The sequence below is a fragment of the Drosophila miranda genome, chromosome 2, assembly GCF_003369915.1.
Source record: "Drosophila miranda strain MSH22 chromosome 2, D.miranda_PacBio2.1, whole genome shotgun sequence".
NCBI lineage: Eukaryota > Metazoa > Arthropoda > Insecta > Diptera > Drosophilidae > Drosophila > Drosophila miranda.
The window spans coordinates 6,243,161-6,360,924 of NC_046675.1; the positions used below are offsets into that span (position 1 = coordinate 6,243,161).

Sequence of the window (117,764 nt, forward strand, 5' to 3'; positions counted from 1 at the left end):
TCGACCTATTCCAAATTTACCTATTCCACACCTTTTCAGCAATCAAAATCAATCCGATCATGTATATTTCAAGAATTGGCCTAAGAGCAAGCGCAACTGTTTATAAGGAAAGAGCCAGCCAGACAGGGGGCAAGTGACAGGATGCCAGGATCTGCAACAATCAGGTCTGGGCAGTTTCCAAAGTTTTTTTTTCGTTTTTCGTATACTCGTAAGGACACGATTTGTATGAGGACAATATCTGTTTCGGACATACTCGTACACACAATTTAGGTTTAGCTTTTGCCACATTTTGTATCGACTTTTTTTAAACAATTTTTTGTTGTACTCTACATTTATAGTTTGTGTGTGTTTTCTATGCTTTTAAATTACATATATATCGAATCTATCGCATCATTTTATAACTGATTGATTTAACGACTAATTGATAAACATCACAGCAGATTTGCATACGATTGAGTACATGCCACACGTACATATGAGAGGGATTCATAAACCGTGAACGTAACGTCGCCAATTATTACGATATAAAATCAAGAGATGAAGAATTAAATAATAATAAAAACAAAACTCAATAAGCAATCAGAATTCATTGTAGGAGCAGGCAGAAAGAGAAAGAGAAAGCGAGGTAGGAGAAACAGAACAGAAGCAAAACTTTTACGTCTTAATAAACAATTATTGTTAACGAAGAAATTAAAAGTGAGAGAAGCATATTGTACTAAAATATTTGATATACATACATTTGTTATTATTTGTAATATGAAAATTAAATAAAATTGCATCCAGATAATAAAAAATGAAATAAATAAAGAATGCAAAGATCGTCTAATGCTCAATATCCCCCCTACCCCCCATGAAAAACTGCCACACTTTGATATCAAAAATAAATTACGCTTTATTTTTGGACACTTAAAGCTTAACAATATTTAGAAACATTTACTGCGCGACGAGGACTTGCTGCGAGTTCCACTGGTGCTCGGTCTGGTGCCGGAACTAATGTTGCTGATGCCAATGTCCGCTCCCATTACTGTCTCGTCCACACTGGTGTCGTCTGCGGGCAGCTCTTCGTCGCTGTTCTCCTCGCTGACGAAGGAGCCCACTGGCGTGATGATAGAGTCCCCGTGCAGATCTCTGTTGATCATATTGCCCATGTGGAAGGCGGAGTGACAGTTGTTGGCTGCCAGGAGAGCCTTGACTCGAAATACCAGCGTCTCTATGGTTTCGCGAAGACTGGGAATGTAACTTATGATGGCGGTATTTTTTATGGACTTCGAATGACAGCATAGCTGGTGCAGGAACCTGGTCACCTTCTGCAGCTCGTGGAGAAACTTTGTCAGCCTCTCTGGATCCTCACGCACTATCGTCTCCAGCACGGACACGCCACGATGCAGCAAAAGCTTCAGAAATAGCTGTGAATGTTTGAGGAATAGCCCGAAATTACGGGGCTGCTCCACCAGCTGCACTATATTGAGCAATCCATTCAGCAAGTCCACCGTTGACTCCCACAACCTCAAGCGATCTCCTTCCTTGTTCCCGCTCAGTTCAGCATTCAGCGAGTGTATTAGCACCTCACACAATCCACGAAACAGCAACGGAAAGTTGGCTCTGAAAGATATTCTGTATCAATTATCGTTCGAATATTAACCTATAGGCATCGCTTACTTCTTGAAGTTGGGAAAGGAAATCAGTGCCTTGTCCTTTGTGTTTAGTATCTTGCACTCCTTGATTAGCTCATTCAGAAGTTCGTTCTGCCGCGCAAAGGTAGAATCCTTGAGGAAACCCTTAATCAGCTCATCTAGATATATATTACACTGCGCTCCTTTGTCCAGGTTGCTTGAGAAGTGGAACCACTTACGGCGCAGCAGCTTGTCGCAGAGTACGCCTGAAAATCATCAAATTAAAATCATATTTTTCCTGAATACGACACTCCTACGTACGTGTATCTTCGGCTAGCCGGGACCTCGACTGACTGGCATCGTCCCCAGTGGCTCCAAGTTTCCGCAGACTGCACAGCAGTCGGTGCAGTTGAACAGCCGTACTCAGATTTAGTACCGATTTCTCGTACTTCAAAAAGTAGTCGAAATTCAAGGTGGCAAGCTGGGGAATAGTTTGCTTTTTATATTTCCGGACCTCCTGACTCGGAAGATGTGATGTGTGAAATATGTACAGGGATTCTGGCAGTAACGAAAAAGAGATGAGTATTCATAAGATAATGATATAGTAGCCAACGAACCGTGCAGCTCTTTGGCGTGCGTCTCATCGCTCCATCCGCTCCAGGAGAAGTACAAGGCAAAATATTGAATACATAGGCCAAAGCAGGTCTTGATGTAGTTGAATCGTTCCTTGAAAAGATCCAAATTGCTATACACATTGTTGACTTTAGCCAACTCCTCATCTATGGCTTTTGCCAGGACGTTTAGGTGATTGTTTAAATCAACCATCGATTTACATATATCATGTATAAAGCTCTCTGGACTGACACGATGCGGATGGAGAAAAACTGAATCAAGCGAGTCCTGCTGGTCATAAACTGTGGCCTTTAGTTTCTGGACCACATCTTCGAGCAGGAAACGTAGCTCCAACAGCCCTAAGGCGTTTCCTTTTTCCTTATCCTCCAGTGGATAGTTCAAGGATAGCTGTTGCTTCTCCAGCAGCACCAAAATGCGAACATCCATGGGTCTGTACTTCTCACGTGGTCCGTACAGCTGCTCAAAGTCTATTTTGGTTTTGTTGGTCTTGCAGGGAGCCACCTTGATGGTAAAGTCCCCCAGTGTGGTTTGATTACAGGTGTCGTCCTCCTCCATTGGGGTCTCGTGGACCTTGGCTCCGTGGGGTTTGCCGCCCTGCCGTTTCTGGAGAGTGACTTTCTGCTTTGAATAGTCGAGGAACTGGTATGGAGGAGCAACAAAGTCAGCAGGCGCATGGGTCAAGAGCGACTTGACCCTCTGCTCTATGCGTATTAATTCGCCCAGACGTAGCAGCACTCTTTCGCGAGTGCCACGATGTATCTGAGTGGCGAACGCACTGATTGTGACTCTTATCCAGTTGATAGTATGGAAATAAATGCTGAGTATATGTTTCTGCTGCTCCCCGTCATAGTTGTCGAAGATGGCCATGTAGTTGTCGTCCTCGAAAAACGAGGGCAGTACAATTGCGCAACCAAGCAAGGCATTGATCATCTCCAGGCTACCACGGTAGCTATTCTGGTGTAGCATTCGCACAAGGTAAAACAGCGGCGTCATCACATATATTGACTCAGTGGCACTGTAAATTCGATAAATTAGCAAAGTGCAAACAAAGGATACACTCGGTTTCGGTACTCACTCGTTTTTGGGCGACAAGACAAGCTCGGATATATTTATGCCAATGCTGAGAACCTCCGATTCCGTATTTACATTCGATTCGTCCAGTTCGTTGATATTCTTTTGATATTCCAACTGGATACCCCTTTGAAATGTTTGGAGTTAGTTGGGAGTACAACTTCAATCGAAGATACTCACTTGATCGGCTTTGGAGTGTTCTCGGTAGCGAAGCTCTGCTGAAAGCGAAAGGTCATCAGCTCACAGAGCCACATGGTAAAACCTTTATCGTTCCAGTATGAAGATATGGGACATCTCTGAGAAATAACCGTGGCCAACTCTTCGTAGAACAGCGCCAGGGACTCAGCACTGTTCATGATGGATGATTCGGTGAGAGCTGTGTGGTGGAGAAAACAGTTTCGTGTGTGTTTGAGAATTTTCACTATTTACTCACTTATCAAATTGGCTGCCACTTTGGGGCGACCGTCGGGCAAACCGTCTATGGAATCCACAACGGGGGAGAAGTTACCATCCTCGTCCTCGTCGTCCAAACTCTTCTTCTCAGTGCATGAAATGGCATTTATTAGCTGCACGCTGCCAATGATGCCTTGCTTCTTCACATATTCGGTTCGATTTATCAGCTGCTTTTTCACCACCATTTCGACTTGCTCCTGCAGCGGCCCTGACTCGGGTAGTTTTGGCTCGGGAAAAGCCAAATTGCAAAGGATTTCCATGGCCAGGCGAGTCTGCGGCAGTGTTAGGTCACTCAACCGATCTAGCATTGGCAGGAAGAGAGGCGCGCAGTTCTGCACATCCTTGAAGCTCTTGCGCAGCAGCTCGCGCAGCAAATGCAATGCCATTGTGGTTAGATGCTGGGACGACTTATCACAGGCCAGCTCCAGCAGCTTCCTCAGAATATTCTTCTGAATTGAGGTAAAAATCTTAAAGAGTACGCTGCGGTAAATGATACATTAGCCCAAGCAACCGAGTGCACAATATATCTATACCTGTACGAGGATTTTGCAAACTCTGAGACAGCTACGTTCTTCTCGCACATAAAGCCGTGCAGTATGTGCATCAGTGTGTTAATATGTTGTTCCAAAATGTGCGGATAGTGCAGCTTAACGCCCTCTAGAATGTTTACTGAGATTTGGTTCAGCTTTATGCGTCGGCGAAGCTGTCAAGAACGTTAGGTCGTTAGTTTGAAATGAACATAGAGAGGGGTTCAGTCTACTCTACTTACAATATTCTCAATGTACAAGGAGTTATCTTCATTCACATGAATCAGCAGCAAAAGCATTATTAGGTCCAGGGCACTGCAAAGACGTACAGCTGTAGAATCAAGTATTCATTCATTTGTTTGCACTGAACTAACGTGAAGCCGTCTGCGGGCAAACTCGCTATTAGTCTCTGCCACATTTGATAGAATCGCTTGGAGCGTATTAGGCCTAGTTCCAGAAAGCCAAAAAGGTCCAGTTGCGACTTCTTATCGTTGGCTGCCGCCGGTGCGCTACTGTCATTAAGAGCTCTGTGACGCCAGTTGAATATTTCGCGCAGTGTGGAAACCAGCTGTTAAATATAAATCTCGGTACAGTTCAGTCCTAGAAGGATTGGATTAATAGATCTTACCTCCCGCACACTATCATCTGTGTCCAGTTTAAGACTGTTCAGCAAAAGCCTTATAAGGTGCGGCAATGTCTACAGAAACAGGCAGTTAGAAATAAATGCAGAATATAGTTTTGGATTTTGTGTACCGTGTCTGGACAGGCGCCACTTGTTGTGAACTCTAGAATGCGCAGGCGCAGCTTGTCTTGGGTCTTGGCTGAGAGCGAAAGGTTTCTCAATGTGTGCACTGTGATCATATGGAAGAGCTCTTCGCTGCAGGAATAGTTGATACTGCCAAAAGAAGAGAGTGAGTTTGCCGTACACGATTGTTGTTGTGTCAGCTTACAAGAGCAGCTCGACAAATGCATCGTGCATGCTGGCATCGAGCACAAACTCGGCATTGCTGATGATATCCAATTTAGACGAGTCGGTGGCTCTGTTGAAGATACCCTCGATTCGCTGATAGATCTGCTCCTTGTGGGCAAGAGACAGATAGCGCATCTGGGCCAGCATCAGAGGCAGCAATGGCATTGCAATAGCACCCTGGCCCGTGATAACTTGATCCGATGTGGCCACCTCTTCCATTCGGTTCAGGAGCACCTCCAGGCAGGGATCCCGCATAAAATCGATCATTAGAAAGTTCATGAACATGCTGTTCTGCGACTGATATATCTGCTCCTCTCCAGCTGCATCCACAGTACAGCCAGTCAGAAGTTTCTGCGACAACTTGGACTTGGGCGCCATGGCAGTGTTGAGACCCGACTTGAAAGTCTCCACCTTGTCGGCATAGGAAGGGGCACTCATGAATATTTCTCGCAACTTTGAAACTATCGAGACATGGTCACAGGACAGCACAAGGGTGTCGCCCTGATCCAATTTCACCCCGGCTCGTATCAGGACGAGCTCGAAAAAGTTGTTTGGCTGCCGCGACAGACTCAACGGGTTCCGGCTGGAGGACTGTGTGCGCCCCAGAGTTGCGGCCAGGATGGCACTGTGCTGTGATAGAAAGCGTTGCGTATGCTCCTGAGAGGCCGGTATGTTCTCCTCGCTGCCACTGCCAAAAGACGTCACAGAAACATCCGTTCTGTCGCCGGTTTCGTTGTCCGCCGGACGCTGCAAAAAACACATTTGTATTCACGAACGATGCAACAGTTTCAATTGATCTTACTGGTATCTTGATTGACCTATTTTCATCGATTGTATTCAGTGGCTTCTGGCCACGTTTCTTGTATTTCCGATACATAATTAACAACAAATCTCATAAATTGTGCAAAATAAACAACAAGCGAAAATATATATCGTAAAAGGCGCAATTCCTGCGGTGTTAAACAGTACTGCCCACCAGTGATGCCAACATTTTTCATTTAGCAAAATAAAGCTGATTTATTCCAAAATATTAAAAAGCTAGAAATCATGCTAACCTCTGAAAGAGAGTAAAAATAAATTAATGATACTATTTATTCTTACACCCGGTATTCAAAGATCAAAATATGAAGCTGAAAAAATAATCTAGAAGGATTTCAACAACTGTTTCCAATATTTTGCTTCCCTCTAGTTGACTTTGTAAAAGGCTAGATCTGACTGAAAAGAAGCTGATTTGGAAACACTGCTACGCGCAGCAATCGAAGACGCTTACCAGCACTGAACAGCCGTTGGCGCACTGGTGTAAATTCAAATATTTATTCAAAACATTCACTACATGATATATAAAACTAATTATTGTTTTTAGATGTATATATTTTGGTATTCATATGTGATAAGTTAGTATAAAATGTTGTAACCATGTGTTCGCTTAATTGTAGGAGCCGGAAGCATGTTCCAAAAATTGCTAATTGTTTCTAGAAGCACATTAGTGCCCGCCTAATGGAAAAATCCAACGTAATATTATAATTACTTGTTCATAAAGTTATTTATAATTTTAAAGACTTCCATTTGAATTTTTAAACTGGGGTGCTGTCTTTTGATAATTTTGAATATAATTCCTAGATGCATTCTCAACGTTTTTAAGTGCAAAAAAAAATCTATTGTGTCATATAGATTTATAAAAAGGAAGTACAACATGAGTTTAAGTGATTATGTCAGAAATTGACTTATGTCGAGATTATCGTATATCATATATCTCTTTCGTACCTAGTTCATAGAAAATCACTAATTTGGCGTTGCTTTCAGTATTGCTATTCAATTTAATCTCTCCTTGATGCCCTTTCTATCACACCAATGCAGTCCATATCGGATAATATGCGATTCTCCTCAATACTGTTCCTCGAGGAAACCCAATCCAATCGGTTTCCAACGTATTCAATAAAGTCCATGTTCAACATTAAATTATTGCTTTTTCGTGCGCCTTCGCTTGTAGCCCGTCATTTGCTTTAGCAATTGCGAGTTCTCATCATCCAGATCCATATTGGGCTCCCATAGGCGCAGTCGTCTGGGTATGTAAATCAGTCCCAAGAGTGTAATAGCTGGCCAAAAAGAATATCATTAGTAAACCTGAACGAAAGTTTAATAAAATTAATTAATGCATACAATTCAGTACGCATGGGAAGATCACGTAAAAGTTGAGGGTGCTCGAGCGAAAGTAGAGGGCCTCAGTGGCATAGAAGACCATGGTAAGGGCCAAAGAGCAGCCGCCCATGCTTACAACACTATTATACAAAAATAGAAAATGATTACTTCCCCCTCCCGTTACTCCACTTGTTATACTTACGGTCTGTAATGGATGTAGAGGGTGCAGTGGACTAGTGCAATTGCCTTCAGCAGGCAGTACATGCCAATGATACGGGATATGGTGTAGTCCCCTGGAAATTGAGCCACACACAGAACACAGATCAAATATTGCGATGCGATGTGGCGATGTGGCGTGTGGCATGTACTCACCCTCGATGAACTGCGTGTCGCTATGATCGCCCAGGAAGCTCCTTCGCTCGATATAACTACGAAATGCGGTTCCCAGGTCCATGAACGCCACAAAGGCTATCCATCCTCGGAACGCATAGAGCAGGCGCTCGCGTGGTCGGCCGGACGACTGCATGGCAGCCCTAAAAATCATGAATACCCTTTTTAATACAAAACCAAACTGTAATGCTATGGCATTAGCCGGCTTATCTGCCACTAAAAATCACTTGCGGCAAACGGGTCGGCACGAGCTACGGAAGTCCTCAACCATCCACCGCATCCGACCAGCAACCGCCCCCAACCCCGCCCACCTAATGGGGCAAGCTCTTGTGGCTGGCAAAATCGATATCACACCCAGCGCGTGGCACGTTTATCATTTATGCAACGGCAAATATTTATACAGAGCGTAATTCCTCGATGCACGCGAGCACGTGGACGCCGAATTCTGGCCGGAACGGAGGAGGCACCGGCTCCTAGCCCAATCAGGTTATTTATTTTCAATCAACAAAGAGGCCGCCGGCACCGGCAGGGTCTCCCGAGCAACGCAACGCGATTACGGCCGTGGGACCGGCATTCATAATTATAGGCCATCAGCCCCGAGAGTTCTTTTGCATTTCTGACCAAGAGTCTATATCGGATCGGTATCTGTGCTGCTTATTTCTGTGACTATTTTTGCTTACATTTTGCACGGGTCTCCAAATTACCACACTCGAAACACTGGGCTCCGTCACTCACGACGAATGCGTAATACTGAAATACACTAGTCTTTAATTTCTGTTTTGATAAATCCTATAAATGTTGCCGCATTTGTTCGTTTATTGTTTTCATTCAGCCTTTTTCATCCACCTTTTTCGTCGACCGTCGGCTGCAACGCCTCACCGTCTATTGAAAGTTTTCGTTCTTTCAGCGCGAGAGTCGGAAAGTTCCATTCGTTGCGTTGCACAGTGGGCAAAACGTATAAATGTATAGGTTTTTTTTTTGTTTTTTTAATATTTAATAAATTTTTTGAAACATTTTTTTTTTAAATTAAAAATATATATATATATTTTACTACAGAAACCAAAAAAAAAAGTAAGATTAATCAATTTTTTGTCGCTTTTAATTGAGGATAAAAAGAGTGGGAAAATTGCATACTTAAAGCGATCGAAAATCGATCAATAATATCGATAGCCTAAATAGTAATCGATTCCAACAAAATAAAGTAAAGCTTTTTGTATTTAAAATCGGCCGCCAGATCGGCCGATTCGCCCACTGTGCGTTGCCGGAAAGCTTCAGCTGCTGTAAACTTTTTATGGCTCTTTTCGTCGTTGATACTTGTCGTACATACATTGGTGTTTCTTGTAATACCATCGATAAGTAAATCTTCAACCGATATTCATATCTTACAATGAATCTGAGCTTTTACCAATCGGCGGCCGTTACTTGATGGGTATATTCAAACACAATTTATTTAGCAAAAGTACAAAAGGTTTTAACAATTTGGAAGGGTGGGTACGTAGTGACGCAGTCATTGTCAAGTTCTATGGCTCTCTAGGGATAATGACTAGTTCTAATCCTTGCCAATGTTACCCTCAGTCTGTCGGTACTCGGCCCAGTCCACAAAGCCATCATTGTCCAGGTCCATGGACTTGAGAACATAGTCAATGGTATCTTCCAGGGCCTTGTCCGTGTACACGCTGCCGGTTTTGTGCTCATCGGGAGTCTCGGTTCCCTCCACCGGCGGTTTCTTGCTACTATCTTCGACTGCAATGATAAAATGGTATGTTAAATATAGACTTAAACGTGATAGGGCAAGCGCTCACCGAAAACCGCTAACAAATTTTTCTAGATAAGCTACTGGAGGCAAGGGCTTAGATGCGGTGGGTGGGTTTGTGATTTGTATTTGACTTTATTTGCTAGATCTGGTTTTACTTACAAAGAATTGCATGCGTCTCTATATAATAGGTCTCAAATTCAAAAAAAGAGTTTTCGTTTTAGTTTTAGTTTTACTTCGATTTTTTTGCGTGTTTTTCTCTCTTTTTGTACAAAACAAACGTTCACACAATCAGTCTGTTTTTTGTTGCTGCTCTCAAGATGCGCTTAAAAATTAGTTCATATCGAAATTAACTAAGATTATGACGAGGGAAAACAAAATAAAATAAAAGCAGCTAAAATTGCACAAACCACTTTAGAGATTCGTGTGGACAACTATTCGAAAATAGGGAATTTGTGAAAATTTCTTGGAAGGATTTAATGAGTTACAATTTGTTCAATGAAGTTTTCCGATTGGAATGGAATGCTTGCAGCATGGTTTAAGTAGAAATTCTTTGAAGAACGATCTAAAAATTCTGCGCTAAAAACCGTTGACAACGTCGACGTAATTTCATGATGTTTTGGGCGAGAAAACAGGAGTATGTGTTGCACGTCACAGGACTTAAGACGATGACATAGTCAAGCTTGATTGGTGTATGGAAACTGAACGGATCAAACTAGCTATCTACTAATGAACCGGCTGCTGCTGCTGTTGTTGCTGCTGCCGCTGTTTCTCGGAGGCCTTCTGCTGTGCCTTGATGAACTCCGGATAGTCTATGTAACCGTCACGCGATGTATCGTCCATTTGCAGGATGGGATCAATGAGGGCCACCAGCTCCTCATCGGAGAAGACTTTCTCCTCGACGTGCGGCTTCTCGCCGTTGGGCTGCTCCTTGCTGCCTTGCTCTGGAGTTCAATGAGTTGTTATGTCGTATGCAAGATGGATTAGGATGATGTTTGAGCATGACCACAACCAAAAACCAGAACACACCGGAAACAGCCGAATTAAGTTATTTTTTGTACGTGACGCATATGCAAAAAGAGGTAAAACAAAACACATGAGTCAAACAGAGCAAGAAATACAACCGCAGACGCAATCAAAACACAAAACGAGGATCCTCAATCGAAGAAGAAGAATCGTGCGATCTTACCGTGCCAGTGGATCAGGGACTTGATCAGCTCACAGCCATCCAGCTTGTTGTTGTTGTCTGAGTCGTGCATCTTGAAGTAGTGGAACTGAAGCTCCGCCTCAGACATTTTGCTCGTATCGATGGGAACCTGCATATGCTCCTGGATGTGACTAGAACGTACAGAATAAAAGATATGAAAGCCGAGATAAGATAGCCGTGGCCCTAGCCGACTTACGCGCGCTCCTGCTGAATGTTGCCCGTGTTCAACACCTGCTGGGGCTGGCCGTGATGATGGCCACCCGCCTGCTGCTGGTGATGCCCTTGTTGCTGCTGCTGCTGTTGGTGCTGTATGGGCTGCTGCATTTGTGGCTGCTGGTGAATGGGTTGTTGCTGCACAGGAACTTGCTGATACTGCACAGGCTGCACGGGATCGTATTGCTATGGAAAGGGGATGACAGACGGTTAGTGTCCTTGGGCCCCTGGACTTGACTCCTACTCACATACTGCTGCGGCGGCACTCCAGGAGCGCCGTGACCTTGCTGCTGGTACTGCTGCGGCGGCGGCGGCTGGTGATGTTGCGGCACCTGCTGGGGCACTTGTTGCTACAGAGAATCGGTCAATTAAATAACTAGCAGCTGCTTGCACAATATAAGCAACTCACATAATGCTGGGGATTCACGCCGGGCACCACACGCTGGGCGCTCGCCAAGCCTAACACGGCCAGCAGCAGGGCTGCTCTGAAATCTGGGAAATGCATCAGGATGGAAGCGCTAGATTCCAGCAAGGATTGGGATTAGATTCAGTCGGATTCCGTGGTTGCTAATCACCACGTCGCAAAGTCAAAACACACACGTACACAAATCACCGCTTCTTCACCTTTTGCCACTCGCATCGGGCGACAGCTGTTTAACACCTATAGCCATTCACAACGATGCATGTAAAACAATTAAAGTGCAGCTGTAAATTACCTTTTACTGATGTTTTCTTGTGATTTTATTATTGTATGTTTTTTTTAACAAACGTTCAAATGTCAATCTGCGACTAGAGTTTTTTGTTAACAAACAAAGTAATTGCTGGGTGATCACACTATCAACCTATTTTATCGCACACAACTACAGATATATTTTTTGAAGCAACCATGTGATTTGATTAAACATCGCCATATCGAATACATCAAATTTAAGATATGAATTTATCGGAAAAAATTCAAAAATGTTTTTCAGTTTTTAGTTAATAGTTTCTTCAGCGACTTTAGGAAGACGCGTTGTTTTACATTTTCAAGCATAAGCCTGCCTTTGTTTGAACAGAAGCTGCAGAGCTGGCTGGAATGTTAAATATTTGTATTGAATATTAAATAAATATTTTTTGCCCTATGTTCAATCCAATAAAAAGTAGTACTTAAAATTAGCCAGTCATGTAGAAAAATGATCCATTAATCGAACAGAACAATGTGTTTAGGGCTAAGGGTCCTAGCTAGCTGTAAATATTAAACCGAATATAAAAATCTAGGCATATGGTTACCGATCATGGATAGAGAACGATTAACCCATTGTAGACCAGTGGGTATTAAAATACACTCCACGAAAATTTGGAATCGTGCAGAGGTTTAGGGCAGTTCAGGCGGAAGATATCGTGGGGGTTTGTAAGTAAAGAGTAAAGATAGGATGGATCTATGTGGAGAATTTACAAACAGTACTATTTTCGGCGGTTTAAGTCAATTTGTTCATCTCATTAAATATTTGGGGGGTTACGTGGGTTAAATTAGTTTTTTTTATCAGAACACAACAACCAAAAATTGCTGTCTGCGTCGATGCACATGCACCAGCAGGCGCCGCCACAGCCAGAGGTGGAACAAAGGAAGGGACAATAATAGGCACAGGCACAACTCTCGCAGGATCGCCGCGCTGCATGAACTATTTAACGATTTTGCTGTGCAATCGAAAACCGACGATGCTCTCGCGCCGGAGCAAGGAGAAATCCCAGGCACACAAAGAGGGCGTGGTGGGCAAGTATGTGAAGAAGGACACGCCGCCGGTGATACCGGTGATCAATGTGTGGACCAGCGATCAGCGGTCCAAGAAGAAGACGCTCCAGCGCTGCGCCAGCACCTCGCCCAGCTGTGAGTTCAAGCCGCGCAGCTCCAGCACCAGCCGCAACACGTACTCCTGCAACGATGCGCAGCCGGACTACTACCATGCGCGGCGCGCCCAGAGCCAGCTGCCGCTCAATCCGCACACGCACGCCAATCATCCGCCGCTGCCGCCGCTCCAGTACCGGGCCAGCAGCAACCAGCTGCAGCTCAGCCAAGGCAACAGCAGCAACTACGTGAACATCGAGCAGATCGAGCGCATGCGGCGCCAGCAGTCGTCGCCGTTGCTCCAGACCCCGACCAGCGGCTTCCAGCGCAGCTACTCCACCACCCCGAAGCACTCGCATCCGCACATGGCGGCCGCTAGCTTTGACGCCGATCAGGGCCTGCTGAGTGCCTCCTATGCCAATATGTTGCAGCTACCGCGCCGTCCCCACTCTCCTGCCCACTACGCCCTCCAGCAGCAGCAGCAGCAACAACAGCAGTCACAGCTACAGCTTCATCAGCAACATGCCTCAACGCCTTTCGGATCCACGCTTCGATTCGATCCGGCTGCCATGTCCATCAGGGATCGCCAGCCCCGCTATCAACCGACAAGGTAATCCCAGCCCTGCCCCGCACTTTAAAAAAATCATTCTTACTTCTGGCTTTTCCTGTGCACAGATCTCCACTGCAACAGCAGCAGCAGCTCCAGCATCAGCAGCTGGCTGCACACTTGGCCGGGAGCTACTCGAGCGACTCGTATCCGATATATGAGAACCCGTACCGCGTATCCTCAATGCGTGTGACCCAGTCGCAGCGATCGGAGTCCCCCATCTACAGCAATACGACAGCTTCGTCGGCCACCCTGGCGGTGGTGCCACCACATCACCATCTGACTGTGCCCTCGAGCGGTGGATCGCTAAGTGGCAGTGGTCGCGGCGGCAGCTCTGGCAGCATTCGGGGAGCCTCTACCTCAGTGCAATCTCTGTACGCCCCACCGCCCACGCCGCCGGCAGCTGGTGTGGCACCCACTGGGGGTGCTGCGGCGGGAAGTGTGAACGGATCCTTGCAGAAGGTGCCGTCACAGCAGTCGCTGACGGAGCCCGAAGAGCTGCCCTTGCCGCCGGGCTGGGCCACGCAGTACACGCTGCACGGTCGAAAGTACTATATCGATCACAATGCCCACACAACGCACTGGAATCATCCGCTGGAGCGTGAGGGTCTGCCCGTGGGCTGGCGTCGCGTGGTGTCCAAGCTGCATGGCACTTACTACGAGAACCAGTACACGGGCCAGTGCCAGCGGCAGCATCCCTGCCTCACATCCTACTACGTATACACCACATCGGCTGAGCCGCCCAAGGCGATCATGCCAGAGGCATCGATGTACGCACCACCTGCCCACACACACAACGCCCTGGTGCCGGCCAATCCGTATCTGCTCGAGGAGATACCCAAGTGGCTGGCCGTCTACTCGGAGGCGGACTCCTCCAAGGACCATCTGCTGCAGTTCAACATGTTCAGCCTGCCCGAGCTGGAGGGCTTCGACAGCATGCTGGTGCGCCTTTTTAAGCAAGAGCTGGGCACCATTGTGGGCTACTATGAGCGTTATCGGTGAGTGGCCCGATTCGACGTCGCCGTCGCTGTTTCTCCACCATTTTAAAACTCTCTTTCATTTCGTTTTCAGTCGCGCTTTAATACTCGAGAAGAATCGACGCGCCGGCCAGAACCAGAGCCAGTAGTCAGAGTCCCCCCAGCCCAAAGACAACTGACGCAACACACGCAGACCGGATTCTCGCCACTCCGCTAGAGACCTAGTTATCCTACACGATCGACCCTATTAACTTATTTAATCCCCCTTTAAAGCGACCTATGAAATCAGTGCCTTCAACAAGACTTTTACGATGTGAATCGGAGGAGAGATAGAGAGATCCAGCTCCAGAACCAGATGAAGATTCACATCCAGAGAACCTCTAGTTTTAACGTAGAAATGTTTTACGTTCGATTATACCCATTGTGTACTGTGAATTGAGCTTTGCTTTGATTTGTACTCGTACTCGTGTACTGTACTGTATATTGTGCAAATTAAACAATATTTTTGTATGCTCAAATAACCAGAAGAATGTAATCAGAGCCAGAATGTCGCCAAAGGAATGCCATCAATGGGAGTTTCGGTGAGTATCTGATAACTGAACGAACCTGAGGGAACGGACTCGGATCGGATGTTGTGCCAAGTTTTTGCTTTGGCTTGCAAAACATTCCATTTTCCACAAGTGCCCTGCCAAGTTTGCAAAATTTATGCATTTAGCACAAAGATTTTGTTTATGTTTGGTTTTTTTTTTTGGCATAAAATCATTTATAGAAAGTGAATCTTTTTATCAGCAGTGGTCAGGTTTTTTGTGAATTTTGGAGCAGTCTAGAAACAACAAAACCCCTTATCTCCGAGCATCAATCGGGCATCATGTACACGCAATGCATGTTGTTTTTATACCACACATTTTCAGGTATTCTTTTTGCACTTTTCGCTCTTCAACGTGCAGTGTCATGCACACGAAATATTTGTTGTTTTTATAGTAAAAATTCTATGGCATTCTCTTTAGCACTAATCGCTTGTGTGTCTCAAGTCGATCATCAATGTGCCGCGTCATGTGGCAGCGATGGCAGCGGTTGTGAGAATATTTCGTTTATTTATGCTTTCTTGTTGTTGTTTTAATCAGACTTGATTAGTGAGTGCCGTAGACCGTTATCAACCAGCAACAGACGCCTATAACATTTTACTGCTGGTAGTACTGCAGTTTCCGCCAAACATCTCTCTCTCTCTCTCGCTTGCTGATAACAGAGGTTTTTTTTGGGTACATTTTGGTATTTATATCATTATCTTGTAAATCGTATTTTATGGTACACAAAAACATGTGCCTGTTGTTTAGAGTTTCCCTGTTTCCCTTTCCCTTTCTGTACCTTTCTACCAAAAAATGTATGATCTTGTGGCAGCTCCTGAATATTTATAGAAATTTTGAGTACCCTTTCGATTGATGGAGAGGTTCGTCAAGTGCAAAAAAAAAATATACAGAAAACGAGAAACGAGGTCTGGTGTTTTTCGGATACCCTTGCAGATCAATTGTTTTCCTAATTTGGTCAAAAACCCAAAGATAACTCTGGGTAAACTGGGTTTATAAATAGCATGGGGATGTATGTAAGGGATATGTGGGTTTATGAACATCAAACAATCATTTTTAATACCCTGCAAGGGTATGCAAAGGCCCCCGCAGCAGCGAAGCGGTTGGTTGTCGCCTCACTGTTCTGGCTGTTTCGCTCTCGCTCCAATTGTTGTTGTTGTTGTTGTTGTGGTTGCTGTTTGAGGCCTGGGCCTGGGGAGTCAGTCGCGCTGCCGCCGTCAACTGCGCAGCGACTGCATGGGCTCCATTTATACGTATTGGCCTGGCCGGGGACCCGCTCAGTCGCTTGACAGTCGCACATCGTTCGGTATCGCATCGGTTCGGCGTTCATTCGCATCATCATCATCATCCAGCGCCCAGCCTAATTGTCAGTTAAACACATTGTTTAACTTCTGTTTTAACGTCGGTAAGTGGCAAGTGTCCGGACGCTGATCACTGAGCAAACATATGTCTGTTCTGAGTGGTTCTGGGCGATCTTTGGGTTGCATTTTTTCGACTCGGATCTCGACCATTTGATTCCCCATAGTCCATATGACATGTGAGAGCGGGCTCCGCTCTGCTTTCCAAGACCAGACGACACCAGTGAAAGTTCTAATCCGGCTGTAAAAGAGACTTATAAACATTCGCTAAACATTCGCGCTTCTCTCCCCCTCATGTGTTGAATTATTTATTACTTATGGCTTTTGTTTATTGATATTTACACAATTGGTCTCTTTCTGGTGTTGGACTGTGGTGTGGAGTGTGGAGTAATCTTCTTATCAGTGTAATAACTCTAGTGCTGACTTTCTGTGCGAATAGATTACGTTTAAATTCAAGATGTGGCAGCTACAAATCAAAGATCAGCTTCCTGGGAAATGCAATTATAAGTATTTCAACAGAATGAGAAATTCTCAGAAGATGTCAAGAATCATAATCATGCGCATAATATGTGTCTAGTCAAGACTCTTCTCTCTCTCCTCTATTCTCACCCGACTGTGTCATTGCATTGCTCAAGCCTTGGACTATCTGTATGGGTTTTAGGACTGGCGTAATTTTAGTGGTTGGCAATAATTCGAATAAACCTATTGACACTATCGGCAACAGCATTCATTGAGATAAGCCCATTCTGAGGCGGCCCGACTTATAAACGCCTTGTCATGGGACGCACTATAAACACCGCACCCCCCACCATATACTTAGTACTTGGTCTGGACTCATTTGTGTGATTTATGGCCGTGTATTTCCTCCTCCTCGATCGAGTGCCGTGCAAAAAAAGTTTGCTCTAATTGCCAAGCTGTAACATTGAAAGCGGGATGGGGCTGGGGGTATGGCAATGTTGAAGGTTGCCTGCCCCGCAAACTGTTTTTATCTCGTATGAAATTGTTAACACGAAAGTTGTATTAAGAGAGAGACAAAGAGAGAGACACGCACCGCACCAGAGTACAGAAAGAGATGCAATAGATCAGATAGAAATAGAGAGTTAATGGAAACAAAATGTGCTACCATTTTATTAAACATCAAATTATTATGATATTTCTCGATCACTGAAATTGTAATCAGCAATAAATCATGGAAATTTGCATTTCAAATTGAATGCAGAACGGTTTCTCACCCTTTGAATGCACGGGTGATTCCCCCCCACTGATTGCAGCAAATTAAATTTAATTCAATTAAATCAATCCATTCCTCCTTTTAGTGCGTCACCGATGAAAATGCCAACAAGTGTGAGAACTCATTGGAATAATCAGTTGATCTAAGATTTCGAGAGTACTTCAACTTCAGAAGAACCAGAATTAGAATGAATACCTTTTTACTGGCCCTGCTCTTCTGGGCAACAGGTAATTAATTGTAATGGCAACAAGAACTTTAAACAAGAATTCGTGTTCTACCGGCAGTTGCCCTGGGAAATGGACAAACCAGTCGGGGCCTAACAGTCGACTCCCATGACATCACCGTTCTGTTGAACACCAACGAGAGCTTCATCGTCTTTGCCAAGTGGGTTTTTATTGAAACTGAATCGTTTCTTATCAAATTTAACTCAAACTCTCCATTCAGGGAAGATCTAACAGAGCCTGTGAGTGTGAGGCTACTAAAAGAGCATGACGATCATTTGAGCTTGGATCCTGAGTCATTCACATATCCAGCGGGAGCTACGGGCAACCAGACGGTGGTGATAACAGGCCTAAGGGCTGGCTATGTGGCTGTCACAGCCGTCGACGGTTCCAATGAACTGTAAGTAACATGCATTCTGTTATATATTAAATACTCTATATTTGTTTCCTTCAGCATCGAAGATGTCTATCTGCGTGTCACCGTGGCCGTGTCGAAGGGCCTCATCTACACCTCGATTGTGTTCGGTTGGGTGTACTTTGTGGCCTGGTCGGTTTCTTTCTATCCCCAAATTTGGATCAACTTCCGTCGCAAGTCTGTGGAGGGCCTGAACTTTGACTTTGTCATCCTTAACATTGTGGGCTTCACATTGTACAGCATGTTCAATTGCGGCCTGTACTTCTTTGACACCATGCAGGACGAATATGAAAGCCGACATCCGCGTGGCCTCAATCCGGTCATGTTGAACGATGTCGTCTTCTCGCTGCATGCCATGTTTGCCACCATCATAACGATTGTTCAATGCTGCATCTATGAGGTAACAATGCGGTGGAGATCTATAAGTATTCCACTTATTCTACATTTTAAATTTATAGCGTGCCGGTCAAAGGGTCTCGTGGACAGCCTATTCCTTATTGAGTGTCTTTGGTGTGGTCGTGGTCGTATCGGCCTCTCTGGCCGCAGCCTCTGTCATCCACTGGCTGGACTTTCTGTACTACTGCAGTTATGTGAAGCTGGCCATTACCATCATTAAATATGTACCGCAGGCTCTGATGAACTACCGCAGGAAGAGCACAGCGGGCTGGTAAGTGAATGATTTAATGAGGATTCCCTGGTTCATATTCAATAATGATCGCATCTTGTAGGAGCATTGGAAATATCCTACTGGACTTCACGGGCGGCACGCTGAGTATGCTCCAAATGATTCTGAATGGCTTTAACTACGGTAAGGGTTGCAGATGATGATCATTTTCTCACTTTAAAGCATTGTATTTCCAGACGATTGGGCCTCCATATTTGGGGATCCTACCAAGTTTGGCCTAGGCCTCTTCTCGGTCCTCTTCGATGTGTTCTTCATGCTGCAGCACTATGTGTTCTATAGGTAAATGGAGTGGGAGTAATGGTTCACAAAACATACATACATATATTTGTTAATTCTGCGATGTACTATACCCATCCTAATCGATTGTACACTGATCATTATTGTGCTGTTTGTTCCCTTACTTTACAGGCACTCGAGAGAGTCCTCAAACTCTGACCTCACCACCGTAACAGAAGCCCCAAATCAAACACCAATCGAGCCTAGACACGAGACTTCCGAGAAATATTAGTAGAGCTTTAATCTGTCTGTGTGCTGTAGTAGTACTAGTAGTAGTTGTAGTAGATTTGTGTGCCTATTTATATTATTTAATTTGTATATTTTCGAATTTGTAAATACATATGTATATGCTTTAGCTCCTCATATACTCATACAACAATTGTAAATACTTTTTACTATTGGGATCCAAATATATTTGTATTCTAATAGCTCGTAATGATTGTATTTATAGAACAAATCGCTCGTACGGGAGAGTGACAAGACGTGTGTCGGTATATGCACTAAGACCAGTGGGTTTTATAATGCGTAAACTGTGCCAATGTCCAAAAAGATTCCAGTATTAAACAAAAATTCAAATTTAACGTTTTTTTTTGACTGCATAGCTCAATGGGGATCACTTCAAATGTAAATTGAATGTAATGTAAGAACATCGACTTTGAAAAAACATCGATATCTGCAATGTATATCCAAACATCGATGACATCGATAACATGCAGCTCTAGTTTGGTTTATAACTTACAAAATGTCGCAGAAACGATCATCGGTCACCATGTCTCTGGAAAAGTAAGATAAACGTATTTGTGCAATGCCCTCGTATATAGTTGAATGTTTTGCCAGAAATGCTTGCGGTGTTGCCCGCACAAGCAGCCAAACGCTTATAAAGTTTGTGCAAGACAACGATGGCTTATCCACAAACGGATCCCAATTGATAAGCTCCAGCACCGTTTCTCAAGCGACTTACGCCTGGACCCCTGTATTGGAAGTGGCAGCCGTTGCACAGCAGTATGAGGAATCTGTGATCACTGGCGGGGGACAAAATATGAACAACAACGTAGTATTTTATAACCAAAGCGGACATATGGTTAACACAATGGCTGATGTTTATGCATCAAGCAACATAAACTACGGCGGCTTGGCGCACGTGCCACAGACCATTCAAACTTATAGTGTCGCAGCAGCCAACGATATACAGGACGAATATTTTCACAATGGCGGATATAATATCAATAATAGTGGTGTACACTATAACCAAAATGGACAACACGCTAGCCGCAATAGCGATGTTTTCGGATCAGGAATCATAAGCTCGGGCGGTGTGCCGCACGTGCCCGTCCTTCCGGTCGCATATTTTCGCAATGGCGGACAACAAGTTAACAATGGCGGAAACTTGGCCGCAAATTGTGTCAACCAAAATAATAATGTGATGCAGCAGAACGCCTGCTGTTCGACTATTCCTGCTACTGTGGAAGGAGCAGGAGCACCCAATGCCGTATCGGTGACTGGCAAGTCCTTAATATACGTTGGACAAAATCGTGCCCCAATGGCTGTTTATAAGCGGTGAGCATTTTTCACACACACACAAACACATATTTAGTTTAGTTTAAAAAAACGCTCACATTTCGATGAACCGATAACGGTACTTATCGACTGTGAGCGCGTTCCGCAGGCATAATTTTCATACCCTAGAGAAAATGATATAAAAAAGAAATGTTTGTCATCCCAGGCTCTAATTAATGCAGAAACTAGTCAGTCTCTGTTTTAAAGCCATCGCAACGATATTTTGAAAAATGTTGCTCCAAAATTGAGCAATAGGAACAATTTTTCTCTTACGTTTTATTTTTTTACCTATTTTGCTAAAAACTTTTTTTATGCAAAATCCAATAAAAGCAAGTATTTCAAACAAGCCAGTCAAGTAGAAAATAGGTTCATTAATATGATAAAATCGTGTGGGCAGGTCTGAGAGTTCTATATATCTAGTAATATTCGACGGAATATCATAATCGAGGAATATGTATAAAAGAACTTGAATTCGTCAGTATATTTACGGTATATTTTGAAAAGGAGATGGTATATTTTGGTATATTTTTGAGGGTCACACTGTCCGCGACCACACTGTTTATGTTTAGTTTATTGCGATTTTAAAAATAATCAACAATTTGCAAGCTGACTTCTGGTAAAAGGAGTGCCAGGAAGGCACATATCACAGCCAATGTCTTGGCACAAAGTAAGGTATTCAATGATAATGCTAATTCAATTCCTTTCTTCAAATTGAGGCGGCCAATATTAATTTATTAACCATTTCCACAGCGAGGATGCGGTGAACGGCTTACATGCTGCCAACGCTGATAGCGTGGGTTCAACTGCTTCGACTGTGGAGGATGGGGCCATTAATGAAGAGTCCGACGAGCCCACCGACTTGTGAGTATATCGGCCACAGGTGGTTTGTGCGGTCCCCTAATATTTTATGTATGTATGTATGTAACCTACTGCTTTCATAGAACCACCGAACCGATGGCCTTCCTTCAGGGACTAAACGTAAGTGGATATGCAAAACATTTCAGATTTATGGTGCACTAACGAACATTCTTTTATTTGTGATTTGTGCAGTCGGGAAATCTGATGCAGTTTAGCCAGGTGAGTGCTGCTAGTACATTTTGAAGCGATGCGACAAATCGGCCTGGATGAGTATCAGCAAAAAGCTAGAGACGGCGGAAAACACATTAATGATCAGCTGCATGTCCAGCTCGTACAGACCCATTGGCTTTATCTTGAACTTGGTGAGGGTCACTAGGAGGGTGAAACTATGGACAGCCTGGCGATACCGGCAGTCGGCATGCTGCAGGTTCATCTCCTGCAGTATTATAGCGGTTCTCCTGGTGGCCACGAGTAGGTTGTTGCACAAGTGTGCCAGCATTGTGATCTCGGTGAGCGATATGAACAGAAAGACTAGATTTATGAGCGCTCCCAGGCCGTCGTACGGCTTGCTGCCAAGAAATGTGTCCGCTAGGGCATAGTACAGACTGTAAAATCCCACTGTGATGCCCAGCAGATTGCAGATCAACGACAGGATAATCGAAAGAGACATGAGGGACAAGTACTTGTCGCTATTCACATAAATCACTATATAACGGTCCGCCAGTCGGTCCAGCTCATCCGCCAATGAGCAGAACCTCTGCATGCGATAGAACGAAGTGTTCAGCTTCAGCTGATCCTCCCTCTGCATGATATTCACCTGCTGGCGATGCGACTCCAGTCTCACATTGATCGCTTTCAGGATCTCCTTCACCACAATCATGGCTCCAAAGTAGCAGTTGTTGAGCAGGTTTGAAATGATCAGCGGGAACAGACGGTACACGGTCCAAATCAAACTCAAATCCGGCTCCAGGCGCCGCTGCTGCAGTATGAAGGTTGTCTCCAGTATCAGAGGAAAACCGACTGACTTAACCAGAGCCATGGCAATCGATCGAAGGAGGGATGCGTTGTCCAAATGGAACATCTTGAGGGTCTGAAATAATGGCACTTGGCTCATTGTCTTCGCCACAGTGTCGTTCATGATCATTTGTGTGACATAGTTGATAATTGCCACTGTAATGTTCATGTAACCATAAAGGCTCACAGCATCCCGCAGGTTGATCTGTCCTTGAATGTAGTCCTGGTATATCTGATGCCCATAGATGCCAGCAAAGGCGATGGTCCACAGTATGGCATACGCCAGATATACTTTTGAGAGCTTGAAACTTTGCCGGCTACGGCTATCGTATCGATTGGCCAGGAGTCCAAAGACGGTCATGAGCAGAATCAGTGTAATTGTTAGTCCTTTCACCATACGCCTATGCGTAACATCAATCGAAGATGTCATTCTGTTCAAACCTCTAAAGACAGACTAGTCTGGTGTCTGCTATACAACGAACAACAGCCTAATGGCTGCTTAATTGTTTTTTCCACTATCGCACTGATGCCATCTTCAGGACTCCTCTGTCCGACACTATCTGGAAGCATCGCGAAGCACTTGCTTAATGTTCGGTGGTTGGAAATCAACTGAACTGGCTCCGTTCAGGAGCGAAATGGCGACATTCCCCGTGTGACTCAGTTGCAGACACGATTGTGCTTGCAGCAATTTCATAAGACCGGCATGACGTCACAGTCAGAAACGATTCAGAAAAGAAAATACTGCATATGTATGGTCAGTGCCGTGCGAAAAAAGTTGCATACACTTGTGAAAGACTAGAAAAAAATCAGTTCACGAGCTGTCCTTCGTCGAGTCGATACCTGATGTGCAAGCAGCAACATGAAGCTCTATCAGCTTTACAAACGCCAAGTGTGATCCGCCCAACTGTTTTTTGGTTTGTTCCCCTACTAAATGCCTGTTCTTTCTAGCAATCCGTGCTGCGCGATATGATGCTGCAGGATCTACAATGCCAAAGCAATAGTTTGCCCAAACTGGAATGCCACAATATTGGTGGCTACAATTTCAGCATTGATTTGAAGGAGCCTCCCAAGTCGCACTGGGTGTACTCGGATCTATTGAACAAGCTCTACATACGCATGGAGAAGACATTCAATGTAGACGTGCAGTTCAAGGCAATAATGCCCATACAGCCGCTAAATCTGCGAGTCTTTCTTTGCTTTAATAAAGACGTCAGCGGTGCTGTGCTGCGCTGTCAGAATCACTTGAGCACAGAGCCAGGTGAGAGCTCAGCTCTCTCAGGAGCATCCAGTCTTCTAATAATCTACTTTTCATTGCAGTTACCCATCACAATTTCAAGATGCGCGAGAGTTTGCTGCGTTGCGAGAATCCACGCACCACGTACTGTGGATCGGCTCAGGGTAAGGGCATTTCTGAAAGGTATTCGGTGCTGGTGCCGTTGAATTTGAGCCGTTCTGGGAGTGGCAACGGCGGCTTCATACGCCAGACGCTCGCCTTTAAGTTTGTCTGCCAGAACTCGTGCCTGGGCAGGAAGGAAACAAGCTTGATCTTTTGTCTGGAGAACTCGAGGTGTGTAAGCTGTCAATTGCAATAGTCCCAACGTTTATACTCCTTTTTTTTTGCAGCGGCGATATTTTGGCACAGAATTTTATAGGAGTCAAAATCTGCACGTGCCCTAAAAGGGATTGCACTCAAGATGTACGCCATTTTCGAGGGGCAAATGAGAAGAAACGCAAATCGTTGGCCACATTAGATAATGAGGATGATAACGACGTGATGCCTGCGAAAATACGTCGCCGTACCGTGTCGTACAAGCAAGAAACCGAGAGCAATGACGGCCACGATGCGGACTACCTGCCCAACGATTGGGAGGTATCGCGCACCTTAGACGGTCAATATCGCCTTGCCATAACGTGCCCCAAAAAGGAATGGCTGCTGCAAAACATCGAGGGCATGATCAAGGAGTCGGCTGCTGAAGTGCTGCGCAGTCCGACCAAACCCAATCTGCGTCATTATGCCAACAATTTGTTGAACCTGAAAAGTAAGATTCGCTCGGACATCCTCCCATGGTATTTTGTTTCATATTTTTATCTAATTACAGAACGTGCCTTTGATGTGCTATGACTTGGAGCCTAGCTAATGAAAGTCTGACAATGGTCCAAGCGGATAACCTACTGAGTATTTAATTATTATTAAAACCCACATGTTAGGAAGATGTGGATCTGCTTAAAGTTCAGGGAAAGAGTACAAGTGTTACAGAAGAAAATATAGTTTATAGTTTTATACAGGCAAAATGTACAAACTGTTGGGCAACCCAAAAACCAATTAATGTGAATTAAAAATGATGTGAGTTTATTTAATGTCAGAAATTTCTTATAAAACCTAGTCTTACATGAGATCTTAGTACTAGCTGCCAGGGCCATCGATTGTAGAGTTAGTTATGAAGATCAGACATGTTTTGTTGTATTTAGATAGTGGCAGGACTTATGTTAGGAAAGTGGACACAGTTTCGTGGGTTTCTTAAGTTATAAGCGAGTGTTAATCGTTCTGGAAATCCGAATTTACATCACATCAGTGCGCTTCGTACTGTACAGTACATCATCGTCGCGCATGCTATGGCCAGGGCTCTGGGACATGTGTGGCTTGTGTGTGCGGTCATTGCTCTGCAGAGTTCTATCCCAGCCCAGGCCTCAGCTAGGCTGCAAATTGTTCTGCTGCATTTATGCACATTTTATTTATACGCATATACTCGTATCTGTGCATCTTTGGTTTTAGTTCTATGCTTATATAAAAAAGACACGTTAAATAGCGCATGCGTTGCATTTTGCCCACGCCACGCCAAAGTTGCACATGTGCGCGAGGATGCAAAAAAACAACAGATGTTGACACTATGCCGCAGCTGCAGGCGACTTTAGCTTTTGCCACATGCGGCAACGGGAACGGGAACGGCAACTGAATGTTTACGCCACAGCCAGGCCACCAAATGCTGGTGCTGCTGCTGCCGCCACTGTTCATTGACCTAGGGCAGGGCACATGATACTATGTTCGAATGGTAACGGGCTCCTTATCCATGACCATAAGGCGGGCATAGCGGATGTATCGGCTTCCATTTGGGGGCCTTTCCTTTTTCACTTACAATAAACCTCGGCGGGCACCTTACCAGTTTGGCTTCATGAAAATGGGTCGAATCGTAAAACCGCTCAAAGTCTCTCTCGCTTCTCGTTGGGCGACAGAGAGAGAGACACTCTCCTCTTGAAGCTGTTTTTCTTTGGCGATGCACTCACCTTAGTTAACCAATTAAATATTTGAGTTTGGTTTCGATTGGCTGGCTGGCGGCAAAATGTTGACAGTTGGAAAGTTTGGATACAGTGGGTTAGAACAGGGTGATTTTAGGTCAATTTTCAAAGTCTTGATGGGGTGTTTACAGAAAAAAGCTTGTTGTCTGAAGGAAAATAGATTGAAGGAGTACTTTATAGATCTGGGGGCACATTAGGAAATTATTTGTAAGCCTTTTGCATATGGAAGATCTAGGTAATATTGAAGAAGAATTCATTCACCCAGAGATAAGAGCCCTGACCTATTGTGTTTCCTTTTAATATACCAGTTTTCTCTTAATGTTTTAAGTTTTTTCTCTGTAGATAAGCAAGATAAGCAACAGATATGTACATATCTACTTTTAACTAAATGGAATTAAGATTTCTATGAAACTTTGGTGACTCAGTGGATGATTCAAAACAAATCTAAGACACCACGTCTTATCAAAATCCTATTTTGACTTCCTGGCTTACAGTGGGTATGTGTATATTTTTTATTCTTCATATAATCTTGTTTATCGTCACCTGTTGCTTATCCGCAATCCCAGATAAAGGGCCAGATAAACCAAAAGAGAGGTCTTCTATCATAGGCTGTCATCCCCACTGTGGGAATGTGGAATGACGACGAAAACAAAACAGAAAGTCAGGTGAAACCCAGACTGCAACTCCACTCCACTCCACGCTAAATGCTCGATTACACTCAAACGAAATGCTCTCGGTAGCTGCCCACTCGAATGTGCAGTCGTAGTAGATCGAAAACCAGATATCAAGCAAACGACGCTGCTCTCGAGCCAAAAGCGATCTTCACTCGTGGGAGAAAGAGTCGAAAGCTTGACAACGGGCCAGCGTCGAGCGTCGAACGGCGGTACATGGCGTACATTTGGCGCTCGCATTCGGTTGTTGGCTTTGGCGTTGGCGTTGTCGCTTTCGTTGTCGTGTTGGTGCTCAGTGTGTTCTCCCTGTTGGAGCTGTGTGGAGTGACAAGAAAATAAAAATATAGCCAAGCAAAATAGAGATCCCCCACAAGCTGTGCCATATTTGTTTTGACCGCGAAAATATCCGAGTGCGGGCTGTCTCCAGCTGGTTTCTTGTCTGTAAAAAGGTGTAATTGAATAATTAATAATGGTGGAAACGGCTACCACTACGACTGTGACGCGGACAACCATCACGGCACCGGCTGGACCCGCCGCTACGGTGCCCTCATCTTCGGCCACGCCCACGGCTCCTACGGCTACCCAGGCAGCCTCACAGGCGCGCCGCAACGATGAGACCACCCGGGCCCTCTTCAATCTGAAAGTCATCATCTTCCTGCTGCTGCTGCCTCTGATCCTGCTCGCCGTGGGACTGAAGCATCTCCTGGACTATCTGTTCGCTCTGGGCCTCAAGGAGAAGGATGTGAGCGGCAAGGTGGCGCTGGTAAGATCTATTTTGAGTGCGGCTGCAGCTAAGTTATGGACACAATAAACGGCTGGCAAATGGCCCATTAATAATACTCTTCGCTGGTCGGATATCACTCTGTCAGATATCAATCGTATGTCGTATGCATAGATATGACCCCCCGCCAGCCAGCCAGCCAGCCATAGATGAAACGTCACGCACTTTCCTTTTTCAGTGGCTGTTTGCACCCACCTTGCAGCACTTTCCCCCCTTTTCGATGGGCCTCCGAGTTATTTGAGATGGGTGCGGCACGATCGGTTGGCTGGAGCTCTCGGCTCTTGGCTCCATGTTATTTGAGTCAATGTTTACGCGTCTTTGGTGCCAGCCGTGTCGGTTGGCCAATTGTTTATGTTTGTAGATTGTTTATTTCTTATAAAAGGTTCTGTATGGTCAGCGCTTCTGACATCACATTTCCTGTGTAAGCCCATGTAATTCTAAGAATATCTCTAATTGAATTTCGAAACACTTTGTGGCATCATATCTCGGTCTATTAATCACACATTACAGATGGGCTGGCGGCTGGTTTCGAATCATAATGAAAAGTCAATTGCGGGGTCGCCCTCGCGCAAGGTCAAGTGTGCGGGTAACCGAACACTGGGTACATATGTTGGAGAACCTGATCGAATTTATAAGTAAATTTAGTGGACATTAGCATTCCATTCTTGTCTGCCAGCTTTTGTGGCGTGTGTGGGCGTGTGCTGGCTGGCCATAAACGTAGAGTATTTATGAATCATTGCAGCTTGGCTTTTGCTTTAGACTCAGACTTTCGATCGTTCTCTCAGATACAGATATGGTCACAGCGGCGTGCCCACGGGGGGCTGGCGGTACAAGCATCTTAACAGTGAGAAACAGCCCAATTAGAAGATTGTCATTCAAAGATAAGTTTTGATGGACCTCATTGTTTTTTTGAGAGGGCTTTTAGAGCTTAGAGACCCCCTCTGTGCACGCCTCTGTGAAACCGCAAACTGGTTTGTGTCGCTATTTATACCAAGACCAAAAAGAAAGAGTGGAAAAAATGCAAACCTCAGGAACTTCACTTTTGTTTTCAGTTCAACAAACAATTGATGACGTTTACCCGATCGCATGTAAACAACCACCGAGCCCCAGCGAGAGATACTCGCTCGACCGAGCGGCGTATCTCTCAGATGCGTGCTGAGATAAAACCCATACAGATAGATACAGTGTAGCTACGAGTGCTACTTCTATTGTTGCTGTAGTTAATTTGCATATGATATTGAAATTCTTTAGGAATAGTATAACCACAATACAATTGCGCATCGGAGCTGCGTTGCCAGGTGCTGCCTATTTTTGTTTTTCGATGATTTTTACATACCCTGTAGTCGTAGGGGAGAAGTATACTGTCGGCATGTTTCGGAATATTTCTTTATACATATACGGAACACCTGTATCTTCAAGATTTAAAGTGCTTTGGGGATCTTATCTCCCAATCCAACAAAAATCTGATAATCGTTACAGCCAGCTCCACGGGTATTAGTTATCAACGAGTATCTAGATACACCTTACTGTGGGAAATAATATTCGGTTTTAAATGTAAAAAAATCAAAATGAGTTAACTTTGTTTTAAATATAAATAAAATCTAAGTCGCTTCTTTTTTCTCTCCGTGTACCGCCCAACTTTTTGTTCTATTCGTTGTAATATACTCCCAAGCTCCTATCGGGTAACTCTTAGTCCGTATTCTCCAATATATTGTTTTAGTTTGTCTGTGTGCTTTTTTTCCTATATGTTCTCGAACGTGCCAAAACTTTGAGTTGTGGCACGGCGCATTGCATTGGGCGTTGGGTCGCACCCCCAACCGAGCCACTGAGGTCACAGTTCGCTTTAATTACGGTCAAAAGTCACTCAATTGTGTGCCCGAGAAGAGGTTCGGCTCCGGCTTCGGCTTGGGCGCATGGAGCGTATGAGTAATGCTGTTCATAGTACTCGTAAGTGGCTCCCATAATTGGCATTAAACGGGGGCTTTTTGTTCAATGCGAAGCCACATTAGCTCAAGTTGATTGTTTGCAAATTAAGCTAATTAATCTGTACGGTATACGAGCACTCGTATAATTAGAGTAAAATGCGTTTTAATCTGCCAGGTGACTGGTGGGGGCAGCGGCCTGGGTCGCGAGATCTGCATGGAGCTGGCCCGCCGCGGCTGCAAGGTGGCCGTCGTCGATGTCAACTCCAAGGGCTGCTACGAGACAGTCGAGCTGCTCAGCAAGATTCCCCGATGCGTGGCCAAGGCCTACAAGGTGGGTTATCATTGACTTAAAGCTGGCTTTCCCGATAGAATACTGATAGCACATTGCCCTTACAGAATGATGTCTCCTCGCCGCGTGAACTGCAGCTGATGGCCGCCAAAGTGGAAAAGGAGCTGGGCCCCGTGGATATTCTGGTCAATAATGCCTCCCTGATGCCCATGACCTCGACACCCTCGCTGAAGAGCGACGAAATAGATACCATTCTGCAGCTGAACTTGGGCTCCTATATTATGGTGTGTATACTGTAGTTTATGGTCCTTTGTGGCTTATCTTCAACTGATGGAATGTATGCCTTGCAGACCACAAAGGAGTTTCTGCCCAAGATGATAACACGCAAGTCCGGCCACCTGGTGGCAGTGAATGCCTTGGCGGGTGAGTTCTCCTTTCATGTGAGATGCTATGACCTCCCCTAACCTTTATTCCCTATTGCTTTCTGCAGGTTTGGTTCCCTTGCCGGGCGCTGGCATCTATACGGCCACCAAATATGGTATTGAGGGTTTCATGGCGGCCCTGCGCGCCGAACTGCGTCTCTCCGACTGCGACTATGTCCGTACCACAGTGGCCAATGCCTATCTGATGCGCACCAGCGGAGATCTGCCGCTGCTCAGCGATGCCGGGTAAGAGCTTGTGCCTCCTTCCTCGCATTAAGCCCACGACTCCAACATACTTTCCTACACAGCATTGCGACCAGTTATCCAGGCCTGCCCACACCCTATGTGGCCGAGAAGATTGTGAAGGGCGTGCTGCTGAACGAGCGCATGGTATACGTGCCAAAAATCTTTGCACTCAGTGTGTGGCTGCTCAGGTGATAATTGAATTAGCCGGGCACCAAGTGCCAGCGCTTAACGATTTCACTATCATTTTCATTTTAATTTTCACTTTCATTGTGTAGACTGTTGCCCACCAAGTGGCAGGATTACATGCTGCTGCGCTTCTACCACTTCGATGTGCGCAGCTCCCACCTGTTCTACTGGAAGTGAGATTCCACTCCGGCATTTTCATGGAACAACTCTCATTGTTCACCATTTGCAGCTCTTAATTTAATGAATAGCTATTTATACTAACTTTAAACTAAAAGTAAATCTATTTTCAAACTGATGTGGCAAGGCCATGTTCTTTCTGCGCTGCTGATAAGGCCTCCAATCATTGTGCCGTGTTCGGCAATGGCTTTGATGGATATCGCTTCCGCAGTCTTAGTGCCTGGCTGTAGCACTTCTGCTGGGATCTCTGCACACAGGAGCGCTGCTCGTAGTTCCACGTGTAGTTCAGGGGACAGCGATGGATGATCTTGTAGCCGTTGGAGCAGTAGTAGAAGTAGGCGCAATTGCGCGGATGCGGTATGAAGCCGTAGACACCGGTGATGCAGCTGCTGATGGATCTGGCCGGTTGCCTTTGGACGCAGGACACCAGCTGGGCGGGCGTGCAGGTCTTGGCCAGGCCCGCTCCCTCGTAGCAGACCATATAAGGATAACAGGGCCCGGCATTCTGCAGTAAGCGGAGGGTTATGGCCAAAGGCTGTGGGGATTTCGTTGTCTTGACTATCAAGTCCGTCAAAGTCTCTTGATTCGCTGGCGACTCGGTGGTGCTGGCTACCAAATCCAATCCCTTTGCCTGGCATCGCTTCACCAGGGCTCGATCCACACACCGCTCCTTGATATCGTCGTAGTAGTGCTCGGCCAGGCACTCGGCCTCGAAGGAACCCGCTCCGGCGCAGTAAATGTACTTGGAGCAATTGCTGTGGCTGGCCACGTAGACACCCAGCTTGGGGGCACTGGCACACTCCTCATAGTCCAGGGCCAAAGTTCGATAGCCCACGAAGGTCACCAGAGCCATGTGGAACCAGGAGATACTGCTTTTCGTTGCCATTTTGTGCGACCGTTGTGGCTGGATGGTTTCTGAAGATTGGCTTCTGTTCGGGGGTATCTGAAGATAGTGGGGTCGGAATATTTTTGCATGTGACTTACTGATAGCAAATTATACAGCGGCAAAAAGTACTTGTAGCCTCGTATATTACGTGATAATTTGCTTAGATAATGCTGATGAGTTCTGGGAGTTACAGAGGGCCCTCGTTTACGGGTTCCATAGCATACTTTCCTGCAGAGCGGGAACACACAGATTTAATGACCAAACCGCAATACTTCACATTACTCTCCAGAGCGGCAGGCACACAGCTCAATAAAATTGAAAACGCACTCAATACACAATTAAGTGTCGCCACTTCCGCCCAGGGCCAAACAGTCAGGCCAGCCACACGCACACAGACCATCCTCATTCATTCACATCATCACATCCCCATCATCATCGGCATCATCATCATCATCATGTGGATGCAGCAGCCCATCCATCCATGGCCGTTGGCAGTTAAGCGATTTAATATTCGATGAGATATTCATAACTTGCAATTAGGTTTGGTGTCGCGCTCGATTTTCCACGGATGTCCTCGGATTTCTGTTCTCCCTTTCTCTGCCCTGCTCTGCTTTTTCCGCAAACGATTGCGCGCTGGCTGATTAATGAAGAATTACCAGGGCAAATGGCTGGGATCTGTGGGCATTATCCAATTCCCAACTACCCGACTGTCATTAACATAATATTCGATGCTGTCAACGGCCACGGCAGCGCCAATCGTGCGCAAATTAAAATATTATTAATTGTTAATTAAACGCAGTCGAATGCCAGTCGGGATGGCCGTGTTGTGGCATATTTTTCGATTCATCTTTAGCCAGATACGAGGTAACAGGTTATTCCGAAACACCCCAGAGACAGATGATGCCGCAACAGAAGCAACGCCAAGGGACCCCATATGGTGCAGCAGTGCATCATCTCAAGTGCATTAAGTGCACGTTGAAATTTTCAAATGCAAACTCCAGCTCGAACTCCAACTCCAACTCCAACTCCAAAGGAAAGGCAACATGTGCGCCAAGAACAACAAATACTCGTAGAGACAGACAGCTCGCACTGGATCTTTTATGAGGGAAAACGTTTCAGAAAGTAAATTCTAATTACAATTATGGAAGAGAAGACCCCCAGCACCTGCAGCCACCACTGACTCCTCGACTCCTCGACAATCCATGCGCATGCGCAGCGGCAGCGGCTTCCACTCTAACCCGATCCGATCCATAAAAATAGCTCACTAATTATTTGTATGCTAGGGTTACAATCCACATAAAAAACAAACAAACTGTCGAGCATTTTTATGGGATCTCTCTCTCTCTCTCTTCTGTCGCCCCTCTTTGGCTTTGTGCCCCCGCAAAGATTTTATTCGTTTTGTTTTTCAGAATTCGATGTTGATGAATTTTGTATTTTCAATAACAGTTCAATTTGCAGTGGAGTTGGTTGCGTTCTGCCTGCCTAGATGGTGGCATCTGGATCGCCGTATCCGCCATGCCATCGGGCCGCATTCGACCGATCCAGATCCTCCATGGACTGCATGTACTGTCGCAGCTGTGCAAGGACGCGGTCTGTGCGATTCTCCAGGTGATCCAGGGCTATGTTCAGAGCATCCAGGTTCATGATGACACTGTCCATAATGCGCTCTGTGTTTCGTCTGAGGACCACCAAAGCGTCGACGCTTGCATTCAGCTGGCGGCTCCTGTGCCGCTGTGTCTCCTCCGTCGGCTGCTGGTCCTCTTCGCTGCGGTCCATTGGGGCTGGGCTGGGCTGGGCTTTCAGGCAGGCTAACTCTCGAGTGTGCAAATTGGAACTGTTATTGCCTAGATGTAACTACAATATTGTTTTACTTAATACATAATTTTTATGTTATTTTTACAGGTGGTACGCTGAAGTGTAAAGCAAAATCACTTTCGTTTAAAAATATTGGAAAATATATACATGTATTTCCAAATGTTGATAATAGTTGGCTCTCAGTTCTGCTTACATATAAAAACTATGTAAATTTACACAAAAAATATGCTCTATTGATGGGTATATGGGTTTACGAGGATGCTTTTGAAAAGGATACAGGAGTAAGAAACAGATAGCTTCTTGGAAAGCCTCTCTATACACTTAAGCTTAAGCCTGCCCCAAACTAGAACAAGAACTTGATAATAGAAATCCCCTATTGTTTTCTATCCTTCCACTAAATTTAGCCCACACAATAGATAACTCCGAACAGAGGGTATCTGCTAGTTGGAGTACTCGATTATAGAACCCTTTGTTTTGTGTTTTGTTTGAAATGAGCAACCATTACAGGCGACGCTTAAATCGTTGACTTAATTAAATCCATTTACAAAATGGCACTGGCCATTATTTATACACATCAATTATAAATCGTGCGCTGCGCTTGCAATATTCATATTCACTTGTCAAAATGTCAACTCAAAATAGAATATTTATGCATTTTTATGTGGCATAACGCTCCACGAACTGTACTCCCAAACTCCATAAAGAACTGAAGCGTCCTATCGTGGATGGATGGGGGAAAAATGACAATCCAAAACTATAAATACACGGCGTGCAACCGAAGTGGAAATCAATTTTTTTTGGCCCCATACTGCGGCGGAGTGCCGCCTGAGGGATGCCATGCACTGCAAGGCCCTTTCTTGCCACAAAACTAGTTGCCACAAATTAACTTTGAATTGAAGGCAAATGGCTTTGCTTGTGGTTTGGCTTATGGTTCGGCTTCTTCCATGGCATTAACAGGATCGAGTTCCCGTTGGCCAGTTCTCGGGCCAGCTCCGGTTGACCAGCAACTTGGCTGCTGTTGGCCCGGCTTCCACTCGTGTTCAACGTAATTAATTTCCATTGAAAGTGACTGCAGCATCGACTGTCCTCTCGACTGTCCATCGGCTGGAAAATGTCTGAAGTGTACTTCCTGCCACACACACAAGCCATTAACCGACCTGTTTCCGTCCATTCCGGCTCTTGACGTTTTCTTTGTGGCTTACTAAAATCTGTTATTATTGTCATTAAGGAGGCTTTTGTTGTCTGACGTTGGCACTGGATGGCGCTTACTCGGATGCATGCATTTTTCTCTCTTCTCATCCTTAAGGCTTTTGTTGTTTGGGATTCTGTGAGATTTTGCGTCGGCCATGTTCTTGAGACTGTCATCGGTTCGGTATTGAATTTTCCGCACAATTTAAGGCAAAAACTTGTTGCTACTCTTGTACATGGCTTTCCTTCCGTTGCAGCACTTTGTCAATGCATTTTAAGGGCTGCCTCGTCATTAGTTGAAAGCGCTTACCTTGCATCGTTTGTTGCCCATTGGATACCCTTTTAATGAATTGAAAAGCTGTTTGTCACACACAGAAAAATAAGCATGTCCTGTCCATCCAGTACCTCAGTGCACTGGAACTATACAAAAGATTTGCCAGAGTGTCTGAGAGCTCCTCCGCCTTCTAGTTGGACTGTTACTCGGTAGGTTTTCGTCATCAGCTTGTCATGGCTTTTACATTGTTTTGGCCAAATGAAGGCGTATCGTTTATGTGTGCTGCCACGTAAGCGGAGTCCTTGCTCGTTCTGGCCATTGTCCATGGCAGCCAACGGAGGAGAGGCTGTTCCCTGGCTGTTCTACATACTCTTAAATAAAGTTCATAAACTTTGTCACGGCTTCGAGATCGTCTCGCCCCTTGGGCCGGGGACACGACTCCTCTGTGCCTGTACAACATGCAACATAGTGCGCATCGTTGGGCTGTTATTGTTTTTGCCAACTTTTCACTTTGGTTATGAAATGTCCAAGGGGATTGCAAACGCCTGGCCGTACGTATCGTTGCAAACGGACCCGCCAGTCAGTTGCAGTCGTTTGCCAGGGCCCCATCATCATCTTTATGCGGCTCCTCATCCACCGCTGACCCGTGACCCGACTCTGTCCGGGCCATGGACGATGTGGAGTTTTTCGGCCAGGCTTTTCATTTCGGTTGAGTGTGAGTGCCCCGTTTCTGTGAATGAGTGCTGTTATGCTTATATCCTGCGGCTTAAGTATTTGTTGTTTTACAACGGTTCAGTCTGTTTGCCAAGTAAATAAAAGCTGTTAACTAGTTTTCACACACCAAGACACAAAAGGAGAAGACAGCAACAGCGACGGCGACAGCGATAGAGGGAGAAAGAGAGAGAGAGAGCTACAGGTCACGGAGAATAGGATAGAGAAAGAGGCACGTGCTCGACAATTTTTTGCCTCAGTTGCTGCTGCTGCTGCTCCTCTGCTCTAAACTGCTTTTGTGCTTTTGTGCGTAGCGCAGCACTCCTCGTGTATGAGCAATTATTTAATGCCATCCTTCTGTCCGTCCGTCTTGGTCCACTTGTCCGTGCTTGGGCTGTCCGTCTGTTCCTCTTGTTAACGTTGTCTTTGGAGCTGGAGCTGGGGCTTTGTCTCTGCCTCCACCTCTTTTGTGTCGCTCATTTATTTGTGTTTATCCTTTCGCTTTTAATTGTGGCTCTGTCCCGCTCGCTCTGTACGGCCTGCGACCGGGCATCTCTGTCGCACTCCGGCGTACAATTACAAGTGTTTGTTGGGTAAATAAAAGCGTTACCTCTCCGGGTCTTGAGTCCCATCGTTGACGCATCGTTTGCATGCTCACTTAATGCCGTCCACGGCATTGTCCCTGCCTCTGCTCTCTGTCTGTGGCATGTAAAATTAATTACACGAATTAAGCTTCCACTAAGGACTGATAGCCGCACACAGGTGTTGGCTGTTGGCTGTTGTCTGTTGTCTGCTGGCTGCTGGCTTGGGCTCCTTAATGTAACGTATTTTCCTTAGATAATTCCCATCCAACTTGCTGCACCTCCGAGAGAGAGGCGGGGTCATCAATTCATTCACCTATCGCGCACAGACACATGTGTTGCCCATTAGGAGACGGCCACGCCCACACAGCCAAGGATGGGGCACGGCACGGCCAACGAACCATGCGACGCCAAAAATTTCCATTTGGTTGCTTGAACCGTGCATAAATATGTCAATAAGGATTTACCCCGTAACCCCAAGGCGCAATGAAATCTTAAAGAACTATAAAAAACCATGAGGGAAAACTGTAAGACTGGGGGAAAACCCACAGCTAAAATAAACAAGGAAAAGGGAACAGGAGCAGGAGCAGGAGCAGGAGCATCAGGATCGGGAGCTGGCAACCTGCCACGCATTTCCAACTGTTAAATTATGACATACAACTGTCAGAGTCGGTTCAAGTGGATCTGCTGCTGCCGGTGCTCCCTGGCAGGCGTGAGAAACTGTTATCCTTGCACCTAAACAAACACATTCGAAATGGAGATGCAGTAGCTGCACACAACAGATCCTTTAGACAGCTACTACACTCATCCTCGTAGCTGCCGTCCTCTGGTGTCCAATGGCAAAATGTTGTCGATCCTTGAAATCCTTACGCATTACACGACCAGCTAATTTATTTACTTTACTTTATCTGTGTATCCCGAACACATGTTGCAGGATAGTAATAATCAGAATGGTATGTTGCCGCATCCCGTGGCTGGCTGGCTGGCTCATTAGGTCCTGTCCTGCTGCTGCGGCAGTAGCACTTCAAAATTGGTGTTGACAGTTGCCCTGAGAAATTGCCTCGCCCTTCATCCCTTCCATCCCTTCCATCTCCTTTCCAACATTCCCAAAGTCCTTGCTGTCCGTCCGGGACATGCTAATGTGAAATATTACAGAAATAATGGAAAAAATGGAGAAGCCATCAAGATGAACGAACGCGCTTGAGCACTCTAACTCCGCTCAACACTTTTCACTTGATGTCGGGAGCCGGGAACCGGGGGCCCCTTTGCCGTGGGAAACTTCTGTGTTCAGGTTTAACCAGCACTAATCCTTTACCTTAAGTACTTTGCTGCATTTTTGCTGGCAGAGAACACTCCACTCATCGCCCTTGGTCCCGCGACCCGCCGCCAGTGTTCTTCTAGGGCCCTTTGAGGCTGAAGTGCTGTTGTCGAGCTGCAGCGCTGAGTGGCTCGGAGTTTTGACAATTAAGGGGGTCATAGTGGAGTGGTGCTGTGCCAGCACGGGATGGATGTATCTTCATAGCTTTCGGCTCCCGATAAGGGAGCCCAGCCATGTGCTCCTCCATTTGCATACGCAGACGTTGCGCACATAAATCATCAAAATCGAATCGCCACAAAAAGCAGAAACAGAAACAGAAAGCAGCGCCTGCCAAGCGGCACCACGTGCACAAAGTGTGACCCGATTTTGGCCACATTCGAACCTGTCAGGGGATTCGCTTAAATAAATATAAAATTGCATCACGTGCAGCGCCAATCGAAAATCCAAAAAAAAAACACAAGAGAAATAATGAAAATTCTTCATGGGAGCACACACAGACAGCAGCCCTTCTGCCTGAGGAACAAATTGCACTCGGATCCGTAATTGCGCCGAAAAATGTATAAAGAACTCCACATGGAGGCTGCGTAATTATGCCCTTGAAGAGGGTATTGCGGTTCCACCCAGATGTTGTGCAGCAATAAAGTGGCACAATTTTGGGATTCTATGACTGAATCTTTTCATAGATAAATATATAGAATTATGAAGCAAATCGGATCATAAATCATACCTAGTACATATATATGCGAGGGTATCTAAATTGTCGTTCTTCAAAGTACTCATTCTACTCTGAATTCAATTTGCATTGAACTGAGGCAAAGACGGAACGACTTATAGTCAGGCAGCGATCGACACATGCCCTCAAGTGCGTCAAATCCAATAAATTCATAGAAAAATTGTCGCAAGTGGAAGGGTTATTCGAAAGGGGAGAGAACAACGGAAACTGAGGGGGTGAGGCAACACCTTTGTGGGGCTGAAACTCTTTAAAATGCTATTTTACCCAAGCGGGAGAGAGACATAGATTAGCCTCGACGATTGAATGCCCTAAAGTGTTTTTATACCCCTTTATGTTTTGGGAAAAGACTCCACTCGCGGACAAACTTGATCCCCAAATCATGCTACCTTTATTGTGGTTTTCCTTTGGACAGAAAAACAGAATATGAAATATACATATTTCACGTTGTACGTTTTTGTCGTTCGCTTTGCTATTTTTAACTAAAAACCACAGCCGGCAACTGCTCCACTTTGCTCCACTCCACTCCACTCTGCTGTGCTGTGCTTTGCTGTGTGTGCACTCCGGGTTCTGCTCTATCGTTGCACTACTTTATTCCGGCACTTGCCATCTCTTTTTTACCCAATATCAAATTATCCTTTGGCTCTGCCGCTCTATGTCTCTATGCTCCATTTTGGTGTGGCATGTATGTTTTTGTTGTACATCTCTCTGTTTATTGAGCTCTAGCTATACGAGAGAAAAATCTACATAAATACGTCCATATGTGCATATATGTATGTGCTGTATGGGTTGTGTGTGTAAATTGTAGTCTTTTTGTTGGTTTTTTATTTATTACTAATGGGCTGGGTATTGGTATGTTGTTGTTGTACTCGTATTGCCTCTGCTGCCACTTCTATTGCTGTTGTTTTACCCGGTACTTATAGAGTATTACTAAGGGTATATTGTATCTATGTATATTTTCTGCAATATTAAAAGGGAAATATCTGCATTATGGCCTTAGTTTTTATAAATTTTATAAACTATACCTTAAAGACGCCTAACTAATGCCTGACATTTAAAAGTTTAAATTTTGAAAAAATACCTAATAAAATATCTTAAATTTTCAATTTGAAAGCTTACTACTTCCCAGACCGTAGGCTGAAGTTACCAAGTGTTCAGATCGAATTTCTAGCTACAATTATCAGCTTTTCAGAATTGCATAGTTTATTATCACCAGATGTAAGGTACTTAAGTTATAAGAAAAAGAAGCACTGCCTCTAAAAACTACATTAGCAAAAAATACCATTTGATTTATTTCGTATTTCGATGAGTTTAAAAGCCAAAGCTACCAGAAATGTGATGGCAAAATTTCCAGTTTCTTTTAAATATTTCTGCAATTATTTTTTACCTTCATTTCGAGACCTTTACCATCATTTTTGAGAGGGTTGTTTGTATAGTTTTCGGCTGTAGGAATTGACAACGGGGTATCTTTCAGTCGACTCTAGTACCTACTGGTTGCTGCTGGGTGCATATTGAACATTACGTACCGCGGACGCGGCTGAGGCTGCGGCTGATGCCGCGTCTCATCTGTGCAGGAGGTGAATTTTCTATTTATTGGCTGACAATGTGAGATTTGTAGTGTGTGTGTTTTTTAAAAGGGGTTGCCTGACATTCTAAATGGCTTGTCATTCGAGGAGTTGGCCGCACTTTCGGGCCATATATGTAGGAGCCGCACAAATTGCCAAACTTTTAAAACTCGACCAATTATCCGGGTCAATGGGGAATGGAATGGAATGGCTTGAGTGCAGTCAGTCGATTGGCTCGACTGAACGAGTTTCGCAGCACAGTCGACCGACGCGTCGTCGTCTGATATTCGCGGTGCCGACCGATCAAATTGTTTTCGCAACTCTCCCAGCCCGGTTGTGGTCGCTCTCCAAGTCAGCGGGAAAATGTCTATAACGAATACTCTGTCGAAGCTGAGAGCTCATGTCGGTGTGGCAATCCTTGCCGTGCTCTCCCCACTCCTGGTGCTGGTGGCTCTGATGTGGAAACTTTTTGGCCAACTCTTCTGCTGCTCCTCTCCCAAGAGCATCGTGGGCGAGGTGGCTGTGGTGAGTTTTTCGCCCAAACAACATCAAGCCCAAAACCTTCAATCAAAGGTGGTTGTATCTGGAAATAGGTAACTGGAGGTGGTCATGGCCTGGGACGAGCCATAGCCCTGGAACTAGCCGGCAAGGGCTGCCACATAGCCGTTGTGGACATCAATCTGCCAGGAGCCGAGAACACCGTCAAGCAGATCCAGGAAAAGGCAAAGGTTCGCGCCAAGGCCTACAAGGTACAGAAACGGGTTTCCCAGAACTATTATAACTATATACACAGAGTAATTACATCAATTAATGGATTCATTTCACCCAAGGTCGATGTCAGCAATTACCTGGAACTTGTTGAGCTAAACAGCCAAGTGGCTGGCGACCTGGGGCCAGTGACGGTGCTTATCAACAATGCTGGAATCTTGTTGCACCGCAAATCTTTGGATCCGGAGCCGAGCGATGTGCAGCAAATGATAAATGTGAACCTGGCTGCGCACTTTTGGGTGAGATCCCTCTATAAATGGCAGCTTTCAGTAGTTATATTTCCCTGTCCTTCCCTTTCAGACTCGGATGGTTTTCCTGCCCACCATGAAGGCGATGCGCAGGGGTTACATAGTGACCATCAGCTCCCTGGCAGGTGAGAAACCCCCTCGATGATCGTTCCTTTTCACAACTGTCTGCCCTTTCAGGCCTGTTTGCCCTGCCCTACAACACCACCTACTCGGCCACCAAGGCCGGCACGACGGCCCACATGCGGGCTCTGCGCATGGAACTGAGTCTGGAGCGGCAGAAGGACATTCATGTGTGCACGGTGATGCCCACCTTCCTGGAGGCCAACGAGGAGCTGGCGACTCTCACAAATCAGGTCAAAATCTCCAGTGTATACCCCCTGATCAGTGCCAAGGCAGCTGCCCGCCGGATTGTGCACGGCATGCTCCGAGGCGAGCGGGAGATATTGCTGCCAGGGCTGGCCTCCTTTCTGTACCGTCTGCTCACCCTGCTGCCCGTCGGCTGGCAGGATAAAGCGATAATCATCATATCTGGCAGTAAACTTGAACAATTTTGCACGCTAAGGAAATAGGGAATGTTGGCTATTGATTTGGTGATGTAAAAAGTGTACAGGTGGCTGGAGATGCAGCTGTGATTTAAAACCGATTAAAGGCACGTAACTTGCAGGTGGCCAACAGGCGAGACTACAGATTGTTGGTTCATGTGTTTTTCATTTAATTTCAGTCAGCAGCCAGCCAGCCGGCTAGCAATGCTTTAATTTTGCTGTGCTGTTCGTCCGTGGCTGTGCCCGGACCGTGCCAAGTCCGTGTCCGTGTCCGTGTGCGCCTGTGTGTCCGGGTCCAGGGTCTGGGCACTGCCTCGATGTCTGCATTTGTCAGTTGGGCGGCAGGGCAGGATTGTGCGGCGACATGCAATCAACTTGTCAGCAGGCGTAGCAGTCTTTTTCTTCTCTCTCTCTTTGTGTGCGACTCTTTTTCTCTATTTTAAACTCTTTTCTCTCGTCTCGGTTGAATCTCATTATGCAACTTTTATGAGGTCATTGAGGCGGCGTGATTTATATATTTTGCAAAATTAAAAAAGCTTAACAAAGGTTTTTAAAATTTCATGATCCGAGTCGAGTCAAACAGAATGTCTGTTGCACTCTTCTGTCTGTTTGCCTGTTTGCCTGTTGGCCTGTCCTCCTTCTGTGTCAGTCGCCTTGCATTTTCATTTTGTTTGAATATTCAGGGTTTTAGGATCGCGTTCCACAAACCTCCAACATTTTTATAAATTATTGTTGTGTAATAGGGTCAAATGGTTGGTGGATGGGTGGGTGGGGGTGGGGTGGAGAGCCCATTAAAAAGAGTGGAATGAAGAAAGAACTACTTGTATTATTTTGGTTAAAGTGATTTTTTACCCCAAGCTTTTCTTTTCCATTGTGCCTGACAGTCGTTGCGACGACTGCCTTTGCCTTTGCCTCTGCCTCTGCCTCTGCTTTTTCTTTATCTTTATGTTGGCAGAATTAATGCAACACATTAAGAAAAATATTGCCAGCGTGCCAGTGTGGGGGAGTGGAAGTGGAAGTGGGAGCTGGAACTGGAACTGGAGCCGTAGCAGACTTTCCCATTTTTCTTATTTTGGAGCACAGACATATACATATACACGATATACAAGTACACACTGCATTTCTTGCATATTTTTCCCGTTCTTCTCTTTTACGCGCCGTGCCGCGCTTTTCTTATGCTCCTTGGCCTCTCCCCCCCTCTGCTCTGGCGGGGTATCTGTCCAGGACGCTTTTATTTTATTTATGCTATCACTGCAACCTGAAATGCTTTGGCCACACACACACACATACACACAGATACAAAAGAAGAGAGACACACACACACACACACAGCTAGAAACAGGACAGGAATGGAGACGAACTGCTTTTATGCGAAATTTCTTTCCTGCTGCATTTGCTTTTTCTTTTCAGTTTCAGCCAAGCCAAGCCAAGCCAAGCCAAGCCAAGCCAAGGACATCAGGCCGGGGCCAGGACATCAGGCCGGGCCATGCCATGCAATGCCAGGCTCGTACTCGTCACAGCATATGCATGAAAATTTTAGTAAAATTAAGAATAATATAAAAAGAAATTCCAGCAGAGAAAGGAAACGCTTTTTTGCAAATGAAAAAATAATGCTGCGACATGCAAAAACCAACATCAAGAAATGAGTAAAAGTTGAGTATCCTTCTCGCCTCCGCTCAAAGGGAGAAGAAAGTAAGGAAATCTGTGAGATGAGAGTAGATATGTGAGAGAATCGGATCGATTGTGTGGGAAAAAGCCTTAGCCGGGGAACACTTCCTTGCCATTGCATACATAATTCCCCATTAAAAAGCCGTTAATGATGCATGTCCCTCCGCCCCACAGACCCCCATCGGCCCCAGACGTGTCGCATTGAACGCCTCAATGGCAGACTGATTGAAAACCCAAATGTGCTGCCCCAGCTGATGGAGTCGGGATACGCCCCTTGTATATCTTTGAGGCGCTCACTTTTTTTCTTTTTTTTTTTTTAATTTCGGTGGGTTGTCTGCGGACAAACGAGGCATTTCCGTGCCTGATTATCGCTTCTGGCGCACATCATCCGCTGGGAGAAGGGAGCGCCCCGACCCCGACCCGATACCGACCCCCGACCCGTTCGATTCCCGACTTAATTATGAGCTGCCATGTGAAATGCGTGGGAAGGTTGCATCACAGCCAGCACCAGCCCCCCCATGGGATCAATTGGATTAAGGGAGCTGCGGCCTCACCTGTTGTACATCCACTCGCATTTGCATTAACCAAGAAATGACAGACAGTCAGACCTGACTTGGGTGGCAATCGAGTTGCCGTGCCGTCAATCAAGCTTAGTGAAACTGCATTGTGGAATCCCAATCAAAAGGGAAATCAACTGCCAATCTGCCAAATAAATGTAATGAAGAGTTGTATCTGTATCTGTATCTATATCTGTGTGGTCGTGCTTTGGCAGGATGCTCACAAAATTTTCATTTACATTTTCTATTTCCATTGCGGCCTGTCGACTGTTGACTGTTTGCTGGTGAAAGCTAATTAAAAACAGACCAGGCCATGGCCATGGATAAGGTGCAGGTTACCAATTTTGATGGTCCATTGATTTGCTATGCAAACACACCGACTCGCGGTACAGACAGGCATTAAATTTCAGGGTCGTGCAATGCAGTTCGAGGGGCAGGACCCAGACCTGGACGGTGGCATAAATCACATGTTTAACTAATTAAACGAAACAGTAAATAACGATCTGGGGGCTGGTCACTGGCTCTAGGGCTATGTCGGTTTAATGAGTAGACAAAATGCCACCGTTAAACGCCCTCGGGGCACGCAAATGCGGCCGATCATAAAAGTACTGGCTATGAAACCCCCATCTCCCCCATCATATCCTGCAGATGGGTCTCCGATTCTGGTGTCCCCTGGTGCAATAATCATAAAAATTGCATATTAAAATTCATTCGGGGGGCGTGAACTGTTTCGGATTCCCTTTATACGAGTACCACGCCACAGACTCTGCTCCTCAGATCGCCTCCTTTTCTCTCCCTTCGTTTTTGTATTTTTATTGTGCGATGCCTTTAAAATGTTTATAAATACAGTCAATTTGCTGTCAACTTTTGAACCTGCCACATGTGTTCGGCTTCGGCTTTCGAGCTGTAAAATGTCAAGAGGTCAACGGCAACAGCTCATTATAATGCCACCGCCGCCTAGACCGGAGTGAATGACACTCTGCGGAGAGACCAAAAACCGACGGGAAGAAATCGTTTTGAATATTCGAATTATGCTAAAACATACATATTTCGCTGCACCAGATCGGAGACGATAGCAGCGGCGACTCCGACATGCATGTCAACGCAATCATTTGACATTTTGACAGGAAACGGAGGGGGCAGAATGAGGGGAGAGCGGAGAGTGGAGAATGGTGGAGCGGAGAATGGTGTGCGGAGGCTAGTTCAAGTTGAATGTCGCGCCTGCGCGTCTCATATTACAAATTAAACATTGACAATGTCATGTCGGTGTTGTTCCCTACCCATTCCTCTTGGCTAAACAAAATCAAATTACGCTCTGACAAATTTACTTGTTGAACGAGATATATCCATGGGGAGACAGCATGAGATTGCTGCTCAGAACACCTCCGCAAATTGACGAGAAAATGCCAGCCCTGGCCCTTGGGCAAATGCAAAGATACGATACTTTGAAATGTTGCCAAGTGGGGAGCAAGCGTATTTGTTGTGGGGTGGGGAGAAAGTGTTTTTGCAGCCTACTTGTTTGGCTTTCAGGCAATTGGATTTGTGTGTACCTCCTCTTGAAAAAATAATACCAATTTCAGATAGAGGCAAGTGCAGAAGGGTCTAGAAATGAGATTACACGTGATACAGGGGTTTACTGCTTCAACAAAAGGACTAACAGGTGTATGCTAATGAATTCCGTAACACAGCATCACAATTTTGATAGCTAACAATGCAGTTCCTCTGGCCCTGAATCCCCCCCTTCAATCAGATGCAATTTTCTGCCCAGATTGAGCTGCTGGTAATCAAGAGACTTTGTTTATGCATGATTCTATTTTGACAAATGAGTACTGCGAGTGGTAAAACTCGTCCAAACAGAGCCCATCCGAAATGTTTTCTTATTTATTTATTTGAACTCATTTTCGAATCACATGCAAAGCAGCGGCCCCAGATGATGTCTATGATTGGAAATAAACAAAAGGCCATAACCATTTCGTTTCTGCTTTCATACAATTACCCCAGATCTGACACTAACCCCCCCCCAACCTCCAACAAGACCCTGTCGATGGGGAATGTGAAGTAAATAAACGCGACCATTTCCACAACCCTGTCAAGTGGAAAATCATTGACAAATTTATGAATCCACTGGCACATGTAAATATATGTACATATACACTAGTATGATCGTATATTTTTCCGAGTTCCAGAGCCAGCGGCAAACGTATTGGTACAAATTTCATTAACAAATCGACACCGCACACCAGTCTCATTACTTGGCAACAAATAAATTGTATTTAGTACACTTTTCGCCGTTTTTTTCCCGCATTTTATTTACGATTTTTCATTAAACTCATTCAATCCCCTTCTCTGCGGGACTTATGATGTTGACCAAACATTCGGCATTCGGCATTCGGAGTATATCCATTAATGTTGTGTGTTTGTTGCATTCTGCATTCTGCAGTCGGAAAAAATATGAAAATTTCATTGGAAATGTTTTGCGTAAAAGCATTCGTGTGGCCAGCCATGGCCAGGCCATTGCAAGGGTCATTCATTCAGTTGGAGAGTCGAAAGCTTATACAGCTAATTAATCTGATGAGTTTTTAAAATAATGTCCATACAAATTCACTCAAACGAGATTGCATTCATGCAAAGAAGAAGAGAGCGGACTGATTCACACCGCAATTTAATTGAAATTGAAACTTTCCTCCAGACAAAATCAGGCTCGTAAATTGGGGGACGGCACGGTACGGTGCTGCCCACGCCCAAGATAAATTACCTTAAATCTTGTGAAAATTAATATTCAACAGAGGGACCCGCAGCAGCATTTGACAGCGGAAATGGTTGAGTGTTTTCCCAAGAAAAGTCGCCGCGCGTCATCGGCTTCACAGAGAACTATAGACACCAAATCGCACTGGCATCGGGGGCAGTCCAGGAGCGGACCACAGGTCTATCAGCAGGCTAGAGGCAGTGTATGGCCAAAATCGACTAATTTTAACAATGATGTAAGTTGTCGCAATCGGGCGACTAACAAAGGCAGCGGCCACACGGTTTTTTGGCCAGGAGCCCAGTTCTTTTTCTTCATTTTTTTTTTTTGCTGCAAAATGACAAACGCGCAAGTGGTAAAAATTGTGTGTTAAACGTTTCTGAATTGACTTGACGCGACCGGGCAGAGAGGACCCAGACCCAGACCCAGACCGAGACCGAGACCTCAGACCAGGGGCAGGCAGCTGCTGCCATCCCGACGAACGTGCGCCAAGTCGCGATGCTTGCCAAAAAACATAAAAAATATGAAGATTACGAGAAGATGGCATCATTTAATGATGAAGTGCCTGGCTGGTCACTGGGGGATGGAAAAACTGGAACTTTTAGTGGAAGGAAACTCATATTGTTACGAATGGATTGGAAGTGATTCACACTCCGGATATGGCACTATTACAACAATTACAATTACTCGATTGACAGCTGCAATTCCCGGGCCTAGGACAACAAGTGCTGGGATGGGAGTGGGGGCAAGCAAATAGTTTCGCAATTGCATTTTTGTGGCGCAAATTAAAAACATATTGTCAGGGGCATTAGCGGGCAGGCGGCACACCACTCTCTTGAGAGCTAAAAATAACAAAAATGCGAGAGAACTGCCTCTCCAGAGCAGGAGTACGTGTGTGTGCTATTTGTCTCCTCAGGAACTCGTCCTCCAGCCTCTGTAGAGGCAGGCAAATGACTTGCCTTAATAAATTTAGCTCATGCTCTCGCGTACTTACTGTACTTTCCGCCCGCCTGCCAAGCCAAAGTAAAGGGGGAAAAATAAGAACAAAAAACCAAAAAAAAAAAAATGGGGAATTATGTGGCAATAAAAAATAGTGCTAAAACATTCGACAGCCTAGCTGCAGCAACAACAACAACAACAAGTAGCACAAGAGCATTATTGCAACGATGACGATGCAGAGGAAAGCAAGAGCACACTTGCACGCCATGTGTGCAGTGGCAAGATCGGGAGGCAGCAGCAGCAGCAGCGGCAGCGGCACACAGGCAATTGCCGTCGCCGTCGCCCGCTGGAAATGTGCGCGGAGAGGCAGCAGAGATATCAGACAGTGCCACGGTCAAGTGCTCGGTGGAAAATTCGGCAGCAGGAAGATCAAAATGAATCATATGTGTATTTGATATGCATAGCTCTAGCCTCTGAGTGGTTTATAGTTGCGCTGAAGATTCTCTTCAGAAGAGCTCGTCAAGTAGATAACTGCTTTGCCATACGCAAGCAGTCAAAGCCGTGAATGCAGGAACAGGAAATTTAACTGCTTGTGTGGAGTACAGCAGTTGAAGCTCTACTGCAAGCAGTATTTCAAGCAGCTTAATGTAATATCGGTAATGGCATCCTCTTATTTTGTATCCAATTTTCCCGTAACCAATAGTTTCCCTTTCTGGATCAACGCATTTCCCACCGGGCACTCTGCTCACGACTCACGCATAATTTTCTATACACAAACATAAGCCTAAAATAACAGTATTAACAAGAACAACAGCAACAGTACTAAAACACGACAGGAAAACCGTGACATAGACAGAGAGGGACGCACTGAAAGTGAGGGTGGACGGGGGGACAAGGGCAGGGGTAAGTCGCAGCAGCAGCAGCAGCTACAGCAGTGCGATCAGAGGAGTGAGGGGAAGCGGGAGCACATGTGCGTGCCAAAGAAGAAAAACCAAGAAGAGTGCCACACCGATCATGGCAGAGGCCGCCGAGCCGAGGCAGAGTGTCGCAGCAGAGGCAGGATCCAACGCTGCTCCCGTACCCGTCCCGCTCCCGTATCGTAACCATTCCGCTCCCATTCCCGTTCCGGGCATTTAAAAACCGTGCGGCACCAGCGCTGCGGGTTATTGTCAGATAGAACGCGGTGGCGTGAACATCACACAAGTACCAAGAACTAATGAGAGCCAAAGAACAGCGATTATCGAAATAGAAAAACTCTCGTCTTGCCGTCCGAGTGTGTGTGTGTGTGTGTGAGTGTGCCGTGGTGTGAGTGTATCAGTGTGCGTGTGTTCTTTTGGGATTTCCCGCGTTCTGTGACCATAAAAAATATTGGCACTTTTCCCAACTTGGACAATACTCGTACGCTGCCAAATCGCAGAGCCGAGCCAGACAACTGCCGGAAATGCGAAAGTGAAAGCGGTCGCCTTTCGTGACACAAGATATAAAAAAAAAGCAGAAAATCGTCACCCATACTCGTAATATGTCTTCCACGCTCAAGTCCCAGCAACTGCCACTGAGCATTCCCAGCCACAACGGCGGCGGAGGCGGCATCGGTGGCATGTACGTCAAGACAGCACCATCGATGCCAGGCAAGGCCTTCGAGGAGAACACTTGCTACGGCGCCTTCATGTCACCCCCGCTGAGTGCCACAATTGGCGGAGGTTCGAATCGGGGCCAGGACACCTTTCGGGCCCCGCTAAAGGTGGAGCCAGCCGGCAGCGATGGCTATAATAACTTTACCACCGGGGAGCTGCAGTTTCCGGACTTTTCGCACCTCTGCTTTGCCGCCGAGACACCCAATTCGGTGTTCAGCGACTGCCACAACTATGTGGGGCAGGATCAGGACTTCGACCAGGACCACGATGATATTGTGTGCGCCTCGGCGGACCACTCGGGCGGTATGCCGTACCAGCAGGGCCAGTACACACAGCTCAATCGCGAGGATATCTTCCGCTTCGAGCCGGAGGACATTGCTCGGCTAACGGGGGAGCCTGACTTTTCCGGACTGATGCAGCCGCCGCCGTCGACGCCCTACACTCCCTACACGCCCTGCAGCGCACAGTCCAGCCAGGTGACTGCCTCGTCTCTGGCTGCCACGCAGGCCGACTCCATTAATCTGGATATTGATTATTTTAATTATGATGAAATTAATTGCCAATCGAAAAACCAATCACCGTGCTCATCACCGCACCTGGATGCCTGGTTGAATTTCAATCTCGGCGAGATGTCAGTCACCGCCACGGCAGATACATCCGCCACGGCCACATCCACATCCACGGCAGCCACATCATCGCCCAAACTGTGCAACATGTACGACGGCCTGCTGCAGCCCATCAAGCAGGAGCCCTCGCCCACAAGGCTGCCATCGATGAGCTCCACATTCGGGACTCCCAAATGCATTCCCATGTGCGCCAGCAATTACGAGGATTACTCGAATCTCTATTCCGGCCCGGGGTCGCAGTTTGCGGCCGAAAATTATCAAAATAATATGTCGCACGCCATCGAAAAGCCGAACCGTGAACACAAAATCATCTGGACCATTGACGAGCTCGACGAGCTGATGCTGGGCGGCGACCAGGGCACCAAATCCGATATGGCTAATTATTTTGCGGATGAGTTGATCAAAACTGAGGCTTTGGAGCCGGCGATGGGTATGGGTATGGGTATGGGCAACGCGGACAGCGAGGACGATGACAATGAGAATGAGGTGGAACACGACGACCTCGACAACGAGGTTTTTGTCCAGCCCAGCGAGATCAAGCCGGAGAGCTGCTGCGATGGAGAGCCGGAGGTGGAGGCGGAGGCGGAGGCAGAGGCAGAGGCCGAGCCACTGCCACTCATCTGTCGCTGGACTGGGTGCAATGTGGAGTTCCCTCATCAGCAGGCCTTCGTGGAGCACATCGAGAAGTGTCATGTCGATGTGCGCAAGGGAGAGGACTTCTCCTGCTTCTGGCTCGACTGTCCCAGGCGCTACAAGCCGTTCAATGCCCGCTACAAATTGCTCATTCACATGCGTGTTCACAGCGGCGAAAAGCCCAATAAATGTCCGGTACGTATTGCTGCTACATCGCAATCTCAATCCCAGCCTCAATCCCAGTCCCAATCCAGTGAAAACCTTTCCAATCTCGTGTAGAATACCATTTTTCAAAATCACAAGACAAGAGGCGTTTATATATTTTTTTTTTCCAGCACAGCTGCTGGCTATATTTGTTTATGTTGAGAGACTACGTTTCTAAACAAGATTTTTCCACTCAAGGATCGTTTGCTCTAGACCCAATCCCAACCCCAACCCCAACACGATTGCTGTGTTAGTTTGCTTTTGTGATGCCTGGTATTCGGGTAGTAAAAGGGTATATTCAGTAGATGTAAAGAAATACTAGTGAGGGATTTTGAAAGCAAATTTGACCTTCTATCTTTTGTGAGAGCCTTTCCAAGGTACTTGCCAAATACTTGTAGAGGGTATCTTATAGTCGACTAAACGGTTTGTTTTGCCTTTTATCATGCAAGTGTTGACATTTGATGCGGCATTGGAGCTGCCATCGCTCTCAGATGATGAATTGTGCGGCGCAAAGCAATCACAGAAATTGACAGAGTCAGAGCGTAAGGCCGGGGCCCCAGGCCCGAGTAGCAGGAGTCGAAAGGAGTCCACTTGAAATAGAGTTGTGCTGGTAATGTTATTAGGGGGCACACACACGCACACACGCACACCCACACCGTGACTCTATCTTCTACGTCCCATCGCTCTATCCGGCATGCTCTTTCATTTTGATTTTTGAGTAATTGATGGATTCTTGGTTGTTTTTGGTCTAAAAAATACCCCCACTCAGCGACCCATGTCCGTCATCAGCTTGGAGCTTGGAGCTGGCTTTGCCATTACACTTGTGTTCCTGTTTCTGCTCCTGTTTCTGTTGCAAAAGCGTAATTTGGCCTTTGAATGGGCGTGTGTGTGTGTGTGTGGGGGTGTGTGACAGGTGTGCGAGAGGACACTGTGGAAGTGGCTACCTGCGACACCTGGGGGCCAGAACCAGCAACATCGAGGTCACAATTTCATACGTCCTTCGGACTCTCAACTCAACTCCACTCCACTCGACTCGACTCAACTCAATCTCCCTCTCTCTGTCGCACCTGCTTTCCCCCTCTTGGGCTGCGGCAGTAATTGCAATTTTCGATGACACTTTTCATTTTTTGTTGTTGTATTTTTTCCATTACAGTTTCCCGGCTGCAATAAAGCATTCTCGCGTTTGGAAAATTTGAAAATTCATCAACGCTCGCACACGGGGGAACGGCCTTATGGCTGTCAGTATAAAGGTTGCCTCAAAGCGTTCAGCAATAGTTCGGATCGGGCGAAACATCAAAGGACCCACTACGATACGGTGAGTACACGCTCAGTCCCACCAGCCCCACCAGCCCCTCTGTTCCAGCGTGTATGTGTGAGTGCGTGGGGCAAGCAATTTGCAATGCGTGTCAAAAGGAAATTGAAGAGCTCGCTGCCGGAGGGGCAGCAAGATGCAGTTGGGGTCCCAAGCGCAGCTTTAAGATTTAATGGATGCCAAGGCGCTTAGCGGCACAGCCCAGACAGCTGAGACAGAGTCACTTAAACAACAACAACAACAAAAAACGAACAAAAAAGATACAAGGGAAGGCTATAAACGGGGGTCGCTGCCTCAGATACCCTGGCAGAGCCAAGGGTCTGTGATACAGTCATACAATAAAGTCAGAAAACTGCATCTGGGTGGGATAATCTTTTGAAATGCACTGACAGACCTTTCTGATATACTGATTTGCATAGAAACAGGTGCAGATTGATGCATACCCTCAGCAAGGGTACAAAAAGTGTGGCACAGTTGCTCCTGCTGCTGCTGCTGCTATTGTGGCTGCCACTGTTGCTGTTGCTGCTGCTGCCAGCATGACATGTGCACATTTCGCATTTCGCTGCCTGAGTGATTTATAGTTTTGCCTCGGTGTGAGTGTGTGTGTGTAGTCAAGGCCCGGTGGCAAAAGTAACAGCATCGGCAAGGGCCACGGCAACAGCTAGAACGGTGGCAGCAGCACGGCGGCAGCAGCGGCAGGAGCAATAGCAGCAGCCGCGTTAGCGCGTAGGACAACCGGAAAAAAGGTCAAAACCGGCATGAAGGACCAGGCCAGGCCAGGCCAGGACACGGCCAGGCAGCAGGAGGAAAATCGAATAAACTAAACGAGTTACTAGCCCCGCACTAGGTGCAGTGTCAGGGCGGGGGCGGGGGCAGCCAATCAGGATCAGAAAAGGATACAATGTGTGGATGGGTCGGTGGGGTGGGTGTTTTTCCGATGCTCCTGGTGCCCGCGGACAGGACACAGGACACAGGACACAGGACACAGCAGCATTGCCAGAACAAACAAAATGCATCATGACATTTCAAAACGATTTGACTTGGCAAATATGCCAAGCCATATGCAGGCAGGTCCTCCTCTCTCTATTGTGTGTGTGCATGGGGGGTGGGGACAAATCAATTGCATACTTTTAGGTAGCAGCAACAGCTACATATTGTGCCGGAGCCGCTGTTGCGGTGGTCTCCATTGAAGCTGGCAAATATTAATGCAACGCTCTCTCTCTCTCGTCTCCATTCGCGCTCTATTGAAACAGAAACCGTATGCCTGCCAGCTGCCGGGATGCACCAAGCGCTACACGGATCCCTCCAGCCTGCGCAAACATGTCAAGAATCACGCGCTGCGCAATGCCAATGGACAGCTGGTGCGCCGCAAATCTGCCGGCGGCGGGGGTGGCCCATCGAATGGCAATGGCGCCTGCAGCAAGAAGGCGGCCAAAACACGCCGTCACTCAGAGTCGGCCCTGGCCCAGGCCCATGCCCAGGCCCAGGCCCAGGCCCTGGGCGGTGGGGCGCCCGTAGGTGCGACGACAGGTGCGGCGGCGGCGACAGGTGAGCAGCATCGACAGCACCGCAGCAATAGTTGCAGCGATTCGATGCTTCACATCGAGAACGGGCCGACGACTGCGGACAGGACAAACCGCAATGTCTGCGGCAATGTTGCAGCTAATAACAATTCAATGAACTTTAATGAGTTGTCAAATTGCATTGTCATCATTGAGCACAATCAGAATGAGGCAACATCGGCAGGAGCAGGAGGCCATAACGTGGCAACCACAGTACAGACAACAGCATCATCATCGGCATCGGCATCGGCAGCGGCAACAACATATGCTCTTTACGATGCCGGCAGCAGCAACATGGCGCCCGCAACGGAAACGGATGCGCTGAGCGTTTGCAGCAGCAATAGTAGCAATAACAACAATTACAATGGCGGCTACAGCGACAGCCATGAAAATATTAATCAATTAAGCGAGCTCGAACAATTGCTGACAGCAGCGAATGGGCACAGTCCGGGTCCGGGTCCGGGTCCGGGTCGGGGCAATGCCGAGCCGGCAGTTTCCTCAGCCGCTAATGGGATTAGCACAGAGGGCGGCAGCGGCAGCATCGACAACAAATGCCATTTGAGCGAGTTTGTGTCGTTCGAGTACGTGACAAAGTATATGGCCGACACGTACGACCCCACTTCCAGTGGGCTGCGGTCCAAGAGCCCGGCAGTTCATTTACATTTAGAATCGGATCAGGAGTTTGATAACAATTTCGATATGCTGGACTTTCAGGAGTTCATCTGAGTTCGAACATAGGTTAAGTTTAGTTCTAGTTAGAGCCCACCGAAAGTCAGCGAATCTGTATCCAAAGATCTCAGTGCCTGAGCCCTTAAGGGACCCCCAAGACCTTTGTACATAGCATCTATCTATTAAGCATTAGAAACGTTCCTAGATGTCCCGTCGGTTCCAGTGATTAGCAGTGTCTTCCTCCAGCCTCTTCCTCAGCCCGCCATGAGAGAGCTGGAATCATCAATTTAGTTCTAGTACGTACTCTACAGACCTACGTTAAGTACCCTTCGAGAAGTGCCCTGTTAAAGATGCACTTTATCGCATTAATTAAATTAATTTCCATGGTTTTTTTTCCTTATGCATCTTGTTTGAATATGTAATTATATTAAAATATGCATATTAATTACTTTGCGCACTATGTGAATAAACATTTATGTGAACTACAGCAAAAAAATACACAGAAATAACAGACAATATAAAGAATATACGAGTAAAGTTAATGTTTCGGATTAAAATGGATTTAATGCAAAAACCATACAATGGAAAGGTGTTGAACTGAATGCTGAAATGGTGAGTATACATAAAACTTAATCAGGAATCTCTCAGTACCACCCTTCTATGGCACTACGTTTGGTTGGAGCTATAAATATTTATTGGTGGATAAGAAACCTTAAAAAATTATCACAGAGAGAGCCGTGCAGGCTCTTTTTTCTGTTCTGAGCCCATAATAAATCGGATATATATGCCATTTATTGCAGCTGGAAGATATGTATCATTCCCTTTAACATATGCACTCCTGGGTAGCCATTTGACCCTTAGGATCCCCTTCGATCCCCTTCCGATATATGCATATTACACCTGGCCCGCGAAGCAGAAAAACACGGAAAGGGAGCCACGAACAACATGCTGGGATTTCCGTTTCATGTTTGCCCGCCTGACTTCACTTAATTGCTGTGCATTCAAAAAATAATTTACACCAAACGGAGACTCCTCCACACCCCTCATAAACTCACTGGAGTATGTTTGTATGTATATTTATGTAGTTAATTTATTATACGAATTTAACACATTTTCAGATTCGCATTCATTTGTCCATACACATAAATTCGAGTGCGAGTACATATTCGCATTCGCATTCGCATTCGTATTCGTATTCATTTAAATTTCATATAAAATTCATAAAAATCGGCTTAAGCGTTCAATTAATTTGCGCTCACTCGCGCATTGATTTCGCATTGAATCGGTTTGGTTTTTATCGTCCTGGGTCCTGGTTGTATGTATGTGAGTTTTCCCTAATTTGATTTAACATTACCAGCAGAACAGTCTTGCCTTTCCCTAATGGATAGCTGCATCAGATATTACCAGTGTACGCCTCATAAATGTGGAAAGTAATACCGTAAGCCATGATGCCACAGCGAGGCGGCAGTACTGTTGCATTGCCAATGCAATTTCACCGACTTAATAAGGCTCAAATGTCCTCTTTCGTTAACTGGCTGGAAAGTGCCCGCGGGCATGGTGCACACAGCGGGCTGTTAATGTGTAAACAACTGCCAACATATCAATGAGCAAAGCGGCGTCGGGGTCATGGGAGTAGTGGGCACTGTACAGGCCAAGCCAGAGAGGCAGAGAGGAAGTGAGGCAGTCAGGCAAAAATAAAGTGGCCAGAAGCCATGGCCCCGTTAAATGAGCAGTTAACATTGGCCGTTATGAACTTTAATATTAATAACCATTTATGCTTATGACAGACAATGAAAGCCGGCCCACACAACACCCAACCACCCAAACAGCCCGGCACCCACTTACCCCTTTCCGTTTCCGGTGTTCTGTTTTTGCTGTACAACCACAGCCCTAAAAATGCTTAGGGAATGGGGGCGGGTGTTCGGTCATACAGATGCATTTAAAAATGCTGCAAGTGTGCCAGTTAATATGCAGACCGACACGGGTCTTCATTACATGCCCCAAACACACACACACACACATGCACACTCACACATTGAGACAGACAGGGACAACATCAACAAAATAAACAACGAAAATGCAAAGCAATTAAAAGCAGCGCCGCAGAACATAGCGGCGGCATATATCGCACATAAAACATGAGCGCACATGCACATGATTTTGACTTTTGTCGGAGCTGACTTTTTACTAACACTATGTAGTCCTCTATCTCTGTTTTTCCCTTGGTACTGCCTTCTCTGTGTTGCGACTAGAAGATACCCGCTGTGAGGGGAGTACCACTGGGATTACAGAAGGTACAAGTTATGCTCCATTCGAACAGCACTGTAAAAAGAAGAAGCCCGATAGGATGGGATGGTAGCTATAGTGGCAGTAGATAGATAGATAGATAGATTGATAGATAACTAAAAAAGAATCAATGTATCACCAGCACAATGTATCATGAATGATGTATATAGTGAGCCAGTGAACGGATCGTACTATTTGCTTTTCGAATGAATCAAATTATGCTTCACCAGCTCTACCGTAAGAGATCCATCACTAATCCCTGATCAAGTTGTGCTATTCCCCAAATACTACCCCTACGAATAAATGCCCACGTTACATACACCCTCTCAATGCGGCATACCCCTAGTATTAAGCATTAACTGGCCACTGGACTGCCTGCTGAGGGCTACAAGTGGTCATCGGCTGGCTTTAGAGGGTCCTGTTTTCTGTTATGGCTCCCTCCTTTTCGGATGTTAGGTTGGGCCGCAAATGAATTTTTCGCTTCCGAGGTTAAAGTGCAGAAATCGTGCACAGAGTGTGTGTGATGGCAGCTAAATATTTACTAGCTCACACACACGCACGCACACGAACACCCACGCAAACCAAACAACACACAGATACACACAACTGGAGGCTGTGAAGTTTTATGAAAATGGCTGCCGCTACCTGTACGAGTGTGTGTGTGTTTGTAGGAGTAATTGTTATACGACAGTCGCGCTCACAATTTATTTTTGTTAATCAGCAGAGCCGCACATCCCAGTCGACGGTCACGCCCTCAAATACTCGAATGCTCGTGCACACATATGCGTGGCAAGTGGCAACAATTCGACAATTATGTGGCATTTCCATTGCCGTTTTTGCTGTTCGTTTTTATTTTAATTAAAAACTCCCACCAGCCACCGCTCGCATGGAGCGTAGGATGCAAAAAGCGAACAGGTTTCAGGCTTCCCAGCCAAAGCACCCAACTCCACGTGTTAGAATTTTTGATATTTATGTGCCTCCTGCAACACACCACCAGGCAGGCGGCAGGAGGCAGGAGTCAGCAGCTCGCCATTGCCCGGCGGCAAGTTCCACTCCGATAAGCATCTGCTGTTGCTGCCACAGGCTGCTGCTACCGCTGCTACCGCTGCTGCTTCTGTGGCTCCGATTTTCAGTGCGTTTCGGCGGTTTGTTCCGCAATTATGCAAATCCAAAGATCGCCACAGAGCGATATACCAAAATTCCATGCATTTACAATTTTCTAATCAATGGAATTTTAATTTTAATTTCCAACGGAACCCAACGCCGGGAGGACTGCGGGCAGTCCTTGTTTGCAATGTGTCTTCCCAACTTTTTGTAATTGTGGTCGCAAAAATGGTTTAATTTGCTGTTTTCGGATGGTTTCTGTGGCCGTGGGATGAATGTGATATAATGCTATAGATATATGTACATTTTACATTCATATTTCGATTCATAAAAGGAGTCAAAGGGCTGTGGCTATGGCTGTGACTGTGACTGTCACTTTCCTTTTCCAGAGAGCCATCGCCAGCTGAGTTTTCGATTAAAAGCGCAATGTTTCAATTAATTCAATCTCAGTGTGAAATGTGTCACTCACATGTCCTCCGAGTGGGAAGGAAAGCGCTTTGTTGCCTATTTATGGGGCAGTCCCCCATGAATGGCAGCGCTCTGAATTCATTTCATACTCGTATTCGTATTCATTTTAATTTAATCAGGCTGGTTGGCGGCGCCGTGTCGCTCGAGCATAATTAAGTTTCTTTGCGGAGCTTCGACCAAGGAAATCAGTAAGCCCACCCTCGTCTATAGCTCGACTAAAAGTTACCCAATTAATGGGAAAATAAAACTGATTTATTTAATAGGGAGGATTATTCAATCTTTGATGCCAAAAAACAGATCTCCATATACTTTTGTGCAGATATTATTTTCTAAACTGCTTTTCGGTATTTTTTGTTGTCTTTTATTATTATCTCTTATAAGAAAGATGATTTTTGATTAAAGGTTTTCCTCAAAGTCTCTCTTACGTATTGAATTACTTACAAAAAACATTTTGTCATAAGAATGAAACGTGCCGCCAGTATGGAAAGTATAATAATTTTCCACAAGTCTTCTGTTGCATACAACACGCCAGCACATGATACCTTCGCTCTTTGCTTTTGTCGGATACGAAGGAAGCAAAGATATAATGGAGAGAAATAAAATAAATCAGACATGTGTACCATATTTTACTGTGGTGCTGGCCCCCATCGATAATGCAATATAACGTCCTGGCAGCAGCACGTTTTTTAACATTTAATTGAATAAATAATTTCCATATCACCCTGCACAATACCACAATACAAGCATCGTTCAATTGACAATTTCAAATATTCGAAAGCGAACGGGAACGAGCATTTAAATATGAAAACATTTTCCACGCAGCATCTGCATATTGCATTTTGCCATTGTGTAATTAATTAAACATTTCCGGTGGCTCGTCAAAGTTTTCACTTAGCCTCCCCCCCCCCCCCCCCCCCCCTCCCACACACACACACACACAGATGAATGTCTATATATCAGGGAGGGTCCTTGGCCGAAAGTTTACCCTGAGAGTAATTAGACGACAAACTCCTCCCCGTACTCATAGTTGTTCGGGGTTGGGGTAGGGAGAACTCTGTCTGAGTGCTTAAAATGCTCCTTTGGCGTTAAATTTATGACAACCGCACATGTTGTTTGCCGCCTAAACAGTAACAATAACGGGCCATGAGGCAACAGCCAACAGCCAACAGGCAACAGCGTGCAACATAGGGCAAAGTCCGTGGTGGTGCGAGTGGGGTGGCCAAATGCTCGTTAGAAACTTTCTAAGGTTGTGGCGGTACACGGAACAGCTGCGCCGCCAAAATGGAAGGATTCTCCGAATTGTTGCATGCTTCCTCTTCCCTGATTTCTAAGGGCGGGGGCGGTGGTGGTCGGTCACAATGTTGCAAAAGCTGTCTGCCACGGCCACGGCTGATAAGCCCTGGCCCCTGGGTAGCGTACGCATACGCCGTCATGCACCGTGTGGTATGGTGTGGTGGTGCTGCTGCTGCACTGACGTGACCCCTAACATTGCAGCAAGTGCTCAAGTGGGTGTGGCAGCGAAATTTTGCTCCAAAGTAAATTTATTGTTTTGCCCATTACCACTTAGTGTTGCCCTTGTTGCTGCTGTTGTTGTGCCTGTGTATGTGTATTGCTGCAAAACTCGCCCCAAAGTGCCGTTTATTCTGATGCAAGCGAAGAACTTAAACTTTCTGCTGCTTCTGCTGCTGCATCTACTGTTGTGGTTGTGCGGCTCTGCTACCAAGGATGCAAATCTCCAATCTCTGAAGAGCTTTAACAATCTTCAAGTCCTGTAAATCCAAGGTAAAATTGCAGTCGATAATGAGTGCTTCACATTAATTAAAAACCAAATGAATGAGACTCATCCTGGCAAAATCTGAACGAGATGCAGCAGAAGCAGCAGCAGCAGCAGCTTACCTTCAGATTTCTTTTGTCTCACAAGTCGAAATTAATTGCACTGCCACCGCAGCAATTGTGGCATCCGTGAAGGAGGAGCACTTGTTCCGGTTCCATTAGTGCTACCAATATCATTGGCGACCCTCGAAATTGCTGTAATTTCGAATAGATAATGAAATGCAATTAGAAAGTGTACGACACACACAAACACACACAAAGATAAACACGTACACGGAGTGCCGGAGAGAGAGCAGGCGCCAGGGGGAAGAGAAGGCAGAGAAATAGAGAAAGACTGGCAACAATAACAGCAATTTAAACAGATTTCTCCCCGTACAACAAACCCCCTCCCAGCTCCTCCCACCAGCTGACTGGCTGACTGCCGCATAATGTGGCATAGAAGTTTGTAATTAAAGTTTGCCGAGGCCAGGTGACGGCCAGTGACGACGACGCCACGGGATATGGCCGAGCGCCCACACAATGCAACAGCAGCAAATCAATTTCCGCATCCTATCCGGATGCCGGGTCCGGCTTCAGCCTCAGCTCCGGCTCTGGCTCAGGACCATGGCTTGGTTCGGCTGTGGGCCTGTCAGGGGCGATCAGCATGGCAGAAAATAAAATTCAATTAACGCGCTTAAATTAAACTGCCACTTCCGGTTTTGATGACATTTTCATAGCAATCCAAGGAGGCAGCAGGGGGCTGGGACTGGCTTCTGTTCTGGTCGAGCATGGTGCGGTTGTCCGGAGCTGCGGAAGGAAAAACTAGGATGGATGCCTGCTGCTGGCGTTGTTTACTCCAAGCTGACATCTTGCGTTCTTTTAACGCCTTGCCTTGGCTGGGCTTGCCTGGGCTTGCACTGATGTTAAATGGTAAATGGCCGACATAATGGCTGACCAACTGCGGCTGTCATTATGGCTGACGCTGCCCAGGCCGAGGCCAGTCTCTGTCCGCCTTAATGATAAGTAAAGCTTATTACGCGCTTCACTCTTGATTGACCAGCATCTGCGGGCGGGTCGGGGTTCTTGCCTGCAATAATAACTTGAACGGAGCGCTTCTTTTATGGGCATATCTATCAAATGGATTCCCATTGTGGCTGGTACGTCAAAGTTGGACCGAACCATTGCTAACTTCATTATCGAGCCGCGCCAAATGACAAAAAATCATTGAAGCGTTCAGAAGTGATTAAACTAGAGATCTTCTTCGCCAAGTTCTTTGGTTGGCATCGAGTGGAGGCAGCCTTCTTGAATGCATCCAGCATTGGGGCAACTTCTTTGCATCCTCGGACTCTCCCCGGCCCACCCATAGATTTTTCTCTTTCAGAGATGCTCACGCTCTGGGACGGCAATGGTCTGGTCTGCTCGGGCGATAAGCAACTTTGGCAAAGCAACTGGCGTTTAATTTAATTAGTACACAAAAACAAAAAAAATACGACTGGACCGGTCTGGACTGCCTAAAGAAAACGTCCCCTCCCAATGATAAGTGCATGGCCGTTGATTAAGTTGCCTGGCGGCACTGAATGCTCAAAGCAGACGAAAAGCGGATTTGTAGCAGCAGCAGTTCTCTCGTTGATGCTGATGCTTCTGCTGCTGCTTCTGCTGATGCTTCTGCTGATCCTTGTCCTGGTTTAGCGTCAGTTCATCATCAAATCGCAAGGTGCACTCGCTCGGACAGCAGTAAAGCAGAGAGGCAGAGGTTGGCTTTGTTTGAACAACCTCCTCCGGCGAATTCTCCGTCCCGCATTTACTCAGAGTGACAGAAGGTGGTGGGGTCTCTGCTGCTGGTAGTTGGAGCGTGCTCGAAGATTCATTGACATTGGGTGGCATACACTCGTGTAGGGGACGTTGCGCAGGGGCGATGGGTCGACTTTTTCCAATGAAAAGGAGACTGTCGGACGACTGCGGACGAGTTGGCAAGTAGCAGAAGGAGACGGAGCCGGAGCTGTGGCTACTGCCGGACTCCTCCCCCTCCTCCCCATCGCCTTCAACTTGAACATTACTCTCTCCATTGGGCTGCCCTTTCAGCTTAACTGTTGCATGCCGTAAATCATTTGTTGAGAGTGAAAGATGCCCCAAAATTTCATCATGTGACGGATGCATTGTTGTCGTCCTTGGTGTCCCTGTCGGCTCCGCTAGCTCTGCTGATTGTATCGTTCCATTGGAGGCATTGAAGTTGTCTGTGGAATTAGTGCGCAGCAGTGTGGCAGCATTGGAATCGAAGAGATTCTCCAGCGGGTCGCTGCGACCCTCCAGCAGCTTGGTTAGAAATTTATTCGTTGGCAGCAGCGGCCTTCGTTTTCGCCAAATGCTTTGGTCAGCATCTGTTTTCGCCGGCTGCGGCACGGCTGCGACTGGGACTTTGGTGATGCCTGCGAAGAGCTTTTGTCGCAATTTATCTTCCGAGCGACACATCTCAAAGGCATTTGCTATGGTGAAGTAAATCTGTTCGGCCAACAAGGCCCGTCGCGGCGTGTAAAAGTCCCGGCAGACGGGACAGCGCTCGGCCCGAATACGGCAATCGACGCAGAGCACATGTCCGTTCTGACATTGCATGGCCGGCGGAGTTATGGTCAGATTGCAGATGGGGCACTCGATGAGGCGCAGTATACTCTCCAGGGCAATGGAGAGCCGTCTTAGGCTGGTCGGCATGGGTGCACAGCATATGCTCTGGTGAGTTTTTGATAAAAGAATTTCGGTTTTGAGTGTTCAATCGGACTTACTTACATTCTTATCACAGTCCTTTTCGCAACCACTGTTCCAGCACAGGATTGTGACGCAGTCCTTTTGGCTCTTAACTATTTTGGCCACATCTGCGACTCGCAGGCCAAGGACATCTACTCCATTGACCTGAAATGTGTTCAAGTATTTAATTCTTGTTGGGTAATTGATTAGTTTTCCTCTTTTTAATTTTCCTTAATCAAAATCATTAAAAACAAAGAATTAATTAATCAATTATTTTGTAGGCACAAGCACAGCAGCCGCATTTACATTTTCAAGTTCAAACAAACTGCTTGCTTGACAGTGAACTGCTTTGGCCTGCTTGCTTTCTGCTAAACCACTTGCCTGCGCTCTGTTAACTCAACCTGTTAATCACTGTTAAGCCAAGCGCTGTTATTGCAGCCGCTGCAAGTCGTTCAAGAGTTTTGTTTGTTTTCATTATTGATTTAGCGCTAATTAATCTTTTCCGATTTACCTGCGTTAAATATTACGTATAGTCGTTGGTACGGACCGTCCGAACGCAAAAGCTGGTTCTGAATTCACCAACTGTTTCAGGGTTTTGGTGAGTGTTTTCTATTTTCTACACTCATCTGATAAAACTACTATGAACGTTTCAATCAATTAAGCAAACCAACAATCAGTGCCAATAATGACAGAGTCTAGTATTTACATACAATATATGCAAATTTAGATGTCATAAGAGATTTATAAAGTAGTGTGACCGATTATATCTTACCTCTAGAACACAGTCGCCCGTCTTGAGGCCGCACAGTGCTGCAGGTGTGCCCGTGGCCACCTCGCAGACCTGTTTTATGTGAACACAATATCGGATTAAAGATCGTAACAGGATCTGCACTTATCGTTGCCACTTATTACCCATGGATAGGGATCCCACTTGCTGCGTGTCAGATGAAACCCGTAGTTCTCAATGCTGGGGGCAGCACGTGGTATCCTCAAGAGTCGAACGGAAGATGTCGCTGCTTCGTTGTCTTTGGCTTTACCTTCGGTAGAAGCTGCATTTGGCTGTGTGCCACGGTCCGTATGTTTCATTGTTTCTAATCCTCAGAGATCTCGCGTTGCATTCAGCCCAAAATCCACACGGAACCACAAAAAAGTGGCTAGCGCGAGACGTGTTCAACCTGCGCTCTCACCTGGTAAACTGTTTTCAGAGTCTGTATTTTACTTTTTCGTGCAAGTCTCGCGCGTCTATGTGGGCCGCCTGAAAAGTTGCCGAGCGCTTTGGGCCGACGCAATCGGCTATGACAACAAATTTTGGCTTCAGCTTTTGGCCGCGCTCACAGCATCTCTCACCAATTAGCCCTCGCCCGCTCCGCGGCTTCTATCTGGTGTCTGTGTGTTGTAAGTTGTCGGCGCCGAATTGTGGCTGCGACCAGGGCCGCCAGATTCGCTGGCTGACAGCAGCAGCCAGCCAGCAGGTTGTGCGCATGGAAATTAGTCTTACGAGTTCGAGTGCAAGTATGTGTGCTTGCCGCTTGCCTCTTGCCGCTTGTCGCTTTCTGGGGCTAAGTAAATATTTGAACTTTTGTCTTGGGAAGAAAGACATATGCAGCTTTTGTGTGCGCTACCAAGATAAAGGTATGTTTTGACTCGGAAATGACTAAGGAATGATATGTATTCGTGATAGGGGGAAAACAGAAGTACATAACTATCAATGGAATATAATATTCTCTAACATTAGCTGAAATTACTTGAAAATTCTTAAAAACGAACGACAATGTATGATAATATCCACCAATTTTGGAATACAGCACATTTCAAGCACTCACCTTACTACCGCATTCTCTACTCTGTTGAAGCTCTGTTTATTTGCTTAATTTTTGTGTGGCCTAACAACGCCCAAAATGTACGAGCATGTTTATTTTCGACATTGTAATTCAATTTGAAAATAAATATGATTATTTTTTAGCTTAATTGCGTGTCGCATGTGCCAGTGCCAGGCCAGTGTCGAATGGTAATGTATTGTCATTGACTGACGCACAAATCAGAAGGAGAAATGAAAACAGCAACCGGCTGGGGGGCGTGGGTTAGGGCTTTGGAGGTGTCAGGGCAGGATAAACATAAATAAGGGGCCCTAAAGTAAATACCTGTGCCCAAAAGCCAGCCTCGTCCATTAACCCTAACAATGATAACTGATGGAAATTGGCAGCTGACAAATGGATTTGGCATTGCCACCAAACAACCGACCACCGCTCCAGCATTGCCCCAATTGACTTTCGCTTTTTTGTTGCTTTTCATTCATTGTTTTTCTGCCATTAGATGGGGCCATTTCTGTTTGGCGCTTAACGGACATGAACGTGCATAGGTTGCTGTCCAAATAACATTGAAATTGGTAGGTAATTTCATTAAATTTTGCGCCCAGCTAAATGACCCTGGCCTGGGTGGTGGTGTGGGGTTAGGGTGATGTGCTTGTGCGGCTTGGCTTTTGATTTCGTTTTCGGTTTTCAATTTGCGAGTTCAATTAGATTTGATTTGAATTTATTTGTGCTATTCAGAATTGCCTGGCATTTGAGTGGTGGCCACAGAAGCGGACGGCAGCCGACAGCCATCAGCATTGTCAAAATTAACCAAATACTTACAAAGCCAATAACATCAAATTTCATTGTTCATGCTTCTCAATGCGCCGGCCAGAGACGCGTCCGAACTCCTACGCGTACTTTGTAGTTTATGGCACGGCAGCAAAGTCAAGCATTGACTTTTATTAATCGGGCCAGCAATTAGCCAAGAAGCTGGCCCGGGCTCAGAGGCAAATGGCCCAATTCAAGTGCAGTCACGCCATGAGCCAGCTCCATTTGGATGGAGGTGGCTGGTGCTCAAGGCATAGGTTTATTTATGGCTTACAAGTTTGAAAAACCGTTCGAAAGCTTGCGTTCAGCCTGCGGAGCTTTGCCCGCAGAGGGCGCTGTGCGTCGCTCAGGTGTGCTCTGCGCTGCGCAGACGCCGGATCGTCAGTCTTTCAGTTTCTTCACAACGCTCAAGCAGTGCGCACGCGCCGACCCCGCAAGTTCCGCAAGCAGACGCGAAGTGCGTGGCGCCGGCGCCCAGACCAAGATATCATCGAATTGAGACATCAGCCCCGCGTGTGTGTGTTTCACTGCGAGGGTGACGAAGCGAAAAGCCGCAAAGTTCACAAGGAAAATTGTGAAAATTGATTTTCACAGGAAGGCGCTGAAGCAGAGCCAAGCCAAAAGCGTTGTGTGCTCATCTACTACAAAAAAAAACAAAAAAGCGGTGCGTGTGTGTTCCATCAAACATAATAATTGTATTAACGATTGTTCGGTCAAGCCATACGAAACTTTTGCTGTAAAAATTATACCTCTCTAATGGGCCACATGACCTTACGCTTTCGGACAGCCCTGAGGCCATTGTCGGTGGTCTGGTCGGGGTCTGGGTCTGGTCGCTTTGGTAACGTTGTCTCAGGTCAAGGCGGCAGCTACCTCACAAACCGCCTCATAATTGCTCCTCGCCCCACGCTCTCCATTCCATTCCTTCAAAGCGGAAGTGTAACGCACAATTATAATCGCATTTCGCATAATTAAAGACATCAAACAAGTTTGTTTAGCCGGAGCTATTCTATTTTGATTCTCATTTCCTGCTGTACGTACGAAAAAATAACAGACAAACGAAACGAGTCTAAATTGTGATCAGAAAAGCGCTCATAAATCATAGACGGGCCTCTCCGTGCCTCTACGCATGCGCCATGCAATGTTTGTGCGAATTTCACACTCTGTGCGAAATCCAAACAAAGTGGAGACAAACAAAGGCAGGAAACCGAAGCTGTGGATACTCTTACAGAACTATTGTCTGTAGAAAAATATTAACTACTGGCTTATGGCTATGGAGATTGGATCCTTAAGAGATTATTGAGCAACAAACAAGTTCATCCCACAAAGACTTGAGTTTAAACTAATTTAAATAAAAGCATGGACATAACACATCACGATCGGAACGACTACCTTTTTCTGCATTTCAAACATCTGTTCACGATCGTAATACCCTCTACAAGGGTACACATCATACAGAAAAAAACCCAGGCATATTCAATTGGAAATTTACACGGCAACGCAAGACTCAGTCTTGCTAATTGTGGGCTGAGTCAGACAGAGACAGAGATTGAGTCACAGCTAAAGAGAGAGGGAGAGAGAGAGAGAGAGTCAGATGCAGCGAAACGTCAATGGCGCATGCGCAACAGTTTTGCCCGCTTTGGGGTTTCTGGGTCTCTGTCTCTCTGCCGCCTCGTCTCCGCTCTGCCGCTGCCGCTGCCGCTGCCTCTGTTTCTGTCGTACGTTTTCGCTTGCGGTTTCTTTCGTGTAATTGTGACGCAATTTTCGTGTGAGTTTGTTTTAGTCTCGCTCCGTCAGCCCCGTCCCCCGATCCCCCCTCCCATGACACGACTTGATATAGTACTGAAAACGAAAGCGGCAAAAAATCAGCTAAATCTGCGCTACAGATGCAGCTACAAGCATAGCTGTTTCTGCCGTGTGCAATGTGCATTACCTTCAAGTGGCTGTTGGCTGGTGGCTGGCGGCTGGCGGCTGGCTATCCGACGACTGACTTCCAGTTAGTTGCAATTCGCACGCGCCTAAGCACAGTTCGCTTCCGACAAAGAAATACACAGCAAAAATATAGAGGAAACTTTACGGTATAAATGTGGCAATTAATTAATAAAGTTTGGCTTCAATTGGAGCGTTACCATTTTAGGGAGGGGGGAGTGTACGCAGGCGGGTCTTCCTTTAGTTGGGGTTTCGTAATTGTTTGCTAACTGCTGCGCTTCATTGACTTTTGGCCAAAACAATGGCCGAAACGTGGCTTTCTGTGGTTGTTCTCCTGCTCTCTGTGTATTTTCGGTACTCGGTTCGCGGTTCCCGCGCATTGATGCAACTCCGCATCGCAACGGACCTGCTGCGGTTGCCCACTCAGCCGGAGCCGGAGTCCACAACTGTTGGTGGTTTGTAATGGTCTTTTGTATGGAATGGTCTTTTTGGGCGCAACTTTAATTAATTTGTGCGGCTTTGAAAAATAATTAAATCAGTTTCTTAATTGCCCTTAACTTTCGGGGGAAGCTGGAAAGTTGAGAACAAAACGAAAAAAAATAATTAAAATAAAAACAAAAATCCATGCATAATACATAATTGAATAATGGCCAGACACAAGTATCAATCGCTTTTAATTGCTGCAACAGCTTATTTTCGATTTATTGTTTAATAATTTATTGAACGTTTCTTTTTTTGTGCGCTCACTTCACGCCGTCGACGTCATAGCCGATTTCATGGCCAATGTCAGTAAGAAGTGAAGTGAAGTGCGCTCAACAAGTTTGTTGTATCTGTATCCGCGTGCGTAGATAGAGAGAGCAAAAACAAAAAAAAAACCAGATACATCACAGTCGTAGATACTTAGATACTTGAACGCAGCGCTGAAAGAGTTTCGAGTGTACGAATAATCAATTTGAGAAAGATGAGAATCTTCTCAACTGATAGCCCAACGACGACGACGAACCGGAGACTGACGCACTGCGGAGACTGGCAACGACAATGTCGAATGACTAGACGAAAGAATCTGGTTTGCGAAGGCGCTGCCAGGTGCAAATAGAACTCGTACTGTCTGTAGATTGCTTCTGGGTCTCGTTATCGCCTTCGACTGACGACGACGACGACAATGTTAGAACGGGGCTTGTATGTTTTCGATGAGATACGGATACAACATCTGCGTCTGCTGTCTCATTATCGACTTCTACATACATGCACATGAAATGTGGCTCCCATTTTCCCTGCACTTCTCCCATTTTGCCAGACATTGAGCTTCGGTTGCGGGTTGCGGGTTGCCGGTCTGCCCCAGGGTTTTAATTGATTTTCTGTAGTTTGTTCAAGTTTTCAAGAAACCCCTTTTTTCTAATGTTTGGCCTGCGGGAACTGCGAAACTTTTGATTTATGTGAGCAAATTTCGAGCACTTCGGGCCGCCCACGGTGGCGTATGCGTAATTACGGCCTTTTGGGTGGCAAAAGTTTTTCCGGGCCAGCTCTGGTAGCAGCTTTGCTAATTAATTGCGCTTCGGCGCAGCTGCCGAAAGGTGAAAGAATTGCCCACAGAAAGGTGCAAATGATACAAGTGGTTGCCCCATCAGGCACACACTGGCACACACACACCCACGCATGTATAATATATACAAGTGTGTGCGCGCCTGTGTACGTGATGGGAATGTCAAAAGCAGGATGAGGCCTCGAACCGATGACACGCCCACTCAGCAAGGGAAATAAAACAGTTTGGCACCATTTTTCACAGGCAAAACTAAGCACGAGACGTTGTGGCGTACCCTCCCCTCTCTCCTTCTCTCTCTACGAGTATGTGTGTGTGTCTGTGCAGGTAATTAGATGTGTGACTGTGTGTGTGTGAGTGTGAGTTGTCTGGCAAACGCCTCAAGTGTTGAAAATTGGCCAAATTTATGTCGGCCCAAACAGTGTTATGTCTGGCCTCTCGGCAGTGCGGTGCGATGCGGTGCGGTGCGGTGCGTGTGTGCCGAGACATAAATTGCATGAAATGCCACAGACGTGTGTGACCTTGAGAGATTCTGGATTTAATTCAAGACAATTTCTCCGTTTATTCGCAGTTGAAACTTGAACGACGAGGATGCTCCAATTGTGCACCATCTACGCCTGCGCCAACGGAACGCTGGGCCTGAACTTGAGTCGTGCCCCCTGGGACCCGTATCCGTGGGTCAGCGGGGTGCAGGAGAAATCAAATGCGGCGCGCGGCGGTGTCCGTCTTGGCGATACTCTGCTGGAGCTGAATGGAGTGGACATACTCGGCCTGCGGATCAGTGAGCTGGCCAATCGCCTGGCAGAGCACTGGCAGAGTGGGGCCGAGTGTGTGACCATGATGGTGTGGCGCCAGCAGGCGGCCCTCACATCGTCCGAGGATGCCGAGGAGGCATCCCATGCTGTGGTGAGTCGAAACCGCGCTGCCACTTGCCGCACAATTGGCATGGCCTCCCGAAACCCATGCAGATGCCTCAAGTGCTGTCAGCCTGTACTTGTAGCTGATTTGCCGATGGTTAAATGGGGCATTGTCATACACGAATGTGCCGCAAAGTGGCTAGGTACTGTACTGTACTGGTAATGCTTGTTGCCGCTGCTGTTGTTCACGTGCCACTGAGCGTTACGTAATGCTGATTGGCTTAATGACTGCTGGCTCTGTCTTAGCAATTAGTCGCTACAGCCTGGTCTACTTAGCCATTACCCCAGAGTGCTTGCTTGCTCAGAAGAGCACCAATCATTCGATTCTGCTTTTAAAAAATGCATCTACCGTACATATATCCTTGACTTACTTTGGGTTATCCAATCGAATGCTATTCATTTATGCTGAATGCTGAATGGGCCACATGTAAAATATATTACAAGTCCCCAGCCCGGAGGTGTCCTTCCATTGCCTTGGGGCCTTGCCATGGGCGTGTCTGTCTTTCTGTCTGTCTATCTGTGTTTGCTGTTTGTCTGTTGCCGACCGAGAAGCTGTTTATTTTATTAAATTCAATTGAATTGAAATAATGCAATTTTGTTCTTGACACATCATGTGTACTTTATTACAATTCAATTGACCCAAATGTCCTCAAAGGGGTGGACCCTGTCGGACAGTCGAAAATTGCTGCCACACAGACACACTTCTGGCATACCTGGTGCAAGTGGTGCACGTGGAACGTCCATTTCAATCAAGGCTGAAGGCTATGCATCTGCATCAAATCGAGTCTCTGTGTGTCTGTGTGTCCGTTAAACAGATTAAACTTGCAGCAGTCCTCGACCATGGATGTATGTATCTCTCGGATGTAACTTGCATCCTGTCGGTGGCAGTATAATCATTTTATTGAATCACAATAATGCAGTGCTTTGCTCGTTTTGATAATCGCATGCAAATTCGTCCAAATGGAATGATTCAATACCATTAAAGGCATTCCTCGGACTCATTTGATTGCAATTCCCTCAACCTTGAAGCCAAAACACTAAAATTAACCAATGTTTTCCCCTCGCTTTGTGTCTTTGCAGCAGCATGGAATTAATCAACAATCGCTGCAAAAGTTTGCAACATGCCTTCAACATATTTCCCAATTACTGGAGTGTCCTGTGTGCCTTGAGGTAAGTGGGTGAGGTTGCCACGAAAAGGCCAATCCAGACCGTCGTTGCATGTGCGTTGCATATCGATGAGGTCGCCTCTGTGGCCCGTGCATCGACAGCAGCTCGGGCTTTAGTTTTAGTTCGTCATTATCTAAACTCAACTCGACGGAACTCTCTCAAAACTTACGTAGTTGCCAGTTGCCGCTTGTTTGCCTTTGAGAGGCTCTCTGCTGCTGTTACTGCTAGTCCTGATCCTAGTCCCAATCCCAGTGGCAGTCGCAGTGCCAGTCTCCCAGTCCCCTTCCGGTACTGCGTTGATTTTGCTGCGCAAGTTTGTTGCTAATCACTTGACTGTATATAAAGTTTGCAACGTTGGGCTGCTGCCAGTGATTGCTGCCCTCTTGACTCTTGGCCCCTAACCACTCTCACCACTCTCTCTCTCTCGCTCTCTCACTCTCTCTGTCAAGCAGGTATGTATATATACCGTGCCGGCATTGTTTACTCAATTACTCAAACGACGCACCACGCCAGAGCCGAGCCTCAGCCACCTCCAACTCCACCTCCAGCTTCATTCATGTCGTCATGTTGGCAGTTAATGGCCGTCGGTTATGTTCTGGCCAAGTGTTTTTATATGAGATATGAACACCCTGGCTGAGTTTACTATGATATTAATCAGATATTTGCCAGCTTAACTTATGCTTTTCCTTGTTGGAAAGTCCTTCTTCCAGTTTAAAAGGTTCGGTAAGGGTATTCTAGCCATCGATTCTAGCCAGTATTTACCTCTTGTTTTTGTATATTCTTTTTTTCGTCCCACATTGAAGTAGATTTTTGATAAATGTTTGCTCTGGCATGTGATTTGATTAGTTTGGCAAAATACATATGTACAAGCGAGTATATGCAAGACAAAGTGATTGATTATGTCGTTTAAAAATCAAATATTGACGATTAGGCAGATGTGTGCACAAATATATATATACATATGGGTATATATATATGTATATAGGTATGGTGTAGAAAGTCAGTGTGCCTAATCTTGTCATTCGCCCGCGGGTCCACCCTCCTTCTGGGTGCTCCTGATTCTGTCCTGATTCTGCTGCGCCCCAGAGCTCGTTGTGCATTTAAATTGAAGCTGCTGGCGAGTGTCCGGCTTTAAATTTATTTATGCCCAGCTTGTCAGCAAAAACATAAATTTAATTAATTAGACAAGATAAAGAGTGTCCAGACCTGCAGCCCCCGCTCCGCTTGCCTCTTGCCTCTTGCCTCCTGCCACTGGCCCGTGCAGGCGGCCATTTAAAATGTAAAGTTATTTTCAAATGAAATTCTCGCTTGCAGCACATCTCCGTGTGGCAGTGTCACTGTCCGTGTGCTTGTGTGTCTGTGTGTGTGTGTGTGTGTGGCTATAAATTAAGCATGTGCAGGAGACCCGGACCGGACTGAAAGGACATATCGCTCCCAGCCTCCTCCTCGCCTCCCCCTGCCCCCAGAAACAGCCACGCTGCAACGCCTTCAAAGTGGGGCAGCCAGCTAGAGAGCCGCCACAGAGCTGTCTGGGACTCGAACTCCACTTGCAGCTGCACTGAATAATTTGTTTATTAACCCAAAATCAGTTTATTCTGGGATACACCTCCCCATCTCCTCTATCTTCTATCTTCTATCTTCTATCTCTATCATCTCTGGGATATCCCCATGCTCCCTCTCCGGCTTGCGGCTTAGTTGCTGGAGAGTCCTTTAGATTTGGCAATTATTACTGAAGCACGAAGCTGGCATTATACGAGTTTTGTATTATGGGCTCTATACTCTAGTGCGAGTATATCCACTATATAGTGCCACACTCGTACGTACTCTTTATGCATGCATGTGCATGTGCATGCGTGTCTGAGCGTGTTTGGGTTCTATTTATGTATGCAAAAACACACACAAGTCCATTAAGTTATTAAGGGATTTTGTTTTGCTTGATTTTCAATACTAGTGCATTCTGCTCTCGATTCCCTTCAAAAGATAATCGCTGGCATTAGTCCTTCCCTTGCCGTTGGCATGCTCCTGGCGGTCGGATAAGGCAGGTCGGATTTGGCATTGGGTTTCCCTTGTTTGACATTAAATCGGGCATGAAACTGTTTTTGTTTCATTTAAATATGCATAAATTTGCAGTTCATTTAATTTTCATAAATTTCAAAAGCAAACACAGCCCAGTCCTGGAAATTCAAGGAATTGGCTTTCAACATCAAAAGATGATTAACTTACACTCGGCTTTCAACCAAAGCCCCCCAGGCTTTTCTCGAATTAAGTAAACGAGTAAATTGGTAAAAATGCATTGCCTTTTGAGATTTTATTAAGTTTCATCTCCAACTTGTGTGAAAGAAACACACAGCCGAACAGCAATCGTTGAGTAACTTCTTGATATGAGAACTCTATGTACTTTTCACTAGAAGCGTCATTTGCACGCAGGTGCCACCAGGCACCTCAAAGTTTAAAGCTGCTTTGGGGTTTGAAAGGGTTTAAAGTCGAATTGAATTGGTCTTGGTATTTTTATACCCAATACTCAAAATGAGTATTGGGGGATACGAGAATATTTCAAAGATACGAGAAAAGATGAGGGATGACTATATCTTCTAAAGTTCAAAATCTGACACAGATAGTGTAATTACTATAGCCAGAATCAAGAAAACAATTTCATTCTGTCTCGCTCTGTCTCTCTCTAACACACAGGTTTCATGGTCGGTTTTGCCAATTGCAAAATATTAGTTCAAGGATCTCAGAACCCATAAGAGCCAGAGCAACCAAATTTGGTATCCACACTCCTGTGATATCGGACTTTGACCGCTTCATGTCAACATTTCGACACACCCCCTTCTGCCCCCGCAAAGGACGAAAATCTGGGGCATCCACAAATCTTAGAGACTATTAAGGCTAGAGTAACCAAATTTGGTATCCGCACTTCTGTTAGATCTCACTATAAAACGTATATCTCAAAATTATTATTATTATTATTTACCCCACCCTCTTCCGCCCCCACAAAGGACGAAAATCTGTTGCATCCACAATATTACAGATTCGAGAAAACTAAAAATGCACAATCATAGAGAATGACCATATCTATCCGGTTGCGGAATCTGGATCACATCGGATAATTTGTATAGCCAAAAGGAATAAATCAGTTTGCAGTGGCTACGCAGCGCCCGACGTCACTCAGACTGATTTTCTGTCTCTCTCGCACGCACTCTTTGTCGTGTCGTTCAATATTAGCGGCGTCTGCCGGAGGAGAGCCAGGAGTATCGGGTATAAATGTAGAGTTGCGGTCTCCGCAGCAACTCACAACGTTCCCCCTCGTTCTACATAATATCTACATACTGACCAAGTTCACTCTACATGAGGTATACATGCATTCTACACACCAAAAGTGCTGCATACCTTTAGGCTGAACTATAAAAAGGTAGCAAAAGTTGAGCACAAATTTGATTAAAAAATACCAACAACTATCCCAAATGAACAATCACTGAAATGAAACAAATGAAACAGTCAGTGCAAACAATTTTTATATGCTCTCGTTTCCGCATTCAAACCCATTGCTGGACGGCGGTACAGCGAATGCTTCAATTCCGATTCCGATTCCGATTCCATTTCCACTTCCATTTCCAGCAATATTTGCTTTGCTTAGATCATTTAATTGATTTCCATCACTAATTGGAGTCTTTGTTTATGTATGGAAGGGTATTAAAATAGAAAGCTTTTGCTTATAGCCATTTAAGCCAATTTCAAACAATCAAATACGAACAGAATTAAAAACTATTCCGCACACGTACAAGCTCTTGAAAATGCTTGTAGTTGTGTATTCTTATTTTGTATTTGTATTTGCTTCCGGTTTCATTTAATAAAATACGGGCAAGGTATGTGGTTTTTGTAGAAAGAATATCAGCCTAGTGTTCCCATATCAAGGGAAGTGTCCAAAAGGCCCTTGTTTATTCTTGAGAGTTTTCCCAGATCCATCTTAAATTTTAGAGCTCAGCAAAAAGGTAAGGAGACATCGAATAGTCCATTCGACAGAGATGTAACCTTCCGGCTTCTGTCTCTGTTTTTTGTTTAAATTGCAAACGAATCGTTTTACATTTGTAATACTTGCAAAGCAGTTTGGCCAAATCGGTGAGAGCAAAAAAGTATGGAAAGCTTCAGACCAGAAATTGTTTCTTTATTCAGCCAAATTTATGTTTGGCTGCATATTTACAACAGTTTTTGCCCCCGAACACAGACGCACACGTGTCTTCCCCCTTTTATGGCGGGGCAGAGACAAAAAGCATCATACAAATTTCAATACATATTCTTCAGTCTGTCAGTCGATCCGATTTTCCGCTTTCCGTTTTTCTTCCTTTTTTTATTATATGTATGTATATTTTTTTGTTCTCTGTTGTTTTGCAGTGTTTTTCAGTTTTGTGAGGCGATGCCAGGGCCAGCTTGAAATGCGCAAAAGTATTTTTGTGCGCATCAAAAACTCGTTCATACAGTTGTATTATTTTAAATCCGCTTGCAATATTTTCAATTTGATTTTCAATTTAAATGGAAAGCTTTCTGCGCACAGCATACCCAAAATAATACATTTTGCATGCCAATGCGAGAAAGGAAAAACAGGAGCCGGAGCCTCAATAAGGAGAAAGGAGAGCCATGTTTCGGTGAATTCCGATTGATGCCCTGCCCCGACAGAGCAATAATCAAATTTAGTTTCATTTTTGAGCATTATGTTACATATGACGTTGACTAGAATTGCTTTTTCTTCAAAATCCCATTCGCAGTACAATCAAGAAGCAATCAGAGAGTGCTTCCTTTGAGTGTGCTCACTATCCATGATAGTTATAATTAAATGAAATAAACCACATCCCCCCCATACACACACACACGCACACATACTCCCCCTCCATTGTATAATTATGTATATATTTTCACAAAGATTTTCCTTTCTTTCTTTTTTCTTTTTTGATTTATTCTCACTTTGTGGCTGCACTTCCTTTGACTTCGGTTTCTCCCCCCTTCCTGCCTCGGGCCAACAACCAACAAAAATCAGGTCATCAAACCACCTGGATGGCAGTGCTGCAACGGACACGTGCTCTGCAATAATTGCCGCAGCCGGTCCGTGAAGTGTCCGGTGTGTCGTGTGCCACTGGGGCCCAGGGGCCGCTGCCTGCTGTCGGATAAATTATTCACCCTGCTGGCGGAGAACTTTCCCTGCGATGGCGGTGAGTGCAACCAACATTTACTTACTTGTATTTATAACTTTTATCTATTTAATCGTGGCAAAACGATACCCAAATTAGCGTCGTCATTAGGCGACATCTGTCTGGGCCGGGTGGGATCCTCCGCCCACCGTCGCGACGGTCCCAAATATATATCAAAAGATATATCATCCAGCTGTCATTTACTTTGTGCCAAAAACTTTTGAGTAGCGCCAAGTGTCAATGTTTCACTTAAATCTCGGCCGAAGGAGAGAGTCCTGAAAGCAAATGAAAGGAAAATGTAAGCCAAGTCAAGAGTGCTTGAAATTGAGCGCAATGGCTCATCTTTTCGCTGTTGTTCTTCTTCTTTTTATAGCATAATTATGTAACATAAATTGCTAAAGTTTTTCACGCTTTATGCCGTTGCCGTTGCCATACTGTTGGCATTGCGTTACATATTCCTGTTGTTTCCGGTGTTCTTTCGCTTAAAGTTTGGACGCCGCCCTCGTTGCCATTTTCAATCTGTGTCCGCGTCCGCCTCCTCGTCCGCGTCCGCCCAACTCAACTTCAAGTGAAGTTTACAGCGTAGGTAACAAGCGGCAACAAGAACAAACATGAACGAATTTTCCGCCGTTGTCTGCATTTGCTTTTACTTGTTGGTCTTCAGTTTTTTTGTTGTTGTCTTTTTTTTTACCAACTTCCTGTGCGTTTTTGTAAGGGCTGTACACGGTACTAGAAGAGTGCGTGGGTTTATTATATCCGAAATACAGGAAGCAATACCAAGTAAATAATTATTTAAATTTTGCAGATACAGAAGATATGGAGACAAGATATGGAATTGGCTGACAAAAGTCGCTTCTGCCCCAAGAGGGATAGAAGGATAGCTACCTGATTAGCGGGTATCTTACAGTCGAAATCATATCTATAGCAGTCTCTAGCAGACTTCTTTTCTTGTTTCCTTTTGTTTAGCTTAGTCTCTGCTTAGTACGTTTTTATTGCTTCTACATTAAGTGTGCATTCTTTATGTTTTTGCTGAGATTTCCCCCACTCCCCACTCGCCTCCCCACTCCTCTTGCTCCGTTCATATTTATATAAAGATGGAGAAATTTATTTACTTTTTTTTCTATTTTCATTTGCCACTTAAACTTCTTGAGAGTTGCCTGGCCGAGGGGCAGGAGCTGGCGGTTCTGTAGGGTTCGTGGAAAGACCTAACGAGCGCAAAAGGACAATTCCGACTGCAGGAAAACTTGAAAATTTCGAGCCATCAACAATTGTGCGTATGGAGGGATGCAGGGATGGTCCTGGGGGGAGGGGCGCCCAGGAGTTGACGGGGACTGACAGTGGGGCGGCCATAGATATTTATTCGTGGCAACATTTATTGCATTTCCATTTTGGGACCTATTTTTTGTTGTGCAATTCGTTGAACTTTTTCCGTTTTTGTTGCAGGAAAAGCAAAAGCCAACAAGGTGACTGCGGACCAGGACCAGGACCAGGACCCAGACCCGGACCCGGAGGGCCAGCGAAAACCGAGCAGCGTCAACAAGTGCACAAATGAATATCATAATCAACCAAAAATGGCGCTGGCCAAGTCGAACTCTGGCAAGAAGTGCGGCAAACAAATCTCCAGGCAACTGCAGCTGGACGCAGTGGCAGTTGTGGTTCTGAATGGGACAGACAGCGGAGCAGGTGGGTGTGATGGGGGCGGCGACTCCCCGTTGCAGCAGCACCGGCAAATGCCAAAGGGAAATGAGGCAAATGCTCGAATTCGAAATAATGTCGCCGACAACAACCGCAACAGCAGCAGGGACGAGAGCAGCAGCCAGGGCCAGGATGAGAACAAGAAGGTCCTGCAACGTTGCACACTGATAAAAGTGCAGCACCAGGAGACTCGTTTCAACGAGGCGGAGCAGAAGAAGCAGCTCCTCGAGCTCGAGAGCAACAATATGCTCGTTAAACCAAAGTTAAAGTTGAGTAAGAAAAGTTGGCGGCTTACAGGCAAAGATCAAGACGGATTGCGCAGTGATGAAGTTGCAAACATAAATACTGGGCAGCACCAGGAGCCGGAGCAGGAGCAGGAGCAGGAGCAGGAGCAGGTGATGCAGTCAGCTGGAGGCGGCAAAGGCCAGCTGCTATTTCAAAATTATCATTGCCCCACTGGGAAATCATGTATCTCCAGCTGCAACAGCATCAGGAGCAGCAGCGCGGCGCTGAAACTTTCCCAGCCAGCGGGACAGCCCAAATTGTCAACCGTCAAAGATGGGGCCAGCAGCGCAGAGGCGGCGGCCACTCCTGCGGCAGCCGAAATTGCAGCGGCCACCTTATCAGTGGGGAGCCATAAACAGGCGCCAGCATCTGAAGTAAATCAGGCAACGTCATCCCTAGTTTCGGGGTCGACGGCTGCGTCATCAATAAAGTCCTGCGAGTGGCAGCTCCTGAGGCATCTTAGCAGCGAGCACCGCCTGGCCGTGCTGCAGTCCTACGGCACGTTCGGGGAGCGGCTGCACGTCCAGCTGCCGTCCCAGCAGGCGGTGGCATGCCTCAGTCTGAGCGAGGATGTCAGCCCGGGCCACGAGAATGTCAGAGTGCACACATTTTTCCTGGCTGTCATACCGATCGGCACAGGGCAGGGGCATGCCGCCTTCCTCTGGCACCTGGACCGGCCACAGGAGGAGCCACAGCCCCACTTTGAGACTGTCATCGAGACACAGTGCGGGCGTGTCAAGTGGTTCGGTCCAGCCCAGTCACTCAGCCGCAGTTGGCCGGAGATTGCTGCATCTGGGCATTTCCTCACCTGCCCCAGCCTGGAGAAGAACGCCTGCGCAGCCTTTGATATCACAGTGAAAGCAAAGTCCTTCCGGAGTCGCCAGACTTCTTGCCAGAATCCTTAACCATTTAGCCTTAGACTAAGCCCACTTAGTGATTAGTTTAGCTTAGTGATTAGTGAAGACTGCAAATGAATTTTCCCCTATAGAATCTGTGTACTTTACTACCAATTTTCATGGCACTCCCAAAGTAGTTCAGAAATAAAATAAAAACCCAAATGCAAATACAAATGGAGCGTGGAATCAAAGTCTCTTGACGAGCCTTGACGGCTGTATGCTTTGTAAATTATATTTGCATTTTTTTTGGTGCCAATGCTCGTGTTCGTGTATTTATTCGAAAAAATGCCAAACGCAATTTGGAAATGTGTTTAATGTGCAATATTTTTAATTAATAAAAACATTTAGAATTTTGCTGGCCAGGCAATTTACAAGTCAAGCAGATATCGAGGTTTTTTATACCCTATATTAGATGGAAGATACTCGTATGTACAATATATCGGAAACGGTAAGGCTCGGTAAGAGCCACAGATACCCAACATCGATGCACAGTTTCCCATTTTAATAACATTCTTGTTTTTTGGTCAAGAGTATTCCTGTTTCGTGGTTCATTAGGGGGGAATTTTTCTTGATGAAAAATAACTCCGATATTTGCATTGCAAACCAGCAGAAACAGCCGCAGCAGCAGGCAGCCACGACTAGCGCTTGTCTGTTTGCTGCCTCCTGATAATTGACTTGCATGCAAATTAATGTTTTTTGCCCGATGTACTTGCTGCTCCTGCTCTTCCCTGTGTGGGTGTGTGTGTGTCCTTGTGCGTGTGGGCGTAAATTGCCGTCTCTACTGTCCGACAAACAGTAAACACGGGGCACAGACCATCGAGCTATTTTCAACAGTGCCATGCAATACATAAATCTCTGCAGCCATCGATGTTTACTATATTTAAGGAAAAAACTTCAATTTTCATACAACGAAAATCACAGAGTACTATAGTGCTGTATAGTCCGTGTTTTTGGGTGGCTGGCTGCATGTGCAGGGGCAAATAAAGGAACGTTTTGCTTTATTACAGTTTTTTTTGTTGTTTTTTTTCCTCGACCAGCTTTGGTTTGCCTTTTGTAGCTTTTCCACGCTGTCGCCTGTTTGTTTTTGATGAGCCATCATCATCGTCATCAGCAACATCATCCATGCCATTGCCATCTTATACACTGTACTCTACTGTACTGCCCTGCACTCAGGCCTGGGATGTGTGTATCGAGTAACAACAAAAAAGTGTACATAGTTAAAATAAATTAAAAATTTCTGCACACGACACTTTTTTTTCGCACAACCGGACGCATTATGTGTGCCTCTGATGATGAGGAGATGATCTGGTTGCAACACGAGAAATGGTGTTGGCGAGTGGGTGGACAATGAAAGCACTGTTCGGTGTCCTTAGCGGTCCATCAGGTAAATTAAAAAGGCTCCGGCATCGCAATTACGAAAAAACCCGTGGCAAAAATGATGAGCCGGTAAAAATGCAAATTTCAGAAAACAATTATAAAAACAAATGCATTGTGCCCCAGACCGACCCAAGGATATCAGAGAAAGGGAGGGGGGTGTTTGGTTGTGAGCAATTGGTCACTGACATGAACAAAATACACGATTGAGGGCTGCTAAACCTTTGGAGGTTTTTGAATCGTTTGATTTAAGTGCATTTTAGGGATTAAAGATCTTTGCTCAAATTTGTTTGAGAGTTAATAAAATTAAGTATTATTGTGTTTATTTACTGTATATTTGAGGGATCAATGCTGGAAACAAGTGCCAAGACATCTGCCATATTTAATGGGATAGGTCGGGTTCGGTTCGGATCGAATGCCATCGAATCAAAGTACATACATATGTACATATGTATATCAAACAAAAGTTTAGCAACCTCTCTGCTTGACAACCGAGTTGTATACCCGAGTTGCGTAATATTTCAGTAGCCGCTCGCTCACTTCTTTATCAATTCCGGATATTTTATTATCGTACTTTCATTTCAACTATTTATCGGCTAATTTGGGAGCTACAAATATGAGAAGTACAATCGTATTTCGTAAGAAAGATAAGAGTTTCTGGCTCATCCGTTCTGTGAAAACAAAAGCTTTCAGGCGACTGCACAGCGACTTAGAGCAAAGTATATTTAAATGAGGTAAGGAAATGAAGAAATATATGACCTCATCATGTTTCCTGGGGTCAAACGCTTGAAACGCAGAGAGAGAGATGAATATATGATAAAAAGATGCACACTGCCGAAGAGCGGGAGTGCCTTACCTTGTATAAATACACCTGGACTCAGTGTTTCCAGCTCTGCTTTACTCAGTATCTCCCCATCTACCGGGGCACACAAGCTTCTCACTCTGTCTTGTTCTCAGCTTCCCATTTTTCAACTGTCCATCACAATCCGCTTTCCCCTCTCTCTCAGACTGCACCCTTCGCTGCAACTCCATAAACGTCGTGGCCAGCTCAAGGTGTATTATTAACAGGTGACCCGCGCTCACAAAACGCAGCCAAGACAATGCCAAGGAAATCATGCTTCTCACCTTGTATTAAAATGTCCCCTATACATTCACGACTCTCTGTCTTTCACTGTTTAACCCCATCTACTCGACTCCTTACAGAGTATCTTTCATTCCCGCTCTCTCTTCCAACTCGCTCCCTCTGGCGAACGACTCTTCTCTTTCCCATACATAATCTCTCTTTGCTAATTTTTCTCCATTCACGCGGTCGCGGTCGGGGACGGGGCGGCGTCGCTTCGTTCGGCGTTTGTTTTGCGACGCTTATTTGTTTGCCAATTAGTTTTAATCGAAGAGAGCGCCCAGCCCCCGTTCCAAGTGCACAATCGCCGCCTCAATTGCTTTTCTAATTAATGCGTTGCGCAAATATTTGCCAGAGCACGTGTAATACAATTAATGAAATCCGATGTACCCACTGCCGCGGACCCTCTCCACAGGGCGCCGCGGCTACTCCGGTCGTGCCTGACTGTCGCGCGTCTTATTGTTCTTTCTTGCAGTGCAGCGTTCGGTCTGGTCGCGTAGCGAAGCGTCCGTCGGTCAAGTGGTCGTTGATTGCGTAGCTATCGCTCTATCTCTTTGCCCTGTCGTTCTTCTCCTCGCGCGGCTGTCAATAAAGCTCTAGAGCATACGTCATCATTGAGTATCGGAGCGGCGGCGACCTCTCTTTGTTTTGTGCTTTTTTGCTTTTGACTTTTGCTCAGTTTTGTTTTGCTTCGCTCTTCTTTCGCTGTGAAACCCAACGCGTGCTAAATAGGGAGAAACGCAGAACATGAACGTGAGCAGCGAATTTGGTGAGTACGAGTATTAGCTTTTTGACAAGATGTTTGTAACGAATCTTCTTTCTTGAACATTAAATAACATTATTTGAAATTTTTCAAGAAGTAATACAAACGATAGATAGAAGGATAAGTATTTGTTAATCCATCGAAAGAATAGTTCTTCAAGGGTATCTAAGGGTCGACTGTCAATAATTTTTTTTATTATTATATTTAGCATGTGGACTTTTTCCACCGCGCTGTTAATTTACGAGTTTATGGTTAATCAATTAAATACGAATTGTATTTTTTTTTTGCTTTTTTTTTTTCCAAAAGTGCCAATAAATAAATCGTGTGCAAATAAATCGGATTTCGGAAATTGATTATGCCAACTAATGACTAAATCTCGTACCGACAGATGTATTCGATGTGGTGGCCGGCGACAATGGCCCCCAGCTGCAGGCCTTCCGCAGCAGCAACCCGTTCGAGGACTCCTATGAGGCCCCAGCGATGCCGAAAGATGATCGCCCGCAGGATGCTGCCAGCCAGTTGCCTTTGCAGCTGCTGCGGCGAGCCAGCGAAACAGTGACCGCCTGCATTCTTACCGATTTGGAGCCCGAAAAGGAGCATCTGCTGGGGCCCAGCAAGGAGCGTCCCCAGCCACCGCCACGCAGCCATGGCCAGTCATCGTTCAAGGGGCAGCAAATCTCAGTGCCCGTCCTCCCAGAAGGTAAGTGATGCATCTAATTGTGCTTTGAGTGCGGTGGTCCTGGTCCTGGTCCTGGTCCTGTACGGGATTGTTGTCATGGAGAGCACAGAGAATTTGGTGCTGGAGCAAAGCAAAAATATTTGCACCGGAAATTCTTTTCCTTTTCCCCACGCAAACACACAGTCAGCCAGAGGACCAAAAAGAGAGAGGGAGAGAGACAAGAGTAAGACATTCAAATGCACATAGTTTCCGCACAACGTCAACGCTTTTGTTGGCCAACCAAGCGAAGTGGGTCTGAAGTGAGCGCAGAGACAGACAAAAGCACATTGCACACATAAAGATACATACGCATGCACATGCGAGTATGAAGATACAGATACAAATACAGATATATGTATAGTAGGTATATATATCAGCATATCAGTATATTCATAGTTTGCTTATTCAAAGTTTTTGTTTCACTCCCGTTCTCCGCTCGAGCTTGTGCAAATAGCGCCAGCTAGAAGGAGGAGGAGGAGGAGGAGGGATGCATGCCACACGCTGTGTCTAAAGTCGAATCACAGTCCTGGCTCTGAGCTGTGCCATGAGCTGATTGAGGCATTTCGATTTTAAGTGAACTCCAGATACTGCCACAGAGCGTTCGTTTTGCTAGGATGCTGCTTGGAAGATCCAGAGAGATACCGGAGAGCCACGCTTGGCAGCCGTATACGTAATATTTCCGTATATTGACGCCAGAATGTCTGGAATTGGCATGGCTGCCTGTCCCGTCTCATTCGCATGCACTTTCTTGGGCTGTCAGATAGTATGCCACTGCCACAGCCACAGCCACAGCCCTTGGCTAACAGAATCATGCATCTAAGGGCCAGTGTGCCCAGTGAGCCCAGTGGGTGCACGGCCATGTGAACTATCCTCCCATCTCCGGCTAGTTTCTGTTTATTCTCGGTTGACCCTTCTCTTTGCCTGTTTTGGCAGGTGGTCGCGGCTTGTTTTTCCCCGAATCCAACAGCTATTATTGTTGAAATGCTCTTGCAGTTGCGATTGTTTTGCATCTGTCCGGGAAAAACTTTCGCCGTTGGGGCCATTGCAAACGGGCAGGGCTTTTTGGACTGTTGCGGCAGGGTTAACACTGCCAAACTACGGAATATTTTCAACGAATAATGAGCTGTTTTAGTTGCGCACAAATGCTCACAATCAGAAAACTAACACTGGGCCCGGACCCACGGACTGGGCCAGGATGCCCACAGGCCTTCGTCAAAGTATGTTTCCATGAATATGCATTAGTCGGTGCGGTGCTCATTTCCTGTGCATTCAGTTCGAGTTTCACCACTGATTCTCGCTCGAAAAAGTCATATTTAAATAGATTCTCTCGGCACCGCCCGCCGCAGGCCAAACGGGGGGGGATAGCATAGCTAATGCCAGCTCGTTTATATTAAATAAATTCCATTTAAATGCTGCGTTTCCAGGCAATCTCTCAAGCTCAATCTTAAATGGATGTGTGTCCCCCGATCTCCTCCTGCCGCCTGCCTCCTTCGCCACTGCTTTTGGTCGTCTGTCACTTTGGCGACGTTTCTGTTAACTAAAGCCAACATGATATACGCTTTGCACACAAACATTCTCGACTATTGATAAATGCAAGGCGTGTGCACGTCTCTACGGCGAGGCACTGTGCTCAGGTCGGTTTATTACGTATACGCAGTGTATGACATTTATAAATGCCAACGTTGCTGTAGCTGTTGCTGTTGTTGCTGGCTGCTACGCTCTGACTGAGCATAATGACTGCCAAATGAATGGGAAAATTTCAACTTACATACCCCATACACGCCCCATGACTCTTGTGGCGCAAACCTCTCCTTTCGACGCCATGTGCATTGACGTTGATGCGTTGATGCCCCACAGCATTTGGGCTTTGACTTGCCACGGAGTCGCACAGCTGTATGCTGTCTGTTGCACTTGCACTTGCCACGCGAACGTCGACTGGGTCTCGAGTGGCACGGCTAATTTCTAAACTACGCTTAATCGAGCGCTTTCCCTGTCGTCGTATCATCTTTGACAGTGTTTTTTTTGTCCTTTCTGTGAGTGATGCCGAGGACTTGTTTATTTAGTTTTGCATTTTCAATCTGTCCTTTTATTTGCTAAGCTGTGAATCTGAATGGTCTTTGAGTGCATATGACGGGTTGACCTGTTTTTTTTTCTTTCTCTCTCTGTCTCTCGAAGCTTGAAGAGTTTTCTATGCCTTGAGCCAAGAAGCTGGCAGTTTCCACTGATTTGCTGTTGACGTTGCAATATCGTACTCGTACTCGCACTCGCACTCGCACTCTCGCACTCGCATGAGCACTAAATTAGATGCGAATCGCTGAAGCGTGAGTTCATCTCTTGGCGGGAATGCAATCTGCTGTCGCTGCCGCTGCTGCTGCTCGATGGAAGCACATACAATATTTTCTGCGAAAAGAAATTATTTTTTGAATGTGTTTTGCACGCACTGGTTAACAGGCAAGTGCATAAAAGGATGCAACAGGAATCCTTCTCTGCGCACAAACACATTCAGGACAGCAGACAAGGTTGGGGGGGCGATGATGGGTGGCATAGTTAAAGGGTGGCACGCTTAAGTAAACATAAATAAAATAAAATAAATGTATGTTAGGTACGAGGAGAAACGTGAATTGATATATGTATGTAGCTGCAGACACGGACACACTCAGACAGAGTCCTGGAACTTGAAACGCACACACAAGGCTACACAGGATACCCAGCAAAAGTCATCAGCATCGTCGTAGTCGTCGTTGTCGTTGTCCTCCTGTACTATTTACCGTTTAAACATATTGAAAAAAGGGATCTGTAAATAATGAATAGTTGAATAACTCATATAAATCACTGGAAACACTTATGAGTGCATCCAGGAGTGCACCCTCCAGCGAATGAATCAGTAAAATATTAAACAAATTTATGGCACTCTATGCAGTTTCTTGCTGCATGCCCCATGCCCCATGCAAGCAATCTAAATGAAAAGTGACACAACGGAAAGGCAAGAAAGAATGAACTTTCAGCAACTTCAAAAAGAACAATAAATTTTCTATTAGATCTTTAAGAAGTTTCCACCGATGTCTCGGTGGAGATTTTCCGAAGCTTGTTTGGGTTTTTCCTTCAGCCCTGGCCTGTAGCCTGTGGCCGTGCGAAAGTGTTTGCCTTGATTCCAATTAACACCTCAGATGTGTACGCAACGCATTGTCTCCTCGCCTTTTGTATGGGGATGGGGATGGGGATGGGGATGTGGATGGGGCCATATGACAACCGAATGACAAAAACTTTTACCATCGCCCGGAAATGCACTCGTCGCCATCTTTGCATCCATGACTCGGGCTTTCTCCGGGGCAGCGGGAGAGCGGAGTGTCTGTTTTTTTGTGCGTCAGTCGTAGTCGTCGTATAATTTGTGTGAAAAGTTTCGCAGCAATTGAAAAGCGAAATTCTGTGCGAGGCACATCTATGGGGCGACTGGCTTTAAAAAACTTTTGCATTATTTTCGTGCCTGGTCACTTGAAAGTTGCAGAAAATATGACAAGATAAAATGCCAAAAAGTGCCACGGACGGGACAAGTGCGCAAAGCCCCCCCCCCCCCCCCCCCCCAACAATGGGCGTGGGCGTGGACGTGGAGAGTCTCAAGAACTATCCGCCCCCTGGTCAATGGGGGAGAGATGGAGCTTCTGGCAAAGGTAATAATCAATGGGGCCTGGCCTGGCCTGGCCTGGCCTGCCCTGGGCCCCGTCTGTGGTCTTCGAGTGCAAAGAAAGCCTTAATGACCCGCCCAACTTGCAGTTCAAGTTGGCTCAACATTTTCTGTCTTTTTGCTGTTGTCTGTCCTGCCGAGTGCAGGGCATGAATATGAAATATCACAGGAGAAGTGCTACCACTCTCCACGCTACCGGTGCTCTCTCCAGCCACTTGATTGCAGCCGAAAGTCCTGTCTTACAATACCTGTGCAGCCCCCCCCCACTCTCTGTCCCTCTTTGCTCTTTGCCTGCTATCTCTGCTGACACCTTTGCACACAATTTATGCACAATTTTTTCCCCATGCCCGACACAAAAACTACGACGATTCGGTGTGCGGAAAACTTTTAAATGAGGCACATAATTCACAAAAAAATGGTGGGCAAAAGTGCTATCATTTCTTTAGCTTCCAAAACCAAACCCATTTTCCATTTCCCATTTCCCCGCCATGCCTGTGGCTAGGCCTCAAGACAGTTTGTTATGGCAAAGATATTTTAAATTAATTAGAAAAACTTAAATATTTGCCATAGCCAAAACGCGAACTTCTCATTGAACTTGCAATAGGCTTGGAGCCACTGAGGCGCTGAACGCCTAAACGCAACTGAACTGAAATGGCAAATATTTACCGAGCGTACATAAGTTTCTGTGTTGATAATGGGGCTAATTAATTGATAAGCAAATGCTCGTAATCATAATTATGCTCGGGGCCCAGGGGCTGTTTGCCAGTGCACTTCTCCGGCTTGTTAATCGATGTTCTAGCGCTGTTTGATCGCACACCACAGGCAACTCTTTTTTCAATGCCATGCTGCTGTTAATTCCATTGAATTTGTCTGTTAATAATCCAATATTTTCCCAGCTCTCACTCGTGTCTCTCGTCTCACGCTCTCTCCCGCTCTGTTGTCTTCCAATTTATTTGCTAATTTTAAAATATTAAACCAATATTTTATGTGTCTCACTCGCCCGCGCGAGAGTATCTCTCGGCGACTGCGGAGACTGTATGTTTTTTTTATTAGCATAAGATAAAAAGTGCGAGTATATACGGCGCCCCACACCGTAGATGCGAGAGATGCTCTTATAGAAGTCAGTTGTCAGCCGGCATCGAATGCGATTAGTTATCACTCGGCAAAAAAAACAAAAAAAGATTCAATCGGTTAACATTGGCTGCCCTGAATAGAATGTGCTCGACGTAATATTCCATCGAAATTTCGCAAGTGTTGTGCTTATTAAAAACTCATTTATTCATAGAAAATTGCTCGGGTGAGTGTTTACAAACGCGCGTCGCATCACGGGGCAAAACCACCACTTAGCCGACCACAAATTTATTTAGTTTCATGCATTATTTTTTGGAAAATCTATTAAAAATAATGTTTTATATTTAACGCACAATGGAAAACACAGATTATTAAAAAAGTTTATTTTGGAAACTTTGTATTTAATATTTAATATTTAATAATCAGTTGCTGCTGATTATAATACATTGTTTGTGTAATTATAAATTAATTTACAAACTAAAAGAGTAGGTGTAGAGCCGCACAGGGCCTTGTCTTTGTTTTGGTTCGCTTTTGTCGGGTGCTTTTCCCTCTTTCTCTCTCTCTCTCTGAGTTTCTATTAGTTTTCTATTGCTGAGCAGCGCTGGAATACCGTCTATAGATCAGCTGTGGTTGTAGTCGAAGGCGAGTGTGTCTGGGATATATTTGAATAGATTATGGGAGCCCCTCTCGCGGGATAGACAGAGATTGAATCATCTGTAGATTTCACAACATAATTCAATGTCAAAGCAGTGTTCTGTATAGTCTATACTTCCTATATCTCTCTCGCTGAATGATCAGAGGGTGATAGTGCCGAAAATCAGCCGCACTTTCGCTTTTTGTATATCTGTGGACAGAGCCACCTGTGCGTATGAGTGATTTTCGCAGTGCAAACTGGAATTTATGGCTGCTGAATGGATCTTCTATCTGTTGCTTATATATTCCCTTTGTTTTCTTCTGTAAAAGCAGAGCAGCAGATGGAAACTCGAGTGAAATCAATGCCGATTGAATATTTTCAGTGAAGCTAATTTGATTTCCTGCTCCAACTTCCTGCTGTTTGATTCAATCCAATTACTCACAAAGCAATACTCTAAGTCCAACTTGATGTAGAGACCCTTCCTCTTGAGATTATGACACCATTCCCCCCCCCCCCCCATTAGCGTTTCTTCTGCGTATCAATAGGTCGCATGATAGCCTGAATCATGGGCGACACGTGATCCAGGGCATACAGAAACAGAGACGCAAATAGTCCGATTGTCACAATGTGTCGAATCTGGAGCCTCGAATTGGCGCTAAATATTTGCGGACAATTAACACGTACGAACAAGCGCCCCGGCCGGAGTTCGGTTGACAATTGACAAGCAGATTGTCTTCTAAAATCAAATACAAACACCACTCGATTCTGAGGAAATACAAAAAAAGTAAAAGAATCTCAAATCAAATCAACTGCTGATTGCACAGCCTAACACACACACACACACACAGTCGCCACACACACAGTGACAGTCTTGCATAATAATTGTGAGAACTGGATTGAAAATTGTCGTTATTAGAGCAACGCTTCATATGCAAATAGGGAGCCCAGAGCTAGAGCCACAGCCAGAGGAGTCTGCCGTCCAATTAGCCCGGCTAGAAGCGCGTCAATTGCCTGGAATGGTTCGACAGGCTGTCGACGGGCGGACCCGAACCGGCATTAAGTGCGCTAATTATAAATGGAAATATTTATGTATTTCTTAGGCTCCTTGCAGACCTCCGTCGCCTCCCACCCAGCCCTGCCCCGCCCTGCCCCCCATTGCACTGGCAGTGGCAAAGTGTGAAGTTGTCGCGGCAACAATAACGCCAATTATGGCGAAGGCGACTCGCAGAGGCTGTGCCCCAGAGCCAGAGCCAGAGCCAGAACCAGAGCCAAAGCCAGAGCCGACTCGACACACCTGTCGACTGGCAGAGGCTTTGTCGTGGCCTGGCGAAAACAATTTCCTTGCCGGCAGCAGGAGCACGGTTATCATCCTTGACTCGCTGGCAGCCACCTCTCCGCACTCAGACCCCACTTCTTTGGGGCTCTCTCCTTGCAATCAACGCTTGTCAATCTTTGTTGCAATCTTCATTTTGCCATCGTCGACACCACCTTGAGTAGCACGAGCATTACAGGTAGTACGTATGAGAGCCGCACTCGGCTGCACTTTGCAATTTAAACCGACTGCCGACTGCCGGGATGCCAGAACCGTTGACACTGCCGTTGACGCGGGCTCCTCCCGGGCCCTCCGCTCCTCCGGGTTTTACTTATGCATGAGCTGCAGAAATGAATGCAAAATGGGTTAAATGCAGCTTGTTAGCGCTTGTGCCTTCGATGGGTTTGTTCGGTTTCGGTTTGGCTCGAAGGGAATACTGCACTCTGCACTCTCTTTCTCTCTCTGACGTTGACATATCTATTAAAACATTTAAATCTGTTTGCCACTTACAGCTAAGCGCAGCAGACAGCAACAAAAGCAGCAGAAGGCTGACAACATGACACAGGAGCAGGGCAACACTGCGCCACAGGACACACTGAGTGGCAACTCTGGCCCGCCGTTGCATACGAAATTAGACATACAAAAATTCCCGGAAGACTACAACAAAGCGCGGACGGATGGAAATGGAACGGGAGTGGGAGCGGGAGGCGATGCCTCCGCCACACAAAACGCTGCAACAATAATTTTAACGCCGACATCATTAAATTCAACAAATACAACACAACAAAATGTTGCCGGCAACAATGGGGGAGCCCTGCCCGTGCCCGTGCCCGTTCCCGGCGGAGGAGTCCAGAGCGAGGAGTACAAAGGACCCAAGTGGTAAGTGAAATGCTCATGTGGCCGAGCCGAGGCAGACAGACCCCGGGAGCCCTGCACTCCGCCATTGTGCGGATCCGTGCTTAGCCCTTTGAATGCACTTCCGGCGGGACAGCCAGCCGCGCCGCCATTCACACTTGCATTGCACGCGTTTTTCGCATATCCGGTCTTTGCTTTGCTTTGCATTGGGTTTTCTATTTCTTTTATGCACTAACAATGGTGCTCATGGCTGTTGCTGCCACACTAGGCACCCGCGCGTGCTTCCGCCCGGCTCTGGGACTTCGTCTGGGTCCCAAATTCCCCGGGTCGACGTCTAGTCGCAGTCAGGCCTGATTTCTTTTTGTTTCTTTTTGTTTTTTGTGCTGTCTCCCTTCGCCTTTTTGGCAGTGACACTTACTTTAATAGCTGGCGAAATGCCTTGCTGGCTGGCGGCATTTATTCTCGATGTTGTTCTCGGTGCGGGGTGCAGACAACGTGTCGTATGAGTTACTGCGGTGCTGCTGCTGGTGCTGCTGCTGGTGCTGCTGGGTTATGGTGTTGTGTTTAACACACTTTGTGTGGCCTGGCCCTCCCTGGGGGTCTGGGCTCCATTGTGGGGAGCTCTCCGCTTACTTGGATACTTTCAAGAGCAGGGCAAAGAAACTGTAGGCATTGTTGATTGTCTGCAGAGGAAACACAAGTTAGCATGGAGTGGCGCCACAGAGAGAGAGAGAGTTTTGCAACCTTGACAAATATGGGCAGGCCAATTTCGAAGAAGACTCCGGCTCGCACCTTGACGGGTCGCTTCAGGAACTCCATGTAGCAGTTGAGCAGCTTGCGGGTGGGCACCGAGTACTCCAGCCAATTGGTGCGGAACACGCTGTCGGTGAGGGCGCTGGCATGGAAGGTCAGCTCGTTGCCGTAGTAGCAGGGCAGGAATATCTGGACAATCATCACGGCCACAAACTGCAGGGTCGTGAGGAAGAGACCCGGCCGCTCCCTGAAGCCCATGTGGACCAGCCGATAGGCACTGAAGCAGATGATGAAGGCGCTAAACACCACCTGCGAGAGGACGTAGGGGGAGACCAGTGCCTCGCACTGTCGCGTCAGGCGGCGCACTCGTGTGTGCAGCCGGAAAATGGCACGCAGCCGGGGCGCGGACTCCCTCTCCGGGGTCCGGTGCAGGGCCTGCAGGCGGAGGTTCATCACCCGATAGAGCAGGGCGATCTGGAACATAAAGTAGCAGCCCATGGTGTCGAGCAGGATGTTGGACAAACAGCACAGCGTCATGGCAGTCACGTTGTAGCCCCAGGCGTAGTAGTAGCGCTCCGGGGTGCGCCACTCGAACGGCACGTAGTAGCCGAAGGGCAGCTCGTACTCCTCCTGAAAGAACACGCTGAAAAAGCCCATCGCAGCCACGAACAGGCTGCCCCGGATGTAGAAGTAGAAGATGCGCTGGAAGTGCATCTGCTGGCGGTGCCAGAACTCCCTTTCCTCGGGATTGCGCAACTCGTAGGCGGGATCGTCTGCCAGTTCGTGAATGAACCCTGCCACCTGCTCTCGCCTACCAGACGTTGATGAGCTTGGTGATAAGCGCCAGCTCCGTCACCGACATGTACAGCACCTGGCCAGCCTGCTCGAAGTCCGTGGAGGTGAGTGCCTCCAGCCACATCAGGCCAATGTAGGTGAAAGTCAGCGGCAGATGCAGGGCAAACGGATAGATGCGCTTGACCCATGTCCAGAGGTCATGACTATTCTCATCCTGCCATTTCAGGAGCCCCGTCCAGCGCTGGACCGTAATCAGAAACCGAACAGCAGCTATACGATCCGTGGACTGCATTTTCAGCGACACAAGAATAATTCCACAATGGAATAACGAATGACATTGTCTCCTTTTATAGACCTATGGCCTTCGTTTGACGAAAATTCAGAACTAGGGTTGTATTCTCGATTCGTTTCCCTCTGGAACACACTTTTCCGATTCCAGTTCCCGTTTAAGTCCTGCAACTGAGCCCCAATAAGTGGCTGGCATCCATTGAATGATTTATTTTCACTTATTTAACATTGAATCGAGTGGAACTGGTTCTTTTTGTGAGCCCTGCTCCAACGATGCTCCAGCCCTGAGTCGTTTCGTTAATTAGCCAAAATATTTATACAATTTTAAAGGCAAAGGCAATTACAATAATTAGCCCGCTGACATAATGTTTCCCATTGACTGTCGTCTGTCTCCTACCAAAATACATCAGTCACGCAATGGCTGACAGGAGTGGGGGCAGGAACACAGACTTGAGGATACATCTGCTGCTTCTTGTTGATTTTTCATTCTCAGTTCATTCAAGGCTGTTCATATGGCTGTATCTAATAGTTTGAAGTACAGCATGCAGCCACAAATATCTTTAGAATATTCTGTTTAAATGCGAGGAGGAAAAATAAAGAAGTAAAGTCATGCTTTTTAGGAGAGGTGTATTCCAAGCAAAATTCCAAGGAAATATCTCCATAAATCTCTGCTCAAATTTGACTTTGTTGAACTAATCTGAAGGCTTGGAACTATTTCCAATAACATATTTTATTATCTGCATTAACTTTTCCCAAAAGTTAATGTAATAAAAAGAGAATTTCGTGTCGATAGAGTGGATATTCCTGAAGATATAGCCACCCAAAGATTAAGTTTTCTACCAATTTTAAATGATTATTCATTGATCTACGTTATGGCTCTATTTTTAGAAGTAAAATTCTCAAGAAAACTCAAGAACTATTTAATAAATCAACCCCCTTTAAGAATACACTAAGTAATGCTTGGTTTTCTGTAAATTTCTGTTTATTGCAATTCAAAATACATATTCTAATTGTGTTAAATATTCCTAATCAAGTGAACCACTTCTCATTTAGAGACATTCAGCAGGAGGGCCAAGAAACTGTAGGCATTGTTGATGGTCTGCAAAAGAGAGGTTTAATGAGTGGGCACTCCCAAATGGGACTTCTATTCCATAAGAACCTTTACGAAAATTGGCAAACCAACTGCAAAGAAGTTGCCAGCTCTGATGGCGACTGGCTGCTTCAGGTGCTCCATGTAGCCGTTGAGCAGCTTGCGGAGGGGGGGCCTGCAGTGGAGCCAGTTGGTGTGGTAGACCTCGTTGGTCAGCTGGTGGGCATAGACGGTGATCTCGTTGCCGTAGTAGCAGGGCAGATAGATCTGCAGGATCATTACGCTGACAAACTGCAGCATGGCTAGGAATTGGCCAGGATTGGCCCGGATGCCCACATGCTGGAGTCGAAAGCCGCTGAAGCAGATGATTAGGGCACTCAGAATAATCTGGGAGAGAATATACGGCGACACTATAGCCTGGCAGGTGTGGGTTAACCTGTAGAGTGGAAGAGTAGTGGTACCAATAGGATATATGTGTAAGGATCTATAGACCTGCGCACGGTCTGATGCATCTCGAAGATCTGACGCAGCTCCTGGCCAAAGTAGGACTCATCCGCTGTACTCTTCAGTGCCCTCAATCGCATGCCCAGCAGTCGGTAGAGCAGGGAGATGTGGAACAGGAAATAGCAGCCCAGGGTGTCCAGTGTAATGTTTGAGATGCAGGTCAGTGTCATGCCCGCCATATCGTAGCCATAGGCGAACCAATATCCCCGTTCGTTGCGCCACTCGAAGGGCACGTGGTAGGCGAACGGGAGGTCGTACTCCTTCAGAAAGAGCACCCCAGTACAGCCGCTGTAGACCACGCCCAGGCTGATGAGTATGTAGATGTAGAAAAACCACTTGAAGTAGCGCTGCTCCCGCTGCCAGAAGCGCTGCTCCTCCTGGGAGCGCAGGCGGAGCTCTGGGGCCTGCTGGAACTCGTGCATCAGCTGCCAGGCGGCCGAGCGGTGATGCCAAATGCTGAGAATCTTAACGACCAGCGCCATCTCCGTGATGGACATGTAGAGCACTTGGCCCGCCTGCTCGAGGTTGCTCGAGACGAAGGCCTCCAGCCACATGAGTCCGATGAAGGTGAATGTTATGGGGAGATGCAGCAGAAAGCGATAGTTTCGCCGCACGAAACCCCACACCTTCCAGTGGTCCCCCTCGGACAGAGACCAGGGCCAGAGGCCGAAGAGTCGCATGACCTGAAGAATCAGGTGCATGGACTCAATGCGTTCCTTGTGGTTGTCCATTTGGTTAGCGTTTGTCGGCCGTCGCTAAGGTCCGGGTGGGTTTTATAGCTCCAAAGGAGCTTGGCAATTAGCAGCAATTACATTTACATAATTCACCTGATTAACAGAGACACACGAAACTCCCGAACGGTTGTCCCTGCCTTTCTTCAGTACATTCTGAGCATTCAGACGGAGAAGGTTTCACCCTTTCGAGGGCCTAATTGTTGGTAATGGACTGTCGCTCCTCAGCAGCAGCTCAGCTTTTGATAGAGAAAGCGAGCTCATCTCAAGGTATGTCGAAAACATGGAGCATGGCAGGAGGATTCCAATTCGAAAGCTAAATCCAAAACTATGCCATCATCTCCAATAGCTATTGACTATTCAATTACAGCCTGCCCACTTTCACTCACAGGACCTCCAGGAGTCATAATCAGCTGAACTTCAGTGGTAGTTCGGGGTCTGGTCTTTGGGGCAAGATACTGTGTGTTCTACTGGACTATTGTAATATTCTGTGCACGGCTGTGATGAAATTTTGTGGGAGTTTGGGTGTTAACCTGGCCAACAAAATGGCTCTCAGATGGAGGGTCTTCATCGCTTTTATATCCGTAATTTTGTGTGGCACGAAAAATCTAGAGATTCAATATACTTATCCCCTAAACTCCTTCCTCCAACAAACTATCTCGCTGGCAAATAGTTAAACAAACCCCCAAAATACCCTCCTCTCCTGCAACAACGTTAAAATTCCTCATTGAATTTCCCAGGATGATGGGGAGGTAATAATTATAAATATAACCAAATATTTTTGTGTGTGCTTTATTTGTTCATTGATTTAACCACTTCGATGCCTGTTTTGCAGGTGGCGTCACTTGGTTCTGCATTGGTCCTTGATTTCCGAGCATGTCGCCCTGCTGGTCATCTTTCTGGGCCTCTGGGCGATGGCCTGGATACTGCTGAGGGAATTCTCAGCGCCCCAGACAGTCATCATGCGCATAGCGTTCCTGTTTGTGGGCGCCCAGCTATCCGGAATCCTGGTGACCTTTGCCCACTTGCCCGACATGCTGGGCATGCTCTTCTTCGGCGTGCTCTACGCCAATTTGGGGCTGGCAAATTTCGAAGGCTATCAGGGATTTGAGCTGTTTCTGAGGTAAGAGCTGGTCGCACGGAGGGCGGCTAAGACGAGCAGTTTCCAATGGAAAAGTGTCTAAACTTCTCAACAGGGAAATGGCCCTGATCAATATCATGCTCCTGGCCGGCCTCGGACTGGACGGGGAGGCGTTTAAGCGGCTGTGGCTTATGATTCTCCGCCTGACGCTGCTGCCGACGATTGCCGAGGTGGCGGCCATCGCCGGACTGGCCTACCTTACCCTCTCGATGCCCTGGCTCTGGGGCATTACCTTGGGGTGAGTGTGTGGGCTGTGGACTGCTTGGTTGGATGGCTATCAATGTTTCCGTTTCGTAATCCCCCACACAGTTTGGTCATCACCGCCATCTCCCCGAATGTGGTGGTCACCGTTATGCTTAAGCTGAAGGAGGATCGCCTGGGCCTGAACAGCGGCATACACACCCTCATCTATGCGATGACCACATGCAACGATGTGGTGTCCATCTTCATGTTCGGCGTCATAATCAGCGTCATCTTCTCCACAAGTGCGTGCCACCTGCCACCCGCTACCCACGGCTCCACTGTGAAATAAATACTCTCTTTGCTCTTGCTTACAGCCTCGCTCACACAGCAAGTGCTGCAGGGTCCCATTGGCATTGGAATTGGACTCGTTTTCGGCTATCTGTACGGCATGATGCTCCAGTTCTTGCCATCTCGCAATGCGGTAAGCGGCCCAGCCCCGAACCGACGATGTCCGTGCCAGACAAAGGCGCAGACGTGGAGCTAGCTGGAGCTGCACTTAAAATGCACATTCAGTGAACACTTAGACACTCAATCAGCGCATTTAATGATGCAAAACGCGCACAAGCACCGCTGGGTTGGGGGCTGGCAGGCGTTGGGTGCCATATGCACACAAGAGGGGAGGGCGGAGAGGGGTTGGTGTGAATGTGTGGGTGCATTTTGCATAAAAAGACACTTACATGCAAAGCGGCAACGACGACGGAGCTGGCGACGACGACGACGACGACGACGGCGACGGTGCTGGCGACATTTGCGACGACAGTTACTGCCAGCATCTATGTGAAGTTATGCTGGGGACATTGTGGCAGCCACAGCCGCAGCCACAAAACTCATTGCCGCAACTTACACCGCTAATGGCGCGCATAATCAAACGCCATGGGTGGTGCCACCGAATGCACTGGGGCTGCCACACAACCATATAACCACGCATACACACACACATAGACCTCTCATAACTTTTGTTTTCTGTAAAGCGCGGCGCGGGGCCGTCGTTGGCTTCGTCGTCGTCAAGTGGCATCCGCAGCCACGCGGCGCTGCAGTTTGTACAAAAATTTCACGCTGTGCGACGTTGAAGTCGCTGCATCCTTACATCCTTGCAAACACACACACACACACAGCCACAGACTAACACTGTGGGTATCTGTAAGGCGGTGCGAGTGTCTGTGTGTGTGTGGCTGTCATCAGGCCTCCTCGGCGTTTTTTTTTTTTTTTGTTGGTCTCCAGCATCTTCTCGCGTGTCATTGGTGCTTGGCGCTGCTTTTATTTTATTATGATTACGCAGTCTCTTGTAATTTCGCAGTCACCTTTCCAGCACTGCGCTTTCCGCATTCAACATTTTCCTCTTCCTTTTCTTCCGCGTTGGCAGTATTTTTTTTTGCAATACGATATTCGGGGCAAAAGTTTGCAATTTCAGGAGGTAGAGAAGAAAACTCATCTTATTACAGTACCTACTCGGGTGGGAGAGGGGGGGAGGGGGGGGGGGGAGGAAAATTAAAAGTTCAGAGAGTACTTTTCATGGCAAGTGCAGGAGAGTGTCCGAGCGAGTCGCCTAACGAAGCGCAATTGAATGCAATTTCATTCGATTTGAGGAAAATGCAGCTTAAACCTTTTCTAAATCTGTGGACAAAGGACAAGTGGAGTGAAGGAAAATTGAATTGCAGCGATTTGCGGTGTGCCAAAGTGAGTGCTCTGAAAGGGCCAGCCAGCCAGCCAGCCAGCCATCCAGCCAGCAAGGACGAAAATTAAAAGATCTCAATCAGCCTCAACACCTGTCCAGCAAAACCAACAAGCTTCCCCCCTGGCCGGACTAAACGACTAAAACGAGTAAAATATACCTAGAAAATATAAGACAGAAGACAGCAAAAAGATAACTTTATTCGAGGCGAGGTTTATCGGATCGAAATCGTTGTTCGGGCCATTTAGCTACAGATTTTTTTCGAGTTCTGACTAAAAATTTCGTATGCAAGCAAAAGCCAAAGGGAACATCAAAACAGAACGGGCAAAAATGGGAAAACAAGGCATTTTTTTGTCGATCCTGTCGACTGGTGCACACGTTGCGTATACGCAACCTGACCACACGGCGCACTGCCCGTCAAAGCAGAAAGAGCACAAACAATGGGTGGAAAAGCGGAGGGAGGGCGGTGGGGAGGAGAAGAAAAACAGTTTCCATCAGAGTTTTGTAAAGTGATTTGGTTTTGTTTTTTTTTCCTTCTTTTTACGTATGCGTATGCGTGTGCGTATGCCTAACTCAACCATTTTCCCATCCACTCTTTTCACATGTCTGTCTTTTGATTCATCCCTTGCAGACGTACGCAAATGGCCTCCGCTTCGTTCTGACCATCTTGGGCGGCACCATCGCCGTGATGGGCAGCCGCGTCATTGGCTATACGTCGGCCGGTGCCCTGGGATGTGTGACGACCGCCTTTATTGCGAGGATTGGCTGGAGGCGGGAGGAGAGCAAGCTGACACCGCACCAACTGCAGGCCCATCAGATTGTAAGTTGAACGATGGGGTACGGGGGCTCCGTCCACAAAAAGCTAGTGTGCTCTCGAGAGTGTTTTGGTCCTGCCTTTGCGTAACTGAGTGCTTTGGGGGGCGGTGGCGTGGGCCTGGGTCGGGGCCTGGGCCTCACCTGTGTTGTAGTTTTTTTTTTCGTTTGGTTCTTGAAAAATGTAGCATGCAATAGTGCCATTTTTTATATCGGAGAAACAGCCACACAGCGTGCCAGCTCTCTGAAAAACCTCTGTTTGTGTGGGCGACTTTTGCTAGGTAATTTGTGACATCATGTGCCTTGTGCCCTGTTGGGTCCCGACTGTTAGTTCTCGATTTGTTTTTAGCTCTTGGCTAATACCTTTAGCCCCGGCCCTAGATGCTGCCTCCGATATTGTTGACTTTCAGGCGAAAGTTTTTCCAAGAATCTTCCATCCTTTCTGTGTGCACTGGCTGGCCAATGGATTTTAATTGCCTCTTTACGTGGAGGGAAACGACATAAGCAGTCCTAATTGCATGCCATATGGGAATATATTGATCTAATCAGAATTTATGGACTTCATCTCACTCTCTCTCTCTCTCTCTCTCTCTCTCACTGTCTTTTCTTGCAGGCCAGTGTCCCCAAGCGCCTGGATCTACTGTGGACGTTCCTCAAGCCCGTCTCGTTCGCACTCATCGGCAAGGAAATTAATTTCAACGTGCTGCAGGGCCATGTAATCGGTTATGGGGCATTGCTGGTGCTGGTCGGAAGTTTGGTAATTAAAACGGTCGCCGGTTGCCGGTCGCCGGTGGCACGGTGGCTCTATGGGGGAATGCAACAATGTGCTCCGTTCTCCGTTCACTGTTCACTGTTCGCCTTGCCACTTATTTAATTTCTTTCGGTCCTCACTCAGTTTGTGCAGGGAATACTCTGCTGCTGCTGCTGCTGCTGCTGTGCGACAGTCCCCGCGGCTTCGGGTCATCCCACCGCCAAAAAACAAAGAGGGGCTGTCCGGTCGGCGAGGGTTGAACCGAAATGAAAATGTTCTGGGCCACGAAATGCAAATGTTACCTGCACACAACAGAAGAACAGGGAGAAAACAGAGAACGGAGAACCGAGAACGAAGCGAAAAAAAATATAGAGAAACGACTAACCAGCGATGACCCTTTTCTTGTTCTTGTTCTCGTTTGCAGTTTCGCTTGGGTTTTGCATATTTATCCACATATGGCGGAAATCTGTCGAGAAAGGAACGTGCCTACATTACAATTTCCGGTTTTCCCAAAGCGACTGTCCAAGTAAGTTTCCCGTTCCGCGTGTCATGTTGCTGCGGTTGGTCCCCAGCTCGAGTTCTGCCTCTGCCCCATTCCCCGAGAAGTTTTTACTTCGTTGCTGGACATTTCACTCGGTCCATGCCCCTGCTGGCCATGGCAACACCACCAACACCAGCAACACCCGAAGGGGTTGCTTGTCCCTGTTCTCATCGAAATGCCTAAGTAATACACGAATTCGCAGGTCGAGGACGAGGACTCCGACTCGGACTCTGACTCTGCTGCAGTTGGCATGGAAGCCTTTTGTTTGCAGTTTAACCACAAGCGGACATTTTGTTTATGTCGCCTGGCCAATGCGTGTGTGTTTGTGTGTGTGTGCGTGTGTGCATCTGTTTCTGTGGTTGACTGAAATTTAAATGTTCCGCTGGCTTACTAAGCCGCCGCCTGCCGCCTGCTGCCTGCAGCCTGCTGTCTTACTTCGAGTTTTGACCAAAGCCAAAGCCAACATGTGGCACTGTCGCTGGCTGGCTGGCTGGCTGGCTGCTGAACTTTTCCCTAATATGCGGTCCGTCGGCGGTCACATATTTCACTGTCCACCTTCTTCTTGCCTTTTTTCGTACTGATTTAATTAAAATTGTACAGCAAAACCGTATTTTAATCTGCTTGGCGCTGCGCTGTGCTCATATCACTCATACGCAGCGGTTGCCTGTTCTTAATTTGAGCCATCTAATCAGAGAGCCCTTCCTCTCTCTCTCTCTCTCTCCTTCTTCTGTGGGTCCTTAGGCGGCGCTGGGTCCCGTGGCCCTGGACCTGGCACGTGCTGCCAGCGTGGCCAACGAAGCGCAGCTGGCCCTGGCGGGCAATGTGCTCATCATCTCGGTGCTGGCGATTATATTCACGGCGCCGCTGGGCGCCATCCTCATGCTGCGGCTAGCTCCGCACTGGCTCAAACATGGCGATGCCGTAGAGGAGGCGGCCACCACTACCACCTTGCCCGAGGCCCCCGCAAACGCATACAAACGGACATAAACGGAGCTGCTGCAGGACGTAACGATCTTGCCCCGTGGATGCCATCAGGCTTAACCGGAACTCCGCCAGCTACAAGTTTTAATCCAACTCACCCCTCTACCCCTAGCTGTAGTACTTATACTAATGTGTGTGCCTGTACTTAGTTGCACTCGGTAATACGCGTACAAAGTGCCAGTGCAAATGAAAATGAAAATAAAACTAAATGCGAAAAGTTCTAGACATATTTTCTCTAAGCTTCCGCAATCACTTCGGCTCCAAGACGGACCCTCCACCGAGGTGAGTTTTTCAATTCGTTTTCAATCTAAGCAATACTCCGGGAACCTTTTTTTTATTGGCCTAATTTGCCAGTTATTTGCTTATTGCTGCTGCTCCCAAAAAACTTGCCCTGAATTACCAAAGTTTAGCCCTAATCCTGGAGGACTAACACGGCATCGCATCCCAAAGCGAAGTTTGAAAAGTGAACGGGCGACAGGCGTCGGGGGACAGACTTTATTGTTTTTCTCAGGGTGCCTTTTGGGCCAAAAGAAAAGCTTTTTCGGCACCTAATTATGACTGGGATCTATGTTAATCCCGAACTGGAGTCCCTGCTAATTGATTTTCTAATTAATTTTCAGGGATTTAAATGCTTTGAATTGTCCTCCGTCGTGTCAAATCAATCCCCGAATTAATGATTGACAATTGAAACATCTGCCAAGCTGCCAAGCTGCCATGCGGCTGTGCGGCTGTGAGGCTGTGAGGCTCAAAGACTTTCATCTGAGTTGGTCAAGTAAATAAATGAACCCAAAATGATTTCGTTATTTTCAAAGAACTGTTCTGTTCGCTTTCTGTTCAGTTCAGTTCAGTTCCCCCCCTATACTGCGCCTCTTTACGCCTGCTGCCTTTGTGGCAGGCACATTTGGCCCAGAGCACTCGCAGTGGCAGCGGCAAACAGCAAGAAAACAAAGCCGAGAGGAGAAAACATGAAATAATGGCCAAGAGAAGAATGCCATTTAATTGAAAAGTGATTGTGGGGCCAACCAGGCTGGTCCTGGTCCTCGATCCACATCCACAGCCTCTGCCGTAGGGCAATGGCAATAGTTCCCATCTTCTTTGCCTTTTGTCGCCGGGCAGATGCACCATTTGCAATGCAAACGGCTTAGAATGAACTTGGCTCAGTCCTGGCGGGATCCGCTCCCGGTCCTATGTCCGCTTTTGATGATTTTGTTTTTGCTGTGGCCCCGTTGCCCCATTGCTTTGGCCGCTCGCATGACGTACGACGCCAGTGCCGGTCGTCGGGTCTTCATCTGTGGCCTGGTTGAGTGAATGCTGAAAGGAATCAAATTAAAAGACGGCAAAAAACGGAGAATCGAGAGAAAAAAACTTATAATTTTTTATTCGTGCAGCTGCGCATATTTTTAACTGGTATTCTCTCTCTCTCTCACTCTGTCCGTCTGTCTCTCTCTCTCTCTCTCTCTCTCTCTCTGTCTCTCCGTTTGTGCCCGCTTCTGGCATTGGTCGCCTTTGTGAGTGTGGCACGGAAAAAGAGTTGAGAAAATTGAAGGTAAATTAGTGTTATTAAAATTGCTGCACAAAAATAATTGTGCAACTAAATGAACATTTTTTAATGAAAATTCTTTGGTTTCCATTGCCCCAGCCCCTGCCCCGCACCTGGCTCCGTTCTTTGTTATTTTCAGCATTGTTTTCCCCAGTTGATGTCCGTGCAATTAGCATAATGAAACTAGGTTCCACCTAGTAGACAGTAGAACCTGGTACGCCAAGATTTACAGGGCAAACACTCAAAGGAATTAAGTAGTTCTTTTGAAACGGAGCCCTCGGTGGGAGCCATAATGAAGTGCGTAAGAGCCAAGATTTGCATTACCACAATTGAGTTATGTCTGCGGATCCAATCGACTTCGAAATGGCCCCATCGCATGCCCCAGGGCGCATCAATTATGCTGCCCCGGCATAATCCCTCAACACTGGATGCCGTCGTCTCCTTATCGGCGGCCATTCAAGTGCCACCGGCCATAGATCAACCTTATCAGCGCAGCCAAAGTATTTTCCTGTGCGAAATAAATTCCAACAGTTTATTATTCTAATTCGCATGCCGAATTCCGGCAGAAAAAGAACGCCAGGCACGTCACCACCGTCCCCCACCAGCCACAATCACCTGCCTGCCACACTCAGGACACCCAAGGAGCCGATACTGCCACAAAAGGAGTTGCGCGAGTGGCAAACGGAAATCAAATCAAAAAGTTCACAAAAATACCAAAGCAACAGAAATTAAGTTATAAAATTTTAAGGACTATGCGCTGTTTAATTTCCAAATGCCATGCCACTGCCACCCCCACACTCACAGGTGGCCCTCAACCCTGGCTATGGCTCGAGGGTATGTGCTGTGGGCGTGGTTGGGTATTGTGGTTTTTGTTATGCGCCGATTACCATAAAAACAAGCTAAAGAAAGTTGCGTCGTCGGAAACGGAAATCAAGAAAACAAAAAGAATGAACTCAAATGAAGTCCTGGGCCTGCCGACTGCCGCCTGCCGACTGCCGACTGTTCTCCTTCGGTTAATAAAGTTAGTTGCGTTCGCCTTGACGGTGAAACTTTTGAGTTATAAGCGCACAAATTATGGCTTATAACAAAGCCATCCAGTCCATCCAGAAACAATAGCCGGGAATACCAACAAAGGAAAACAATTAACATGACGAAGACACATAAAATTTCCACTTCCACAGCCAGAATGTTGTAGATGGTTGCTGCCGATCGCGAGAGGGTGCGTCGAGTTAGCAGCTGGAAATTCCAGGTTGAAATGTGCGTCAATCACGTGATGGGACGACTCTCCCCTCGCACTCTCATAGATGCCGCCCAATCTGCCACCCCCTCATCGTCTCGTCTGTTGTCTAGGACTGGGCCTTGTTTTGTTAATTTTAATACTTGTACTTTTTATCGTCTGAGCATTCCTGGCCGAATTAAGCCATTTGTTAGCTGTATCTGTGGCTCTTAGGCTTTCGATACGCAGGTCACAGGTCACAGCACATCACAGTTATTTTCGTGCAAATGGCATATTTTTTATGGCTTGTCGCCTGGCGTCTTGTTTCTCGTGTTGTAATTAGACAAAATTGTTGACTCCGCCCATGAGGCCCCCCAACCGAAACCCAACCCTGCCCTGCCCTGCCCTGCCCATTTCACAATTGCTCACTCAGTCTTTAATACCCACTCATGGCCTCATGGCCTCGTGGCGGACTCCTGGTGGTGTCAGTGGCAGTGCCACAACCGCTCGAAGGTGTGTTTGACACTTGGCGTGTCAGGCAAGCGAAAATATTGTTCCCCTTCCCTTTGACAGCCTTTGGGGCATAGGGGGCTTTGGGGGTGATCTTCGGGTGGGGGATGTGGCAGCAGTTCTCGGAGCTTGTACAGTTGTTGCTATTTGTTTTATGCAGAAGACTACTCAAACATAATTGCAAATAAAATAGAGGTGGAACTGCAGGGGAAATTGTACAATTGCAGAGCTCTTCTGATGGACTCTGGCGGCAACCACTTCGACGAACGATTGATAACCTCTGACCGCAGCAGCAGTGATGCGAATGAGAGACCGAAAAGTCCTGATAAAGCGACACTCACATTATATGTGTATATATATTATTTCTGGCATTTTTTCGCCCGATTTTTGGTCTACTTTAAATTGGTTTATCGCAAAATTGAATTGCATTTGAGGTGAGCGCCGGGCAGGTCCACACGCACCGGCACCGGCACACGCACATTTTGGTAAATTTGACACAGGAATTGAATTATCTGCATGCCGTGGACCACAAAATTGTATAAATAAATATTAGTCAATTTTGTATTTCATACATGCGCACGCATAATTTGCAAAATTGTGTGCCACTCGAACGGGCCGAGTCTGGGTCAGAAGGACAACCCATTTGTATGGAATTCAAACGGACATAAAAATATTACCACCATGCGAATGTGGGAAATGCACTTTAAGCGGCTTTAATTTCCAAGAATCCAATTAGAAAGGAGCCCCCGCTGCTCCACGCCATTCATGGCCATAGATCAGATGCTCTTTCAGCAAAGCCTTCACTTGCAAGCCGCTCGCTCCCATATGAATGGGCCAATAACAAAGGCCTAATCCAGGAAGAGCCGCCGCACGGCCTTCTGGCATGCTTCGGCCATTGTCAATGGCCCATAATAGAGGAGACGCTCATCGATGAGGCGGCAGCAATGCCAACTTGCAAACTATTTGAATAATTGATATTAATCGTTGCCAAGAGCTGTCAAAATTAATTTGTGATGTGTTTTCGGAGCGGTATTATTGATGATGATTGTGGGCCGGGCCAGAAGCTCTAATGAATGCAGAGGGCTAATGGAAGTGGCGTTCCACGCTGAGTGGTTGCGTCTAGTTTTCCATCTTCCATCGGGCATCTTTCATCTCGCATCTGCCATCTGCCATCTTCCATCCAAGGGTTTAATTACACTCCGACTCGGGGAAATTGACTTCCTCGGACGTGGCAAACTTTATTGTCTTCTTCTCGAAGGAAATCGCTTAATATGTATTAACATTTATTGCTTCGGCAAGAGCTGCTGCTGCTGCTGGGCGTGCGGGAAAACGAGAAAAAACGTTGCCCGACCGGAAATTGCCAAATACTGATACTTCCGCCGGAAATAAGTTCAATTCTTGTTGTTCTCTCGCCAGCTCGACGAGGCGCTGGTTAGGGACAGGAACAGGAGGCTGTTGCCTCCTGCCACCAAGTAAATTAAGTTAAAGTTCCCTATCGGTCCATCGAACATGAATGACAACAAAGCCTGACGGGCGCCTCTCCCTCTCCCTAAGAGGCTGCCTCTGCTATCACCAGAAACACATTTCACACCCGTCTCGTTTAGGCGGCTTAATTGCTGCCCCGAACTTTACAGCACTTTGCACAATAAACAGATCATAATCTGTCGGCTAAAACTATCAATTTCCAAGGAGCCAAGCCAGGGCGAATGTCCCGTCCCCATGGGGGATAGAGAGTGAGCCACAAATCCCCTACTTCTCTGCTTGAAAGGCAGTCAAAAAAAAAGGAAAGAAACTAAAAACAAATGAAAATGCTTTACAGCATAAAAACAACGTCGGGACTCGGGAGAAGGTCGTGGAGGGGGACTCTGGGATGCTGTGAAAGACAGCAGACGACGGCAACGATGTGTTAACATTGGGAGAAAGATGTCGGGTGACAATGAAGACTGCCGAACATCTTTCGATAGGTTCTGTGAGGGTGTGGGTGGGGGTAAGGGGTGGGGGAGGGTGTGTCCTCCCAGCATCGGTCCTTATAGATTTACGCACACTTAAGCAGCGTTTACTCAGACTTCTCCAGCTTCAAATAGTCGTATAAATTGTTCGGCAGGCACAACTCTAGTCCTGGCTTTGTTTCTAGTTTCAGTTTGTCTTTCTTTTAGTCCAACTTTGGACAGAGAGACACAGAGAGAGAGAGAGAGAGATATGGAGACATGTGGTGGGAGGCACTTCCGGGGCGTGAATGAAGTGCCATGTTCTCACGCTTACGCACTTCCCTTACGAGTGCCTGCCGGCCCAGCCCAGCCCAGCCCGGCCCGGCCCACATGTCGTATGAGTTTTATGTCCCTCTGTTTATATGACTGTCGTCTCTGAACGCGCTCAATCGTTTCTCAGACACATTTATTTGCCTTGCCTTGCCTTGCTACTGTTTGTCGCTGTTGTTCCTCTTCTGTTAGTTTGACAAATAAAATTAGTGCTATAAACATTTGTGAGCCAATGTGTCTCTGTTTTCCACCCAGCAGTTCCACCACTGGGGGAGCCGTTCAACCTGCCATATGGCTATCAAGTGGATATTTTGCCAGGTACTAGTAGAGAATCATTCTCCTAAAGGAGAATACTATGGGCTATAGCTGTTGGCCCCTTTTCGGCCACACCACTGCCTCAATTCGCAGCTCTTTGCCACTTTACAAGTTCTTTTTGTGTCGCCACTGTTTCGGAGGGACTTTATTGCCACTGCAAATGCGCTGATATCCAGCTCGAGCACCAGCTCCAGCTCCAGCTTCAGCTCTGAACTTGTATCCCATTTCCGGCAGACGACTCGGATGTTTGTTTTAGCGGCGGCATTCCACTGTACTGCATCTCTATTGGAGTACCCAGACCCACCGCACAGTCTCTGCCACTCGATATACAGTCATTCGAGCTGAAAGAAATATGTATTCAATTTATTTTATATGGGGCGGCATATCGAAACAAATGCATTTTGCGCACAAACAGCCGTCGGGCAGCATAAAGTATAACAAAAGATGCTCAAAGGTAAACACATTGATAAACAGACAATAAGCTGGGGACGGAAAAGGAAAGAGAGAATGAAACAGCGGATACCCTCGGAAGATACACAATTCTGCAGAGATTAGATTAGAGTCTTTAAATCATCATCTAAGGAGACAAATTGTATTTCTGCTGCTGTGATTGGTTTTGTTAGTTCTTCGTTGATCTGTTATTGTTAGGATTTAGGTTACTTGTAGCAGGGTGGATAGAAGTGAAGATGTTTGATTCCATACATATATTCGCTATAATTCACTATATACAAATATTTTCCTTCCTTATATTTCTTTCCTGCGTAAATATTACTGCCTTTAAACCTAAGTTAGTTGGTGTGGATCGTGGCAGCGCTAACAGTGCGCTGTAACCGAGAGCGGCTACAGGCTGTTAAAGGTGAGTGGTAACGGCTGTTAACACCACTGTTACTGTGTTCGATCTGCTGCCCTGAGCGATAACACAGGCTGTTAAAGGTGAGCGGTAACGGCTGTTAACCTGGGCGCTAACTGTGCGCTGTAACCGAGAGCGCCTACAGGCTGTTAAAGGTGAGCGGTAACAGGCTGTTAACCTGGGCTGTTAGCACCACTGTTAATCTATTCCAGGGACTTCCCTGAACAGGGGGAATCGATTCCTTATCTATTTTGATGGTTTCCAATACACCCCGTATACCCTGTGTAAATTCTCGTGTGGGCTTCTGTCAAGGCCCTATTCTGGAGCCCTGCTAGGCGGCTTTTAATGGGCTTTTTGGGGCTGCTTGTGGTTCCCGTTGCCGGCATTTTGGGGCAACTGCTGATAGAGGCCATTAAAAGTGTTGTCGGCCCACGTTTACCCAGATAGGTATATGTCCATATATTATGTGAGTGAATTTGTGTATTTAATAAACATAATTATATAATTTCAATTTAAGCAGAAGCCTGTGGAAGCAGCCAGGCACATAATTATAATTCGCCATTGGACAGCCACTAAATTTCAGAACTCTCGCATAGAAAACACACACACGCAGAGAGAAACAAATTGCTGCAAATAAATTGTATTATTATCGCAATTGAATTGAATTTGCGATAAAAACACACACAAAATATAATTCGCATGTTGCACATGACCACAGGAGCGGCCGGGCATCGATAGGGATATGGTGTGTTGGTCGTGGCTCTGGTACGGCAAATCTCAGACGGCGCGGGGATCTGCCACATGTTTCTGTGTGTTGTAATCCCTGCCAAAGCGATTATAGTTTTTGTTTCAATTTTGAATGGAGGAGACAGCAGCAGCAGCACCCCACATTCCGCAGTACTTCCAAAACGATGCATTTTAATTGGATGCCGATGCCGATGCCAATGCCGCTGCCGCTGCCGCCACATGCCACACACACACACACATTTGTGAGGCGAGGCGATTAGCGTCCAATGGAGTCCACAGTTACTTTATTTCCCATTGAAATGCAAATTTTTTCTGGTCAGCGGCCGGGCGGCGGGGGGCCGATAACAATGGTTTAGGCGCCCAGGCATTCGGCCGCTAATTTCCCCGGCAATGCGGAGGTGGCCCCGCCGCAGCCGCTGATAACTGCTAACCTGGTCCTGATTTGTTTCCCATAATTGTTATTTATTTTACTTTTTGCCCAATGGCAGGCAAATTTGTTTTATAATTTGTCGCTGCTGGCGGGCCATGAATTCCGTTTCGAGATAAACTTGTGCGAGTGTGTGGTCGGTCGCCGGCAAATTGGTCTAGTTTATGGGATTTCGAGAGTGAGATATGTCGGCCAATTTAAAAGCTAATTACTTGAAGCTCGACGAGTAGTATTCCTGTGTAAATATTTGACCGCTCATTAGAGAGGGCGCACTGTCTCTCATTTATTCCACTCTCTATCCCCTCCCTCTCTGGCTCACCCGCATTCGTGCAAAAAGTGAGCGGCCCATGCCCATCCAGTGCTCAGCATCACTTGAGTTCAATTAAAACCGCACTCGTAGTTGTTTGCTCAACAAACACACACACACACACACACACAAGCTCCTCCATTTTGCAAAACAGCCCGGACAACGGAGCAGGCCCCCGTCTCCGCAGCACCTACTCGTACGCACCTTTTGGCCATTATGCGAAATGAACTTTGTGCGAGTCAAAGGCTTCGAGGTTCAGTGCAGCGTGGCCATTGCCGGGCAGCATTGTTTAACAATTAACCGCAAATTGAATGCAATTAAATAAATAACGGTGTTGAACCTTTGTGCAAACGTTTGTAGGCCGTGAAGAGTCCGTGTAGTCGTCGCCGTAGCCGTGCCCCATGCCCATCGCTTGGCCAGAGGCAAACGGTAAGCAAACACACACACACATAGGTAGGGAGGAACAGGCTACGCGTATGTGCGTTGTACAAATGAAATGAAATATTACGTATACGTCACGTCGGTCCATTGGCCAGCAAACAAACACACACCAGCACACAATGGCTGAACGGCTGAAGTAGCAGTTGCCTGCTGTGCTGTGCCACTGCTATTTGTTGAAGTTATTGTTGTAGTCGATCCGCTGCCCCACCTGCCCCCCTGCCCCATGCCGTTGCAAGTGGCAACCAGTGTAAAACAATTTATTGGAACTACAGCCAGCGAGAGGAACAAGAGAAGTGTTGCTGGAGCTCGGCCAATTAATTGCAGCAGCCACTCCACGACCCAACCCCACACACACACACACACACACACACACACACACACAAGTCCCAGCTCAAGCACTCTTAGAGCACATAAATGAGTAGTTAAAAGATTGCCACACTCACACACCCCCACACACCCACTCTCACAAACTCTCTCTGCATTGATTGATGGATTTGCTTTGTTCCCATTTTGAGGCCGAGAGCCAATTGGCAAAAGTTACTCAAAAAACCGTTCAGACTGGTGCGGCGGCTAGGCATTTGCCCCATTTGACACTTTTATTGAGCTGTTTTGTTTTGTCGTCTGGCGGTGGTGGTGGGGGGAGAGGGGAAAAAAATTCAATTTACTCTTACGGACGGATCGACTGGTACATGTACTACGAGTACACGCAATCTAAAACTTGTATAACAACGATACAGAACACAGAGACACCGAACCATTGCTTGCGTTTCAATTTCGCCCTAGGAACCATTGATTGTCTATTTGCCAGGACCGCAGTCGCAGTCGCAGCCGCAGCCGCAAAAAAACTACCGTTTGTCTGACGCCACAGCAAACAGGACTAACCGCGAGGCGGCGCGCGACGAGGCGAGTACACGGGCATGAAACACGAAACGCAAATGTTAGATGTCAGTAAGACATGCAAAGAATGTCACACATTGCGGCGTGTCTGACAGGGCTGACGATGGTGATGACGATGATGGCCACGGTATGGATAATGCAGCAGCGACCCCTAACCCCCGCACTGATTGCTCCGCTTTTTCATTCGAATCTCGGAAGCCCCATGCCACCAGGTGGGTGCTGTTATGACTATTTATTGGCCTGGTGTTTGACAAAATTGTATAGCCCGGCTCTGGAGTTGTCTGCTGATGGAAATTGAAAATCGGCAGAGTGGCAAAGAGCGATGGCAACCAGGAACACAATTGAATTGCTGGCCAGCCATTAGGCCACATGGCACCTTCAAAAGAGCGACACATATGAGGACCCACTATTTCGGGGGGCACGAGAATTTGAATAAAGTTGTGCCCGCACTCGAACCTGCCTGCGACAGATTCCTTTGAACTGTCAGCATTGGCCATTTCAAGTCTTTTGTTCGGTTCCAGGTATGCCTTTTCTTTTTCTCTTTTTCGGTTCTTTTTTTTTTTGTTTGTTTCACTCATTCGAAACTTTTGAGTTTCGGCAAACAAGAAGTCAAATTGAAAAGTTTTTATTTTGTCAAAAAACAAAAAAAAAACCAGACAAAAAGGCAAAATTAGAAGCCGCGACGGGCAAAAGTGAAACAAAGTTGGGGGCAAACGCAAGCCAATTGCCATTTTCCGAGCTGTGTAGAACAAATAGCGGCTGAAACTTGGCTTGGGGGGGGATGGGGGTGGATAGGGGGACACAGGCACATAACGCATAAAGTTAAAGCTGACAACTCTCGTGCTCTCTTTTGAGTTTCAATTTAAATTTTATTCGCGAACAAAGTTTTTTATTCCCCCTGCCAGAGGCCAAATTGGTACAAAATTTGCATGGATTGGAGACTCGAGAACGAGTGCATTATCGCATTAATTGGGAAATATATACATACTTCGAGGTATGTCCTTCAGAACCCACAGCCAATCCCCGGGCAGGGCGGATCAACATTATTTGCAGCTTTGGCGAAACGAAATAAAAAATGAGAGCCCGACGGACGCAGATAAACTGCAGAAAGGGAGGTAATTATTATTCTTAATTATCCATGGATGGGTTGGCGTTGGCCATGGCCAGGGCCAAGGAAGCAGCTTAGCCAGTGCCTTGCCTTCTCTTGCCCTGCCTTGCCTTGCCCTGCCTTGCCTTGCCTTGCCTTGCCCTGCCTTGTACCGTCATTGTCAGCCCGTTTGGTCCAAGGCAATTATGCAAACGGAGGAGCCACACAACAGATAGACGGAGCAAAATCTTTGCTTCTCTGAGCCGAGCCCCGGCTCCATTCCGGTTTTGTGTTCCGGCTTAGCGGCCGCTCGTTAATTGTAATTGAAGTTTGTAATTAAAAAGTTTATTCGAAGCGTGGAGTCATTAAAACGAAATGATTTCCAGCTAATACTCGTACTACAACTACTGCTGGTGCCTTCCAGGTGGCCCTGGCCCGGCAATCGGACATTAATTTTGATTTAAATGGTGTGTAAACGCTTTAAACTTTTGAGATTTGTGCGGCTGTCCCCTGGCCGCAATTGAGTTATTGGCCTCATTAGCGCCCGGCTTTTTGCTTACCGAAAGCGGAACTTGTGCGACTAATTATAGCCCTCAGACTTCAAGCCTTACTCGAGCGGGACAGGACAGTAGAGGACAGCCACCTTGTCAAGCAATCAAAGTGGGTAAACACTCCACTCACCCACTAACGGGTGGGGGCGCACACATACACAAAAACGAGGAGCAAACGACCTCAACCTAATCATGAATAATGTGCCACATATTCACACAATAAAATCAGGAGAAAAGGCAACACAAATATCATGACAAGCAGGACCCCTGCCTAGCGATCCTATCATCCAGAATGTGGCACAGGCCACGCCCGTGAGAGGGTGGCAGATGGGGCCATGGGGTGGTGTCTGTGTGTGTGAGGGGGCGTATTAAATATGCGTGTCATGTCCATTTATTTGGTTTTGTTGTCACCTTCGGCCATGTTGACTTTTCAATCTCGCCAACGATTGGGGTTTCAGCAATCTGTTTAATGCTGAAAAACATATTCGGGAGGGACATCTTCACTCACCGGCTGATGAGACTTGATTGAATGGGCCCAGACTATGGCCAGACACAGCCGCACTCCAGGGATAGGCGCATCATCATCTTGCATGTAATTTCTCCCGCTCGTATAAGCAAATATTTTGTACTCTCAGTCGGCGGCTTAATCAGCATTTGTCAAATGAAAAACCTTTCACCAGAAAGAAGTGTCGAGCAGCAGCAGCCCCAAACATGACACTGACATTGCCGAGGCAGGCAAATGGAGTCGAGTCTACGCCTTTTGGCTTTCTCTCTGTCTCTGTATCTGTCTCTTGTCTGTGTGTGTGTGTGTGTGTGTGTGTCTGCGGATGGCTGCCTTGGCTCCTTAACAATGACACCAAAAATGCCTGGCATTATGCGGGCTGGTGGCTGCATTGAGTCTAACGTCAACTGTTTCTGTTGACAAATTTGAGCAAAAAGTAAAAATGTTCCAGCTCCCTCCCAGACACGGACGGAGTCATGCCACAAACGACTTTGTGTGTGTGCACGGGAGTTGGGGAGGAGTGGGAGCGGAAATGTGAAAGCGAGGGGCCACGGGCACCCACCTGAGTTGGCAAACACACAAAGGCTCGAGTGCGGGTCGAGTGCTTTTCCCGAATGCGAAGCTGGCAAATTTCCATAAATCATATTAACCCACATTTGGCATTACCTTTCGCTCTTTTACTCCCTTTCTTCTTCTAACCCTTTCTTTCTTTGTTTTCCCAAAAGTTTACATTTTGCACATTTGGCATAGTTTTGTACAGGGTTTTCCTCTCACTCCTGCCTGCAGCCTGCACTTAGGATTTTCACTTGAAGACGAGACTGAAGGCTGCTCAGAGAAGGCTCTTAATGAATATCGAACATTTCAAACATGGCGTTCCCAAAAGTCTTGTAAATAATTCAGTCTAAGTGTATAATCGTGTATTCGGGCCCAGGTGGGAATCATTCAATTTTTGTGTAGCATTGGAGCCACATGCATTTTTTATTCTAATTACAACAGAAAACAAAATGCCAAAAGCCCCACCAAGGAACACATTCGCCTTTCCACCTTAGACGGCGACGAAGACGGCCCTCATTGTGGGGCAATAAATCATTTTTATTGTTTGCACTTAAAATACCATTGTGTTGCAATAAAATCGCAGGAGGAAAGCCCGAGCTACGTTTGCTACGTTTTTGGGCGTAGGGCGTAGCCCGAAAATGGAGTAGAACTCAGAACCTGCCTGACCTCGTACTGAAGGACAGGCAGCCTAATTGATTCGGGGCAATCGGTGGGGATGGGTATGGGGATGGGGATGGTCATGGGTATGGGCATGGGATGTCTCTCTAAGCTGAGGCTGTGGTCATTACTTTTAATTTTCATTCGGAGATACTTTTGTGGTCGACGGGGCACACTGGCACTTGCCTGCCTTCTGAGTAATTATGCAATCACTTTTTGGCGTGGCCGGATTGCATGTACGTTTATTCCGGGTCTACAACTAAACCGCTCTAGCATGTCCTCGTCCGGGACGGGACTTTTCAGCCATCAACCATCCAACATCCCACGTCCCACATCCTACAATCCTCTTTCCGGAATTCTGGCATTACAAATCGCTGGCATAAGCGAGGTAATGCTTTGCTATTTGTACAAAATGCTAATTTGATTAATTTCCATTTCATTTTTATGAGTCCGCGCTTGTTTTGCGTCACATTAAATCCATTTTTCAACAGACTCGCGTGCCGACTGTACCTGCCTCCCGGCAAGCACCCAAGTAACAGCCGACTCACATCTCCCACAGTTGCACAGCCCCACGTAGGGGTCTAAGGCCAGCTCCCAATTAGGATAATCGGTGCCGGGAAATGTTAATTTAAATGTGAATGATTGTGGCTGCCTTCACTCGTGCTTCGGCTTCAGCTTTGGCTTTGACTTTGTCGCTGACTGACTCCAGCTTTGGCTTTGACTCTGACTCTGGGCTGACTGTTGCTCTGACGTGTCGCCGGGGCAGCAGTTGCGTGCGAGAGTCGTGACAGGAGTACATGTGTTTGGGGCGTGGGATCGGTGGCTACCTATCGAAGGCCCGGCGACAGACTGCGCTTGTGTAAGCATAATTCCGAATAGGATTCTCACGTGACAAGCCGCCTTGCATGAGAGGGCAATTATTGAGCAAAGTTTGTTTTATTTTGTAGTACTATATTTCCATAGACCCTTAGGCATTTCCAACGACGAACAGGTGCCATGGTCCAGATTAGGTATCTTCGAGTTGAGCCTTCTGCTCCTCGGTCAGTGCCATCACTATCGATACAGTACATATATGTATATATATAGATGTGCCATACGCTAGATCTGACATTTGTGTGTCTCTTGAGGGTCTAGCTTATAAAAGGATTGGTGTTCAAAAAGTATCACATTCTGCATGCACAGGTTTTGGTTTTTGGTTTCTGTGTTTCGAAGACATGACTTCACAGTGGAATAATTGTCCATTAGGGTATTCAAGGTGCGAATATATATATTTTGTACTTATACTCCTAAAATCTAATCGCATATACATAAAAACACATTGATACAAAAACCATATCATATGTATATTGCACTGAAAGTTGTTATTGTGCAATATTATATATGTCATCCATGATTATGGGCATTAAGGACCTATAAATTGGTATCAAATGGGTCTACACAGCTTGTAGTAATCATTTGGCCATTCGGAGACAGAACCTGCAAGTACATACATATGTGTGTTAGAATTTTTATTTTCTTTGCATTCGCATCAGAAAACAAGAAATGGACAAATGATTTCAAGTATGACAAAGCTGGGTCTGAAAACCCTGTGAACCCTGTTGAAAGTTAATTGAAAACCGATGATCCCAGATAATGAATTGTTTATTCCTTCTGCAAGCATATTTCATGATATATTTGCCAGGAGGCCTTAACCTTCACTTTGCCGTGTCCGAAGTACGACGTTCGTGCTTCGCAGGTGCATACATTACCGACTCCGACTTCCCTACTGCACCATGCTTGACCTCATCGGCTTTGACCGAGTAAGTATTCCTTTGTTCTTCTTTTGTTTTTTATTCCCTCCAACTCTATTGGCCGAGACCCTCTCTGGCAATCCTCTTGCCCCGCCAGGTAAAGTTATTAGGTTATTATTTATTAATTTACTTTATTTAACTCTTCCTTTCATTTAAGCAGGTCGCCTCCTCCAGTGGCCAGCAATACCTCTTGCGTGCCCGCGGACACCGATGTGCCCACCATCGTTTATGAGGAGGGTCTTCACTCTTCTGTTCTTCCGGTTCATATGAGCGAGTGTGCTCTCGTTGATGGCTGTCCACTGCAGACGCCTGACCGGCTGACATCACGAACTACATAGCCATATCCATGGCCATGAGGCCACTGCTGTTTCCCTGAGTCGACAATGTGGCGTCCCGTCCGCTGCAGCCGGGAAAAAGGATCGACGGCGGAATTGTTGGTTCACGTCCTCGGGAAAGCAGCCCCCTATTCATACGCCACCGCTTCAAGCGCTGGGCTTCAGCTTCGAAACACGTAAGTGATTCAGTATATAATTGTGGATTTATTTTAAAATAAATATTCCTTCACCGAGGACTTACATATGTACCCTATGCTTTGCCGCAAAACGATTCGTATCCGATTTCCCCCGGCCAGATGGAGTCCTTAGAATTATGCCAGCCAGACAGAATCGTATCCCAGCAGGACAGCAACGCACTCCTTGCAAGATCCGAACCTAACAGGCCGACGTTTTCCTTCGACCTGGCCATCGACAACAAGGACTTTGTATATGGCAACCAAAGGAGGGACTACGCGGGACTACTACTAGATTCTAGATTCATCAAGTTGTTGTTAGAAGTCTTTGGATGGCTATATCTCAGACAAACACGAACAAATCTGTGAAGGACCAATTCTCTCAGGACCGCAAGGATCCAGACTGTCGAACGGCATCGAAATCTCGACTTCGAAAATGAGGCCGATTTTTGGCAAATTTAATGATGATTTTTTGCGAAAATCGGGAAAAATTTTATGTCCTATTGTCCGGCGGCAGTCGACTGGCAGGACTCTCCCGATCACGGAGAGACATGCCACGCCCAGATCGGTCCATAAATAGTCGAGATACAGCCAAAGATAATAAGTGAAAATCGGCCAATTTGGTTGCAAGTTGAGGATTATTGTTGCACCACAACAAAAATCGTTGGGGAAAGTTAGTTTTTCTAATTTTAGATGTGTAACAATAAAAAACAAACAAAAAAAATCCTATCAAGGATCCAAAATATTTTTCCCAATCAAACATTTCAGTATTTATTTTTTTATTTTATTATTCGACAATGGAATTAAAATAATCCTTAACTAACTTATTTCTATCTTAAATAATAATAATAAAAAACAAAAAATTACAAAATCATATATGAAATAGCTGGTCCGGTGGAGATCAACCACAAAGGGTGCATGGGTCCTTAGGCTCCTTGCAGGCGTACTCAAGCCAATCCTACTAATCAGGTCGGTGCAATCGCTGTTGTCCACTAAGAATTTATAGATAAAGATCTGAGCAGCAAGAGTCTTTCCATCCTAGAGGGAGGAGAGATACACGAGGCGAAACCTGCGGACTTTCTGGATGCCAGGATGGGCTACAGCTTAAAAACGCGTAAGTAAATCAGTATATAATTTTGGACATATTTTAAAATATATCTTCCTTCACAGAGGACTTATGTACCCCACGCTTTCCCTCAAACCGAGTCGTATCCGATTTGACCCCGCCACACGGAGTCCTATCCAAGAATTAACGAGGCGCATTCGGGACAGACCGAGTCCTAACTCAGCCAGACAGAAGCATATCCCAGCAGGACAGAAGCGCACCCCTTGCAATATCGGAACCTAACAAGCCATCGTCATCCTTCGACCTGGCCACCGACAACAAGGGTTCTGTCTATGGCATCCAAAGGAGGGGCTACGCGGACTACTAGACTCTAAAAAGATCTCGTTGTTTTTAGATTTAAGGATATACATATAAGGATGTAGATAGTAGATACAAATGCTTTCCACGTGTTCATTTATTTACACTATGATAAGTTTCAATGAATAAAACGATTAGAAAATCATCCTTGCTGTGTCCTGTATGGGGGTAGCTATCCTGCTTACAAAAAGGGGTGGCAGGTTCAGATCCGTTCACTAATAGCGGAGAAAAATAAATATTTTTGATTGGGGAAAATGTCCTTGATCCTTGATAAGGACTCCAATAAATCAAGGACATTTTTCGATCACAGGAAGACGTCGGACTCCTAGATCGGCCCACAAATAGCCGAGAAAACTGCATATCTGCGTTTAGGGTTGTTGGGGAGTCCTTACCGAAGGATTAAGGACATGTTTCTTATCACGGCGGGCCATGGCGCGTCCCGATCGGGCCACAAATAATAGAGAAAACAAGATATATATGTCCGGAGAAAATATCATTGATCCTGGGTCCTGGATAAGGACTCCATCAAGTCAGGGACAGTTTTCCGAACACAGGAAGCCGTCGCGCGTCCCTATCGTGCTTCAAATAACGGAGAAATCAACAAAAGTTGTTGCTGTCAATTGTTTTACAACAAATTGTTGTTGTTGTACAACAACAACACTCAAGTTGCGACCGCTCAAATGGCCAAAATCGAGAATTTTAAAACTGGGATACCAGGCGAACAGAAATCAGCAGCAAGCAACTTTTGCGATTGCAGAAAAAAATCGTTGCATACTTTTGGGGCCGAAAAATTAAACGAAAAAATGAAATTTCAAAAAAATAAACCAGCGACCTTCTGCTGATTTCTGTTCGCCTGGTATCCCAAATCTGAAAATCGAAAAATCTCGGTTTTGAGCGCCACCAAATTGGAAATTGATGTTGTTGTAATAACTGGATGTGGTTGTTGTAATTTCTTGTTTATGGAATAAATC

The 117,764-nt window shown here is 46.4% G+C and overlaps 17 protein-coding genes across 28 annotated transcripts; 8 read left to right on the forward strand and 9 right to left on the reverse strand.

The window, feature by feature from the left end:
• Nucleotides 1-867: 867 nt before the first annotated feature.
• Nucleotides 868-6,236, reverse strand: LOC108154184 (Fanconi anemia group D2 protein homolog). The gene is made up of 14 exons (XM_017284359.2): nucleotides 6,070-6,236; nucleotides 5,248-6,014; nucleotides 5,051-5,192; nucleotides 4,926-4,994; nucleotides 4,672-4,865; nucleotides 4,540-4,612; nucleotides 4,304-4,473; nucleotides 3,751-4,250; nucleotides 3,498-3,693; nucleotides 3,322-3,444; nucleotides 2,231-3,261; nucleotides 1,935-2,171; nucleotides 1,660-1,879; nucleotides 868-1,602 (listed from the first exon to the last, which is right to left on the reverse strand). The coding sequence occupies exons 1-14, from the start codon at nucleotides 6,142-6,144 to the stop codon at nucleotides 924-926; spliced, it is 4,476 nt and encodes a 1,491-aa protein (XP_017139848.1). The 5' UTR covers nucleotides 6,145-6,236; the 3' UTR covers nucleotides 868-923.
• Nucleotides 6,237-6,561: 325 nt separating this feature from the next.
• Nucleotides 6,562-8,693, reverse strand: LOC108154203. 2 transcript variants are annotated; one of them, XM_017284422.2, is made up of 5 exons: nucleotides 8,477-8,690; nucleotides 7,779-7,939; nucleotides 7,609-7,699; nucleotides 7,428-7,546; nucleotides 6,562-7,363 (listed from the first exon to the last, which is right to left on the reverse strand). In XM_017284422.2, coding segments are annotated over exons 1-5 (510 nt in total). In that variant the 5' UTR covers nucleotides 8,479-8,690; the 3' UTR covers nucleotides 6,562-7,226. The 2 variants fall into 2 exon arrangements, with proteins under 2 accessions (XP_017139911.1, XP_017139912.1); XM_017284423.2 differs by lacking the exon at nucleotides 7,428-7,546 and having other exon boundaries at nucleotides 7,280-7,363; nucleotides 8,477-8,693.
• A 521-nt stretch (nucleotides 8,694-9,214) lies between these two features.
• Nucleotides 9,215-11,817, reverse strand: LOC108154201 (nuclear transcription factor Y subunit beta). 3 transcript variants are annotated; one of them, XM_017284420.2, is made up of 6 exons: nucleotides 11,686-11,817; nucleotides 11,379-11,487; nucleotides 11,218-11,319; nucleotides 10,953-11,155; nucleotides 10,739-10,887; nucleotides 9,661-10,493 (listed from the first exon to the last, which is right to left on the reverse strand). In XM_017284420.2, exons 2-6 carry the CDS (start codon nucleotides 11,472-11,474, stop codon nucleotides 10,276-10,278), a joined length of 768 nt encoding a protein of 255 aa, XP_017139909.1. In that variant the 5' UTR covers nucleotides 11,475-11,487; nucleotides 11,686-11,817; the 3' UTR covers nucleotides 9,661-10,275. The 3 variants fall into 3 exon arrangements, with proteins under 3 accessions (XP_033244261.1, XP_017139909.1, XP_033244260.1); XM_033388370.1 differs by lacking the exons at nucleotides 9,661-10,493; nucleotides 11,686-11,817 and adding an exon at nucleotides 9,215-9,539 and having other exon boundaries at nucleotides 11,379-11,659; XM_033388369.1 differs by lacking the exon at nucleotides 11,686-11,817 and having other exon boundaries at nucleotides 11,379-11,656.
• A 654-nt stretch (nucleotides 11,818-12,471) lies between these two features.
• Nucleotides 12,472-17,737, forward strand: LOC108154192 (scaffold protein salvador). Its single transcript, XM_017284407.2, has 4 exons — nucleotides 12,472-13,404; nucleotides 13,470-14,399; nucleotides 14,473-14,959; nucleotides 17,637-17,737. Exons 1-3 carry the CDS (start codon nucleotides 12,626-12,628, stop codon nucleotides 14,525-14,527), a joined length of 1,764 nt encoding a protein of 587 aa, XP_017139896.1. The 5' UTR covers nucleotides 12,472-12,625; the 3' UTR covers nucleotides 14,528-14,959; nucleotides 17,637-17,737.
• LOC108154195 (cystinosin homolog) lies at nucleotides 17,692-19,527 on the forward strand. The gene is made up of 8 exons (XM_017284411.2): nucleotides 17,692-17,778; nucleotides 17,836-17,935; nucleotides 17,996-18,172; nucleotides 18,227-18,587; nucleotides 18,646-18,854; nucleotides 18,916-18,995; nucleotides 19,049-19,151; nucleotides 19,281-19,527. Exons 1-8 carry the CDS (start codon nucleotides 17,739-17,741, stop codon nucleotides 19,378-19,380), a joined length of 1,170 nt encoding a protein of 389 aa, XP_017139900.1. The 5' UTR covers nucleotides 17,692-17,738; the 3' UTR covers nucleotides 19,381-19,527.
• Nucleotides 19,528-19,858: 331 nt separating this feature from the next.
• On the forward strand, nucleotides 19,859-24,930 carry LOC108154191 (cellular tumor antigen p53). 4 transcript variants are annotated; one of them, XM_017284403.2, is made up of 9 exons: nucleotides 19,859-19,931; nucleotides 19,986-20,705; nucleotides 21,456-21,566; nucleotides 21,647-21,683; nucleotides 21,756-21,782; nucleotides 23,526-23,835; nucleotides 23,895-24,144; nucleotides 24,201-24,616; nucleotides 24,677-24,930. In XM_017284403.2, the coding sequence occupies exons 1-9, from the start codon at nucleotides 19,891-19,893 to the stop codon at nucleotides 24,697-24,699; spliced, it is 1,935 nt and encodes a 644-aa protein (XP_017139892.1). In that variant the 5' UTR covers nucleotides 19,859-19,890; the 3' UTR covers nucleotides 24,700-24,930. The 4 variants fall into 4 exon arrangements, with proteins under 4 accessions (XP_017139892.1, XP_017139894.1, XP_017139893.1 ...); XM_017284405.2 differs by lacking the exons at nucleotides 19,859-19,931; nucleotides 19,986-20,705 and adding an exon at nucleotides 21,236-21,372; XM_017284404.2 differs by lacking the exons at nucleotides 19,859-19,931; nucleotides 19,986-20,705 and adding an exon at nucleotides 21,237-21,377.
• LOC108154194 (putative gustatory receptor 94a) lies at nucleotides 21,770-23,239 on the reverse strand. The gene has a single exon (XM_017284410.2). It carries the CDS (start codon nucleotides 23,005-23,007, stop codon nucleotides 21,793-21,795), a length of 1,215 nt encoding a protein of 404 aa, XP_017139899.1. The 5' UTR covers nucleotides 23,008-23,239; the 3' UTR covers nucleotides 21,770-21,792.
• Nucleotides 24,931-26,455: 1,525 nt separating the features above from the next.
• On the forward strand, nucleotides 26,456-30,686 carry LOC108154197 (short-chain dehydrogenase/reductase family 16C member 6). Of its 2 annotated transcripts, none has more exons than XM_033388367.1 (7): nucleotides 26,456-27,305; nucleotides 29,424-29,579; nucleotides 29,645-29,821; nucleotides 29,888-29,960; nucleotides 30,028-30,205; nucleotides 30,268-30,393; nucleotides 30,481-30,686. In XM_033388367.1, the coding sequence occupies exons 1-7, from the start codon at nucleotides 27,012-27,014 to the stop codon at nucleotides 30,566-30,568; spliced, it is 1,092 nt and encodes a 363-aa protein (XP_033244258.1). In that variant the 5' UTR covers nucleotides 26,456-27,011; the 3' UTR covers nucleotides 30,569-30,686. The 2 variants fall into 2 exon arrangements, with proteins under 2 accessions (XP_033244258.1, XP_033244259.1); XM_033388368.1 differs by lacking the exon at nucleotides 26,456-27,305 and adding an exon at nucleotides 29,238-29,270.
• A 28-nt stretch (nucleotides 30,687-30,714) lies between these two features.
• LOC108154202 lies at nucleotides 30,715-31,500 on the reverse strand. The gene has a single exon (XM_017284421.2). The coding sequence runs from the start codon at nucleotides 31,452-31,454 to the stop codon at nucleotides 30,732-30,734; it is 723 nt and encodes a 240-aa protein (XP_017139910.1). The 5' UTR covers nucleotides 31,455-31,500; the 3' UTR covers nucleotides 30,715-30,731.
• A 1,284-nt stretch (nucleotides 31,501-32,784) lies between these two features.
• Nucleotides 32,785-33,382, reverse strand: LOC108154206. The gene has a single exon (XM_017284427.2). The coding sequence runs from the start codon at nucleotides 33,228-33,230 to the stop codon at nucleotides 32,937-32,939; it is 294 nt and encodes a 97-aa protein (XP_017139916.1). The 5' UTR covers nucleotides 33,231-33,382; the 3' UTR covers nucleotides 32,785-32,936.
• A 6,540-nt stretch (nucleotides 33,383-39,922) lies between these two features.
• Nucleotides 39,923-41,338, forward strand: LOC108154198 (estradiol 17-beta-dehydrogenase 11). Its single transcript, XM_017284414.2, has 5 exons — nucleotides 39,923-40,161; nucleotides 40,230-40,385; nucleotides 40,467-40,643; nucleotides 40,705-40,777; nucleotides 40,830-41,338. Exons 1-5 carry the CDS (start codon nucleotides 40,000-40,002, stop codon nucleotides 41,219-41,221), a joined length of 960 nt encoding a protein of 319 aa, XP_017139903.1. The 5' UTR covers nucleotides 39,923-39,999; the 3' UTR covers nucleotides 41,222-41,338.
• Nucleotides 41,339-48,250: 6,912 nt separating this feature from the next.
• LOC108154185 lies at nucleotides 48,251-54,268 on the forward strand. Its single transcript, XM_017284360.2, has 3 exons — nucleotides 48,251-50,189; nucleotides 51,352-51,513; nucleotides 52,764-54,268. Exons 1-3 carry the CDS (start codon nucleotides 48,621-48,623, stop codon nucleotides 53,796-53,798), a joined length of 2,766 nt encoding a protein of 921 aa, XP_017139849.2. The 5' UTR covers nucleotides 48,251-48,620; the 3' UTR covers nucleotides 53,799-54,268.
• A 6,578-nt stretch (nucleotides 54,269-60,846) lies between these two features.
• LOC108154207 lies at nucleotides 60,847-63,707 on the reverse strand. The gene is made up of 4 exons (XM_017284429.2): nucleotides 63,063-63,707; nucleotides 62,923-62,991; nucleotides 62,193-62,315; nucleotides 60,847-62,135 (listed from the first exon to the last, which is right to left on the reverse strand). Exons 1-4 carry the CDS (start codon nucleotides 63,234-63,236, stop codon nucleotides 60,993-60,995), a joined length of 1,509 nt encoding a protein of 502 aa, XP_017139918.2. The 5' UTR covers nucleotides 63,237-63,707; the 3' UTR covers nucleotides 60,847-60,992.
• Nucleotides 63,708-65,170: 1,463 nt separating this feature from the next.
• Nucleotides 65,171-78,690, forward strand: LOC108154190. 4 transcript variants are annotated; one of them, XM_017284402.2, is made up of 5 exons: nucleotides 65,171-65,435; nucleotides 68,809-69,143; nucleotides 70,235-70,324; nucleotides 75,354-75,525; nucleotides 76,948-78,690. In XM_017284402.2, the coding sequence occupies exons 2-5, from the start codon at nucleotides 68,829-68,831 to the stop codon at nucleotides 78,387-78,389; spliced, it is 2,019 nt and encodes a 672-aa protein (XP_017139891.2). In that variant the 5' UTR covers nucleotides 65,171-65,435; nucleotides 68,809-68,828; the 3' UTR covers nucleotides 78,390-78,690. The 4 variants fall into 4 exon arrangements, with proteins under 4 accessions (XP_017139891.2, XP_017139888.2, XP_017139889.2 ...); XM_017284399.2 differs by lacking the exon at nucleotides 65,171-65,435 and adding an exon at nucleotides 66,744-66,846 and having other exon boundaries at nucleotides 76,948-78,689; XM_017284400.2 differs by lacking the exon at nucleotides 65,171-65,435 and adding an exon at nucleotides 68,001-68,564.
• A 2,718-nt stretch (nucleotides 78,691-81,408) lies between these two features.
• LOC108157564 (sodium/hydrogen exchanger 9B2) lies at nucleotides 81,409-100,433 on the forward strand. 2 transcript variants are annotated; one of them, XM_017289682.2, is made up of 11 exons: nucleotides 81,409-81,643; nucleotides 82,026-82,337; nucleotides 89,567-89,933; nucleotides 94,906-95,193; nucleotides 95,267-95,449; nucleotides 95,521-95,696; nucleotides 95,769-95,875; nucleotides 97,758-97,946; nucleotides 98,553-98,696; nucleotides 99,115-99,216; nucleotides 99,973-100,433. In XM_017289682.2, the coding sequence occupies exons 1-11, from the start codon at nucleotides 81,622-81,624 to the stop codon at nucleotides 100,216-100,218; spliced, it is 2,136 nt and encodes a 711-aa protein (XP_017145171.2). In that variant the 5' UTR covers nucleotides 81,409-81,621; the 3' UTR covers nucleotides 100,219-100,433. The 2 variants fall into 2 exon arrangements, with proteins under 2 accessions (XP_017145171.2, XP_017145172.2); XM_017289683.2 differs by lacking the exons at nucleotides 81,409-81,643; nucleotides 82,026-82,337 and adding an exon at nucleotides 87,168-87,334.
• Nucleotides 90,539-91,749, reverse strand: LOC108157565 (odorant receptor 94b). The gene is given in 3 exon segments (XM_017289684.2): nucleotides 90,539-90,592; nucleotides 90,654-91,476; nucleotides 91,478-91,749. Coding segments are annotated over 3 exon segments (1,149 nt in total).
• On the reverse strand, nucleotides 92,791-94,070 carry LOC108157566 (odorant receptor 94a). The gene is made up of 3 exons (XM_017289685.2): nucleotides 93,328-94,070; nucleotides 92,905-93,271; nucleotides 92,791-92,844 (listed from the first exon to the last, which is right to left on the reverse strand). Exons 1-3 carry the CDS (start codon nucleotides 94,068-94,070, stop codon nucleotides 92,791-92,793), a joined length of 1,164 nt encoding a protein of 387 aa, XP_017145174.2.
• Nucleotides 100,434-117,764: the final 17,331 nt, after the last annotated feature.

Excerpts from the sequence above, each read along its gene's own strand:
- LOC108154184 (XM_017284359.2), bottom strand. The coding sequence starts at position 6,144 with ATGTATCGGAAATACAAGAAACGTGGCCAGAAGCCACTGAATACAATC. Across the intron at positions 6,015-6,069 it reads ATAGGTCAATCAAGATACCA|CGTCCGGCGGACAACGAAAC; the intron begins GTAAGATCAATT and ends TGTTTTTTGCAG. Across the intron at positions 4,474-4,539 it reads CCTTGTACATTGAGAATATT|CTTCGCCGACGCATAAAGCT; the intron begins GTAAGTAGAGTA and ends CGTTCTTGACAG.
- LOC108154203 (XM_017284422.2), bottom strand. Across the intron at positions 7,547-7,608 it reads CTCTACATCCATTACAGACC|TGTTGTAAGCATGGGCGGCT; the intron begins GTAAGTATAACA and ends TTTGTATAATAG. Across the intron at positions 7,364-7,427 it reads CTTCCCATGCGTACTGAATT|CTATTACACTCTTGGGACTG; the intron begins GTATGCATTAAT and ends CTTTTTGGCCAG.
- LOC108154201 (XM_017284420.2), bottom strand. The coding sequence starts at position 11,474 with ATGCATTTCCCAGATTTCAGAGCAGCCCTGCTGCTGGCCGTGTTAGGC. Across the intron at positions 11,156-11,217 it reads GAGTGCCGCCGCAGCAGTAT|CAATACGATCCCGTGCAGCC; the intron begins GTGAGTAGGAGT and ends CCCTTTCCATAG. Across the intron at positions 10,888-10,952 it reads AACATTCAGCAGGAGCGCGC|TCACATCCAGGAGCATATGC; the intron begins GTAAGTCGGCTA and ends TGTACGTTCTAG.
- LOC108154192 (XM_017284407.2), top strand. The coding sequence starts at position 12,626 with ATGAACTATTTAACGATTTTGCTGTGCAATCGAAAACCGACGATGCTC. Across the intron at positions 13,405-13,469 it reads CCCCGCTATCAACCGACAAG|ATCTCCACTGCAACAGCAGC; the intron begins GTAATCCCAGCC and ends TCCTGTGCACAG. Across the intron at positions 14,400-14,472 it reads GGCTACTATGAGCGTTATCG|TCGCGCTTTAATACTCGAGA; the intron begins GTGAGTGGCCCG and ends TTTCGTTTTCAG.
- LOC108154195 (XM_017284411.2), top strand. The coding sequence starts at position 17,739 with ATGAATACCTTTTTACTGGCCCTGCTCTTCTGGGCAACAG. Across the intron at positions 18,173-18,226 it reads GTCGACGGTTCCAATGAACT|CATCGAAGATGTCTATCTGC; the intron begins GTAAGTAACATG and ends TGTTTCCTTCAG. Across the intron at positions 18,996-19,048 it reads TCTGAATGGCTTTAACTACG|ACGATTGGGCCTCCATATTT; the intron begins GTAAGGGTTGCA and ends TTGTATTTCCAG.
- LOC108154191 (XM_017284403.2), top strand. The coding sequence starts at position 19,891 with ATGTCGCAGAAACGATCATCGGTCACCATGTCTCTGGAAAA. Across the intron at positions 21,684-21,755 it reads CCTTCCTTCAGGGACTAAAC|TCGGGAAATCTGATGCAGTT; the intron begins GTAAGTGGATAT and ends TGATTTGTGCAG. Across the intron at positions 24,617-24,676 it reads CAATTTGTTGAACCTGAAAA|AACGTGCCTTTGATGTGCTA; the intron begins GTAAGATTCGCT and ends ATCTAATTACAG.
- LOC108154194 (XM_017284410.2), bottom strand. The coding sequence starts at position 23,007 with ATGACATCTTCGATTGATGTTACGCATAGGCGTATGGTGAAAGGACTA.
- LOC108154197 (XM_033388367.1), top strand. The coding sequence starts at position 27,012 with ATGGTGGAAACGGCTACCACTACGACTGTGACGCGGACAACCATCACG. Across the intron at positions 29,961-30,027 it reads GGCAGTGAATGCCTTGGCGG|GTTTGGTTCCCTTGCCGGGC; the intron begins GTGAGTTCTCCT and ends TGCTTTCTGCAG. Across the intron at positions 30,206-30,267 it reads CCGCTGCTCAGCGATGCCGG|CATTGCGACCAGTTATCCAG; the intron begins GTAAGAGCTTGT and ends TTTCCTACACAG.
- LOC108154202 (XM_017284421.2), bottom strand. The coding sequence starts at position 31,454 with ATGGCAACGAAAAGCAGTATCTCCTGGTTCCACATGGCTCTGGTGACC.
- LOC108154206 (XM_017284427.2), bottom strand. The coding sequence starts at position 33,230 with ATGGACCGCAGCGAAGAGGACCAGCAGCCGACGGAGGAGACACAGCGG.
- LOC108154198 (XM_017284414.2), top strand. The coding sequence starts at position 40,000 with ATGTCTATAACGAATACTCTGTCGAAGCTGAGAGCTCATGTCGGTGTG. Across the intron at positions 40,644-40,704 it reads ACCTGGCTGCGCACTTTTGG|ACTCGGATGGTTTTCCTGCC; the intron begins GTGAGATCCCTC and ends CTTCCCTTTCAG. Across the intron at positions 40,778-40,829 it reads GACCATCAGCTCCCTGGCAG|GCCTGTTTGCCCTGCCCTAC; the intron begins GTGAGAAACCCC and ends CTGCCCTTTCAG.
- LOC108154185 (XM_017284360.2), top strand. The coding sequence starts at position 48,621 with ATGTCTTCCACGCTCAAGTCCCAGCAACTGCCACTGAGCATTCCCAGC. Across the intron at positions 50,190-51,351 it reads AAAAGCCCAATAAATGTCCG|TTTCCCGGCTGCAATAAAGC; the intron begins GTACGTATTGCT and ends TTTCCATTACAG. Across the intron at positions 51,514-52,763 it reads AAAGGACCCACTACGATACG|AAACCGTATGCCTGCCAGCT; the intron begins GTGAGTACACGC and ends CTATTGAAACAG.
- LOC108154207 (XM_017284429.2), bottom strand. The coding sequence starts at position 63,236 with ATGAAACATACGGACCGTGGCACACAGCCAAATGCAGCTTCTACCGAA. Across the intron at positions 62,992-63,062 it reads AGTGGGATCCCTATCCATGG|GTCTGCGAGGTGGCCACGGG; the intron begins GTAATAAGTGGC and ends CACATAAAACAG. Across the intron at positions 62,136-62,192 it reads AAAAGGACTGTGATAAGAAT|AGCATATGCTGTGCACCCAT; the intron begins GTAAGTAAGTCC and ends AAAACTCACCAG.
- LOC108154190 (XM_017284402.2), top strand. The coding sequence starts at position 68,829 with ATGCTCCAATTGTGCACCATCTACGCCTGCGCCAACGGAACGCTGGGC. Across the intron at positions 69,144-70,234 it reads AGGAGGCATCCCATGCTGTG|CAGCATGGAATTAATCAACA; the intron begins GTGAGTCGAAAC and ends GTGTCTTTGCAG. Across the intron at positions 75,526-76,947 it reads GAACTTTCCCTGCGATGGCG|GAAAAGCAAAAGCCAACAAG; the intron begins GTGAGTGCAACC and ends TTTTTGTTGCAG.
- LOC108157564 (XM_017289682.2), top strand. The coding sequence starts at position 81,622 with ATGAACGTGAGCAGCGAATTTG. Across the intron at positions 81,644-82,025 it reads GAACGTGAGCAGCGAATTTG|ATGTATTCGATGTGGTGGCC; the intron begins GTGAGTACGAGT and ends TCGTACCGACAG. Across the intron at positions 99,217-99,972 it reads TTCCCAAAGCGACTGTCCAA|GCGGCGCTGGGTCCCGTGGC; the intron begins GTAAGTTTCCCG and ends GTGGGTCCTTAG.
- LOC108157566 (XM_017289685.2), bottom strand. The coding sequence starts at position 94,070 with ATGGACAACCACAAGGAACGCATTGAGTCCATGCACCTGATTCTTCAG. Across the intron at positions 93,272-93,327 it reads ATGCATCAGACCGTGCGCAG|GTTAACCCACACCTGCCAGG; the intron begins GTCTATAGATCC and ends TCCACTCTACAG. Across the intron at positions 92,845-92,904 it reads GTTTGCCAATTTTCGTAAAG|ACCATCAACAATGCCTACAG; the intron begins GTTCTTATGGAA and ends TCTCTTTTGCAG.